Genomic DNA, 137,495 nt, shown 5'->3' on the forward strand with positions numbered 1-137,495 from the left:
CACAACAGACCCCTTTTCATTATGACTGTCTTAATCCTGGACAGATCTATTTAGAATGATAAATAACACAATGCTGAGACTTTATCAAATGCTTTATTTGTTCTTTTACATGTGATGTTATTGAATTTAAAAAAAAGATCATTCAGCTCAAGTCTACACCATTCATCCAGCTCAACCTGTTCCCACTTTTCTCCTCTTATCTTTTGATCCCTTTCGCCCCAATTGTTACATCCAACTTCTTCTTGAAATCATACCTTTTTTTTGTCCTCAAATGTTTTCAGTGACTGTGAATTCCACAAGCTTACCACTCTAGTGACTTACTCCATATCCTTTTTCTAGATTTACCATGCTCTTCAGCTGCTCACTCAAATTTGGCAGAATATTTCTGTGAATGTGCGAAAGTTACTACAGTTGCAATGGGACCACCTATAATAGCAGAAATATTGGAACATGGTCAAACTTATCACCTGTTTATCTAAATAAGGGGAAAATTTGAATTTTGGTATAAAGTTGCAGACTGAGAATTGAAGGGAGGGGAAGAGGTTATGATCCAGGTATCAAATTACAACGGAAGAATAGACCCGATCAGTAAGATGATAGTGCAATCAGTTACAAGATAAGATCCTGAACCATGTTTATCAATAAAAGCACTCAACAGAACATATGCATAAGAATAAGACCCAACAAAATTAAAATTATGCCAATTTAACTCACCTGACCTTTTTTTTTTAAAAAGAATGATTTGGATACGTAGGCAAATGCACACCAGTTGGAGAGTATTGTGGCTAATAAATGTGAGATTAACAAAAACAGAAGGCCGATTCTCCAAATAGCAGATTGGGAAAGAGGGAGATATGACACTTTTGTGTCCTTGTACACTAGTCACTAACATAGGTTCAGCAGGCAGTGAAGGAGGCAACTGGTTAGGTTAGCTTTCACAGTAAGATAATTTGAGTAAAAGGAATAAAGATGTCTTGCTACAGTTGCCTTGGCAAGATGACACCAGCTTTGGACTTTTTTTTGAGGGAAAAAAAATGTTCAGGCTATGGATGGAATGCAACAAAGGTTTACCAGACTGATTCCAGGGATGGTAAGTCTGATGCAGGACTATGAATAAAGTCAGAACTATATTCAGTGGAGTTAAGAATGAATGAGCGGGTCTAAAGTTCTAATAGAATTAGACAGTAAACACAAGATAACTTCTGATGACCAAGCATTCCAGAACCAGGAGTCGACAGTCTCAGGTGCAGGGTAGGCAATTTAGGACTGGAGAGGAGCTTAAAAGTTGTTCACTCAGTAGTAGGCCTGTGGAATTCTCTGCCACAAAGTTGTTGAGGCCAAAATATTTATTTTTAAAATGAGTTTGATCACCTTAGCCTGAAGGAGTGTATCAAGGGAATGGGGAGAACTGGGTGATCAAAGATCAGATTAAATGGTAGAGGTGGATGAAAGACTGGATGACCTACCCCTGCTCTTTTCTGTTAATGCTTTTGAAATCATTGAAAATAAATGTTAACATTTGTTTTCTCCCCCCACTAAGTTTCACTCATTGTACAATTCTAGAAACAAAATCACTTGGGAGAAATTGCTGCTTATGGTTTCCTTATAATATTTCATTCTTGCCTTATTACAGAAGTCATTCAGATACAGACATAATCATTTACATCAAAATGCACAAACTGAATAAAAATTCTCAAATCAGTGGAAGCAAATTATCAAAACTGGATATAAAAAAAGTATCAATTTACATAGCAAGATCCCACAAACAAAATAAGTGGCCTGATAATCTTATGTCTGATGGCCAAGGCGGAAGTGTCAAATGATGCATTGGATCTCATTGAAAGTTGCAGTCAGGGCAGCAGTCTCTAATGTACTGAAGTATCAGCCCAAATGTTATGCTCAAGTCTCAGGAGTGGGACTTGATACCCAAAGCTACTTCGATTAAAAAGTGAAAAAAAAGGCAGCAGTTTTGCTTGTAGATGAATACAAGATGGAGTAGTCAAGAATTGGTGATTATTTGTCAATATACTTGGACTTTTAATTTAAGTTCAATGGAATACAAATGTAGAGATTATTTATCTAAATAATATTTTGAATTATGAATGCTGCTGCAAAATGATCCTGGCTGTAAAATGTAATTTCATGGCAGCAGGATTTGGGGCAAACTATGCTGCCATGATTCATTGCGTGTCTTATGTTAGATGGTAAGAATAGGAAAATGTGGTGGTTGGGGATTCTGTACTTCATTCCTGATTAGCATATCTGCAACAAACCTGCCACAGGTGTACTTCAAATGCCAGACAACTTAAAGACAAATGGCTTATATTGAGAGCAAAGAGAAAAATATCAATTCGGATGATGAAAGATTAGCTAAGAATTAACAAATTTATCAATAATTAAAATTAAAACCCTTCATGTTTTCTAAAGTATAAAGGACAACATGGTTATTGTAGAGAAACCAAATATAATGCCCAGGAGCTTCAACAGTTGCTTATCAGTGGAATTTAGTTCGTGAGGTAAAATCTCTAAAAAGGTAACATAAACAAACGTCCCTGTAGTGATTCCTTCAAGGAGACTCTGTGCCATATCACTGTAGGTTGATTTCATTTGTGTGATTATAATGCCAATCACAATTCCCAAAGGAGACATTACTGCAAATATTATAACATACAGTACCACACGGCCTTGTGGCATATTGTTCTGTACAAGTTTCAGAGACAAGCTGAAAACAATTAAACTTTTATGAATTAAAATGGCAGCAAAAATCTGAAAAACCTTTGACTCTGACTGTTGTAGACCAATGGGCAATCCTTCAAATATAGAGTGTAAGGACAGAGAAAGGAAAAGGATGAAAGAACGAAAAGCAGGATGGGCATTAACAAGGTGAACATGATGATCTGTTGTTTCTACACTGTTGCTGTTTATCTGTACATGGTGGCTGATGTCATCATTGCAAAGGAATGTTGTTGGAAGAATGGCAGTGGTCTCATGAAAATGGTCATTATGGCACTGCAGAATTATTCGTTCGATGCTGAGAACCAGGAAGAATCCAACTGCTATGACAAACTCTGGAATTGGAAAGTTCGTCTGCAAATATACAAACAAGCTGCTGTGAAGGGTTTTAGTATTGATATAATGAAGCTTTTAAGCTTCTAGAAGCTTTAGAAAGCAAATTAGCTGGGATATTCGCTTTTGTTTACATTTCAAAATGAACTGAAATTCAAGCATTCTAATTGTCCTGAATTGTACAGAATTTCAAAAACTGCTAATTAAAAACATCTTTCCTCATTATAAAGGAGGTTGACCTTTCAAAACCAAAACTGAAACACCCAAACATACTTCGTCCGTGATAAAGGAGTGTGAAAAATGACGTAACTTGCTTTTCAGCAACTTCCAACAATTAAAAATAAATCTGACACTCACTTTAAAAGCAAAAAGAAACAAATTTATCAAACTCTCAAATGAACAAATTAAAACAGAATAAACCCCTCACTAATCACAAGTAAAACTAGATTCTAATGGTATGCTTTTCCAATAAATACAAGTCTAACAAAAAAAATTAGAATTTAGTCTCCAAATTGCAGCCAGTTTTCATGTCTTTTGGAATGTTCTGGCCTTCTCCATCAATTCGGCCAGGCGTATTTACTAGTTGCGATGTTGGTATTGTCATTATTTAAGATGGTGCTTTAAGACAGAGGAGGATGTGAGAGCCAGCAATTCGAGAGCTGAGGGCCATTAGCTTTGGCAGATGGCAACTAGCTCTGGAGTGTTTGTTCAACTGTCCCTTTCTTTTTATATCCGTGATGACATATCAATATTTCTTGCATTAGGATTGGTCCTATATTGTCAAAACCATCAATAGTTTTTTTTTGGTGCTCTGTTACTTCTGTACAGTCAAGTTGCTGCTCACAGACATCCATTTTAAAACGTTAAATCACTGAAAAAGCAGATGATCTTTTAAAGAGACCACACAAGCACTTTACAAACAAATTCTAACTTACTGCCTCCTAAATCTATAAGTACTCTACCTAATTTCACAATACCTCCCACCCTCAAGAGTAAAAGGACCATTATGAAAATATGGCTTCATTTTTAAAAACAATCTTAACTCCATTAATATAATGAGCTATGGATCTAGTAATCTAGATTTACTAATTTTATATTTGTTTTTTTGTATCAAACACTTTCTATCTTAATCATTTTTCTTTTAAACTCGCAATAAAGCATCCACAATATTTTCACAACCTGCAACACATGCACTCTGTACATTAAATGCTTGTAACATGAGACTCCAACAATAATCTGGGTGTTCTTGTCCTTAAATCTTTCCAGAAACAAAGAATTGTGATTGGTATACACGATCATCTTATGCATTGTATGCAACTGTAAAAACCACCTGCTTAATTTAAAACTAGCAACACAAGGTTTATCCTGTGCAATAATCAGTGAAAAATCCTGATTTTCCAGAAAATCTAGACCATTGTTTCTTAAAATATACAATAATTAACCAACATTTATAATCCTTCCTTTAACCTATCTTTTACTTTGTCTTCTATAATGCTGGTCTGATAAAATTCCCGATTTAAGGTTTACTGAAAACTTCAAATTTCAAAACCAGCAAGTGGTTGAATCTTCTTTATATTCCTCTGTAGAGTTACTGTCCAGGTCAGTGTTGATGTTGTTCTGTGCAAACTCCTCCAGACAGGTATGTCTCAATTCTGACTAGCAGCCTACATCTGTTGGTAGTTCTCTCCCAACTGTTCAATTTTTCCCAGTCTTATACACCCAAAGCTTTGGATTGTATCACTGGCTTTTAATATTGTCAATATACTAAATTAAAATTTGACTGGAGTTTGGCCAAATTCAAATTTGTTATTGTCTCTAAGCAACCAGCTACCCTAGCTGCTGGACCACATGTTACATTGTACCTTATTCAGAACGCTTGGTGCTGTCAGGTAGTTACATAGAACATAGAACATAGAAGGATACAGCGCAGTACAGGCCCTTCGGCCCTCGATGTTGCGCCGACCGAATCCTACCTAACCTATACTAGCCCAATAACTTCCAAATGCCTATCCAATGCCCGCTTAAATGACCATAAAGAAGGAGAGTTCACCACTGATACGGGCAGGGCATTCCATGAACTCACAACCCGCTGTGTGAAGAATCTACCCCTAACATCTGTCCTATACCTACCACCCCTTAATTTAAAGCTATGTCCCCTAGTAACACCTGACTCCATTAGCGGTAAAAGGTTCTTAGTATCTACCCTATCTAAACCCCTAATCATCTTATACACTTCTATCAGATCTCCCCTAAACCTTCTCTTCTCCAATGAGAACAGCCCCAAGTGCCTCAGCCTTTCCTCATAAGATTTTCCTACCATTCCAGGCAACATCCTGGTAAACCTCCTCTGCACTCGTTCTAAAGCTTCCACATCCTTCCTATAGTATGGCGACCAAAACTGCACACAATACTCCAGATGAGGCCGCACCAGAGTCTTATACAACTGCAACATGACCTCAGGACTCCGGAACTCAATTCCTCTGCCAATAAAGCCCAGTACACCATATGCCTTCCTCACAGCACTATTTACCTGGGTGGCAACTTTCAGAGATCTGTGTACATGGACACCAAGATCCCTCTGCTCATCCACACTACCAAGTAGCCTACCATTAGCCCAGTAATCCATCATCTTGTTATTCCTACCAAAGTGAACGACTTCGCACTTAGCTACATTGAATTCCATTTGCCACATTTCCGCCCAGCTCTGCAACTTATCTATATCCCGCTGTAACCTACCACTTCCTTCCTCACTATCCACAACTCCACCGACTTTTGTGTCATCCGCAAACTTGCTTACCCAGCTTTCAAGTCCTTCCTCTAGATCATTTATAAAGATAACAAAAAGCAATGGTCCCAAAACAGATCCTTGTGGTACACCGCTAGTAACTGCGCTCCAAGATGAACATAATCCATCAACTACTACCCTCTGTCTCCTTCCAGCCAGCCAATTCCTAATCCAAACCTCTAATGTATCCTCAATGCCATACCTCCGAAGTTTTAGCATTAGCCTACCATGGGGAACCTTATCGAACGCCTTACTAAAATCCATATACACAACATCTACTGCTTTACCCTCATCCACTTCCTTGGTCACCTTCTCAAAGAACTCAATAAGGTTTGTGAGGCACGACCTGCCCTTCACAAAACCATGCTGGCTATCCCTGATCACGTTATTCCAGATGTTCATAAATCTTATCCCTTACCATTCTCTCTAAGACTTTGCCCACCACTGAAGTCAGACTCACTGGCCTATAGTTGCTTGGGCTATCCCTACTCCCTTTCTTGAACAATGGGACCACATTCGCTATCCTCCAGTCCTCTGGTACTATTCCTGTTGACAACGACGACATAAAAATCCAGGCCAATGGCTCTGCTATCTCCTCCCTAGCTTCCCATAGGATCCTGGGGTAAATGCCATCAGGCCCAGGAGACTTATCTATATTCATCCTTTCCAATATTCCCAAAACCTCTTCCCTGCATATTTCCAGGGCACCCATTCTAATTATTTGTGATTCCATATTCACATCAGTTCTGCTAGTTTTCTAAAAAGATATGGTACACCACATGTTTAGATTATATTAGATTACTTACAGTGTGGAAACAGGCTGTTTGGCCCAAAAAGTCCACACTGACCCTCCAAAGAGCAACCCAACCAATCCTATTCCCCTACAATTAACCCTTCACCTAAGACTACGGGCAATTTAGCATAGCCAATTTACATAACCTGCACATTTTTGGACTGTGGGAGGAAACTGGAGCACCCGGAAGAAACGCACGGGGAGAATGTGCAAACGCCACATAGACAGTTGCCTGAGGCAGGAATTGAACCTGGGTCTCAGGCGCTGTGAGGCAGCAGTGCAAACTACTGTGCCACCGTGCCACCCCTTGTCTTCATAACATAATGTAAACATTAAAATATTGTAAGGCCAATATTGTAAGATCAAACTTACTAATTATTTTCCAATACTGGAATTTATTTTCTGGTGGTAGAGTTTTTAAAAAATAATAATTGGTTTTTCAATCCCACAATCATCTTCCTGAAACAGTTACAGCACCTGCATCGTTTGCATTGATGGCTTTCGAAGACTTTCAAAAACATTGGCATTGCTCAACCTGGAGTGGCGGTTAACTCTGCTTTTAAAATTCTCAAGTGCGTCCTGGCATTGTTCTATCCACCAACTTACATTAAAACAAATCTTTTACAGAGTCACTATTCTAATGTTTGGTACAAATTTCCTGTAGAATTCACGCAATCCTAAAAATCATAGCACTTTCTTTGGATGGTTTTGGAAATTCCTCAACTGCCTTAGTCTTCATGTTCCTCAGTGTCATCCACCTATTTCTGATGTGCCCGAAGAATGTCACTTCTGCCATTGCAAACCCTTGTTTTTGCTGAGGAATTAAATTGAGAAGTCATCAGATGAATTATGGTATTGCCTTCCGTAGTTTCAAAGAGCCCTGCCAAAACGTTGTGTGATATTTCCACAAATGGCTAAAGATCACCAAGATGTCTAGGTAGATGGCACAATTAGTCAATCCTGCAATTCTATTCATAAACCTCTGAAAAGTGGCTAATGTGTTCTTCATTCCAAATTGATTTGGGTTACAAAAGCAGAAATTTTTGTTACCTCCATGACTTGCCAGTATCAATGAAGTAAGTACAATTTTGTGATGCAAGTGGCTTGTCCTACTTTCCCCACGCAATCCCCAGCCTTGGAATTGGGCAGGAATCACTTTTGGCCAGTGTTGACCTTCCAATAATCTATGCAGAATTATTGAGTACCATCAGGTCTGGGAACCAACACCATTGGTGAGCTTCACTCACTTTGACCCATCTCTATGTTGTCTTCTTGGAGTATTGCTTCCATTTTCTTCTGAACCTGTGCTGCTTTGAGGGGATTAAGCCTGTGGGTGTGTTGTTTTATCAGAACAACATTCCCTATGTCAACCTCATGTACTATGACCTTTGTCCTTCCCATTCTATTTCCACATAGGTCCTGCTCACACTGCAAGAAGTGTTTCAATTCTGCTCTGTTCCTGAGACAGATAACTCACTACCCTATCCCATTCCTTAAGCACCTCCTCATCAGTCAATTTATTCTGAGGTATATCAAAATCCAAATCATCTGAATTTGATTCCTCACTGAGTGGCAGTAATACCCATTTCTCTGGTTCCCTTTGCCTGTCGTCATAATGTTTCAGAATGTTCACATGACATACGCGATAGACTGTTTTCCTATGTGGTATCTTTACCAGATAATTCATCTGACATAACTTCAATTTGCTAGGGATCACTAAACCCTGCTTTGAAGGGATCTCCTACCACTGATAGCACCACCAATACTTTATCCCCATGGGAAAACTTACAAATTTTAGAATCCTTATCTGCTTCTTGCTTCATGTCGTCTAGCTAATTCACTGTTTAATCTTTCTCACACCTCAGCTACATAATCCAACTGTGAGATTTCCAAATTCAGACCAATCAATTTGTCTTTAATTTTCAAGATTAGATTAGATTCCCAGTATGGAAACAGGTTCTTCAAGCCCAACAAGTCCACACCAACCCTCTGTCTCTGAGTATCAATTTATTTGGAGTCGATTTATTTGGAGCATCTCTAACAGCAAATATAGTTTGGTTGCCTTGATTCCATCATTTGGGTGATCCTGGCAATAAGCCCTCAACATTATCTTGAGGGTCTGATGCCACCTTTCCAATGCTCCCTGGGATTCAGGATGGTACACACTTGATTTTAGAAAAAGGTGTTTGATGCCTGAACTTTACGTGACCTCCTTAAATAATATGGGAGTAAAACTGGAACTGACTGAATCTCCTTGGGTAGTCTGTAACAAGTAAAGAAAGCAACTCCTCCACAAGCTTTTTCTCCCCCTTGACATTCTATAATGGAATTACCTCCGGAAAACCTGGTGTATATCCATTACTGGTTCACACTTTTGGTTTTAGGAAGGAGACCTACACAATTAATTATAATCTGTATTTAAAAAGTTCTTCAAATGCAGGAATTGACATTAAAGACACTGGTTCTGTCACCACCTGTGGCTTTCCCACCATCTAACATGTAGGACAGGGACAGCAAAAATTCAACCACATCTTTATGTAATCCAGGCCGATAAAAATGCTTGTGTATCTTAACTGGAATCTCCCTGACTCCTAGATGACTTCCTACAGGTAACTTGTCTGTTACCCACAATACTTCCTGTCTATATTCTACCAGCAACTCAATCTGGTGAACTTCTGTCCATTTTTCATTTGCACTAAACTGCCAAGGTCTCCATTTCCACCTTAAGATTTGATCTGGAATACACTGATTACTTTTCCAAGTAGGCTTTATAATACAAATCCTCTACAATCTCATCCTTTTGTTGTAACTCGGTTGATCTTTCAGAGCTTTTTCTTTCCCATCTCAAACTGTCAGCTAACTGGACCTCAACTCCTTCATCTTTCTATTTTGTTTACACTTATGGCTGTGGGTTCTTGTCACCATAGTCCAGAAAAATTCTGGGGTATTTTTCTTTTAATTTCTTAGTTCCCTGGTTTTCTTTTAGTTTTTTTTTCCCATTGCAATGGGCATTACTCCCATCCATGAATCAGCTGGATCATTTCCAAGAATGAACTGTATTCCTGAAATAGCTAATTTTTCCATCACTTCCCCAGTCTTGATTGGGTTTTTTAGCCTTATCTTACACAGGGAAACACTGCTTCTCCACTTATTCCACAGATTAACACGGGCAGGCTCTCTCTCAATATTTCAGAATGAGTAATCTTTTCATCTTGTACTATTAGAGACCAACTAGTTCCTGTAACTCTCAATATTTTACTTTCTTCACCTACTCCCCCATTCTACTTGAGTAAATCTTATTCACACAGGTGAAGTTTTTGAAAAGAAAGACTGGGTCCTCTTTCCTTTCCAGCCCATGACTAGGCTGTGCACACTCCTGCAGTTCCTTGACTTCTCTTGGAATTCCCTTCACTACTTCAACTAATCCCATTGGTTTAGCCTCTTATACCACATTTTCACCCAGCCTTTTCTTAAGCCACCAACATTGTGACTGTCACACTATAATGCAGTGAAAACACTGGAGATCTTTCACTTCTTTTCCACCCTCTTTGGTTTATTTCTTATATATTTACTTTTGTTTTTCATTGGAAACATCTCATTCTTTCCCAATTTCCATCCCTCACAGAAAGAAATTCCTCTCAGAATCTAGATTTTGATTTATGAACTAATGTGTATTCATCCACCATCTCTGCAGTTCTTCTTGCTATTTTAAATTTCTGTTTCTCAACATGAGTTATCATTCTGGAAGTGAGCTTTTAAACTCTTCAGAATAATTTAAGAGTCTCGTGTCTTTTCTATCTTTAATGCTTTCATCCATCTATTGAAGTCGCTTGTTTAATTCTTTCGAACTTGATATCAAGTCAGAGTCCTATTGTACGGAAACAGGTCCTTCTGTCCAAACTGGTCCACGGCAAATGTCCATCCATGCTAACCCCATTTCCCTGCACTTGGATGATATCGTTCTAAACCTTTCCCATCCATCTGTTTGTCCAAATGCCATTTAAAAATGTTGCTAATGTACCCACCTCAAAACACTTCTGCTGGCAGCTCATCCATTTGCATAAAAGGCTTCTACATCTTTTTTTCATCAGGTTTTGAAAATGTTTGGCCATATTTGTATACATCCTACCAGGCTGTTGGCTATGATGGGTTTGCTCATCATTACAAACCTCACTGAACTTATCTTTTACCTTCACCTCCATCCTTTTAAGTCTACTTTTCTGTCTAATTGTCAACTTCTGAAGTCCAATCTTTCTCCCTTTCTTATGCTAGGGCCTTCCTTATTTTCTTTTCATTCTGCCAGAGTAGTTCTTTTTCCTTTGCCCTCTGCTTTTAACTACAATCCAGACTGTTTCAGTTCCATTTCAAGCTGCTGCAGCTGCAATCGAATACTAGCCACTCCAAAGATTCCGATGGCATTTTCAGCAAATTTCAATGTCGAGCTATTGCTGCAATTACTTCTCCTTTTCTCACAGGTGAAGGCATTTTTAACTCCAGTTTGTCTGCCAATTCCAACAGCTTTACCTTGCTCAACTTTCGTAAGATGCTCAAAGTCACTTCTTCCACTGCCAGAAAATGCTCAGTAACTGGAAGAAGCATTACTAAACAAAGCACTGTTTAAACGAAAAATTCAACACCCAAACCAAAAGATGCAAAACACATCCCAATCGCCACCTTTGAGTCCAACAACCTGAAACTCAAAATTAGATGTATAAAATGATCCAGATAATTATAAAGCAGAGGTTGATCCACCATCCCCCCCCCCCAAAAAAAAACTGGAACACGAGTACCTCACCCCATAGTCTGTTAAAAGGAGTGTGAAAAAATAGCGTAACCTACTTGCCAGCAACTTCCAGTGATTAAATAATATATCTAACACTCACTAAAAATCAACAAGTAACAATTTAACTCTTAACAGTGAGCAAATTAACTACACTTAAACAGAATAAACCCCTAACTATTCCCAAATAAAGCAAGATTCTAATGGTATGTTTTTCCAATAAATACAATCTAACTCAAAAAATAAAACTTAATGTCTCGAAATTGCAGCCAGTTTACATCTTCTGGAATGTTCTGACCTTCTCCAATTCTGCCAGGATTATTTACTAGTTGTGATGTTGGTATTGTTATTTAGATAGTGCTTTCTCTAAGACAGAGAGGCAGCTGAGAGAGCAGAGTGCCGTTAGCTTTGACAGCTAGTTCTGGTAACTTTGTCCAATTGCCTCCTTTTTATACCCATGACAACATATCAATATTTCTTACAATAGGATTGGTCCTATATTGTCAAAACCATCAGACTAAATTTTAAATAGGATTTTCAGTTCTAAGTACCTGGTTCAAGTTGATTGGCTAAATTCAAAAGCCTGTTGTGTTAGTAAAAACTGCCAATTGGCCTTTAACTGGACAGCGTTTTGAGACAAAGGTTTCGATTTGGGTGTACTCTGTTTTACAAGCTTTCAAGAGACATTTTAAAAATCTCTAAGCACAACAAAAGCACTGATCTTTTAAAGGACCATGCAATTCTTTCCTCCCTAGCACTTTACTAACACCAACTTATTGCCTCCCAGCCTACAAGTATTGTACTCAACTTCACAACTCATTGACATCAATTTGCAATTCTCCTTATGTAAATAAGAACTATGAACTTTAATTTGAGACTGTGACCAAAGGAAACAGCTCTTAGGCATTAACTCTGGCAAACCTCAACAAGAAAAATAGATATTTTAAAAGATGACTTAATTTAACTGCTAAATCCCTGAGAAAAAAAAGGTCTGTTCTGTATTGTACCTTGAATAGAATAATGTTCAAGATTAGGAATCAATCCAATAAACTTTTATTGCACCAAGTAAAAGCAAATATATTCCTTCTTTAAGCTAGGAGACTAAAAATGTATTTCAGCTAAGTGTTTTTTTTAATTCTAATTTTTTAAAACACTACAGAAGTGAGCAGCATAGGTTTGTTTCATTGAGATCTTTCTTTAAAGATTTTTTGAAAAGCAAAAACATTTTTTGCAGCAGCACTGGGAGCAGTGAGACCAAGGGGCTGCAAAGATTCAGTTATTAAAGGATTAGTTTATCTCACGAATGGGTAGAGCAGGGGTGAACACAGGACTACAGTGTAAGTGAGGTAATATATTTGGCTGGTTGCTTTACCTGAAACACGACTGAGGTAGTATCTCCCACCCATCCTCGTGCACCAATTTGGTCAGGTTACTAGTTTTTTTTTCCCCCAAATAGTCTCTTTGGGAATTCAGAATAGTGGGAATGTTAAGGCAGTTGCATGCTCCTCCTGTAGGAGGTGCAAGGTAAAAGGTCACCACTAGTGTCCCCACTGACTTCATCTGCAGGAAGTACACCCAACTCCAGCTCCTCAGAAACCATGTTAGAGAAGTGGAACTGGATGAACTTCAGATTATTTGGGAGGTGGGGGGGTGGGGGTAATTGAGAGGAGGTACAGGGAGAGAGTCTCACCTCAGGTACAGGTGAAAGATAGATGGGTTACAATCAGGGGACAGAAAAGGGACAGGCAGAACATGCAGGGTTTCCCTGTGGCCGTTCCCCTCAATAATAAGTTTTGGATTCTGTTGGACAACCTACCAGGGTAAAGCCATGGTGGTTAGGTCTCTGGCAGTGAGACCGGCTCTGTGGTTTGGAAGGGAAGGTTTATTTGTAGGGGGGTTGGGGGTGAGGGGTTGAAGACTAGAGAAGCGCTGGTGGTAGGAGACTCAATAGGGGAAAATAAAAAGGTGATTCAGTGATCATAAACAGGACTCCCAGAAGGTCCAGAATGTCTCTGTTATAGTCCTTAAGATTCTGAAGGGTGAGCAGCCAGAAGTTGTGGTGCACATTGGTGTCAATGACATAGATCCTCATTCCTTCACCAAGCTACGCCTCAGGGAGTTAGGTCGGAAGCTAAAAAGCAGGACGAGCAGAGGTGTAATCTCAGGATTACTACCGGTGCCACATACTTGAGGTGAGGAAGGGTGTGCTTTCAAAAGAACTCCCCCCTCTCCCCCCAATAGCAACGGAGAGATGGAAGAACAGATTGGACAGCAGATCTTGGAAATGTAGTAGAGTTGTTATTATGGATGTCTTCAACTTCTAATATTGCTTGGATCCTCCTTAGTGCAGATAGTCTGGATGGAGCAGATTTTTTCAGGTGTTCAGGAAGGATTTCTGACTCAATACATAGATAGGGAAATCGACGTTTCAGGCATGAGCCCTTCTGAAGATTCTCCTGCTCTTTGGATGCTGCCTGACCTGTTGCGCTTTTCCAGCAACACATTTTCAGCTCTGATCTCCAGCATCTGCAGTCCTCACTTTCTCCTCAATACATAGATAGGCTGATTTGGTCGCAATTTAGTTTTTGTTCTAGGCAATGAGCCAGGCCAGGTGTGAGATCTCTCAGTGGGACAGCAATTCGGTAACAGTGACCACAACTGCCTCACCTTTACCATAGTGACAGAGGGTGATAGGAATAGACAGTATGGGAAGGTATTTAATTGAAGGAGGGGAGGGAAAATTATACTGCTATTAGACAGGAGCTGTGGAGTATAACTTGGGAACAATTATTATACAGGTAATGCAGAAAAATGTGGAGGCTATTTAAGGTGCATTGATAGTGAGTCTTGGATAACTTTATCCCACTGAGACAGGCAAGGAATGGTAAAGTGGAAGGAGCCTTGGATGACAAGAATAGCTAGTTGTCAAGAGGAAGAAGGAAGCTTAAGAATGAGGAAGTAAGGATCTACCATAGCTTCAGCGGCTTAACAGGTTAGCTAGGAACGAAGTCAAAAATGGACTGAGCACTAGGAGGGAGCAGGAAAAGCCTTGGTGAGAAGGATTAGGGAAAACCCAAAAGGCATTCTAACACATATGTTAGGAATAAGATAATGATCAAAGAGAGGGTCGGGCTGATCAGGGATAATGGAAGGAACTTGTGCCTGGAGTTTGAAGAGGTAGGGGAGGTCCTAATGAGTTTTTTTCCTTCGGTATTCACAAGAGAGGGGGTCCTTGCTGATAGTGAGAACACCATGGACAAAGTTAAAGGCTTGAATAGATTGATATTAAGTGAACATGCTGAACGTTCGGCGAAACATCAAATAGATAAGTCCCCAGGACTGGAGCAGATATGACTGGAGCCCTCCTGATGAAGGACTCTGGCCCGAAACGTCGAATTTCCTGTTCCTTGGATGCTGCCTAACCTGTTGTGCTTTAACCAGCAACACATTTTCAGCTCTGATCTCCAGCATCTGCAGACGTCACCTTTTACTGGAGCAGATATGTCCAAGGTTACTACAGGAAGCAAGGAATGAGATTGCTGTGTCTCTGGCAATGATCTTTGCATCCACACTCTCCATGAGAATAGTACCCGATGATGATTGGAGGGAGATGAATGTTGTTCCTCTGTTCAAGAAAGGCAATAAGGAAATCCCTGGGAAATACAGACCAGTCAGTTTTATATTTGTGGTAAGCAAGGTACTGGAAAGGATTTGAAGGTAAGATTTGATTGTTTGGAAAAGTTTGATTAAAGATGGTCAGCATTGCTTTGGAGGGAGCAGGTCTCAAGCCTTGAGTTCTTTGAGGGCGTGACAAGACCAGCAGACGAAGGTCGAGTAGTGGGATGTGGTGTACATGGATTTCAGTAAGGATTTGATAAGGTTCCCCACAGTAGGCTCATTCAGAAAGTTTGGAGGTATGTGACACAGGGAAGTTTGACTGGATACAGAATTAGCTGGCTGAAAGACAACAGCGAGTGGTAGTGGATGGACTGTATTCTGTACTCTTCGTAATTTTTATAAATGACTTGGATGAAAAAGTGGAAGTATGAATTAGTAAGTTTGATGACACAAAGGTTGGTGGGTTGTAGATAGTGTACAGTGCTGTTGTAGGCTACAACATGACTGACAGGATGCAGAGCTGGGCGGAGAAGTGGCAGATGGAGTTCAACCTGGATAAATGCGAAGCGATTCATTTTGGAAGGCTGAATTTGAATGCTAGATACAGGGTTAAAGACAGGATTCTTTTTAGTGTGCAGGAACAGCAGGATCTTGGGGTCCACATACATAAATCCCTCAAAGTGCCCCACCCAAGTTGATAGGATTGTTAAGAAGGCATATGGTGTTTTGGCTTGGTATTGAGTTTAAGAGCGGTGAGGTTTTGCTACAGCTTTATAAAACCCTGATAAGACCACAATGGAATATTATGTCAAGTTCTGGTCGCCTCATGTAAGGAAGGATGTAGATGCTTTAGACAAGGTGCAGAGGAGATTTACCAGTGTGCTGGATTGGAGGGCTTTTCTTATGAAGAGAGGTTGATTGAGCTTGCACTTTTCACACTGGAGAGAAGAAAGAGAGGTGACTTGATAGAGGTGTACAAGAAAATGAGAGGCATAAATAGAGTAGATAGCCAGAGACTTTTCTCCAGACCAGAAATGGCAGTCACAGGGGGTCATAATTTTAAGGCGATTGGAGGAAGATAGAGGGGAGGTGTCAGAGGTAGATTATTTATACAGAGAGTGGTGGGTGCATGGAACGCAACCTGGAGTGGTAGTAGAGTCAGAGACATTAAGGGCATTTAAGCAACTGCTGGACAAGTACCTGTATAGCAGTAAATTGAGGGGTGTGTAGGTTAGGTTGATCTTAGATCAAGATAAATACTCAGAACAACATAGTGGGCCCCAAGTGTATGCTCTACATTCACAAAGTGTTTTTGAAGCAATAAAATGTGCAATTTTCTGGGTCTGTAGATTGTTCAGGTACAAAGATGGTTTTTCATAAAGTGACATGCCATTTCTGTCAGTTGTGGGAGATTAAGGAGAATTTCAGTGTTACTGAAAATAATGTCTGTAGCAAGTGTGTTTGGTTGCAAGTTTAATTGGATTGCATGGATAGGTTGGAGAGGCAAGTTGTGCAGAAGACTACTGTGGCTATCCCTAACCCAAACAAGCATGCTGTTCTAGAAAATATAGGGGTGATGGACTCAGGGGAATGTAGCACTGACAGCCAAGTTTCTGGTTCTACTGATCTGTAGCAAAGGGTGTGTCAGCTTCCACAGTTAGTTCCGATATAACGCCACAGTTACGCTTCCATGCAATCTCATGCTATAGAAAACCACACTATGGGCAACTGCTATGGAAAATCATGTTGCAGAAGATCGCCAGACCAATTTAGTAAAAAGTTTCAATTTTTCAAACATAATTTAATCCATAAAAGTGTCCATAATTCAATCGTATTTGTCAATTTGCATTGACAAATACATGTTATACCCAAATACACTATAGGGGAGTATCTAGTCAGAGGCACAGATACACTTTTCTGTGGCTGACAACAAGATATCAGTATCCAAGTAATAGCTACTGTGGATCCTTGATAAGAACAAGAAGAAAATTACAGAACAGGAACAGACCCTTTGGCCCTCCAAGCCTGCACCGATCCAGATCCTCTATCTAAATCTGCTGTCTATTTTCTAAGGATCTCTATCCCTTTGCTGCCTCCCACCCACCATTCACCTATCTGTCTAGGTACATATTACATGACGCTATTGTTGCCTCCCTAGTATCAGGATCAGAAATGTTTGAGGGGGTGCAAAATACTCTTAAAAAGGGTAGGTCTCTGTAGACATTGGAACCAGTGACATTAGAAGAGAAAAGGACGGGGTTCTGAGGAAAGAACATAGGAAATTACGCAGATTTAATACATCAGTCCTGGAGGGTAGTAATATCTGAATAACTCCTGGTGCCACAAAAGTAGAAATAGAAAGATAGAGTGTGGCTGAAGAGTTGACGTAAGGGAGAAGGATACACATTTTTGATCATTGAAATTTCTTCTGGGGTAGAAGTGACCTGTACAAGGACAGGTTTGCACTTGATTTTGAAGGGGCTAGTATACTGACAGGGAGATTTCCTAGAGGTTCTCAGGAAGATTTAAATTATTGGCTAGGGAGGGGGGAGTTGGCAGAGGAGCAGAGAGCGCAATTGAAATGTGGAGGAGCGTATTCAAGCAATAGCTACTCGATGTGGATCCTCAATAAGAACGAAGAACAAGAAGAAAATTACGGAACAGGAACAGACCCTTTGGCCCTCCAAGCCTGCACCGATCCAGATCCTCTATCTGAATCTGCTGCCTATTTTCTAAGGATCTCTATCCCTTTGCCTGCCCCCCACCCACCATTCACGTACCTGTCTAGGTACATATTAAATGACACTATTGTTTCTGCCTCTACCACCTCTGCTGACAACACTTTCCAGACCCTTACCATCTTCTGCATAAAGGACATTCCATGTATATATCCCCTAAAACTTTCCCCTCTCACTTTGAACTTGTGACCCCTAATAATTCAGTTCCACACTGGGGAAAAAGCTTCTTGCTCTACACTCTGTACCTCATGATTTTATAGACCTCAACCAAGTTCCCCACTCAACTTCCGTCTTTCTAATGTAAATAATCCTAATCTAAAATCAACCTCTCTTCACAACTAGCACCCTCCATACCAGCTGACATCCCAGTGAACCTCCTCTGCACCCTCTCCAAAGCATTCACTTTGTTCCGGTAATGTGGTGACAAGAACTGTATGCAGTATTCTAAATGCGGCCCAACCAAAGTCCTATACAACTGTAACATGACCTGCTAATTCTTGTACTTAATACATCTAATGAAGTGTAACATGCCATACGTCTTCTTGACCACTTTATTGACCCGTGTTGCCACTTTCAGCGAACAATGGACTTGAACACCCAGATCTCTCTGTGCATCAATTTTCCCCAGATGTCTTCCATTTACTGCATAGTTGAATCTTCCAAAAATGCATCACCTCGCATTTGCCTGAATTGAACTCCACCTACCATTTCTCTGCCCATCTCTCCAATCTATATTCTGCTATATTCTCTGACAGTCCCCTTCAATATCTGCTAGTTCATCAATCTTGGGGTCATTTGCAAACCTGTAAATATGTACCTGTCAGGCAGGGAGGAAGTTGTTGAGTGAGAAAGACATGGTTTACTAAGGAAGTTGAATCTCTCATCAAGGGGAAGGAGGCAGCTTATGTTAGAATGAGATGTGATGGCTCAGTTAGGGTGCTTGAGAATTACAGGTTAGCCAGGAAAGACCTAAAAAGAGAGTGTTAAGAACAGCCAGAAGGACATGAGAAGTCATTAGCAAATAGGATCAAAAAAAATCCCCAAGGCTTTCTATAGGTATATCACGAATAAAAGAATGACTAGTGCAAAAGATTAGTGCCAAATCAAGGATAGGAGTAGGAAATTGTGCGTGGAGTCAGAGGAGATGGGGAAGTGCTAAATGAATACTTTTCATTAATATGCACACTATTGTTGAGAATATGGATGCTACTAGACTGGATGGGATGGAGATTTACAAGGTGGTGTTAGCAATTCTGCAAAGTGTAAAAATATGTAAGTCCCCTGGGCCAGATGGAATTTATCCAAGGATTCTCTGGGAAGCCAGGGAAGAGATTGCAGAGCCTTTGGCTTTGATCCTTATGTCGTCATTGTCTACAGGAATAGTGCCAGAAAACTGAAGGATAACAAATGTCCCCTTGTTTAAAAAGGGGAGTAGAGATAATCCTGGTAATTATAGACCAGTGAGCCTTACTTCAGTTATGGGCAAAGTGTTGGAAAAGGTTATAAGAGAAAGGATTTATAATCATTCTAGAAAGTTGATTAGGGATAGTGAACACTGTCTTGTGAACCTTACTGAGTTCTTTGAGAAGGTGACCAAACAGGTGGACAAGGGTAAAATGGTTGATGTGATTTTAGTCAGGCATTTGATAAGGTTACCCATTGCAAAAATACAGAGACATGGGTTGAGTGCAATTTAGTGGTTTGGATCAGAAATTGGCTAGCTGAAAGACGACGGAGGATGAGGATTGATGGGAAATATTCATCCTGGAGTTTAGTTACTAGTGGTTTACTGCAAGGGTCTTATTTTGATCCACTGCGGTTTGTCATTTTTTTAAATGACCTGGATGACAGCATGGAAGGATGATTAGTAAATTTGCAGATGACACTAAGGTCAGAGGAGGTATGGACAGTGACTAAGGATGTTGCAAGTTACAGAGGGAGATAGATAAGCTGCAGAGCTGGGCTGGGGGGGGGGGAAGGGGTGGCAAATGGAGTTCAAATGCTGAGACATGAGGGGATTCACTTTGGAAGGAGTGACAGGCATAATGAGTACTGGGCTAATGGTAAGATTCTTGGCAGTGTGGATGAGCAGAAAGATCTTGGCATCCATGTACGTAGATCCCTGAAAGTGCCACCAGGTTGATAGGGTTAAGGCGGAATACAGTTGTTAGCTTTTATTGTTAGAGGGATTGAGTTTCAGAACCACAAGGTCATGCTGCAGCTGTACAAAGCTCTGGTGCAGTCACACTTGGAGTATTGCGTATAGTTCTGGTCACTGCATTCTAGGAAGAATGTGGAAGTTCCGGAAAGGGTTCAGAGAGAGATTTACTAGGATGTTACCTAGCATGGAGGAAAGGTCTTATGACCAAAGCCCAAAGGCTGTTTTCGTTAAAGATAAAAGGTGGTTGAGAAGTGACTTAGTTGAGACATAAGATCAGAGGGTTAGATAGGGTGGATGTAACATAGAACAATAGAGCACAGAACAGGCCCTTCAGCCTCCTTAAATGTTGTGCCGACCTGTGAACTATTGTCAGCTCGCCCCCTACATGATCCCATCATCATCCATGTGCTTATCCAAGGATGGTTTAAAATCTCCCTAATGTGGCTGAGTTAACTACATTGGCAGGTAGGGCATTACCCTTACCACTCTGAGTAAAGAACCTGCCTCTGACTTAAATCTATTACCCCTCAATTTGTAGTTATGACCCCTCCTACAAGCTGATGTCATCATCATAGGAAAAAGATCTTCACTGTCTACCCTATCTAATTCTCTGATCATCTTGTATATTTCTATTAAATCCCCTCTTAGCCTTCTTCTATGCAATGAGAACAGACCCAAGTCTCTCAGCCTTTACCATAAGACCTTTCCTCCACATGAGGCAACATCCTGGTAAATCTCCTCTGCACCTTTTCCAATGCATCCACATCCCCCTGAAATATGGGGCCCAGGACTGTACATAATATTCCAACTGTGGCCGCACCAGTGTTTTGTATGGTTGCAGCATGATATTGTGGCTCCGGAACTCAATTCCTCCATCAATGAAACCTAACACACCGTATGCTTTCTTAACAAAACTATCCATCTGGGTGGCAACTTTCAGGGATGTACATGGACACCAAGATCCCTCTGCACATACACACTACGAAGAATCTTTCCATTGACCCAATACTCTGCCTTCCTGTTATTCTTCCCAAAATGCATCACCTCACATTTAACTACATTGAACACCATTTGCCACCTCAACCCAGTTCTGCAGTTTATCCAAGTCCCCCTGCAACATTCCTCCAAACTGTGCACTGCTCCACCGACTTTAGTGTCATCTGCAAATATACTAATCCATCCACCTATGCCTGCGTCCATGTCTTTTATAAAAACGACAAACAGCAGTGGTCCCAAAATGTATCCTTGTGGCACACAACTAGTAACCTGACTCCAGGCTGAATATTTTCCACCAACCTACTCTGGCTGCCTTCTTTCAGAAAGCCAGTTTCTAATCCAAACTGCTAAATCACCCTCAATCCCATACCTCTGCATTTTCTCCAACAGCCTACCATGTGGAACCTTATCAAAGACTTTACTGAAGTCCATGTATAGCATGTCAACTGCCCTACCCTCATCTACATGCTTGATCACCTTCTCAAAAAACTCAATGACGTTTGTAAGACACAACCTGCTCTTGACGAAGCCATGTTGACTGTCTGAAATCAAGTTGCTTGCTAGATGATTATAAATCTTATCTCTTATAATCGTTTCCAAAACCTTTCCTACAACAGAAGTAAGACTCACTGGTCTATAATTACTTGGGTCATCTCTACTGCCCTTCTTGAACAAAGGCACAACATTTGCAATTCTCCAGTCCTCTGGTACCAAACCTTTAGACAATGACGACTCAAATGTCAAAGCCAAAGGCTCTGTTATCTCCTCCCTTACTTCCCAGAGAATCCTCAGATAAATTCCATCCGGCCCAGGGGACTTGACTACTTTCACTGCTTCTAGAATTGATTAAACCTGTTCATAACTAACCTCCTTTCCAGTCTAATATCTCGTACCTCATTTTTCTCTTCCACAATATTCTACTTTTCCTGAGTGAAAACTAATGAGAAATGTTCATTTAGTATAGCTCCGATCTCTACAGGGTCCACACTCAACTTCCCACTTCTGTCTTTGACTGGCCCTATTCCTACCCTCATCATCCTTTTATTCCTTTAAAGGTTTTCTGAGATTCTATTTGCTAAAGACTGCTCGTGTCCTGACTTTGCTCTTCTCAACTCTCTCTTAAATCCTTCCTAGCTGATCTGTACCTCTCCATCGCCTCATCTGAACCACCTTACATCATCAGCATATAAGCCTCATTCCTCTGCTTAAGAAGAGATGCTATTTCTGTAGTACACCACGGTTCCCTTACTTTATCTCTTCCTCCATGCCTGACAGGGACATAACTATCAAGGACACACAATATCTGTTCCTTAAACCAAGTCCACATTTCCATTGCCTGCATCCCCTGCATTTTGCTACCCCATTCTATGCATCCTAATGGCACAGTGGTTAGCACTGCTGCCTCACAACGTCTGAGACCCGGGTTCAATTCCCGACTCAGGTGACTGACTGTGTGGAGTTTGCACGTTCTCCCCGTGTCTGCGTGGGTTTCCTCCGGGTGCTCCGGTTTCCTCCCACAGTCCAAAGATGTGCGGGTCAGATGAATTGGCCATGCTAAATTGCCTGTAGTGTTAGGTAAGGGGTAAATATAGGGGTATGGGTGGGTTGCGCTTCGGCGGGTCGGTGTGGACTTGTTGGGCCGAAGGGCCTGTTTCCACACTGTAAGTAATCTAATCTAATCTAATTCTTGCTTAATCACATTATAACTGCCCTTGTCCCATCAATTCCTCTTGACCTGTGGCATGTACCTCCCTTTCCATCACTAAACTAAATGTAACTGATGGTGAGAGCCTTTCTCCTTAGATGGTGATAGCTAGCATGAGACAACATAGCTTTGAATTGAGGGGTGATAAATATAGGACAGATGTAAGAGGTAATTTCTTTATTCAGTAGTAGGGGCATAGAACCCCTGTCTGCAACAGTATTAGACTCACCAATTTTAATGGCATTTAAATGGTCATTGGATAGACAGGTGGATGAGAATGGAATAGTGTAGGCTAGATGGGCTTCAGATTGGTTTCATAGGTCAGCACAACATTGAGGGTCTGTACTGCACTGTAATGTTTTATGTTCTAGATAGTGAGAAAAAGATCAGCCAAAGGCTACTGCAGCTGGGAAAAGGAGCAAATCAAAACAGTCAAGGCAGGCAACAAAGTAGAGTCAGATGTACAGCACAGAAATGGACAAGTCAGTCCAACCTTTGTGCTGACCAGATATCTCAACTTAATCTAGCCCCATTTGCTAGCATTTGGCCCATATGCCTCTAAACCTTCCTATTTGTACACCCATCTAGATTTCTTTTAAACATTGTAATTGTACCAGCCTCCACCACTTCCTCTGGCAACTCATTCCATACACACACCACCCTGTGTGTATAAGTTGCCCCTTAGGTCCCTTTTTATATCTTTCCCCTCTCACCCTAAACCTATGCCCTCCAGTTCTGGGCTCCAGCACCCCAGGGAAAAGACTTTGTCTATTTACCCTATCCATGTCCCTCATGATGCTATAAACCTCTATAAAGGTCACTCCACAACTTCCGATGCTCCAGGAAAAAAAAAAGCCTATTCAGCCTTTCCCATTGCTCAAACCCTTCAACTCTGGCAACATCCTTGTAAATCTTTAACATTTCACAACATCCTTACGATACGAAGGAGACCAGAATTGCACATAACATTCCAAAAGTGGTCAAACCAATGTCCTGCATAGCTGCAACATGACCTCCCAACTCTATATTTAACGTTCTGACCGATAAAGGAAAGCATACCAAATACCTCCTTCACTATCCTATCTACCTGCGACTCTACTTTCAAGGAACTATGAACCTGCACTTTGTTCAGCAACACTCCCCAGGACAAAGTAGTGTACCAGACCTGTTTTTATTTGATTTTCCAAAATGCAGCTCCTCACATTTATCTAAATCAAACTCCATTCCTTAACCCATTGACCCATCTGATCAAGATCCTGTTGTAATCTGAGGTAACCCTCTTTGCTGTCCACACCTCCAATTTTGGGGTTATCTGCAAAGCTTACTAACTTTACCTTGTAGGTTCGCATCCAAATCATTTATATAGAAGATGAAAAGCAGCGGACCCAGCACCGATCCTCGTGGCACACTGGTCACAGGCCTCCAAGTCTGAAAAGCAACTCTTCGCCACCACCCTCTGTCTTCTACCTTTGAGCCAGTTCTGTATCCAAATGGCTAGTTCTCCCTGTAGTCCACGAGATCTAACCTTGCTAACCAGTCTCCCATGGGGAACCTTGTTGAACGCCTTACTGACATCAATATACATCACGCCTACAGCTCTGCTCTCAATTCCTCAAAAAAAAGTAAAGTTCATGAGATGTGATTTCCCACTGACTATCCCTCAGTCACTGCCTTTCCAAATATATGCAAATCCTGCCCCTCAGGATTCTCTCCAGCAACTTGCCCACCACCAACATCAGGCTCACTGGTCTGTAGTCCCTGCCCTTCCCTTACCATCTTTCTTAAATAGTGGCACCACGTTAGACAACCTCCAGTCTTTCAACACCTCACTTATGACTGTCAATGATACAAATCTCAGCAAGGGGCCCAACAATCATTTCCCTAGCTTCCCAGAGTTCTAGGGTACACCTGATCAGGTCCTGGGGATTTATTCACTTTGATGCGTTTCAAGAAATTTTAAAGGTTGATGTATAAACATTTCCTGTACTTAAGAATGGCTGCTTTCCACTGTCCTGCACTGCGTTCCAAATTATAAACAGTTCAACTTGCGAACGAACCCATTTCCAATGCAGATACTTCCTGTACTTACTTTGAATCCCAGTCAGGTCTCTTCTGAATTGTTTAAAAGTGTTTTATCTCTGGGTTTTCTAGGCTAAAATCCATCCTTTATTTCTGTTAAACCAAAACAAGCTAATGGTGTTCAACATTTATACTCTGTCATAAAATAGTACAGAACAAACAAACATTTCAGAAGTTCCTGCTCACTGATACATACTGGATTAGGTCAATGTTCCAGGAGTGTTTGACAGTTATTTAAAATTAAAAAAACAAGTAACCAATGTCATATGTCACTATTCGAAAATCCAAACTATAGCAATGATGTGTATGTAATTTTTCTGTATACGTTTCTTTTATCACAAAATAAATTCATGTTTCTTTACAGGGTCAGGTTCTATAGGCAGATAATTTGGTCCTGTGGGCTTGGAAACTCACTCCACTGTTGGAAGCATATTACAGTGAATGTATGTCTTCTTGCCCAACATACAAATGCAGGATAGCAATATGAAGCAAGCAGTTTGGCTGACTCATGTCCTTTTCATCCAGGGATACTGATGTATAGAGGAATCGATTATCTGGCATTCGAATTTTGGATATTCCTAACAAGATTTCAAAGTCCCGATGCTTAGCTAATGAAGTTATCCAGCATTTGATTAACTGAACAAAATACTCCCCACTTGTGTCCTTTGGATAATAGAAGTTCCTCTGTAATTGCAGCCCTCCATTGGCTAACTGAGTTCAGACCAAAAAAGGGCGGCACGGTGGTTAGCACAGCTGCCTTACAGCGCCAGAGACCCGGGTTCAATTCCCACCTCAAGCAACCGACTGTGTGGAGTTTGCACATTCTCCCTGTGACTGCGTGGGTTTCCTCCAGGTACTCCAATTTCCTCCTACAGTCCAAAAATGTGCAGGTTAGCTGAATTGGCCATGCTAAATTTCCCGTAGTGCTAGGTGCAGGGCTAAATGTTGGGGAATGGGTCTGGTTGGGTGCGCTTCGGCGGGTTGGTGTGGACTTGTTGGGCCGAAGGGCCTGTTTCTACACTGTAAGTAATCTAATCAAATAAAATTCAGTTATTCACGACACAGAACGCCGAACTGAAAAGCACTAGTAGGCAAGGTGCCGTCTACTCCTCAGTTTAAGGATGGTTAATTCAAATAACATAATTCAAAAATGTTCAAATCCAAATGTCTACTTATGTCAGCAAGTGACACCACAGATATAATCAAACACAAAGTAAACTCTCCCTTTTGTTTTTCTTAACTCATCTGCAGTGTTTGATATTCCTCTTGATTCCTTTCTACTGTCGTCTAGCTATTTTGCACTCATCTGTTTGTATTTTCCATCTGTTTAACTGCAGCCAGAGAATCTACTGGAGTCTCTTCCTAATTCAGTAGTTACTTCGGATGTCCTTGCAAGAATCCATCATTGCCACTCCACTATTTTGCACCATCCAAAAGCAAGTTTGGATAACTTACACTTCTAAACTGTCCACTGTTCTAAATGGTCTGATTATTTGGTTTCATGAATGAGGTAGGATGGATAAATTTAAACTGCAATTATTTCAATGAAAGAGGCCTGACAGGTAAGGCAGATGAACTCAGAGCATGACTGGGAACATGGGACTGCGATATCATAACTATCAGAAAGACCTGGCTCAGGGATAGACAGGACTGGCAGTTAAATATTTCACGAGGAGATACTATGGGAAGGATAGCAAGAGGGGCAGAGGAGATGTGGTGTCTTTGATTAGGGATAACATTACAGTTATACTTCAGATATTCCTGGGAATACTTCCAGGGAAGTTATTTGGGTGGAACGCAAATCAGAAAGGAATGATCACCTTATTTGATCCCGAAAAGTCAGCAGGAAATTGAGAAGCAATTAAGGAGTTCTGTAAGAAAGATAGGGCACTTTAACTTTCCAAACATGGACTCAGACTGCTGTAGTGTTAAGGACTTGGAATGACAGGAATTTAAGTGTGTACAAGAAAATTTTGCTTATTCAGTACACTTGGGAAATAGGGCAGGCCTTATTGAGATGTCAGTGGGAGCACTGAGGCCAGTGACCATAATTCTATTAGTTTCAAAATTGGAAAAGGATAGAACTGATCTTGAAGTTGAAGTTAAAGTTCTAAATTAGAGGAAAGACTATTTTGACAGTTTTATGCAAGAACTTTGAAAAATTGATTGGTGGCAGATATTCGCAGGTAAAGGGGATGGCAAGAAAATGGGAAGCTTTCGAAAATGAGATAATGAGAATCCAGAGATTCCAGAATGTGCTGTCTGGGTGAAGGTCAAGGCTGGTAGGTGAAGGGAATGGTACATGACTAGAGAAATTGGAGGTTCTGGTCAAGAAAAAGGAGGAAGCATATGTCAGGTATAGACAGGAGAGATCAAGTGAATCCTTAAAAGAATACAAAGGTAGGAAGAGTATACTTAAGAGGGAAATTAGGAGGGCAGAAAGGGGGACGTGAAATACCTTTGCCAAATAGGTTTAAGGAGAATCCAATGGGATTTCATTAAGATATTAAGCAAAAAAAAAGTGTAACAAGGGAGGGAACAGGGCCCCTTAAAGATCAACAAGGCCACCTATGTATAGAATCACAGGAGATGGATATACACTAAAAGAGTATTTTGCAATGTTTCCTATGGAGAAGAATATGGAAGATAGAGAACTTGGGGAAATAAGTAGCAATATCTTGAGGGGAAAGAAAGTGTCAATATGCCAGAGAACATAGAATATTAGAGCACAGTACAGGCCCTTCTGCCCTCAAACGTTCTGCTGACCTGTGAAACCAATCTAAAGCCAATCCAACCTACACTATTCCATTATCACCCATACTTTTATCCAATGACCATGTAATGCCCTTAAATGTTGGCACGTCCACCACTGCAGCAGGCAAGGCATTCAACATCCTTCCTACTGAGTAAAGAAATTGCCTCTAACAATTTAAAGCCTTTTGTGCTAGCCATCACCATCTGAGGAAAAAGCCTCTCACTGTCCACTCTATCTAATCCTTTGAGTATCTTGTATGCCTCTATTAAGTCACCTCTTAGCCTCAAGTCCCTCAGCCTTTCCTCATAACACCATCCCTTCATACCAGGCAACATCCTGGTGCAGAGGAAATGTACTCTTTCTAATGCTTCCACATCCTTCCTACAATGCTGTGAGAGAACTGTACACAATACTCCAAGTGTGGTTGCACCAGAGTTTTGTACAGCTGCAACATGGCCTCATTGCTCCGAAACTCAGTCCCACTACCAATAAAAGCTAACACACTGTATGCCTTCTTAACAACCCCATCACCTTGAGGGGCAACTTTCAGGGATCTGTGCACCTGAACACAGATCTCTCTGCTCATCCACACTACCAACAATCTTACCATTACCCCAGTACTCTGTATTCCTGTTACTCCTTCCAAAGTGAGTCACCTCACACTCTTCCACTCTTCTCCATTTGCTACCTGTCAGCCAAGCACTGCAGCTTACCTATGTCCCTCTGTAACCTGCAACATCTTCTGACTTTCGTGTCATCCACAAATTTACTGATCCATCCTTCTACGCCTCATCCAGGTCATTTATAAAAAAATGACAAATAGCAGTGGCCCCAAAACAGATCCTTGCGTACACCACTAGTAACTGAACTCCAGGATGAACATTTCCCATCAACCACCAGTCTTTCAGCTAGCCAGTTTCTGATCCAAACCACTAAATCATCCTCAATCCCATGCTTCTATTTTCTGCAATAGCCTACTGTGGGGAACCTCAAATGCTTTACTGAAATCTATAAACACCACATCAACTGCTTTACCCTCATCCATCTAGTTGATCACCTCAGAAGAGGAGGTGGTGCTAAACATCTTAAAATACATAAAGGTGGATAAAAATCACCAGAACCTGATCAGGTTCACCCTAGAACTTTGTGGGAAGCTAAGGAAGGGATTGCTGGGCCCCCTTGTTGAGATGTTTATATCATTGGTAGATATGGATGGAGGTATCAGAAGACTGGAGGTTGGCTAATGTGGTGTCACTACTTAAAGGTGGTAAGGAAAATCCATGGAACTATAAATCGGTGAGCCTGGTGTACAAGATAGAGACAATTCTAAGAGACAGGGTTACATATATTTGGAAAGGCAAGGGCTTTGTGATGGGAAATAGTGTCTCAGTAACTTGGACTTTTGTTTTGAAGTGAAGAAGATTGATGAAGGCAAAGCAGTGGATGTAATCTACATGGATTTCAGTAAGGCAAATGACGAGGTTCCGCACGATATACTGGTTAACAAGGTTTGACACATGGAATACAGGGTGAACTAGTCTTTTGGATACAGAACTAGCTCAAAAAGATAGGAGACAGAAGATGGTGCGAAAGGTTGGTTTTTGGATTGGAAGCCTGTTACCAGCAGTGTGCCACAAGGATTGTGCTGGGTCCATTACTTTTTGTTAGTTGTAAATGATTTGGATGGGTATATATTTGGTATTGTTAGAATGACACCAAACATGATGGTGTAGTGGACAGTGAAGGAGGATCTCAGAGTGCAATGGGACCTTGATCAGATAGGCCAACAGGTTTAGGAGTGGCAGTTGGAGTTTAATTTATCTAAATTGAGGTGCTGCATTTTGATAGGGAAATCAGGGCAGGATTTATACATCTCAATGGTAAGGTCCTGGAGAGTGTTGCTTGACCTTGGTTCGTCATTCCTTGAAAGTGTAATCGCAAATAGACAGGGTAGTGAAAAGGGCATTTGGTATATTTACTTTATTGATCAGTGCCTTGAGTATTGGAGTTGGGAGATCATGTTGCTGGACAGAACATTGGTAAGGCCACTTTTGGAATACTGCAGTCAATTTTGGTCTCCTTTCTCTTGGAGGATGTTGTCAAAATTGAAAGGGTTCAGAAAAGATTTACAAGGATGTTGCCAGGGTTGGAGGAGTTGAGCTTTCAGGAAGAGGCTGAATAGGCTGGGGCTATTTTTCCCAGAGCATTGGAGACTTAAAGTTGACAAATTCATGAGGGAAATAGATTGGTTGAATAGTCAAGGTCTTTTCCCTAGGATAGGGTGTCCAAACTAGAGGGCATTGGCTTATGGTGAGAGGGGAAAGAAATTTAAAAAAAAGGACAGAGGGTATTGTTCGTATACAATGAGTTGTCAGTACTAGTAAAAGGTTGGTACAATTACTACATTTAAAAGGCATCTGAATGGGTGTATGAATAAGGGGTTACAGGAATATTGGCCAGATGCCAATGAGTGGGACTAGAATAACGTAGAATATCTTATCAACATGGATGAGTTGGACTGAAGTGTCTGTATCCGTTCTAAACATCTGACTCTAGATCTGGTTTCACCAGAGCTCTACACAATTGCAAAAAAGACAAGACATCTCCACTCCAATTTCTCTAAATATTCTTGCAATGAACAGTCACATACCTCATTACATACTGTTGTAACAGGGAGACAATTAAGTCAAATCAGCTATCATATTCCTGTTTTGCAACCGTGAAATTAAAACAATGACCCTTAAAATTGCTCGATTCCTAATCAGACTTCTTGAATTGATACCAGACACCAAGTTTATAGCTTAAACAAAATAAAATTAATTTGAGAACAGTTAAAACGAAAGGTTTATAATGTCTATGATTTAAACCGAATCTTTGATTCTAGCCCTCAGTCATATGGAGAGACAAAAGCAAACACACAGTTGAAGGAGAAATTAAAGAAAAATAAAGGGAAATATAAACAGCTAGTCCACTTAAGCAGTTTCCATGTGCTGTCGGTGTGATTATATCTTACTTGGTTTCTGAATGCACTGGTCAACATAAATAATTCCCAATGGGCTTGGAGGAATATTTATTTTATTGTTATAACTGAAAATCTATTTCCAACTTTTAAATTTATAATGAAAGGATAACAGAGCCATCAGATCTTTCTGTAGCTTTGGCAGCCACAATACTTCTGATTAAAAAAGTTCAAAACCAGTTCTAATTTGGTCTCAGCCTTTTCTTGCCCCCCAAAAATTCTTTGTTAGACTGTTCACACTGGTTTTCCCTGTAATGCACCTGTGAACATTCAAATGTTGGAGTATAATGCTTTTCCAGAGTAGAAATGTTTATAGAATTATCTGAACATTATTCAATTTGCAATTAACTTCAGGCCTGGCAATATAAAGAAAAAAGCTTTTAAAAAAAAATAAAAAGACAAGCAACTATCATGTCTCACAAACTTGAGAGAGTTTTTTGAAGAAGTAAGAAGAGGATTGATGAGGGCAGAGCAGTAGATATGATCTATATGGACTTCAGTAAGGCGTTCGACAAGGTTCCCCATGGGAGACTGATTAGCAAGGTTAGATCTCATGGAATACAGGGAGAACTAGTCATTTGGATACATAACTGGCTCAAAAGGTAGAAAACAGAGGATGGTGGTGGAGGATTGTTTTTCAGACTGGAGGCCTGTGACCAGTGAGGTAACCCTCTTTGCTGTCCACTACACCTCCAATTTTGGTGTCATCTGCAAATTTACTAACTATACCTCTTATGCTCGCATCCAAATCATTTATGTAAATAACAAAAAGTAGAGGGCCCAGCACCGATCCTTGTGGAGTGGAGTGCCACGAGGATTGGTGCTGGGCCCTCTACTTTTTGTTATTTACATAAATGATTTGGATGCGAGCATAAGAGGTATAGTTAGTAAATTTGCAGATGACACCAAAATTGGAGGTGTAATGGACAGCAAAGAGGGTTACCTCAGATTACAACAGAATCTGGACCAGATGGGCCAGTTGGCTGAGAAGTGGCAGATGGAGTTTAATTCAGATAAATGCAAGGTGCTGCATTTTGGGAAAGCAAATCTTAGCAGGACTTATACACTTAATGGTAAGGTCCTAGGGAGTGTTGCTGAACAAAGAGACCTTGGAGTGCAGGTTCATAACTCCTTGAAAGTGGAGTCACAGGTAGATAGGATAGTGAAAAATGTATTTGGTATGCTTTCCTTTATTGATCAGAGTATTGAGTACAGGAGTTGGGAGGTCATGTTGCAGCTGTACAGGACATTGGTTAGGCCGCTGTTGGAATATTGCGTGCAATTCTGGTCTCCTTTCTATCGGAAAGCTGTTGTGAAACTTGAAAGGGTTCAGAAAAGATTTACAAGGATGTTGCCAGGGTTGGAGGATTTGAGCTGTGGGGAGAGGCTGAACAGGCTGGGGTTGTTTTCCCTGGAGCGTCGGAGGCTGAGGGATGACTTTATACAGGTTTACAAAATTATGAGGGGCATGGATAAGATAAATAGAAATCTTTTCCCTGGGGTCCGCGAGTCCAGAACTAGAGGGCATAGGTTTAGGGTGAGTGGGGAAATATATAAAAGACACCTAAGGGGCAAGCTTTTCAAGCAGAGGGTGGTTCGTGTAAGGAATGAGCTGCCAGAACATGTGGTGGAGGCTGGTACAATTGCAACATTTAAGAGGCATTTGGATGGGTATATGAATAGGAAGGGCTTGGAGGGATATGGGCCGGGTGCTGGCAGGTGGGACTAGATTGGGTTGGGATATCTAGTCAGCATGGACGGGTTAGACCAAAGGTTCAATTTCCATGCTGTACATCTCTAGGACTCTACTCATCTCAAAGCTTGTCTCGACTCAGCTCATAGCCAAAAAAAAATCTCAACACTGAGTACAAAAAAATCCCTCTAAATAACAATATTTACTGATTTTTAAAGATTTATAAAATATCTTCCCAGCAAATTCAACAGCTTCACAGTCCTCCACATCTTTCACCAACCAGGAACAGGAATAGGCCATTCAGTCTGCTGTGCTATTCAGTACAATCATGGCTGACCAAACACTTTGGTCTTTTGCTTACCCAATTCCTATAATCCTATCTGCCAATTGTCATCAAAAATCTATGAATTTATACCTTAACCATTCTCCAAGACTGAGCCTCCACAGCCCTCTGTGATAAAGAATTTTAAAGGTTCACAAATTTCAGTAAAATAATTTGTCTTCATCTAGGACCCAAGTGCATCCCCCTTATAATCTGTGCCTCCCAATTTTAGACTCTTCCAACCAGGAGAAACATCTATTCAATAATCAACCTGTCCATCCCCAACTATTTTGCGAGATCACCTCCAGAGAATGCAAGGGTTAAGAATGTGTTGCTGGAAAAGAACAGCAGATCAGAGAGCATCCGGGAAGTAGGAAAATCGACATTTCAGGCTAGAGCCCTTCTCATTCCTGATGAAGGGCTCCAGCCAAAAATGTCGATTCTCCTGCTGCTCTGATGCTGCTGGATCTGCTATGCTTTTCCAGCAACACACAACTCTGATCTGCAGCATCTGCAGACCTCACTGTCCAGAGAATACAAGCCTAGTTTACTCAATCTCATTACAAGTCAGTCCCAATATCCCAGCAATAAGTCTGGCAAACCTTTGTTACAATCCTTCTCTTGGTGCTCATCTTTTCTTGGACAAGGATACTAACTGTGCACATACCACTTCAGTTGCAGTCTAACCAAGCTCATTTATAATGTTAGGAAGTAGTGTTTCTTCTGTAGTGTTTCTTCGTACTCAAATTCTTTTATAATCAAGACTATGTTCTGTTAACTTCCTAATAGTTTGCTGCACCTGAATATTACCCTTTGGTGACATTGACAAGGATACTCTGGTTCTTTTGTACAACTATACTTCCCAACTTCTTACGATTTAGAGATATACTCCATACTTCTGTTTCCACATAATTCTTCACTTGCCACATTCTTGACTATTCACTAAGACTGTCCAAATCCTCCTGAAGTTGCTTTACATTTCCCAATTACCTTGGTACGATTCACAAAATTTAGAAGTAATACATTTGATCGCCACCTCCAAATCACAGGTAAGCATTGCAAACAGCTGGGGCAGAAGTCCTGAACCTTGTAGCACTCCACTAGTCAGTCTGCCAACATGAAAAATCCATTTATTCCTACTGATTTTTTTTGTCTGTTAGCTGACATTACCTCCCATCCAATGGGCTTTGATCTAACTAGCCTCCAGTGGGGGACTTTACCAAAAGCCTTCCAAAAATCTACTATACTACCTTCAGCTAGCCTTTGATCATTGATGTTACAAACAAAATTGACAAGTTCATCAAATGCAATTCCCTGATTGCAAATCTCTGCTATGAATTAAAAGATTATCAACATTATTTATCCCATCTTTAATTAGGGAAAATGCTAGATTCTCAGTGATGTAAGGAGCACATCCTAGCTTTCACCTCTCCCTTTTGAAATTGAGATCTGCTACGTTCCAATCCAGAGATTCTGGAATAATTCCTATCCTGTTTGGGATAATAATCACTACTAAGACATCAAACTGCCTCTCCAGCCACCTCTAAATTCTGGAATGAAGACCACCAGGTCCTCGGGATTTGTCAACTTTCAACAATTAAGTCATACCATACAATTCTTCTTACTAATGCCAATTTTCTTAAATTAATTCTCCCTAGTCACTTGGGCTTCTACTCCTGGGACATTTCTTGAAATCAACACAAATTAATCTTATTTCTCTATTCTCTATTATTCTCCTGACTCTGCCCTTTTAACCCACATTCGTTTTAGCTAAATGTTTTCTTTTTATATATCTAAAGAAGCCTTTTAAGTCCATTTGTGGTATTCACTAGATTGCATTAATTTTCTATTCTCCTTATCAGTTTGTTGGTCCTCCGTTGTATTCTATAAACCTCCCAATTGCCACCCAAATTGATAGGGTTGTTCAGGAATACAGTTAGCTTTTATTGGTAGGGGGATTGAGTTTCGGAACCACGAGGCCATGCTGCAGCTGTACAAAATTCTGGTGCAGCCACACTTGAAGTATTGCATACAGTTCTGGTTTACCACATTATAGAAAGGATGTGGAACCTTTGGAAAGGGTGCAGAGGAGATTTACTAGGATGTTGCCTGGTATGGAGGGAAGATCTAATGAGGAAAGGCTGAGGAACTGGAAGCTGTTTTGTTAGAAGAAGGTTGAAAGATGCCTTAATTGAGACATAAGATAGTGATGGCTAGCACAAGGGGATTTAGCTTTGAATTAAGAGATGACAGATGTCAGAGCTAGTTTAACTCAGTATTGGGGCAAGGAACGTCTTGCCTGCAACAGTGGTAGACTCGCCAACTTTAAAGGGCATTTAAATAATCATTGGATAAACATATGGATGCAAATGGAATAGTGTAGGATGGATAGGCTTCAGATTGTTCACCGAGTTGTGGAACCCTCAAAGGCTGAAGGGGCTGTAATGTTCTACTGCTATTTCTTGCAACCTTTTTGGCCTTTTAATCTTATGCAATGCTGAACTTCCTTTCTTACCCCAGTTGACTGGCTTCTGAATTTTTGCACCTTGATGCGCAAAAGTTGCAACAAGTGATGCAAGATAGCTTTGAAGACTATATCATTGCCTATATCATCATGCCTTTTTAATGTATTTTCCACATCTGCCTCAGACGATTTATAATTAATGCCTTCATAATTTCCCTTATTCAAATTTAACACTTACTGCAGAATGAATGCCCTCATTTTCAAACACAAATTCTATTGTCTTGTTCCCAATTAGTTAAATCCATATTTCTTGGACACTTTTTTTGCATTCTTCTCAAATTACTTTTCCCAACTTTACAAAGCTAATTGGGATCTTTGACTACTCAGACTTGTCTAAATAATCTAAGTCACTGATAGGTTTGCAAATAGCTAAGACCGAAGTACTGATATTTCCAGCAGCACCTGACCCCATCACTTGGGTTGTAAATTGCCTGTTGAGAAAAAGGGGATTTTATTCCTGATTGTTCACTGTTTCTTAACCTAAATATTGTTGCCAGTACAAATTTTAATCCTGTCCAACAATATGTTGCATGTATTTTTCAAATGTCTTTTGAAAATCCAAGTATACCACATCTACTGTTCCCTTTACCACCTTCCTTACATCCTCAAAAATGGATTTATCAAACATTATCTCCCTTTCACAAACTCCTTCAGATGCTAATTGAACATGGCCAAACATTTTTCTTCAAGACAAAGCTACCCCCCCCCCCCACCATTTGTTTGATAACACATTATATTTGAACACGAGTTTATTATAGCCACAGGAAAAGAACACTTGACTCAGTATTGCTTGGTTAAACTCAATTCACTCAAACCCCTTAAAATGGATTTCTCATTCACTTATTGCATGCAAGTTATTCCTGTTTAGTTTTTGAATTAATTAGCATGACTGTCAGGCTGAACTATTCTTCCTTACCACCCCCCACCCCATAAGAAAATTTTGAAAAAATAAAGGTCTTTTCACATTCTTAGCAACTGAAGCAATAGAAAAAGTACTGAGTTGATCAGCCCTAATTTGACAAGGCTACAGGTTGATATTGATGAGCTAGTAAATTAGGTGGAGCAATGGAAGATGGAATTTAATCCAGATAAGTGTACGGTGATACATTTTGGGAAGTATACTAAGAGAAGAATATACGCAATAAATGTAGATCCCTAGTGAGTACTGAGGAACAAAACAGACCTTGGTGCACAAATCCATAGATCTCTGAAGGTGTTAGCACAGGTAGACACAGAGTGGTGAAGGGTGAAATACAGGATGCTTGCTTCATTTGCCAGAGTGTAGAATATAGGAGAAAGGAAGTGTTGTTACACTTAAAATGCTTGTTAGAGCAAGAAGACTAGGAAGAAATTCACAAGATTTAAAGTACAAAGGCTCAAATATAATATTTTTTCAGGATTTCTCAGGAGTCCTAATGAAGAGAAGGGCATTTGATGAAGTCAAGAATGAATTAAGGGACCTGAACATTTAATGTTCCTTGAGATACCCAGCCATGTTGTGAACCAGTATATAACTTTGATTCCACAGAAAAGGTGAAGGACTTTGTGAATTCTTTGAATTGAAGGACTTGAGTCAGGGTGGGAGAGGAGGGTGCATCATTGGAGGATTTTTAAAAATTGCCTTTTTCTTCACTTCTCTCTTTCTCCCTTTCTTTTGTGGTTATTGGCTTTATACTTACAGCCTTGTTATAAAACTGGAATTATTTTATATATTGGTCAGTTGGGTATTATCTAGGGCTTTCTTTTACTGATGTCCTTTTAGTTTTGTGTTGGGGTGGCTATATCTGTGTTAAGACAACAGGAGGGAGGATGGGCATCCATTGTTAACTCTCAGAAGGTAATTAACAGGTTTTCCTCATTTGTGAATTGCCTGGGGCTAGGGCATGGCCTCAGCTAGAGGAGTTAAGATGTGGTGGAGGCTGGTACAATTGCAACATTTTAAGAGGCATTTGGATGGGGATATGAATATGAAGGGTTTGGAGGGATATGGGCCAGGTGCTGGCAGGTGGGACTAGTTTGGGCTGGGATATCTGGTCGGCATGGACAGGTTGGACAGAAGGGTCTGTTTCCATGCTGTACATCTTTATGACACCATGACTCTAAGATGGTAGTAAGGATTGGGAGGAGTGCCCCCAATGGGCAAGGGGGAAGATCTCTAGCGAATTGGGAGTTATTTGGGTGTTTGCTTCAGTTAAATGTAGGGAGTAGTTTTTTTAGTTGTAGTAGTTTTTAGACTTCATAGTCTTTGTAGCTCATCACACCTCAGATAAGCTTCTCCATTTGGGAAACCACGGGCTACCCTGGATGACCATGGTTAGTGATTTGTTCAGGTGCACCTGGAATATAAAAGGGAGCCAATCCCCTATTAAAATAAGAAAGTGTTGTCAAGCCTTGGGAAGGAAAGGGTGGACATCGCCCTACTGCAAGTGATAAGGAGCATCTAAGTGATAAGGAGCAGCAGGACATGTTATGTCTCCTCCTTCAGCTCTAAGAGTAGATGAGTGGCTATACTGGTAAGAAGGAACCTCCCTTTCCAGGTAACAGAGCAGATTATGGACAGCACGGCGGCTCAGTGGTTAGCACTGCTGCCTCACAGCACCACGGTCCCAGGTTTGATTCCAGCCTCGGGTGACTGTCTGTGTGGAGTTTGCATATTCTCCCCATGTCTGCGCGGGTTTCCTCTGGGTGCTCCAGTTTCCTCCAACAGGTCCAAAAATGTGCAGGTCAGGTGAATTAGCCATGCTAAATTGCCCATAGTGTTCAGTGCATTAGCCAGAGGGAAATGGCACTGGGTGGGTTAATCTTTGGAGGGTTGGTGTTGGCTTGTTGGGCCGAAGGGCCTGTTTCCATACTGTAGGGAATCTAATCTAATTAAAGATGAACATGGACGGTTTATCATTCTTAAAGTCCTAATACATGGAGAAGAGTATAGCATCTTGAGTATATATTGTCCCCCAGCGTACCTTTTTAAATTTCTAATTGATGCAGTGGCTAATTGAATGAATATTGGGGTGTGCCACGTGATCGTAGGAGGGGATTTTAATTTCCGAATAGATCCCAAAGTTGACTGGGTGCCAAGGGGCCCGGCAGGTACGCCCACACAATCTATGCAGTTGGTGGACATTAGAAGAGTTGGGACTAGTGGATGTGCAGAGACATCTCCACTCTATTGGAAGAGAATTTACATTCTACTCCAACCCACACAAATACCATACGCAAATTGACTTTTTTATGCCAACTGTGTGGGCAGAACATTGGTGTGCAAAATTGGGAATATAGCTGTCTCGGATCATGCACCGAGATGTTAATTTAGATGTTAAAATCAAGGGTAGTGGAATGGACGCATGGCACTGGCCCATGGCTAAGGGATAGCAAATTTGTTGAGTATATCAGAAGAGAGTTCAGGGCCTTTTGGGATATCAATCCAGTAATCTGGCAATACTTTGGGAGGCTTGGTCATTTCGTATTCTGCAACTGGAAGGAGGCAGAGGAAGGAGCAACAACAGATGCTGGAGGCCTGGCTGCACATAGCTGAGGAAACATTATAATAGGCCTCTCTGGTCAAACTTCAGTGGATCACGGCCCTCCAGGTGGCTTTTGACTCATTGCACGCACAAGTGGCTTTAAAAAAAAGTCTCCTTTGCTAAACAAAGACTGTTTGAATTTGGAGATAAGCCAGGTAAATGTTTGACATATTTGGCTAGGAGGAAAAAAAGCTTCCCAATCTATTACATCTGTTAGAGGGAAGGCTGGTATGATTACCCGTGAGTTGAAGATCAATGTTAAATTTAGGGAATACTTCGCAGAGCTATAATCGGTCAGAGGGAGACAAACACGGTGCAGTGAGAATGCAATCCTGTTTTGAAGTTTTGGACCTCCCCAGTATAAACACAGAACAGGCTTCTGTATTAAATGCTGAAAATGTGTTGCTGGAAAAGCGCAGCATGTCAGGCAGCATCCAAGGAACAGGAGAATCGACGTTTCGGCCATAAGCCCTTCCTGAAGAAGGGCTTATGCCCAAAATGTCGATTCTCCTGTTCCTTGGATGCTGCCTGACCTGCTGCGCTTTTCCAGCAACACATTTTCAGCTCTGATCTCCAGCATCTGCAGTCCTCACTTTCTCCTTCTGTATTAAATGCACCTATAACAGTATAGGAAGTGAAAGAAGCAATAAGGCATCGCCAGGTTGGCAATGCACCAAGGCCAGGTGGATTCTACAAGGAATTCATAAATGAGTTAGTGGAGCCACTTTTGGGAATGTATAGCTATTCACATACACAAGATTGTCTGCTGCCTTCTCTTCAGGAGGCTAATATCTCCCTCATTTTGAAGAAGGGGAAAGACCCCGAAGAGTGTACTTCAAATACACCAACCTCACTGTTGAATGTAAATTTTAGAATTCTATCCAAGATGCTGGCTTGGAGATTGGAAAAGGTCTTCCCCCATGTTATAAAAAAAGGTCAGACGGGTTTTGTTAAGGGCCGTAGCTCCTCCAACGATATCAGGAGGATACTGAATGAAATGCAAGTATGCCAAAGATTGATCTCTGGTTTGGTGGTCACCCAAGACCAGAAAAGGCGTTTGATCGGATAGAACGGCTGTATCTGTTTGGGGTCCTAGAGCGGTATGGTCTGGGGCGGGGGATCCTTTGCCAGATGTGTGGCAGTATTGTATAATGATCCTAAGGCAGCAGTCATTACAAACAGTGCTAAGTCAGATAACTTTAACATTGGGAGAAGTAGTTGACAGGGGTGTCCTCTCTCACTGCTGTTATTCACCTTGCCAGTTGAGGCATTAGCTGAGGCTAGCAGGAGGGATCCTGAAATAGTGGCGCCAAGGATAGGAATGGGGGAGCTTAATATGCTGATGAGGTCCTTTTATTCGTGGCCAATCCGGAGAAGTCTGTTCCTCGACTGATTCAAACAATTAATTTATTTGGTGGTTTCTCAGGCTGCAGGATCAACTTTCCAAAGTCAGACATAATGGTTGGGGGTTGGGGAGCAGAATTAGTGGAGGTGCCTAATCTGAAAGATGGAATGCAGTTCCCATTCAGATATTCTTCAAAGGTTTTTTTAAAATTTGGGAATTTTTATTACCCCTTCCTTCCACCAGCTGGATAAGCTAACTATAAAGCAGGATTTGCAGCAATGGGAGGGGTTATCGTTATCATGGTTTAGCCAAATAGCCCGGATTAAAATGAATGTCCTACCCCAGCTGTTGAACCCTATGAGAATGCTCCTATTTTTGCTGAAAATGTGTTGCTTGTTAAAGCACAGCAGGTTAGGCAGCATCCAAGGAATAGGAAATTCGACATTTCGGGCATAAGCCCTTCATACCCAGACAAGTGTTATGGTGGCTCAATGGTTGGCTGGAGTCCTTTATTTGGTGCTACAGGCACCCTCTAATTAAATTGCAGCTTTCACAGGATGAGGGAGGAGTGGATCTTCCAGATTTGAAGAAATATCAAATAAACATCTTGTCAGCATGACTGGGTGCAGAGGAATTCAGAGTCGATTTGGCTTGACAGTGAAGTCTCGCAGTCGAGATATCCATAAATAATAAATTAACTAGAGGGTAAGATGAAATCTGTAACTGAGCAGTGTAAGAATCCAATCATTTTAAATACGGCCGCTTACCGAGTTGGTGGGAGCCCAAGGATTTAAACCTGCAGCAATAGACTCCAGCATTAAGTTATGGGAGAATAGGTGAATCTCATGCCTAGGAGATTTGTTTGAGGGGAAGGTCCTGATGTCATTTATTCAGTTAAGCCAGAAATATGGATTGTCTAATTGGGACCTTTTCCAGTACTTTCAGATAGGGATTATATACAAAGGAAGATCTTGTTCCTGGCTCAGTGTTACAAGTCAGACGTGGAGAAAAGTCCTCCAGTGTACAGGTGCTCTTTCAGTCAGTACTTTGTGTCATTTACAGAAAAGTCATGCCCTGGGGAACATAGATGGACTTTGTAGGACATGGAATTGAGAGCCAGGAAAGGATATTTCATCGGAGGTATGGGAAAATATAAGAAAAATTTCAATATGTAACAGAACGCAGGACATGCGGTTGAAGATCTTACACAGGGTTCGTATGGCACTAGAGAGGTGAGCCAAGTTCAAGAGAGGAGTGTCATCAGGGTGTCCCAGGTATAAAATTGTATAGGCACTCTTACACACTACTACTGGCCATGCAGTATGATCCAAAGATCCATAGATACTGGAGTGCTATGGTAAGGGAGCGAAAGGACATCCTCAGGATTGAAATTAACATAGATTCAGTATTTCCTTTTCTGGGGTTACTAAATTTGCCCTCTCTGGGGGAACACAGGAAAAGATTGTGTAACATTCTTATCCAGTGAATGAGGAAGAACATTCTAGTGAATTGGACATCAGAAAAACCACCAGGTCTAATGGAGTGGCGTAGGATGGAGCATCTCCTCAAGATTACCTCACAAATACGGTGTACCACAAAACAGAAGTTTTACAAGATGTGGCAGCCCTTTTTAAATTATATTGATGCAGACTTAACAATATTAATTAGGGCCATGGTATAGTCATGGGAATCAGTATGGCTGCCCATGGGGCCTGGGAAGAAGAGGGTGTGGGCAAAAAAAATACGGGCAGTATAACTGGCACTCCCAGGGATGGGAGCCTCAGTGGTGGTGTTTTGAGTGAAATAGAATAAAGTAGTGAGATATAATTTAAGTTGCTTGAATTTAATTTAGGTTAAATATTTATTTAATTTGTTTGTAGTTTAAGTAGATACATTTGTTCTGGTAGAATAGTAGGTCAATCATTAATAATAGTATCACATTATGACTTTGTTGTACTGCATCTACTTGTGTTTTTTGGTGGGTTTTTTGTATATAGATGTTTTGTAAAAGATTTAAAAAAGGTCTTTAATAATAATATTTATTTAAAAAATGCTTATTAGGCCACAGATGGAGTATGGTGTGCAACTCTGGTCACCACACTATCAGAAGGATGTGATTGCACAGGACAGGGTGCAGTCGAAATTCAGCATGTTGTCTGGGCAGAGAAGTCTCAATTATAAAGGAGAGACTGAATAGGTTGTTTTCCTTAGAGCGGCTGAGGGGTTGGGTGGGAAGTTTGATCTGATTGAGGTATACAAAATTGAGAGTCTTAGAGTGGAGTAGATTGAAAGAATCTCTTTGCCATGGCAGATGGGGGAAGAACCAAAGGGCCCACATTTAAAAGATGCGGCACAAGAGGTTTAGAGGAGATTTCACGAAGTATGTTTTCTCCCAGAGGATGGTAGATATATGGAACGTGCTACCTGGAGGGATGGTGGAGATAGATACTCTTGCAACATTGAAGTAGCATCTGGATGAGTACTTACTACAGGCTATATTTTTATAAATGACTTGGATGAGGAAGTGAAAGGGGGGTTAGTATGTTTGCCAATTACACAAAGGCTAGAGGAGTTATGTGTAGTGTGGAGGGCTGTTGTAGGTTGCAATGGGACATTGACAGGATGCAGAACTGTGCTGATAAGTGGCAGATGGAGTTCAATCTGGAAAAGTGTGAAGTGATTCAAATCTAAACGCAGAACACAGGATTAAAAGGCAGATTTCTTGGCAGTGGGCAGGGACAGACAGACCTGGGGTCCATGTCCATAGATTCCTCAAAAGTTTCCACCTAAGTTGGCAAGATTGTTAACGCAACATAACAGTGTGTAGGCTTTCAATAGCAGCCGGATTGCATTTAAGAGCCACAAGGTTATGCTGCAGTTCTATAGAGCCCTGGTTAAACCACACTTGGAATATTGTGTTCAGTTTCTGGTCGCTTCATTATAGGAAGAATGTAGAAGCTTTAGAGAGGGTGCAGAGGCGATTTACCAGGATACTGCCTGGATTGGAAGGCATGTCTTATGAAGAAAGGTTGAGGGAGCTAGGGCTTTTCTCAACGGAGGGAAGTAGTGGTCACTTTGGAAGTGACCATTCCCTCTGGGACACTCTGGTCCCCTCTTCCTTCACTCCCAATGCCCCCCCCCCTCCCCACCCCCCATAGTACCTTCCTCTACAATCGCTAAAAGAGTAGCACCTGCCCATTTACTTCCTCCTTCCTGCATATGAAAGGACACAAACATACCTTCCAGGTGGAGCAGCACCTCACATTTACATCGCACAATCTAGTCTACTGCTCACACTGTCCTCTACTTTGGAGAAACAAAGTGTAGACTCAGGTGTTCTGCAAAGCGATCACCATATTCTGCTGCAAAAAAACAAAAAACCCTCAGCTTCCAGTTGCCTGCCACTTTAACACACCACCCCGTTCCCTGGCCAACACCCGATTCAGGTTTGCAGCAGTGTTCCAGCTTGTGCTGAGTTTTGCTGGAAGAACACCACCACATTTTCCACTTGGGGATGTTGCAGCCCTCCAGACTCAGTAGTGAGGGCAATTATTTTAGGGACTAAAATCTCCTATGTCCTAGCCCCAAACCTACAGTCCAGGCCTTATTATCACAGTCTATTACACACTACCTATTGTAAGCTACTAACAGTCTCCACTAACAGCTAGTCATTCTCCTAGCCAGATCATTATTCACTCATCTGTTCAACTGTTCTTTTTGGGCTCTATCCCCATTTATCATTTACCCCTTACCTCCACCTTATCTTCTGCATATAAGCCAACATTTTCCAAGCTACTGTCAGTTCTGAGGAAGGGTCAATGGATCCAAAATGTTAACTGATTTGTCTTCACAGATGCTGCCAGACCTGCTGAACTTTTCCAGCAAACTGTTTTTGTTTCTGCATTTACAGCATCTGCAGTTCTTTTGATTTTATGGCGGGCTGAAATGCTGTGTGACTATGTATCTAAATCTGTAAAGGTTAAATATCCATACATTCACCCACTCAAACATATTGACCACAGAGAGTAATACCTGAATTTGTAGTTTTTCCAGCTCTTCATTGATATGAAAAAAGTAATCTGGTAGGACATCTAATAGACATGCAGCAAGAAAAACCCCTCCAGCGAAGGAACTGCATAGGCTCAGCAAGAATTGCTGACTTGCTAAACAAAGAATGGAAGGGGTAAATATTAGTTCATGTTGCATCACACCAATAAATTAGAGTTGCAAAATATATTGGTTTTGCAGAAATATATTAACCATAACCCTATTTCAACACAAGAATTCAGCAATTCAAAAGAACTATTTCAAGAGATGTGGTCTTTACTCCACAGCATGTATCCCTAGTTGCTCTCAAACTGATTGTTTTCTGCATGGCCCTAGTAAGACAGTTATAAGTCAACCATATTGCTGTGGGTCTGAAGTCACACATGGACCTGACTAGATAAAGACTACAGATTTCTTTCCCTAAAGAATATTACTGAATCAAACAGGATTTAATTAAAAAGGCAACTGATGACAATTTTGTAGTTACCAATACAGAGACTAGCTTTTAATTCATTTTTAATTAATTTATTTAAAGTTTTGCAAGTTGCTGTGGTGGACTTTGACTCCTTATTCCCAAGCCTTAGCCTCCTTACACAAGACATAGGAGCAAAATTTAGGCCACTCAGTCCATTAAGTCTGTTCTGCCATTCAATGATGGCCAATAAGTTTTTGAACCCCATTCTCCCGCTTTTAGCCCATAACCCTCAATATTCAAGAACCTTAGTCTTAAATATACTGAATGACCTGGCCTCCACAGCCTTCTGTGACAATGAATTCCATAGATTCACCACTCTTGCTGAAGAAGTTTCTCTTTATCTATGTTCTAAAAGGTCTTCCTTTAATCCATGGCTTTGCCCTTGGGTCCTAGTCTCTCCTAGGAATGGAAAGATCTTCCCAACATCCACTCTGTCCAGACATTTCAGTATTGTGTTTCAATTAGATGCCCCCTTTGTTCTTCTAAACTCCACGTACAAACGTTCCTCATAGGTTAAGCTTTTTATTCGTGTGACCATTCTTGTGAATCTCCTCTGAACATGATCCAGGGCCCGTACATCCTTCCTGAGACATGGAGCCCAAGACTGCACACAACACTCCAAATGTTGTCTGACCAGAGCCCTAAGTCTCATAAGTACATCCCTGCTTTTAGATTAGAGTCCTCTCAGAATAAATGCCATCAATGCATTTGCCTTCCTGACCACTGACACAACCTACAAGTTTACCTTGAGCGAATCCTGGATTAGAACTCAAGTCTCTTTGCACTTTAGAGTTTTCTCCCCACTTAGAAATTAGTCCATGCCTCTATTCTTCTTCCCTCCCACCTTGTACACCATCTGCCAGTTCTTTGCCCACTCTCATAATCTGTCCATAATCTTTCTGCAGCTTCCCTGCCTCCTCAATACTACCTATCCCTCTAGGTATCTGTATTGGAATCTATGCCAGAATGCCTTCAGTTCCTTCATCCAGATCATTAGTGTATTAAATGAAAAGTTGTGGTCCTATCACTGAGCCTTACGGAATACCACTTGTCACTGACGGCCATCCTAAGAAGAACTCTTTTAACCCTGCTTTATGCCAGACAAACCAAGCTTTACCAATATGAGCACCCTGCCTCCGACACCATCTTAGATTAGATTAGATTACGTACAGTGTGGAAACAGGCCCTTCGGCCCAACAAGTCCGCACCGACCCGCTGAAGCGCAACCCACCCATACCCCTACATTTACCCCTTACCTAACACTACGGGCAATTTAGCATGGCCAATTCACCTGACCCGCACATCTTTGGACTGTGGGAGGAAACCGGAGCACCCGGAGGAAACCCACGCAGACATGGGGAGAACGTGCAAACTCCACACAGTCAGTCGCCTGAGTTGGGAATTGAACCCGGGTCTCAGGCGCTGTGAGGCTGCAGTGCTAACCACTGTGCCACCTTACACAGCAGCATCCTGTGCGGCCCCTTACCAAAAGGTCTTCTTGAAGTTAGAGTAGGTAACATCCATTGACTCTGTCTAACCTGCTCATCAATTTCCTCAGAATTCTGGCAGATTTGTCAGGCATGACTTCCCCTTGATGAAACCATGCTGACTTTGCTCTACTTTACCATACTTTTCCAAGTATTCTGAAGTCTCATCTTTCACAATAGATTCCAATGTTGACTCAAAAAGAAAGTCTCAGACCACACAAAAATTTCAATCTTAAACTTACTTTATCTCGATTAAGCCAGCAAGAGATCAATAGCCCAGTGAATCAATCAAGATATCCCTGGATGGACTGAGAGATCTGGGTTTTTTTAAAGCAAAAAAAAGGCAGCATATTTTATAGCCCTTGTGTATAACAATTTCATATAATTCAATGCCAATGTAATGTTTCTTCATCTAATTAAATTCTCAATTAAAATTAGATGATTAATACATTTTAGTCCTGTTCACATACATCATTGGTTTGTTTCAATTTAAACGTTTGTACATCTGTTGCCATTCTCTTGCATCAAAGTAGATAAAGCTAAACATTTATCAGTGTTTTGTTTATTGGACATGATGGAAGTTTTGCCCAAGAAAATACAGCTACAAGGTTATGCCAAGTGTCTTATATTATTTAATTTATTCACATGGTCACTGACTTCCATTTTAAACTTGGAAGACAAATTATTATTGCAAGATGAAAACTTAAAAGGGAGGTTTTTAAACCATTGATTTCCCAATACTTTATCATCAGGATCTTACCCACAATGAGGTTAGGCTTTTAAAACAGGCGTGTCACATTAGTGATATTCCAGTCCCCTGGGGACCCTCCCTGATTCCAGCAATTCCTGAAAGATCAGCATTAATGCCTCCATTATCTCTTAAACTACCTCCCTTAGAACTCTGGGGTGTAGTCCATCTGATCTAGGTGATTTATCCACCTTCAAGCCATTCCATTTTTCTAGCAATAAGAATTAGCTCACTTGGGATGCCAAGGAGTATTCAAATGGTGAGATGAAATACCTGAAAATGTCTGGAGGGAGATGGAGATCAGCAAGTAGAACAAAGAACAAAGAAAATTTACAGCCCAGAAACAGGCACTTCGGTCCTTCAAGCCTGAGCCGATCCAAAATGTACTATCTAAACCTGTCGGTCAATTCCTAAGCATTTGTATCCCTCTGCACCCCACCTACTCATGCATCTGTCCAGACGCATCTTAAATGAATCTACCGTGCCTGCCTTTACCACCTCTGCTGGCAACGCGTTCCAAATGCCCACCATCCTCTGTGTGACGTACTTGTTGCGTGTATCCTCCTTACACTTTCCACCCCTCACCTTGAAAGCCTGACCTCTGGTGATTGAATCCTTCACCCTGGGAAAAAGCTTGTCTCTATCCACCCTGTCTATACCCTTCATGATTTTGTAAACCTCAATCAGGTTCCCCCTCAGTCTCCTTTTTTCTAGTAAAAATAAACCTAATCTACCAGGCAACATCCTCGTAAACCTTCTCTGTACCCTCTCCAAAGTGTCCACATCCTTTTGGTAATGGGCAACCAGAACTGTACGCAATATTCTAAATGCGGCCAAACCACTGTCTTCTATAATTTTAACATGACTTGCCAGTTCTTATACTCAATACCTCATCCAGTGAAGGCAAGCATACCATATGCCTTCTTGACCACTCTATCCACCTGTGCATCCGCCTTCAGGGTACAGTGGACCTGCACTCCCAGATCTCTCTGCCCATCAACTTTTCCCAAGGCTCTTCCATTCATTGTATAATCCGCTCTCGAATTAGACTTGCCTAAATGCATCACCTCACATTGAAAGCCATCTGACACTTTTCCACCCAACTCTCCAGTCTAGCTATATCCTCCTGTATTCTCTGACAGCCCCTTATGCTTTCTACTACTCTGCCAATCTTTGTGTCATCTGCAAACTTGCTGATCATACCAACAGTGCCCTCTTCCAGATCATTTATATATATCACAAACAACAGTGGCCCCAATACTGACCCCTTTGGAACACCACTGGTCATCTTTCTCCATTTCGAGAAACTAGCTGGACTAGAGAGGAAATAGAGAATGTGGGGAGTAGCATAATCCAGGAAAATCTGCTAGATAGGATAGAATATCAGAGAGGGATTGCCAAAAGGTAGTGAGAATTGTGAACTTGAGGTAGCCAAGGGAGGTTCAAGAGCTTAATATTGAGGAGATACTCTCTTTGATAGGGATGGCAGATGGGTATAAGATGAACATGATTGTTCCATATGCTTTAGCGCCCTGGCCAAGTCTGACATTCTGGAATCACAGCCAGGTGCAGTTTTAGAGTTTGAGGAATATATGCAACAACTAATTTTAGTCACATTGGCTGATGGGGTCCCTCTTGTCTTTCGCCATTGTGTCAGAGTGGATTCCGTAGTAATGACCCCTGGAGAAGAGCATCAATCCTGTTGGGAGATTTCCGGGTGGAGTTGAGCAAGTTTCAAACTGAGTGGATCAAGTGAAATACAGGCAGCACCATGATGTTGCCCCAAGGTAATGAGGGGGAGAAATGCAAACCAATCTGTAGTGAGCTACAGTAGAAGAATTATTATAATCTTACTGAATGTCACATACATGACTCATTGTTGTCAACTAGAATGCTTTTTTGCCTTGACTCATCATTATCCTATTAGTGATGAATATCTCAAGTTGCTAACACACAGTAGCAGCGTGAAACAGATTATTTTGTTTCCAATGCTGGTGTGAAGCTTTGTACATAGTCCATATATTCTAAAGACTGTTAGATTGCACCAAACATATTTCTTCAGCTGTTCACAACAAGCAAAATGCTGGCTGTACTCAATGTTAAATGTGATTCTGTGATTTGATGGGATTTGCCAAATAATCTTGATTGTGATAGTTATGTTAACAACCAAGTTAAGATTGTCAATTGAGCTTATAGTATAGTGCACTTGTGGGTACTGGAAAATATAGATCATTCACAAGGCCTTGTTCTTTGTAGATGGAAACAGCACATGCACACAGAACAAAAACAAATTACTGGAGAAATGCAGCATGTCTGGCAGCATCCGTGATTCTGTGATCTTTCTTCTGAATTGGACTTGAAATATTGACTCTGCTTTCTCTCCATGAATGCTGCCAGACTTGCCAAGTTTCTCCAGCAATTTCAGTTTTTGTTTCAGATCTTCATCTGCAGTTCTTGGTTTTATTTTATGTGACACACTGAATGTATTTCAACTATTAATAAAGCAACAGCCATTCTCTGGAGCTTTCCTCAGGGCAACGTCTTGACCAATCAACATCAAAATGGATGACTGGAGGAGTGCTAATGTGGTACTATTATTCAAGATAGATGGCAGGGATAAGCCATGAAACTGCAAACCTGAGAGTCAAATATCAATGATAGAGAAGCTATTAGAAAATTTTCTGGGACAATCTCTACTTGGAGAGGCAAGGATTAATCAATGATATAATCAGCATGCCTTGTTTTGAGTTTTTCAAAAAGATGACTGCATGTGTAGGTGAGACTAGTATAGTTAATACCATCTACATAAACTTCCATTTAACCAGTCTGCTTTGAACAATCTTGTACAGATGCGGTGAATCTTTGAGACATTAACTGATGGAAACTGAAAGAGTTGGTTGAAGGGTAACTTCGTGATGGGAAGATGTGTTTGGTAGCATACCACTGGAATCAGTGGTGGGTCCCTTTGTTTGTTGTTTTATCTGCTGTGTCTAGATAATTCAGTGGCATGAAAAATGACAGTAGTAAATACAAGGAGGAAAGCTTTACTCTTCAGGACAACGTAGATGGGTTATAGACAGAAAAGTGGCAAATTTAATCTGAGAAGTGAGGTGGTGCATTTTGGGAGGACTAACTATGGAGTACATGTTGAATGGTAGAATCCTAGAAAGTACAGAGGATCAGGGGTATGTGTATTCATAGATATTTGAAGGCAGCAAGATGAGCTGAAAAAAGTGTTTAAGACAATATTTTGGATATTTGCTTTTATTATTCAAGGCATTGATTACAAGAGCAAGGAGTTTATGGTGGAGCTGTATATAGGCTAGCTGGAATGCACTGTGCAGTTCTGCTCATCAATGGAGAGCGTGTAGAGAGATTCACCAGGATATTTTGCTTAGCTAGAGTGATTCAGCTATGAAAAGAACTAGATAGGCTGGGATTATTTTCCTCTGAGCAGAGATGGATGAGGGGGACCTGATTGAGGTGTACAAAGTTTGAGGAAAACTGTAGTGAGAAACCGCTCCTTAGTAGAGGGGTCAATATCTAGTGGGCCCAGATTCAAAGTCAGGAGCAGAGGGTTTGAGGATTTTTTAATTTCATACAGAGGGTGATGCATAGAGAATTCACTGTTGAAAAGCATGATAGATGCAGAAACCCTCAAAACATTTAAGGACTATTTAGATAGATACTTGAACTGCCAGACAAGGCCATGAGCCTGGTACTTGAAAATGGTGCTATAGTAGATACTTAATGACAGGTGCAAAAACACTGGATCAAATGGGCTCTTGCCATACATCATCCATGGTAACACCTCTACTAGAATCCACTTGCCAGTTGAGCAGCACTCTCCTCTTGCACTGTATAAAAATGCTTTTCCCCATTAGATTGATGTGTTTGCAAATTGACCTGATGAAAAGATGTCAGATGATAGTTTGACAAAATGTCTTCTCAGATATGGTGGTGTAAACTGGATCATTTGTTGCATTCTTCCCCCCCCCCATCCCCATCTAATTGACCTTCGCTATCCATAGCAAACTGGCTAAATCTGTCTGGTATAGGTAAAGGCACGGAAAGATTAAAACAAATACAATAGATTTCCTATTTAATCTTCAAAAGAGTAAGGTAACCTGCTATTAATAAATTGACCTCATGTGGATTATATGGTCCACTGATGATAAAGCATGCCATGGGACTGAATATATGAAAGTGCTGTTTTATAAAAAAAAATTCCTGAGGTGTCACAGGGTCTGAGCAGCTAGTCAGATGTTCTACTATTTTCCTTAAGCACAACTCTTCAACAATTCTCCTCATTCGGCACAATGATTTTATTCTGTTTAATACAATTTCAGCTGTTTGTGCATGCTCAGTTGCTCCCTAGATCAGCCGTACCCTCAGGCTGGTTGTTTTATATCCTGGGGTCAAGAGTGTGGTGCTGGAAAAGCACAGGTCAGGCCTGAGGAGTTGGGGGGAGGGGGGGGGGGGGGGGAGGTGGGCGTGAAGAAATCAATGTTTCAGGCAAAAGCCCTTCAACTAGAAGGCTTTTATATCCTGCTCAACTCTGGAGTCTGACCTATTGAACCTATTACCTCAGCAGTTGTGATGCCTTTTTTTGTTCCTAACCAGGTATCTGTTGAATGTAACTTGGTTCAAGTCATTGCCCTTACCTGTGAATCAACATTTTAATAAGTGACCCACTAATCCTCATGCTTCTAACTACAAAACCCATCCTGGTACTCACTGCAATATCCGTACCCTGACCACCTTCCACAGACACAACAAACCCTCTTCCTGATCCATAATGATCTTCTCCTGACCTTTTGTGCATTCCTAGTTTCAGCCTGCATGGTCATTGCCATTGTATGTGTAATGCAATACATGCTGTCTCTATCTAAGAAGACTGCCTTGTTTTAGAATGAGTGATAATTATCAGAGTTCATTCATAGAATCATGAATTATCAAGAGGCCATTTGGCCCATCATGCCCACACCAGTTCTAATACCTTGTGTTAATCTCAAGCTTGTTCTTCAGATCCAAGCACGCCATTTCTAAATCATCCAGTACCCTCCTGAATGGCTCAAATTGAACCTGTCTCCAACGCATTCCATCACTCCCTTGATTTATTTCCGCATTACTTTAAGTGTATACCCTTTCATTTTTCCTTTAGGAATTGGAACTTCAACCTAAAGACGGACATCAAAATCCTAAAACAGCCGTGGATGCTGTAAATCAAACAAAAATAGAAGTTGCTGAAAAAGCTCAGCAGGTTTGGCAACATCTGCAAAGAGAAAACAATTAAAGTTTCGTGTCCGATGACTCTTCCTCAGAACTTCCTTGACAGCTAACTCATTATTTTGAAAACTTTTATCAAATCTCTTTTCAGCCTTCTTCACATGAAAGGAGTCCCAACGTCTTCAATCCATCCTCGATTGAATTTATTCCACACCTTTTCCAAACTTCTCATGATCCTTAATCCGTTCGATTCATATTTCGATTCAATTAAATCCAACACTTCATCACAGATATTCTTTTAATCAGAAAATAATCTTAAACTAAATATTCAAAACAATGTGTTCATTATTGCCTGGAGTTGATTGCGATGATTTGATTAAAAACTGGAGGCCGTCAAAGTCAAAGTCTCATCGGAGGCAGCGAGGAGGGCGGGGCGAGATCGAGAGAGAAGTGGGGCAATGCAGAATACCGAATCTCAGGACTTTTAGAAATGGATGCAGGTTTACTCGCTGAGCTACAAGTCTTCTCAAAACGGCAGAAGATTGCTCATTCCAATAAAAGTTGATGTTCAGTATTGTATTGTTATTCAATTACCTCAACTTTAAACATTAATAGAATTCATTTCCTGTAATTTCCTCTAAATTGTTGAAAATTTTATGTAAAATCACTAGATTTTGCAGGTTCGACTTTACGAGGAGCACAATTACGAATATTGACAATCATGGAGAAGCTCTCAAACTTGTCAATTTCATTTCTAGCGTTCCTACAGTTTATAACCAGTTTCTGCACTTCCACACAGTTTTGAACAGCAGTACCAGTGTTCAAGTTCACTTTCTCCATCCAACTTCTCCTGCAAACTGTGCCCCATTCAACCTTATCCTCTTGCCCATCCACTACTTCCGCCTCAATTATCTTCAGTCATGGCCATTTTAGAAAGTTGGCGAGAATTATGAGGGGCATGGATAGGGTAAATAGGCAAAGTCTTTTCCCTGGGGTTGGGGAGTCCAGAACTAGAGAGCATAGGTTTAGGGTGAGAGGAGAAAGATATAAAAGAGACCTAAGGGGCAACTTTTTCACACAGAGGGTGGTACGTGTATGGAATGAGCTGCTAGAGGAAGTGGTGGAGGCTGGTACAATTGCAACATTTCAGAGGCACTTGGATGAGTATATGAATAGGAAGGGTTTGGAGGGATGTGGGCTGGGTGCTGGCAGGTGGGACTGGATTGGGTTGTGATATCTGGTCGGCATGGACTGGTTGGACCAAAGGGTCTGTTTCCATGCTGTACATCTTTATGACTAAGTAATATGGTACAAAATGCATGAACTGAATAAGTCTTAGCTATGATTTAGAAATGCCAGTGTTGGGCTTGGCAAAGTCAAAAATCAGAACACCAGTTATTGTCCAACAGGTTTAATAGGAAGCTTCCAATTAATTGGTGCTTTTAATTAAACCTGTTGGACTCTAGCTTTGTGTTGTGTGATTTTAACTTTTAGCTATGTAGCTTTCAATTTCAGGATTGTGCTACACCTCAATTCTTCAGAGTTGTATAAGCAGGCCAATAAAAGGAGTAGGAATATAATTGCAAGGAGAAAGGGCGGATACAGCTTTCCCTGATCGAGGGGTACGAAGGCAAGCAGGTTCTCTCGAAGTAAAACCTCTAAGGGGGTGTGGGGGTGGGGAGAGAAGACAGTATCGCCCTCAGGAGACGACACCATCCCCATGCATGAAACAGGCAGATTATCCTTACCATTGCTCCCCCAACAAAGTCACACTACGCTAAAGGAGACACCCGCTTCCATATGCCCCCAAAGAAGCACACATTTCATTCAATGGAAAGTTTGCCAGCCTCTATCCCAGTCCTCCGGATAAGCAGACACCCACTTCGAGCTTTCGAACACTCACATGTTGCTGCCGCCAGCCTGATTCGGGCTGTAACCGGGAACAGTCCACACAAAGTTGGCAGCAACATCAGTGCCACCAAACAGCCGACCTGGATCATAAACAACTCCATCACAATACTGAGCATATCCCACGACCTGACCCCACAAAACCATTCACCCCGCCCTATGACGCACTCCACCCTCACGCTGATACCACCTAATCACAGGTGGCATTGAGGAAAATCAGATCAAATCAAAATATAATGACTAGGGTTACCACGCTCAGGCGAGGGGAAAGGTTGTGAAAGAGAGTCCTTGCATTATATTAGTAGATAATTGGTTATTTTACCTGGCGAATTTACTCAGACTAAAGAGATAAGGATGACACATCTATCTCCATTGAAATGTTATGCTCGACGAAGGATTCTTCACTCAACAACATGAAACAGAGAAAGAATTACATCTGATTATCAAGGATATGTAGGAATGTAGAGTTAAGGTTAAAATCAGATCGGCCATGATCTTATTGATCAGCGGAGCAGGCTCAAAGGGCCGAATAGCCTATTCTTGTTCTTTGATTGTATGTTTGCAATTTAACTTAAGTCACATGATTCTTGGAAATATCTTTCCCTCAGCTAAAGAAAATGAGTTGCTGTGTGTTAAAAGCCTCTCAAAACTAAAAAGCAAACACCAATTTAGAATGCACATTCCTAAATAATAATATAATATGCACCTTCATTACAATTATCTTCTAATCTGTCCTCTGCCTTGTCTTCAGTGTGTTCCAGACCTGGAAAGCTTGCTTATTCACAGATTTCATGAGGGGGTATGAGATCTTCAATCTTTATTGAAATCTGTGGTCTCTGTACTACTAATTAAGATTTGGATACACATTAATATTTTCCAAGACATTTTCCTGACGGTAAGATAGAAAAACAAGTCATGCACTAGTAGGTCATCTAGGATTTTGAAATGTTATCACTGTTCAAAGTATGTGCTCTGCCAACTCACTGGACTTTTGACTGGTCACCTTTCAACACCTTGTTGAACTTTGCTCAAATGTATTTTGAATTGCTGGCCATTGATTCCTCTTGGCTATATACACACTGATTTTTGTATCATTTTATATGATCTCAGTAAAGTTTTATTTCTAGATTCTGCCATGAAGTCATTGAAATTTTCTACTGGGTGTCCCTTGGCCAGTTGGTAAACAAGGGTGTGTTACTGAATGTGTCAGTTGAGGGGTTTTCCAGCCATGCCATAAAGTTTCAATTGTTTCTTCAGTCATGGTATTGACCTCATAAGACAGTGACACTCACTTCTGTATGAAACCTAAAATTACTGAGATCGCTATTGACATAAACCAATTCCATTAGAATTAATTTGGTTGAATTACTAATTTTCCCATGGGATGCCTTGGTTTTATTTTCTAATGCAGAAATGACAATCACATGAACATCTAAGGAATCATTTGTCTTTCTGCTACTTTGAAAGTTTGTCCTCACTCTGCATCTTCTGGGAGTGATCAATAGATAGCCGTTGTGAGATTGTATTCAAATAATGACTGAAATTGGTGAATGGCAAAAATAGCCTCTTTATTCAGCAACCACAAGTAGCACAAATTGGAGGCGACAATAGAATCCTGAATAACAGTTCTTACAATAGCTTCTTTATACATAGTTGTTATATATATTAAAATTTCATGACTGTGGTGTTACTTGTTTTTATTTGTAGTAAACAAAGGTTTAAAGGGTTTTTGTTCTGGAAGACAAGAGATGGATTAAAACGTGCTAATTGCTGGCTGCTATTCCTGACAGGATTGAAAATGCCTGTCCGGTCAGCTTGCATAATTAAGAGGTATTATCCTTTTGTCTTTTAAGTTAATATATGTTAATAAAAATATTTGGTCTATTTGCTCTAAATAAGTTACTTAATAAAAGTACTGTGCTGATTACCACAGCAGGTTTGTGAGATTTGTTTACTATTTGCCAATTTTTTTTCATTCATCCATGCAGTTTCACATAGGTGCTGTTTTGACAATTAGTTTCAAAAAGGATAACAGTCCAGTTAAAAGATATTACATACTAATTGGGGCAAATGTTTGGTGTTCTGTAATCTATTCAGGTCCAAGAGATGGTTGGTAAGGGCTGATTAATATTATAGTCTTTCATTAGTTTCGGATAGTTAATGAAGACATGACGGTGAGTATGGTATTGTTCTGAGTAAGTTAGTAGTCTTTCATATTTATTCAGAGATAGCTTTTGATGTAAATAGATGTGATATGCCCTGTAGTTGTGAAGGAGCAGTAATCGGTTTGGAATTATTGCTTTAGTTTTAGTCTATCTTGCAATAGTAAAATATACTGCAAAATCACAGTTTTTTGAATGAATGAACAGGAATCCGGTATTAATGAGTATAGTGAGCTGGTGAGTGATTAATAACGATTTAGTAAAGGTTTATGAATGAATGAACAGGAATCCAGTATTAATGAGTATAGTGAGCTGGTGAGTGAGTTAGTAAAGATAACCGATAACACAATATTTCACGCTGTCATAACTAGCACTGTTTGTGCCTGTGAGGAGTTTTTGTTCCACAGTGCTGAAATTGTTTCTTATTATGCAATCATGGAGTCATAGAGTCCTATAGTAAGGCCCAAACTGGTCACGCCAACCGAAATGTCCATCCATGTTAACCCCATCTCCCTGCACTTGGCCCATGTCATTCTAAACTTTTCCTATCCATGTACTTATCCGAATGCTTTTTAAATGTTGTTAATGTACCCACTTCAACTACTTCCCCTGACATTCCATATGCATACCACCCTCTGTGTAAAAAAGTTGCTCCTCTGGTTTCCTTATATTCTTTCCCCTCTAACTTTAAACTGATGTCCCGTTGACCTCAACTTCCCCAACTTTGGGAAAGAGAGTGAGTGCATTCACCCTATCCATGCCTCTCATGATATTGTACACTTCTATAAAGTTCCCTCTCATTATCCTATACTCTAAAGAAAAAATCTTAGCTTGTCCAACCTCTCCCTGTTACTCAGACCCTTAACTCCTGGCAATGTAGTCGTATATTTCTTCTGTATTCTTTCCAGTTTAATAGCATCCTTCCTATAGCAAAGTGATCAAAACTGAACATGATACTCCAAGTGTGGCCTCACCACCGTCCTATGGCAACATAACTTTCCAAATTATATACTCAATGCCCTGACTAAGGAAGGCTAGTGTGCCAGATGCCTACTTCACTGCCTATCTACTTGTGACTTCACTTTCAGAGAACCGTGCACCTGAACTCTAAGGTCTTTCTGTCCCACTATACTCCTTGAGGTCCTACCATTCACCACAAACTCCTACCTTGATTTGACTTTCCAAATTGCAAGATCTCACACTAATCTGTATGAAACACCATTTGCCATTTCTTGGCACACTTGCTCAGCTGCAATTTATGATAATCTTCTTCACTGACCACGATACCACCTATTTTAGAGCCATCTGCAAACTTACTAATCATGCCTTATCTGCTACAAACAAAAACAGAAACTGCTGGAGAAGTTCAACAGGTCTGGTAGCATCTGTGGAGATAGAAACAGAGTTAATGTTTTCAGTCCAATGATCTTGAGGATCTGCATTCAAAACATTAAATTTCTCTCTCCACAGGTGCTGACAGACATGCTGAGTTTCACTAGCAGTTTTGTTCTCATTTGTTTCAGATCTCCAGCATTCACAGTTCTTTGTTCTATCTTACCTGCTAGTGGGTTTTAAGAAGATTTGTAACTCAGGTTGAGGTTCTGGATGTAGATTTACTCACTGAGCTGGAAGGTTCATTTTCAGATGTTTCATCACTATTCTAGGTAACATCATCAGTGAGCCTCTGGACGAAGCACTGCTGATGATTCCTGCTTTGTATTTATATATTTGGGTTTCTTTGGGTTGGTGATGTCATTTGCTGTGGTGATGTCATTTGCTGTACTTTTTGTTGAGGGTGGTAAATCGGGTCCAAGTCAATGTGTTTGTTAATAGAGTTCTGGTTGGAATACCATGCTTCTAGGAATTCTCATGCCCACAAACCCACCAACACACTAATGAACTTGAAAGACCCTATACAGACAACAAGCAACACTAATGTCATTTACAAAATGCAGTGCAATGATTGTAACAAACACTACATTGGACAAACAGGCAGAAAAGTAGCCACCAGGATACATGAACATCAACTAGCTACAAAACGACATGACTCCCTCTCACTAGTATTCTTACATATGAATGAGGAAGGACGCCACTTCGACTCAGACAACATATCCATTCTAGGACAAGCCAAACAGAGACATCACCATAAGAAATGACAACACCAATCCAAAGAAACCCAAACATATAAATAGAAAGCAGAAATCATCAGCAGTGCTTTATCCAGAGGCTCATTGAGGATGTTACCTAGTATGGTGATGAAATGTCTGAAAATGAACCTTCCAGCTCAGCAAACAAATCTACATCCAGATCTTATCTGCTGTTTGGCCTACTCTTCACCTGGATAAAAAGAAAAAGAGAGACATATAACCAGTACAAAGAGAGCAAAACGATGGAGGCCCTAGAGGAATATAGAAAGTTCTGGGGATGCTTATGAAAACAATTAGGAGAGAAAAGAGGGGATGTGAAGAAATGCTGGTGGATAAGTTAAGAGAGAATGCCAAGATATTCTGCTAGTACGTCAAGGGAAATAAAGTAACCAGGGAAAGTGTAAAGCTGACAAAAGACCAAGGGGGCAATCTGCGCATGAAGTTGGAAGACACTGGTAGAGTCTTAAATAAGTACTTCACATCTGTAGCCAAATCCAGCCAATCTCTGTGTCATCTAAAAACTTACATATCATCCTTTCAGCATCCTTGATTTATCTGATCCAATCCCAGCAGTTTAGCAACCTTAACAGCAACCACCCTTTCTAGTATCCTCTATTTATCAACCTTTAGGCTATATCTCAACTATTTCTTCTTTCCCACTAACTTTGACAGCATCTTCCTCCTTGATTAAAGAAAAGGATAAAATTCCTATATATTTGGGAAATGGAAATTCTCGATGAAGCAAATCACCCACCCAAACATGGTTAATCTTCAGGAGAAAGAGGAAACATACTTCTAAGAAGGCCAAATAAGAAATCCTAAAGCTTACCTGGACCCCAAAGATTTAGGTCTTACCTCATTTAAGATTTTCTAAGACTGGAGTAGGAACTTTCATGTTGAGCACATTAATTTACCATCTGCTGAAACCTGCACCTTTGAGGCTAATCAACCTCTAACTGCCCATCCAGACTTGAGAGCGTGCCTGCCACTCTTATTTAAACAGAGAAAATGGCTGCAAGCTAATCCAATGTGCAACCACCATGAAAAACATAACCAGTGACTAGTTCCTAGTTCCCTCTGTCACTGAGTTTGGCATGTGGAAACAGAGGGAAAGTCCCTCCGTACATCTGTCATTGTTCTTGAGAATGTCTTCTTTGAATCTGTAATTTTGGTTGAAGCTTGCTAAGTATTTGTCTACCCTGATAAAGAAAGAAAAGAATAACTAACATTTATATTCGGAACCAAAGTGAAAATCCTGTCTAGTTCATGAGATGTATTCTGTCAGTCCAGATCCATTAAGCTGTCCCCATGACACCACGTTGTGAATTCTAGAATCAATTTTGTTTTCTTCTGCTCAATACTTCATCCTAAGGTTCTTTTAGTTATAAGGCATTGAATTGGTTTTTTAGTAATGAATTGTAACAGGCTAAAATAAATTATTTCATTTTACATTGTATCAATTCTGGAATTGTTTTGAATTAAAAGCTTTCAATTCAGCTTTCAGCAGAGTAGACTTTCAGAACTAAACTAAATAGACTTCAATCTTAGATTCTGACATTATTCCCCTGTTAAACATATTCTAATTTACTTAGTCATCTTTTCAGAGTTATTTTTTTCTAAAGTCACTAACCGGGAAGTGCTTGTGATTTTGAACAGAGAACCAAACAAGTCATTGTCTATAATGAAAGGAGTATGGTTATAACCAATAATATGTGTAATATAGGCACCCATCTTTGATTCAAGCCTCGGGTGATTATCTGGGTTTCCTCACAGTTTGGTCCCACAGTCCAAAGATGTGCAGTTTGGGTAGATTGGCCATGCTAAATTGCCCCAGGGATGTGCAGGCTAGTTGGGTTAGCCATTAGAAATGCTGGGTTGCAGGGACAGGGTAGCAGTGGGATGAGGGGGTTGTTGTGTTTGAATGGGATGCTCTTCGAAGGGTTGGTGTAGACCCGATGGCCTGAATGACCTACTTCCATACTGTAGGGATTCTATGATATATATACCTGGTGTTCAGTAATGTTACGGAGCGGAGGTCGGCACTCCTCTGATAATTACAACCAAAACGCCGAGAGAAGGTCGCCTCGCCTTGTAACCTGATAAAGAAGTGTGACAAGGAGTATAACCTACCTCTCAACCTCAACCTCAATCTATTACAAAGGAGTGGTTAAATGAAATTAGATTAGATTCCCTACAGTATGGAAACAGGCTCTTTGGCCCAACAAATCCACACCAACACTCTGAAGAGTAACCAACCCAGACCCATTCCCCTACCCTATATTTACCCCGACTAATGCACTTAACACTGTGGGCAATTTAGCATGGCCTGACCTGCACATCTTTAGACTGTGGGATGAAACCCACGCAGATAACGAGGAGAATGTGCAAACTCCATACAGACAGTTGCTTGAGGTGGGAATTGAACATAGATCTCTAGTGCTGTGGTGGAGCAATGCTAACCACTGAGCCACCATGCCACCCTAATGAAATCCTTTCACTCACTTCATTATTAACAAATAACAATTTATTTATTCAACTCTAACGGTAAACAATTTAACATAATTCCTATCAAATGGGACAATTTTCCCATAAGAACTAACTATTCCCTAACTCAATTAATTCTACTGGAATGAATACTGTTCAAGTAAACACAAGTCCCACTTGTATAAAAACAATTAACAAGAAAATAGTAAAGTAAAACTTAAATTCTCCAAATTTGCACAGCCTATGTCATCTCCGCTTTATCTCCAATCTTTCTTCTGTTGATCTCACGTCACAATCCATTTCTTTGTCAAATTCTTCTGTGAGGAATTTGAGCTGGAAATACTGTGGTATCTTTGATGGATAGATGGATGGATAATGTTTTATTTTAGAGATCTTACAGATTTCTTGTGAGAGCAAGATATTTATTTCCTTAGATGGCAGATGGATATGTTTCCTGTTCCTTGGATGCTGCCGGACCTGCTACGCTTTAACCAGCAACACATTTTCAGGCAGGTGGATCTCTCAATTTTCAAATGCCCCAGTTTTTTATACTTGCCTGTGAAATGTTTATAATTTGATTGGCTTCTGGGTGTCAAACAATCAATTTTAAAATCAATTGGCCCTTAGTCTCCAAGTGTCTTTTTAAATTAATTGGCTGAATTTAAACTGGTGTCTAGGGAAAATAAATACTGCTTAAGCCTGCTAACTGAAGTCTTTTGATACAATTGTTTCAATTTTGGCCTCTCTGCACAATGTTTGCAAACTTTTGTTGCTCCTGCTGCAAGGTGTGTTTTAACTCTTGTAAACAGCAAAAGAACTGCAAGTTGATTCTTAATAATAATAAACAATAATATTCATTTATTTGACACAATTAATACTATTACAACAAAATACTCTATAAACTAATGATTTACACAAATCTATCTTGTGCTTTAACTTAACTCTGCATGATCATATCCCACCACACTAGATCTTGGCCTTGATCCATGTGGCAACAATCATCTGGTCTTCTTCCAGTAAAAAATGAGGTCTGCAGATGCTGGAGATCACAGCTGAAAATGTGTTGCTGGTTAAAGCACAGCAGGTTAGGCAGCATCTCAGGAATAGGATGCTGCCTAACCTGCTGTGCTTTAACCAGCAACACATTTTCAGCTTCTTCCAGTAATCCTAGGGGCATCGCCTCTTCTCTGTGATTGGTCTCAAGTTATTGCACCCAGCATGGTGTTGCAGTGATTCTTATATCTGAAAGTCTTCGCGCTTTTTTGGGAGGGTCCTTACTGTTCACCATTGAATCGATCAGGCTCAATCACCCTGATCAATTGGACCCAAACAGGCATTGGCATATCAATGATGGTCCTTAGGCATCCATTCCTTAGAGGTGCTGGGTATACGTAGCTCCCTCCAGATAAGTGTGTGAGGCGCCCCTGCGTCTAGTACACACACCAATATTTCCAATTGCCCTGAGAGGGCATTCCACTTGAATTTATTCAAACCTAAATTCAGGTGCATATTGTGTGGTCTGCAGCTACCAGATTGATTGTATACTACCTGTTTGTATCTGCTGCCTGTCTGGATTCTACAGCTTGTTTGTTAGCACAGTCACTTTTGTTGAGGTTTGCCTCAGTTTTCCAGCATACCTCAGTTATTATCCAATGCATCATAAATTCATCATTTTGATTGGCTCGTCCAGCCACACAATCATGCAAAAAGCACAATCTCTTAAAAACACCACGCACTGCTTTTCAATTCATTTTAAAATTTTACCATGTTTACACACTAACTTTGTGACAGTAATCCTGCCCACATTTTCATCTACATCATTTATGAATATCACCAAACTAAGGCCTTTGGTACACCACTGCTAACTGGATTTCAGTCATATGTCTATCACAATTCTTTATCTCCTATCGCTAAGCCAAATTTGAATCCAACTACCTTGGATTCCATGAGCTTTAACCATCTTTCCAAGATTTCCATGTGCAACCTTGTGAAATGCCTTGCTGAAATCCATGCAAACTATATCAAATACTCTACCCTTATCCAAACATTTGGTCACCATCTCAAAAAGCTGCACTTGATTCATTAGGCATGAATTACCCTTTGAAAAAGCCATGCTGACTGTTCCTGAGCTGAAAATGTGTTGCTGGTTAAAGCGCAGCAGGTCAGGCAGCACCCAAGGAACAGGAAATTCGACGTTTCAGGCAAAAGCCCTTCATCAGGACTGTTCCTGATCAAACCTTGCCTCTCTAAATGGAGATTAAATTTTCTCCTTCACTATTTTCCTAATAGTTTCCCTATCACTGATGTTAGACTTACTGGTCTATCTTTACAAACATTCTTGAAAGTTTGAGCCACATTAGCTCCAGACCTCTGGCATCTACTTTATTGCCACAGACAATTTAATAATTTGGGTCATGGCCCCTGTAATTTCCTTCCTCATCCCCCGCAACAACTTGGGATAAAACTCATCTGGACCTAGAGATCTGTCCACTTCTAAATCTGTCAAACTCTCCATTATTTCCTTGCTTCTAATATCAATCTCAAGAACTTCACAGTCCATTTTCTTAAATTCTGTACCTGTAAACTCCTTCTCTTGAATGAAGACAAATATGATGTACTCATTTAACATTCCACCAATGACCTCTGGCTTCATGCACAGATTACCCCCTTGTTTCCTAATGGGCCGTACTCTTTCCTTGGTTATTCTCTTCCCATTGATAATGTAGGATATCATGGAATTCTCCCTAATCTTGCTGCTTGCTTTGCTCTCAATTGTTTTCTTGAGTTTCCCTCGCACTTTCTATACGATACCTTACTTTTTCCCTCTTCGCACCTGTCTTACATCTGTCTTTTCCTTTTTTCATCTAACTTTTAACTTACAATAGGAACAATGGTTAATTGTGAACAATACATAATTATTTTATATTTCAGTCTTTCTCAGCCTGCCCCCTTGCTCATAGGTACAAACAAATTAGGAGCAGGAGTAGGCCTTTCAGACACCTTGCAACCGTTTCACTCTTAAATAAAATGGTGACTGATAGGGATTGATTTCAAATTTGAGGTTGCAATCACAATTACTGTTTACCCTTTGGTTAACAAGAATCCATCTTAAAATATTCAAGAGTTTAGGTTCCACAACCTTTTCAGGAAGAGTGTTCCAAAAACACTCAATCCTCTGACAGATAAAAAACTTTGCTTAATCTTTGCTTTAAAAAGCTGACCTCTGCTTTTTAAACACTCACATTTGGTTCTAGATTTTCCCATAAGAGGAAAGACCCTATCCGCAACAGAAATTGTTGGAGTAACTCAGATGTGAAGGACTGAGGTACATGGAACATTACTTGTTCCAGTCCTATTTGGGTCTCTTCCCACAAATTTCTCTGGTGCATCAATGATATCATCAGTGCTTCTTCCTTCCCTTCCTTGAAACTGGAAAGATTTATCACATTTATTTCCATTTTCCATCCTGTTCTCACCTTGACCTTGCCCATTCATTTCTCCTCCCTTCCTCAACTTCTCTGTTTCGATTTCTGTAGATAGGCTGGTTACCAATATTCACTAACAAGCCCACTGACTGTCACAGTTAGCTGGACTATACACCCTGCTTCCTGTAAGGACTCCAACCCATTCTCCCAATTTCTCCAGTTCAATCGCATATTTTAAAATCATACAATCCCTACAGTGTGGAAGCAGACCTCTTAGACCATCAAATCAATACTGACCTTCCGAAGAGCATCCATGCTGACTCACTCACTACCCTACCCTATTACCCCGCATTTCATATGCCTAATCCACCTAACCTGCACATCTCTGGATTGTGGGAGGAAACTGGATCACCTGGCAGAAATCCATCCAGACATTGAGAGAATGTGCAAACCCCATCCGAGACTGTTGCCCAAGGGTGGAATCGAACCTAGGTCCTTGGTGCTGTGAGGCAGCAGTGTTAACCTCTTAGCCACCATGCCACCCTAGGTTTTGATTATGTACCTTACTGCAAAAAAAACGCATATGCAGAATGCCGGAAATGCTACTGAATTCAACAGCATGTTACTCCAATAATTATACCTTCCTTCATGCACCCACCATGTCCCGGATGATTCCACCTTCTGCAAGCAGGGCCTCTGAGATGTACACCTTTTCCGTCAACTGAAAATAATTAAACATGACGGCTGCTGGACATCCTAATCATGTCCAGCCCAATTCTCACATTTCTGCCTTCCCCCCTTCATTTCTTGCTGACAATACCAAAAGGGTCCCCTGGTTCTCTCTTTTCACTCCACTAGCATCCAGATTTAAAGGATTATAAGCAACCATTTCAACACAATAGTGTTCTTCTTGTCCAACATTTCTCAGCTTTGCTGCAGTGTTCCAACGAGACTCAGACCAAGCTGCAAGAACAGTATCTTATCATCCACCCAGCAACTTTGTAGCCTTCAGAATTCAATATTGAGTTCACTAATTTTCAAGCCTGACCACCTTCTTCCATGCCCTGTAGATTGTAAGCATCTGTAGTTTTTTTGTTTTATTTTGTTCTTTCCACATCTACACTGTTAAGACTATTATGTTATATATTTCAATCAAGTCACAGAGTCACATAGTAAGGACACAGATCCTTTAGCCCAACTTGTCCATGCCGACCAGGTTTCCTAAACTGATATAGTCCCATATCCCTCAAACGTTCTTATCCACGTACCTGTCCAAATGTGTTTTAAAGTTTGTAATTGTATTCTCCTCTATCACTTTCTCTGGCAGCTTGTTACATAAACATACCACCCCTTTGTGAAAAAGTTACTATGTAGGTCCCTTTTAAATCTTTTCCCTCTCAACTTAAAACTGTTCCCTCTAGCTTTGGACTCCCTGATGTGGCGTGGCGAGACCTTGGCCATTTCCTTACCTATTGTCCCTTATGATTTTATAAATCTCTAGAAGGTCACTCTTCAGCCTTTGATGCTCCTCGGGGGAAAGTCCCAGCCTTTCCTTCTAACTCAAATGCTCCAGTCTCAGTAACATACTTAAATTTACATCACACTGTAAACCTTTGCTGTAAATTTTTTGTCTTACAATTGCGTCCCCCACAACCACCTGATGAAGGAGATGTGCTCCGAAAGCTAGTGCTTCCAATTAAACCTGTTGGATTATAACCTGGTGTTGTGTAATTTTTAACTTTGTACACCCCAGTCCAACACTGGCATTTCCAAATCATAAATTCTTTTTGCACACTTTCTCATTTTAATAATACCTTTCCCACAGGAGGCCGACCAGAATTGTATGTCGTACTCCAAATGCAGCCTTACCAATAGCCGTACAGCCAGAACATGACATCTTAACTCCAGCATTCAGTGCTCTGGTTAATGAAGGCAAGCATGTCAAACGCTCTCTTCACCACCCTGTCTATCTCTGACACCACTTTCACGGATCCATGTACTAGCAACTCTACGTCTCTCCGTTTGAAAATACTCCCCAGGGCCCTACCTTTAACTGTGTAAGTCCTACCCTTGTTTGTCTTACCACCTTGCATATATCTAAACTAAATTCCATTGAGTTTCAGAGCCATGAGGTCATGTTGTAGCTGTACAAAACTCTGGTGCAACCACACTTGGTGTATCATGTACAGGTCCGGTCACTGCATTATAGGAAGGATGTGGAAGCTTTGGAAAGGGTGCAGAGGAGATTTACTAGGATGTTGCCTGATATGGAGGGAAGGTCTTATGAAGAAAGGCTGAGAGACTTGAAGCTATTTTTATTAGAGAGAAGAAGGTTGAGAAGTGACTTAATTGAGACATATAAGATAATCTGAGTGCTAGATAGGGTGGATAGTGAAAGCCTTTTTCCATGGATGGTGATGGTTAGCATGAGGGGCATAGGTTTAAAGAGAGGGGTGACAGATATAGGACAGATGTCAGTGGTAGTTTCTTTATTCAGAGAGTAGTAGGGGCACGGAATGCCCTGCCTGCCAACTTTAAGGGCATTTTAATGGTCATTGGATAAACATATGGATGGTAATGGAATAGTGTAGATGGGCTTCAGATTGGTTCCACAACAGTGCAACATCAAGGGCTGAAGGGCCTGTACTGCACTGTAATGTTCTATGTTCTATGCTATTCCTTAGCCCACTGGCCCAATTGATCAAGATCCCATTGTACCTTTGGATAACCTTTTTCATTGTCCACTATAGCACTAATTTTGATGTCATCTGCAAGCTTACTAACTTCCTATATTCTCATCCAAATCATTTATATAAGTGATGAACAACAGTAGACCCAGCACCAATCACTAGCCACAGGCCTCCAGGCTGAACAACAACCCTCTACCACCATCCGTTGTCTCCTACCATCAAGCCAGTTTTGTATCCAACTAGCTAGCTCTCCTTGGATCTCATGTGATCTAATTTTATTAACCAACTGTTAATGGTGATGGAGTGATTGTGAGTGGGTCAGGGTGGCTCCGCCTTCAGTTATTTTCTTGGACACCTCTTCAGAAAACTGAATCAAGTTTGGGACATACAATTTCTCACTTAGAAAGCCATGCTGACTATCTCTAATCTGTCCTTGCCTTTCCAAATGCATATAAATCTTGTCTCACAGATTCCCTTCCAACAACTTACCCACCACTGTCATCAGGCTCCCTGGTCTGTAGTTCCTTAGCAATTCCTTGTAGTCTTTCTTAAATAATGTCACAACATTAGCCACCATCCAAACTTTACCCATAGCTAACAGTGATACAAACATAAAAATACATATCTTTGCGATGGACTTAACGATTTCTTCCCACAATATCTTGGGTACAGTTGATCAGGTCTCAGGGCTTTTATCTACCTTTATGAGTTTTAAGACCTCCAACACTTCCTCTTCTGTAATGTGGAATCTCGTCAAGACATCACTACTTATTTCCGCATTTGCTAGCTTACATATCTTTCTACACAGTAAGTATCGATGTGTAATATTTGTTTAGAATCTCACCCATCTCCCATGTCTGCACACTTCCATTGATCTTTAAAAGGCCATATTCTGTCCCTTGTAAAATTTTTGCCGTTGACATACTTGTAGAATCTCTTTGGATTATCATTAATCTTATCTGCCAAAGTTATCTTATGTCCCTCTTGATTTCCCTCTTAAGTGTACTCCTACACACCCTATACTCCTCAAGAGATTCTCTTGATCCCAGCTGTCTATATGTGCCCTTCTTTTTCTTGACCAGAACCTCAATATCTCGACTCTTCCAGAGTTCCCTAGTCCTGCCAGCCTTGTACTTCACATTTGCAGGAATGTGCTGTCCTTGAACTCTGGTTATCTCACTTTTGGAGGACTCTCGCTTGCCAGATGTCCCTTTAACTCAGAATAGCCTTCCCCAGTCAACTTTGAAAGTTCCTGCCTAATATCATCCAAATTAGCCTTGCCCCAATTTAAAACTTTAACTTGTGCACCAGGCCTATTCTTTTCCATAACTACTTTAAACCAGTAGAATAATGGTCCCAAAGTGTTCCCTGCTAACACTTCAGTCACTTGCCTTGCTTTATTTCCCAACAGGAGGTTGGATTTTGTCCCTTCTCTAGTAGGGTTATCTATACATTGAGAAAGTTTTCTTGAACACACTGAATTTCCCCCACCTTAACGCTATGGCATTCCCAATCTATGTTTGATTCTGGGCTACCTTCTTAAAATGTTTTGAAGGGATCTGGCCTTTTCCATAACAGATCTTAACTTTTATTTTCTTTTAGGCAGATGTAATGTGGACATTCCAGAAGTGATGCAGCTGGTCAACTTTGCTTAAAGCATTAAGCAAAACAGAATTTATTTAAGTGTTGCAGACGTTTCGTCCCCTGTCTAGGTGATATCCTCAGTGCTTGGGAGCCTCCTGTGAAGCGCTTCTGTGATGTTTCCTCTGGAATTTATAGTGATTTGTACCTGCCGCTTCCGGTTGTCAGTTCCAGCTATCTGTTGCAGTGGTTGGTATATTGGGTCCAGGTCGATGTGTTTATTGATCGAATCTGTGCATGAGTGCCATGCCTCTAGGAATTCCCTGGCTGTTCTCTGTTTGGCTTGTCCTATAATAGTAGTGTTGTCCCAGTCGAACTCATGTTGCTTGTCAGCTGCATGTGTGGCTACCAAGGGTAGCTGGTCGTGTCGTTTTGTAGCTAGTTGGTGTTCATGGATATGGATCGTTAGCTGTCTTCCTGTTTGTCCTATGTAGTGTTTTGTGCAGTCCTTGCATGGGATTTTGTACACTACATTGGTTTTGCTCATCCTGGGTATCGGGTCGTTTGTCCTGGTGAGTTGTTGTCTGAGAGTGGCTGTTAGTTTGTGTGCTGTTATGAGTCCGAGTGGTCGTAGTAGTCTGGCTGTCAATTCAGAAATGTTCATGATATATGTTAGTGTGGCTAGTCCTTTCGGTTGTGGCATGTCCTCTTTCCATTGTCTCTCCCTTAGGCATCTGTTGATGAAATTGCGGGGGTATCCGTTTTTGGCAAATACATTGTAAAGGTGTTCTTCCTCCTCTTCTGCAGGTGTGGTGTACTGCAGTGTGTTGTGGCCCTTTTGAACAATGTCTAGATGCAACTTCTTTTGTGTGTGTTGGGGTGGTTGCTTTCGTAGTTCAGGACTTCGTATACGTGAAAGCCACACACACAGACCAAGTCCTGAACTACGAAAGCAACCACCCCAACACACACAAAAGAAGTTGCATCAAGACACTGTTCAAAAGGGCCACAACACACTGCAGTACACCACAATTGCAAAAAGAGGAAGAACACCTGTACAATGTATTCACCAAAAACGGATACCCGTGCAATTTCATCAACAGATGCCTAAGGGAAAGACAACAGAAAGAGGACATGCCGCAACCGAAAGGACTAGCCACACTACCATACATCAAGAGCATTTCCGAACTGACAGCCAGACTACTGCAACCACTAGGACTCATAACAGCACACAAACCAACAGCCACTCTCAGACAACTCACCAGAACGAAGGACCCAATACCCAGCATGAGCAAAACCAATGTAGTGTACAAAATCCCATGCAAGGACTGCACAAACCACTACATAGGACAAACAGGAAGACAGCTAACGATCCGCATCCACGAACACCAACTAGCCACGAAACGAAACGACCAGCTATCCTTAGTAGTCACACACGCAGATGACAAGCAACATGAGTTTGACTGGGACAACACTACTATTATAGGACAAGCCAAACAGAGAACAGCCAGGGAATTCCTAGAGGCATGGCACTCATGCACAGATTCAATCAATAAGCACATCGGCCTGGACCCAACATACCGACCACTGCAACGGACAGCTGGAAATGACAACTGGAAGCGGCAGGGACAAACCACTATAAATGCCGGAGGAAACATCACAGAAGCGCTTTACAGGAGGCTCCCAAGCATTGAGGATGTCACCTAGACAGGGGACGAAATGTCTGCAACACAAATTCCCAACTGGGTGAACAGAACCACAACAACAAGCACCCGAGCTACAAATCTTCTCACAAACTTTGAAGAATTTATTTAAACATTATAGATGAAATACAAATAAATGAAAACAGAACTTAGAATAACAATGTATTTGATAACCCAACTGACATGATATTATAACTTCCAATTCCTGCAACGTTCCATAACACACCCCTTGGTAAAAGGTAAATTTAAACACAGGTTCTGACAGGGAGAAGGTGAGAACTGCAGATGCTGGAGATTAGAGTCGAGAGTGTGGTGCTGGAAAAGAACAGCAGGTCAGGCAGCATCTGAGGAACAGCAGAATTGATGTTTTGGGCAAAAGCTCTTCATTAGGAATCTTATAGGCAGGTGAGATTTCAGAGAGAAAGTACAGGCAAAACCTCTGTTGAAACATGGAATCACTTTTCACTGCAGTTGCTGCTTTAAGTCCCCTACAGTTTTCTGCCTCCCTGCTAAAACCTGAACTGGGATAACTGGCCACTCCCCTGCCATTGTTCAAAGTAACCATTTCCAGACAAATCAACACCGCTGCCTTTACAGCCCCTCTTGAAAAAAACCAAGGACAACATTAGCCACCCTCCAATCTTCCTGCATTTACCCATAGCTAGCGAAGTTAAAGGAGCATCATCATCACAAAATGAATAAGTTGAGGTTAGCCTCGGAGAATCAATAGCTGCTAATGGGAGCCATTAGTGGCTGACAATGGGTTAGTTCTGGTAAGAGCTCATGTGATGACAGACCTAGTGTGTGAGGGTTAGCTAAGGACATGGGAGGATGTGCTTAGACCCTAAAATTCATCTTGCTCAAAATTGGTTCAAATGTCTCAGGAATCTGAAATCCTGCCCCTTACATCACTTTTCAGCCACATAGTCATCCTATACTCTATGCCGTGGCACTAGTATTAATCCTGAGAAGTTCTACCTTTTAATTTACTTCCTAACTCCCTTTACTCAGCTCATAAGATTTCATCCCTTTATTTTAGCCATGCCATTGGTACCAAGATGTATCATAACCACTGGCTGTTCACCATCCCCTTTCAGAAGCAGACCATCCTGGAATTTCAACTGTCCCAGATTCTCTTTTATGACCACCGAAACAACCCCCCGTTACTCTTACTAATGAATCCCCTGTCATGAGCCATTCCATTCTTCTTCCTCCTCTCCCGTGCTGCATGGACGTAGCTCCTGCTACTTTGCCTGAAGAAGTAATCTCCCCAACAATTATTCAAATCTGTTGAAGAGGGGCATTCTGGCATACCAGCATTCTGGCATATTACATTGGCGCTGTACATAATTTTCACACCTATGCTTCCAAAATGATTTCAGAATTACTTTCTGTTTTTTTGTTTTAATATTACAATGAAGTACCACCTTGGTGGCTACATTTCAGCTGCTGGAAGACTGCTCACTGGATTTATGCCTCACCTCAGATGATTTTGGTAGGAATTTTTTAATAGCATGTAACCTGGCTTGCTGGTTGAGGAGGTTGCTCCTGTAGAGGTAGGTATAAGTGCAACCTTCTCAGTCTGAGTTGATGATGACTTTTGGGTGATGGTAGAGGATGTTGGTTGAAAACACTGCTTTAGAATGTTAAGCAAACATTCTGGGTGGCAGTCTGTTGCTCCTCCTCCATTTCAGTATGCAATGACATCTGCCTCAACTATTCAATAGTTGAGGGACCTGGAGGGATCCTTTCTGTCTCCTGGTGAGTCCATGAACAAGGCCATACATGGCTCATTCGATGGAGTGAAGGTCCAAGCTGGCAGATACTAATTGTTGTGTTGGACCTGGCTGTCCACATCAGCCACCACCTGGTTCACAGAGGCTGCCACTTTCTCAGAAACAGACATTAGCATGCAAGATAATATTGCATCTGCAAAATACATTTAAACAGAGATGTGAATCCCTGGAGGTGTGGTTGTGCATTTACATTAATAGAGAAAAGAAATGTGGTATTGGACAATTGTGAGTGCAAGTGGTCTGGATTAAAGCTGAGCTGATGTGGTCAAAAAGGTACATCTGATAGATTCATATAGCGTCACATAATTTAGGGGTCTCTGATATTCGTGTGGGCTCATGTGATTGGCACATTTTGAACAATCTTTTTTCATGCCTGATTTGGTAACAATTGTGTACTGAGCGGTTGAAATTGAAGTTAGGGGAGCTGGTGAAATGTGAGGTGCTAAGCCCTGTATCTCTTTCTCTTTTGAAGTGTGAACTCTGGTAAATGGCAGATAGTCAGCAGTTGAAACATAGAAATGTAGAAAGTAGGAACAAAAGTGGACCGTTCAGCCCTTCAGGCCTGCTCTGTCATTCAAAAAGATCATGGCTGGTTGACACTTTTGACCCATACCCTTTGATCACTTTAACCTTAAGAACTACATCTAACTCTTTCTTGAAAACAGTCAATGTTTTGGCCTTAATTGCTTTCTGTGGCAGAAGATTCCACAGGCTTGTCAATCTCTGGGTGAAGACATTTTTCATATCGATACTAAATGTTTTACCTAATATCCTAAAACTGTGACCCAGGTTCTAGATTCCACAGTCACCAAGAACATCCTTCCTGCATCAGCCTGTCTGGTCCTGTAGAATTTTGTGTTTCTATTAAAATACCTGCTCATTCTTCTAAAAATCCAGTTTTTTTTATATTCAGTTGTGGTACTTGGATGTTCCTGATTGGCCAGCATTTAGGTAAAAACAATGACTGCAGATGCTGGAAACCAGATTCTAGATTAGTGGTGCTGGAAGAGCACAGCAGTTCAGGCAGCATCCAAAGAGTAGTAAAATCGACGTTTCAGGCAAAAGCCCATCATCAGGAATAAAGGCAGAGAGCCTGAAGGGTGGAGAGATAAGCTAGAGGAGGGTGGGGGTAATGGGGATGGGTGGGGGGGGAGGGAAAAAGTAGCATAGAGTACAATAGGTGAGTGGGGGAGGGGATGAAGGTGATAGGTCAGGGAGGAGGGTGAAGTGGATAGATGGAAAAGAAGATAGGCAGGTAGGACATGTCATGAGGCCAGTGTGAGCAGGAAGTTTGGAACTAGGGTGAGGTGGGGGAAGGGGAAATGAGGAAACTGTTGAAGTCCACATTGATGCCCTGGGATTGAAGTGTTCCGAGGCGGAAGATGAGGTGTTCTTCCTCCAGTCATCTGGTAGTGAGGGAGCAGCGGTGAAGGAGGCCCAGGAACTCCATGTCCTCGGCAGAGTGGGAGGGGGAGTTGAAATGTTGGGCTACAGGGCGGTGTGGTTGATTGGTGCGGGTGTCCCAGAGATGTTCCCTAAAGCGCTTTGCTAGGAGGCGTCCAGTCTCCCCAATGTAGAGGAGATTGCATCGGGAGCAATGAATACAATAAATGATATTAATGGATGTGCAGGTAAAACTTTGGATGTGGAAGGCTCCTTTAGGGCCTTGGATGGAGGTGAGGGAGGAGGTGTGGGCGCAGGTTTTCCAGTTCCTGCGGTGGCAGGGAAAGATGCCAGGATGGGAGGGTGGTTGTAGGGGGGCGTGGACCTGAACAGGTAGTCATGGAGGGAACGGTCTTTGCAGAAGGCAGAAAGGGGTGGGAGGGAAATATATCCCTGCTGGTGGAGTCTTTTTGGAAGTGGCGGAAATGTCGGCGGATGATTTGGTTTATGTGAAGGTTGGTAGGGTGGAAGGTGAGCACCAGGGGCGTTCTGCCCTTGTTACAGTAGGGTCTGAGGGCAGAGGTGTGGGATGTGAACGAGATGCGTTGGAGGGCATCTTTAACTACGTGGGAAGGGAAATTACAGTCTATAAAGAAGGAAGCCACCTGGTGTGTTCTGTGGTGGAACTGGTCCTCCTGGGAGCAGATATGGCAGAGGCAGAGGAATTGAGAATATGGGATGGCATTTTTGCAAGAGGTAGGGTGGGAAGAAGTGTAATCCAGGTAGCTGTGGGAGTCGGTGGGTTTATAAAAAATGTCAGTGTCAAGTCGGTCATCATTAATGGAGATGGAGAGGTCCAGGAAGGGGAGGGAGGTGGGAGAGATAGTCCAGGTAAATTTAAAGTCAGGGTGGAATGTGTTGATGAAGTTGATGAATTGCTCAACCTCCTCACGGGAGCACGAGGTGGCGCCAATGCAGTCATCAATGTAGTGGAGGAAGAGGTGGGGAGTGGTGCCGGTGGACTTAAGGAAGATCGACTGATCTACGTAGCCAACAAAGAGACAGGCATAGCTGGGGTCCATACGTGTGCCCTTGGCTACCCCTTTGGTCTGGAGGAAGTGGGATGATTCAAAGGAGAAATTATTAAGGGTGAGGACCAGTTCGGCCAAACAAATGAGAGTGTCTGTGGAAGGGTACTGTTGGAGACGTCGGGTGAGGAAAAAACGAAGGGCTTGGAGGCCCTGGTCATGACGGATGGAGGTGTAGAGAGATTGGATATCCATAATGAAGATGAGGCGTTGTGGGCCGGGGAAACGGAAGTCTTGGAGGAGGTGAAGGGCATGGGTGGTGTCTCAAATGTATGTGGGGAGTTCCTGGACTAGGGGGGATAGGACAGTGTCGAAGTAGGTAGAGATGAGTTCAGTGGGGCAGGAGCAAGCTGAGACAATGGGTCGCCCAGGGTGGTCAAGCTTGTGGATCTTGGGAAGGAGGTAGAACTGGGCAGTGTGGGGTTCCCGGATTATGAGGTTGGAAGCTGTGGGTGAGAGAGCTCCTGAGGTGATGAGGTTCTGTATGGTCTGGGAGATGATGATTTGGTGATGGGGGTGGGGTCGTGGTCGAGGGGGTGGTAGGAAGAGGTGTCCTCGAATTGGCATTTGGCTTCAGTGCTGTAGAGGACAGTGCGCCAGACTACCACCGTGCCCCCTTTATCTGCTGGCTTAATGGTGAGGTTGGGATTGGAGCAGAGGGATTGGAGGGCTGCGCGTTGTGAGGGTGAGAGGTTGGAGTGGGGGAGGGGGGTAGACAGGTTGAGGTGGTTAATGTCCCGGCGGCAGTTGGAAATGAAGAGGTCGAGGGCGGGTAATAGGCCAGCGCGGGGTGTCCAGGTGGATGCAGTGAGCTGGAGATGGGTGAAGGGGTCCTCAGAAGGTGGGCGGGAGTCCTAATTGTGAAAGTAAGCTCAGAGGCGGAGGCGGCAGAAGAAGTGTTCGACGTCATGGCGTGTATTAAATTAATTGATTCGTGGACGGAGGGGGATGAAGGTGAGTCCTTTGGCTGAGGACCGATCGTTCATCCTCAGTGAAGGTCTGGAGGGATGGTGAAAACTTGGCAGGGCTGGGAGCTGGGATCTGGTATGGGTGTGGAGCTGGGAGTGGGGGCGGAGCCAGTAACTGGAGTGGGTGTGATGGTGGGGGGAATGGGGATGGAGTCATGAGCAGGGGTGGTGTTCCCCTCAGGGTTCTAGGGGCCAGGAATGGTGACAGTGAGATATGTGGGGGGCGTGTCTGCAGAATTCAGGTGAGTGGCGTTAGTGGGGGCGGAAATGGTGGCAGACATGGCAGTAGGAGTGGCGGAAGTCACTGAGCATGTGACATCAGCTATGATGTGAGGAGCGGAAGTGATGTCATGTGTGATGCATGAGGAATTGTGAGGGGCAGAAGTGATTGTGGGAGACGCCATGATGGGGCGGAAGTGACATCATCAGTCAGCATGGGGGTGGCAGTGCACCAGCCACATGGCTAATGGCGTCCAAACAGTTCCAGAGGCCGGAGGAATCTTCTGAAATGTTGCGCTGGTTATGGAGGTGGGTAGATAAAAGTTTGTTGTACAGTTTTTGATGTTTGAGCTGGAGTTGAAATACTGTTTGAGGACAAAATGAGGACTGCAGATGCTGGAGATCAGAGCTGTTGCTTGGAAAGCGCATCAGGTCAGGCAGCATCCAAGGAGCAGGAGAATCGACATTTCGGGCATGAGCCCTTCTTCAGGATGCCCGAAACTTCGATTCTCCTGCTCCTTGGATGCTGCCTGACCTGCTGCGCTTTTCCAGCAACATATTTTTAGCGTTGAAATACTGTTTGTTGAGATGGTGAATTCTCCTGAGGATGTAATGCAGAGTGGGTCCTTTGCAATTCTGAGAGAGCGTGGCCCTCAGCTGAGGCAGGGCTGACTGTAGAGAGGTTAGGTGCCGGCGCATTGTTGCAAGTGTGGAGCAGAGTATCTTGAAGGAGAACTGTTGCTGGTGTTTTTGAATCTGTAGTCTATACTGTTTGTCCTGTTAGGGTCCAAACTCTGCTGATTTAAAGGTGGTCCGGAGTCCGTGTGTGGGACGAGTTGGTTACGGAGGCAGGCACTGAGGAAGCAAATGTGGCTGTGGTAGCGAGTTTGTTTCAGGACATGGTTGAAGAGCTTCAGGGCAGAGGAAATGACCTGGGAGTTGCAGTGAGAGAGGGACTCCCTGAGATTCTTGTAGAGAGAGGAGGAAAACTTCTTCAAGGCAGGCATCCCCTTGCAAGAGGATTCGCAGTAAGGTTACAATCAGCTAGGTAAAAACAATGACTGCAGATGTTGGAAACCAGATTCTGGATTAGTGGTGCTGGAAGAGCACAGCAATTCAGGCAGCATACGAGGAGCAGTAAAATTGACGTTTCGGGCAAAAGCCCTTCATCAGGAATAAAGGCAGAGAGCCTGAAACATGGAGAGATAAGCTAGAGGAGGGTGGGGGTGGGGGTGAGGATGGCGGGGGGGGGGGGGGTTGGTTTGGGAGAAAGTAGCATAGAGTACAATAGGTGAGTGGGGGAGGGGATGAAGGTGATAGGTCAGGGAGGAGGGTGGAGTGGATAGGTGGAAAAGAAGATAGGCAGGTAGGACAAGTCATGGGGACAGTGCTGAGCTGGAAGTCTGGAACTAGGGTGAGGTGGGGAAGGAAATGAGGAAACTGTTGAAGTCCACATTGATGCCCTGGAGTTGAAGTGTTCCGAGGTGGAAGATGAGTGTTCTTCCCCCAGGCGTCTGGTGGTGAGGGAGCGGCGGTGAAGGAGGCCCAGGACCTCCATGTCCTCGGCAGAGTGGGAGGGGGAGTTGAAATGTTGGGCTACAGGGCTGTGTGCTTGATTGGTGCGGGTGTCCCGGAGATGTTCCCTAAAGCGCTCTGCTAGGAGGCGTCCAGTCTCCCCAATGTAGAGGAGACTGCATCGGGAACAACTGATACAATAAATGACATTAGTGGATGTGCAGGTAAAACTTTGATGGATGTGGAAGGCTCCTTTAGGGCCTTGGATGGAGGTGAGGGAGGAGGTGTGGGTGCAGGTTTTGCAGTTCCTGCGGTGGCAGGGGAAGGTGCCAGGATGGGAGGGTGGGTTGTAGTGGGGCGTGGATCTGACCAGGTAGTCATGGAGGCAAGTCTTTGCAGAAGGCGGAAAGGGATGGGAAGGGAAATATATCCCTGGTGGTGGGGTGTTTTTGGAGGTGGCGGAAATGTCGGTGGATGATTTGGTTTATGCGAAGCCTTTATTCCTGATGAAGGGCTTTTGCCTGAAACATTGATTTTACTGTTCCTTGGATGCTGCCTGAACTGCTGTGCTCTTCCAGCACCACTAATCCAGAATCTGGCCAGCATTTATTACTCATCCCTAGTTGTTTTTGAGTGGATGTTGGGGGCCTACTTTGTTGAACTGCTGCAGTCCATTTGTACTAGGTTGACCCACAATGCCATTTGGGAGGGAAATATAGGATTTTGATAGTGAAGGAATGATGATATAGTTTCAATTCAGGATGATGAGTAGCTTGGAGGAGAACTTGCAGATGGTGGTGTTCCCATGTATCTGTTGGTACTCTACACCGTCAACTGCCAATTTCCAGACACTATCCTACAACTCATCTGCTTCATCCTTAACCACAAATCTTCACCTTAAACAACCAGTTCTTAATCCAGGCACATGGAACAGCCACGTGATCAACATTTGCAACATGATATTCCAATATTTTCATACACAACTTCGAACAACACTTCTTTGCTGCACAGGACCTCCAACCAATGCTATACATTGATAACATTTTCTTTCTTTGGACTCATGGCGAAGAATCCTGAAATAACTACACAATGATATCAAAACGTTTCATCCTACCATCAGACTTACATGGACCATGCTCTATTGAATCACTCATTCTTGGACACATGCATCTTCATCAAGGACAGACACCTCAGTACCCCACTCTAATACAAACCTCATGATGTTTCACCTCTCTAGCTTCCACCCTAAATATATTAAAGAAGCTATCTCCTACAGACAAGCCCTGCATATACACAGGATCTTCTTGAATGAGGAGGAATGCAACATACACTGAAAGATGCTGAAAGATATAGAACATAGAAAACTATAGCATTGAACAGGCCTTTGGCCCACAATGTTGTGCCGAGTTTTAATCCTAATGTAAAATATAGTAACTTAACCTATGCACCCCTCAACTCACTGCTATCCATGTGCATGTCCAGCAGTTACTTAAACGTCCCCAATGACTTCGCTTCCACCACCTCAACTGGCAACACATTCCATGCATTCACAACTCTCTGCGTAAAGAACCTACCTCTGATGTCTCCTTTATACCTTCCTCCTAATAATTTCAAACTACGACTTGCCCTGGAGAAAAATCAATCCTGCCCTGGGGAAAAGTCTCTGGCTATTGACTCTATCTATTCCTCTCATTATTTTGTACACCTCAATCAGGTCTCCTCTCTTCCTCTTTCTCTCCAGAGAGAAAAGTCTGAGCTTATTCAACCTTTCTTCGTAGGGCAAGCCCTCCACTCCAGGCAGCATTCTGGTAAACCTTCTTTGCACCCGCTGTATCTTTCCTATAGTAGGGCGACCAGAACTGGACACAGTATTCCAAGTGTGGTCTCACCAGGGACTTATAGAGCTGCAGCAAAACCTCGCGGTTCTTAAACCCGATCCCCCTGTTAATGAAAGCCAAAACACCATATGCTTTCTTAACAAGCCTATCCACTTGGGTGGCAACTTTGAGGGATTTATGTACTGGTACACCCAGATCCCTCTGTTCCTCACTCTGCCAAGAATCCTTTCTTTAACCCTATATTCAGCATTTGAGTGCGACCTTCCAAAATGCATCACTTCACATTTATCCAGGTTGACCTCCATCTGCCACTTCTCAGCCCATCGCTGCATCCTGTCTATGTCGTACTGCAGCCTACAGTAGCCCTCTATACTATCGACGACACCTCCAACCTTTGTGTCATCTGCAAATTTACTAACTCACCCCTCAACCTCCTAATCCAAGTCATTTATAAAAACTACAAAGAGCATAGGCCCAAGAACAGAGCCCTGCAGGACCCCACTCAACACTGTCCTCCAGGCAGAATATTCATCTACAACCACTCTCTGCCTTCTGTCAGCCAGCCAACTCTGAATCCAGATAGCCAAATCTCCCTGTATCCCAAACTTCCTGACTTTATGAATGAGCCTATCATGGGGATCCCTATCAAATGCCTTGCTGAAATCCAAATACACCACATCTACTGCTCTACCATCATCGACCTGTCTTGACACCTCAAAGAACTCAGTAAGATTTGTGAGGCATGACCTGCCCCTCACAAAGCCATGCTGACTGTCTTGAATCACACTATGCTTTGCCAAATAGTCATAAATCCTATCCTTCAGAATTCTTTCCACAACTTTGCTGACCACAGACGTAAAACTGACTGGTCTGTAATTGTCAGAGATTTCCCTATTACCCTTCTTGAAAAGAGGAACACTATTCGCCTCCTTCCAATCCTCTGGTATGACTCTCATGGAGAGTGAGGAGGCAAATATCCTTGCCAGCGGCTTAGCAACCTCCCTTCTCGCTTCCCGGAGCAGCCTAGGATAAATCTGGTCTGGGCTGAAAATGTGTTGCTGGAAAAGTGCAGCAGGTCAGGCAGCATTCAAGGAGCAGGAGAATCGACATTTCGGGAATGAGCCCTCCTTCAGGAACGTCGATTCTTCTGCTCCTTGGATGCTGCCTGACCTGCTGCGCTTTTCCAGCAACACATTTTCAGCTCTGATCTCCAGCATTTCAGTCCTCACTTTCTCCTAAATCTGGTCTGGCCCTGGGGACTTATCAGTCTTAATGTTTTCCAAAATTTCCGGCACATCAACTTCATCAATCTTGATCTGGTCAAGACTATATCCCAGCTCCTCAAAGTTTTCATTTACAACAAGCTCCCTTTTCTTGGTGAAAACCGAAGCAAAAAACTCATTTAGGGCTTCCCCTATCTTCTCAGACTCCACGCACAAGTTCCCTACGCTATCCCTGATTGGCCCTACCTTCTCCCTGATCATTCTCTTATTCCTCACATTTGAGTAAAACGCCTTTGGGTTCTTCCTAATCCTTCTTGCCCAAGCCTTTCTCATGCCCTCTCCTGGCTCTCCTCAGTCCACTTCTGAGTCCTTCTTGCAAGCCTGTAATCCTCTAAAGCTGTGCTAGATCCTTGCTTCCTCCACCTTACATTAGCTGCCTTCTTCCTTTTGACGGGAAGTTTCTCTGCTCTAGTCATCCAAGGTTCTTTAATCTTACTCCTCCTTACCTGTCTCAGAGGAACAAATTTGTGCATCACTTGCAACAATTGCTCCTTAAATAGTCTCCATATGTCTGCTGCGCCCTTTCTGTGGAACAATTGCCCCCAGGCTGTACTTCCCAACTCCTGCCTGATAGCGTCATAATTTCCTTTTCACCAATTAAATATCTTCCCTTGGTAACTGTTCCTTTCACTCTCCAAGGCTATGCTAAATGTGAGGCAGTTGTGATCACGTTCACCAAAGTGCTCTCCCACCATGAGATCTGACACCTGCGATAGGGTTAGACCCTATCCTGGCTCGTTGCCGAGCACCAAATCCAAAATGGCCTCTCCCCTCATTGGTCTGTCTACATACTGAGTATGGAAATGGGATACGATGCTCAACTCATTGAATGCTAGTTACGATGTGCCACAGCAAGACACCACAATGACCTTCTCAGAAGACAGTCATAGGACATGACCGATAGAGTACCCTTCATTGTCCAGTACTTCGCTGGAGTGGAGAAATTACAACACATTCTTTGCAGCCTTCAACATGTCATTAATAACGACAACCACCTTCTCAACATCATCCCGACACCTCCACTTCATGGCATCAAACAACCAAAACCTAAACAGACATTGTTCGCAGCAAACTACCTGGCCTTCAAGACTATATCAACCACATCACACAACCCTGTCACACCAAACATCTGCAAGACATGCAAGATCATTGACATGGGTACTACCATCACATACGGGAACACCATCCACCTGGTTACAGATGTTTCAGTAAGATTAGGGAGGGTGGTAAAAAAGGAGGGGGGGTGGCATTGCTAATTAGAAATGGTATAACGGCTGCAGAAAGGAAGTTTGAGGGGGATCTGCCTTTGGAGGTAGTATGGGCTGAAGTCAGAAATAGGAAAGGTGCAGTCACCTTGTTGGGTGTTTACTATAGGCCCCCCAATAGCAGCAGAGATGTGGAGAAACAGATTGGGAAACAGATTTTGGAAAGGTGCAGAAGCCACAGGGCCGTAGTCATGGGCGACTTCAACTTCTCAAATATTGATTGGAAGCTCTTTAGATCAAGTAGATTGGATGGGGCGGTGTTTGTGCAGTGTGTCCAGGAAGCTTTTCTAACTCAGTATGTAGATTGTCCAACCAGAGGGGAGGCCATATTGGATTTGGTACTCGGTAATAAACCGGGACAAGTGATGGGCTTGTTAGTGGGTGAACATTTTGGTGACGGTGACCACAATTCTGTGACTTTCACCTTGGTTATGGAGAGAGATAGGTGCGCACAACAGGGTAGATTTTACAATTGGGGGAAGGGAAATTACGATGCTGTAAGACAGGATTTGAGGAGCATAAGTTGGGAGCATAGGCTGTCAGGGAAGGATGTGGTGGAAATGTGGAACTTTTTCAAGGAGCAGATACGACGTGTCCTTGATATGTATGTACCTATCAGGCAGGAAAGAAATGGTCGTATTGGTTGACGAGGGAGGTTGAATGTGTAGTAAAGAGGAAGAAGGAGGCTTACATAAGGTTGAGGAAACAGGGTTCAGACAGGGCAGTGGAGGGATACAGGATAGCCAGAAGGGACCTGAAGAAAGGGATTAGGAGAGCTAAGAGAGGGCATGAAAAATCCTTGACGGATAGGATCAAGGATAACCCCAAGACATTTTATGCGTATGTGAGAAACATGAGAATGACGAGAACGATCAAGGACAGTAGTGGGAGATTGTGTATTGAGTCGGAAGAGATAGGAGAGGTCTTGATTGAGTACTTTTCTTCAGTATTTATGAACGAGAGGGACCGTATTGTTGAAGAGGAGAGTGTGAAACGGACTGGTAAGCTAGAAGAGATACTTGTTAGGAAGGAAGATGTGTTGGACATTTTGAACAACTTGAGGATGGACAAGTCCCCCGGGCCTGACGGGATATATCCTAGGATTATGTGGGAAGCAAGAGAGGAAATTGCAGTACCGTTGGCAATAATCTTTTCATCTTCACTGTCAACGGAGGTGGTACCAGGGGACTGGAGAGTAGCGAATGTCGTGCCCCTGTTCAAAAAAGAGGATAGGGATAACCCCGGGAATTACAGGCCAGTTAGTCTTACTTCTGTGGTAGGCAAAGTAATGGAAAGGGTACTGAGGGATAGGATTAATGAGTATCTGGAAAGACACTGCTTGATTAGGGACAGCCAGCACGGATTTGTGAAGGGTAGGTCTTGCCTTATAAGTCTTATTGAATTCTTTGAGGAGGTGACCAAGCATGTGGATGAGGGTAGAGCAGTGGATATAGTGTACATGGATTTTAGTAAGGCATTTGATAAGGTTCCCCATGGTAGGCTTATGTGGAAAGTCAGGAAGCATGGGATAGAGGGAAATTTGGCCAATTGGATAGAAAACTGGCTAACCGGTCGAAGTCAGAGAGTGGTGGTAGATGGTAAATATTCAGCCTGGAGCCCAGTTACAAGTGGAGTTCCGCAGGGATCAGTTCTGGGTCCTCTGCTGTTTGTAATTTTTATTAATGACTTGGATGAGGGAGTCGAAGGGTGGGTCAGTAAATTTGCAGATGATACGAAGATTGGTGGAGTTATGGACAGTGAGGAGGGCTGTTGTCAGCTGCAAAGGGACTTAGATATGATGCAGAGCTGGGCTGAGGAGTGGCAGATGAAGTTCAACCCTGCCAAGTGTGAGGTTGTCCATTTTGGAAGAACAAATAAGAATGCGGAATACAGGGTTAATGGTAGGGTTCTTAGTCAGGTGGAGGAACAGAGGGATCTTGGGGTCTATGTGCATAGATCTTTGAAAGTTGCCACTCAGGTGGATATAGCTTGTAAGAAGGCCTATGGTGTATTAGCGTACATTAGCAGAGGGATTGAATTCAAGAGTCGTGAAGTGATGTTGCGGCTGTACAGGACTTTGGTTAGGCCACATTTGGAGTACTGTGTGCAGTTCTGGTCGCCTCACTTTAGGAAAGATGTGGAAGCTTTGGAGAGGGTGCAGAGAAGATTTACCAGGATGTTGCCTGGAATGAAGAATAGGTCATACGAGGATAGGTTGAGAGTTCTCGGCCTTTTCTCGTTGGAACGGCTAAAGGATGAGGGGTGACTTGATAGAGGTTTATAAGATGATCAGAGGAATAGATAGAGTAGACAGTCAGAAACTTTTTCCCCGGGTACAACAGAGTGTTACAAGGGGACATAAATTTAAGGTGAAGGGTGGAAGGTATAGGGGAGATGTCAGGGGTGGGTTCTTTACCCAGAGAGTGGTGGGGGCATGGAATGCGCTGCCCATGGGAGTGGTAGAGTCAGAATCATTGGCGACCTTTAAGCGGCAATTGGATAGGTACATGGATGGGTGCTTAATCTAGGATAGATGTTTGGCACAACATTGTGGGCCGAAGGGCCTGTTCTGTGCTGTACTGTTCTATGTTCTATGTTCTATAAACACAGCAGATGCTTATGTGACTCGGCCAATGTTGTCTACCTCTTACACTCCAGGCAGGATTGCTGCGATGCATAGTATATTTGCGAGACTATGCAGACACTACAACAATGAATCAATGGACACCACCAACAATCTCAGGACAGAAATGTTCCCTCTGAGCCAGAAAACACTTCAGTGGTCAAGGGCATTCAGCCTCCGATCTTTGGGTAAGAATCCTCCAAGGTGGCCCTTGAGACACACAACAATGCAAAATTGCTGAGCAGATACTGATAGCCAAGTTCTGCACCAATGAAGACGGCCTCAACTGTGGTCTGGGTTTCATGTTGCGCTACATGTGACCCCACCATACTATTCTGTACAATCTTCCTTACTGTCCTGTTTTGACACCATCACCTGATCAGGTGTACCTTAGAACTCTGTGGGAAGCTATGGAAGTGATTGCTGGGCCTCTTGCTGAGATATTTGTATCATCGATAGTCACAGGTGAGGTGCCAGAAGACTGGAGATTGGCTAATATGGTGCCACTGTTTAAGAAGAGTGGTAAGGGCAAGCCAGGGAGCTGTAGACCAGTGAGCCTGATGTCATGGAGGACAAGTCGTTGGAAGGAATACTGAGGGACAGGATGTACATGTATTTGGAAAGGCAAGGGATAGTCAACATGGCTTTATGTGTGGGAAATCATGTCTCACAAACTTTATTGAGTTTTATTTTTTGAAGAAGTAACAAAGAGGATTGATGAAGGCAGAGCGGTAGGTGTGATCCAAATGGACTTCAGTAAGGCATTCTATAAGATTCCCCATGGGAGACTGGTTAGCAAGGTTAGATCCCATGGAATAGTGGGAGAACTAGCCATTTGGTCACAGAACTGGCTCAAAGGTAGAAGACAGAGGGTGGTGGTGGAAGGTTGTTTTTCAGACTGGAGGCCTGTGACCAGTGAAGTGCCATACTCTTTGTCGTTTATATAAATGATTTGGATGTGAGCATTAGAGGTATGGTTAGTAAGTCTGCAGATGATACCAAAATTGGAGGTGTAGTGGACAGAGAAGAAGGTTACCTCCGAGTACAACAGTACCTTGATCAGATGGCCCAGTGGGCTGAGAAGGGGCAGATGAGGTTTAATTCAGATAAATGTGAGGTGCTGCATTTTGGGAAAGCAAATCTTAGCAGGACTTATACACTAATGGTAAGGTCCTAGGGAGTGTTGTTGAACAAAGAGACTTTGGAGTGCAGATTCATAGCTTCTTGAAAGTGGAGTCACAGGTAGATCGGATAGTGAAGAAAACGTTTGGAATGCTTTCCTTTATTGGTCAGAGTATTGAATACAGGAGTTGGGAGGTCATGTTGTGGTTGTACAGGACATTGGTGAGACCACTGTTGAAATATTGCATGCAATTCTGGTCTCACACAGGGCAGCTCAAACCTTCAATACATTATCTGAGCCGGCATGGTTCACTTGGGAATGTAACTTTAATGGTATGGTATTTAATGGAATGGTATTTACATATAAAAGAACTGAAACCAGCACGGTCATTCTGGGGATTTAAAATTTGAATTTAAGCTGTTGTCAGGAGCAACAAGTATATGTAGGCTTTTATTAACCACAAAATGGCTTTTCAAATTTAAAAAAAAACACCAACAAAATGGTTTCAAGTTATGATTTGACACTGTGAAGCTCCATTTCTGCTTTGCTGAGTTAGCTGAAACCGACCACTCCAAATAACCTTGAACTGCAAATATGAGATGATGATGTGCTAAGACAAAACCATTTCCCAGGAAATATCATGGGATTAACCTGCTGTCAATCATGTTGCCTTATTACATTTGATTGTACTGAATCTTAAAAAACATATAAAAATTGCTTATTATTCAATTGTAATTGCACAATTTCTCAAAGGAACGCAAAAGTTTTAACCTCTGTGTTGCTGGACAAAATTGCGCTAGGCTGCCTTATTTTATTAAACTGTATAACTTGCTTTATACAGACTGCATCCCTAGTGATTCCTTTGACCGAGAGGTCCCTCCTGGGATCTAGATCTTCAATTCTAAAAGATGAGAGACTTAATAAACAATCCAGGTCTTTTTTAAATATATAATTTCAGTTGCATCACACTGTTAACTTTTGCTATAAATTCTGTCTTACCATCTTACACTCCACAACCACTTGATGAAGTAGCAGTGCTCCAAAGTTAGTGCTTCCAAATAAACCTGTTGGACTATAACCTGTATGATTTTTAACTTTACAAATTACTTCAGAAGCCTTCTTCCCTTGACATCGTTTTAAAGCAGAATATCGCCCTGACAACTATAAAACACAAAATAAACTTTATAAGGGATCTTATGCAGGTATAAACCCTACGGTTGGGCCAAGAGACCCAAGTTGAAGTTCCACCTATTCCAAAGATATGTAATAACATCTCTGAACAGGTTGATTAGAAAAGTTTTTATTGAACAGTAAGTGGTAACGAGTACAAATACTCCCGATCTGTCCAACTGAAAATAGAAGCTTCCACTCGTCCCATCTCGCGTGCACAGGGCCCCGCCCAGCGAACAAAGGACGCGCCCCTTCACACCGCCCAGCCCCGCCCACAGTCTGACGACACGCTCCTGTTACCCGTCCCGCCTACGAAGAAAAGGACGTGCTCCAAATCGCTCCACCCTCGCCACGCCCACCATAAGGAAGCTCCTCTTATGTTTATTACCCGGATGTACAGAGCGCTCGTCACGGGATAGTGATTTCCGGTTGGAGTCCTGTTTAAAGGTGAGGGTGGGGGGAAGAAAAGAGTGTATTTGTCTTTATGGAAATAGGGTTCATTCTTGTTTTTGCGTTGTATTAGTTCTGTTTGTCAAGTACTTGGGGTTTCGTGGGCGGTGTTTGTGGGGGAGGTGGCAATTCAGGGTGCGGGAGTTGTTGCCAGGTGTGACTGAAAGCCCGTTTATAAACCGAATCGCGATGTCCTTTTACCTTAATTAGGGAAGGAGTTTGAAACTGAATGGTGTAGATAAAAGGATTGAGGTAGATCAGCATCATACCTTTTGCAATTGTCAAATTTGAGGCTGCTTCTCAGGATGATAGTGAGGGCTTGGAGATTAGTGAGGACTGCAGACATTGGAAAGTGGATCGGTAAAGTGGAGAGCTGGAAAAAGTGCAGCCGGTCAAGCAGCATCAGTGGATTAGGGGAGTCGATGTTTCGGGCTGGAACCTCTCATCCGGACTGGCTCTAAAGTGGATGAACAAGCTGCCTATGGCACTATGCGCCAATAAGTTGTTCATTCAGGAGGTGTGAATAGGTATTTATTTATTGGAAGTAGTAGTTAATATTGTCAGACACAGTTCTCCTATGTTATGAGAAATAGCCCAACTGGCTATATTGCTCAGTAATTGTTATAGGTGAAGACTTGTTCTAATTTGTGGGTTGCTGCTACTGGGAAAAGAGATCTGTACTGTTAGGATAGCCTCCACCTGAACCACCTGTGACTGGTGCTTTTCTGAACTGTACAGCCAGTAATTTTTAAACTAGTCAAATTTATGCTAAATCAAACAGTCAATAGAAATGTGAAAGATATTTTGGTTTTTCTGGTCATGTTTTACCTAAGTACAGTGAAAAGCTTTGTGCAGTTCAGGCTGATCATGGGGTGAGATAATTGGCATACAGATTATGTTGTCAAGGGTGTGTGCTAGGCAAAATCAGCAATATTTAAAGTTAGAGCATCCAGCCGTCAGTCTAATAATGGCTGGGATGAAGGTGTTCCTAAGCCTGTTGGTATGTATGTTGAAGCTTCTCTTGCCAGATGGAAGAGGTTGTAGGAGAGGTGTGATGAATAACTTGTGATAAGCTAAAGGAAGGGATGCAGTACAAATCTAAGGCAAGTGAACAGAAGACAGTATTTGTGAAAAGAGCCTTAGTGTTATAAATTGATTCTATCTGCATGTGCCATTCAAATGGAAACTTGTAGGCTAGTGATATTTAAGGACAGGCCATAGGAAAAAGTGAAGGGGTGTCTCTTTTGCTTTAACTGTTATTAGTTAATAGAGGGATAATTGAAATTGTGAAATCATTTTGGGTAAAGATGAGAAATTATGTCTGAGTCAGTTACGCATCTGGTTAATAGGCCTCTAAATTCCTCTAGCAGGAAGCTGGAAGAGCACAGCAAGCCAGGCAGCGTTAGAAGGTGAAGTCTGTTTTGGGGGTAACCATTCAAGATTCTGGCATCTGCAATTTCTTGGTCCCAAAACATTCTGACCTGGTCACGAATTCATTTGGTATTTGTTGGAGTTTAGAAAAGCCAGGTGCTCAAGATAGCCTAGATAATTTCTTGAAATATTTTTGGGGCATTTTCTTAGCATATTCTGAAGGTATTCGGTGAATCAACAACCTGTATCTGATTTGTTTTGTACAAAATTATACTTTTATAATAGTGGTGGATAGTTGCACATGCAATATGATTTTTTTAAAACTTGGCTTAAGTTGGGAGACGAATGGGTTTTTTTACAAGTCAACCATATTGCTGTGTCTGGAGTTTCCCAAAATCACTTCATTACACTCTGAATTATAGTTTTCTTTTTAAATTATTAAATTCAAATTTGTCCAGTCGCCATGGTAGGATTTAAACAAGATCCGTAGAACAATACCTGGGTCTCTGGATTAATAGGTGAACAATAATCCCACGAGGCCATCAATCCCCTCAATTGATATATTAGGTTGAAAGATAGGTGACTACAAATGAGTATCTAGTGTGGTGTTAGGAGCAAGGTGCTGACACAGATTTGGCTGACTGGTAGAAGGCAGTAAGGATAAAAGGATCTTTGTCACGATGGCAACTGGCAATTAGTGGAGTTTTGTAGAAGTCAGTGCCCACAACTGTTCGTTATACCCTAATGATATGGATGAAGGAACTGAGGGCATTGTTGCTAAGTTTGCAAAATGACATTAAGGTATTTGGTATGCTTTTCTTATTGGGCAAAGTATAGAAGTTAGGTTGTCATTGGCTGTACAGGATATCGGTTAGGCCACTTTTGGACTATTGTGTGCAGTTCTGGTCTCCCTCCTATCAGAAGAATGTTATGACCCTTGAAAGGGTTCAGAAAAGATTTTACAAGGGGGTTGCCAAGGTTAGAGGATTTGAGCTCTCGGGAGACACTGAATAGACTGGGGCTATTTACCCTGGAGTGTCAGAGGTTGAGGACCTTTTTACTGAGGTCTATAAAATCATGAGACATGATTGGGTATATATCCAAGGTTTTGCACCTGGGATGGGGGGGGGGGGAAGTCTAGAACTCAAAGGCATTGGTCTACAGTGAGAGGGGAAAGATAAAAGGGACCTAAGGGCAACTTTTTCCAGTGGTGCATGTATGGAATGAACTGCCAGAGGAAGTGGTGGAGGCTGGTCCAATTACAGCATTTAAAAGGTATCTCTCTTTTTGTATACAAAGAGGAAGGCTTTAGAAGGATATAGGCCAAGTGCTGGAAATGGGACTATATTAGGTTAGGATATCTGGTCAGCATGGGTGAGTTGGACCAAAGGGTCTCTTTCTATGCTGTTCATCTGACTCTGATGCAAAGATGGTGGGACAGGTCATGTTGAGAAAGTGGGAGATTTGTAGAATGAATTAAATAGGTTTGTAGTGTGGGCAATGAAGTCAGCAAATGGAATACAATGTGCAAGTTGTGTAGTTATGCACTTTGGTAGGAAGAATAAAGATGGCGACGATTTTCTAAACCAGGAAAGGTTTTGGAAATCTGAAGCATGATGGGAATTGGGAATCCTAGATCAGCTTAACTAGATTATTTTGGCATTTAGGGACACAAATACAATGTCAGTATTCATTTGAAGTGGATTAGGAATAAAAGAGCAGAGTTATTCAGCCTCAGCAGTTTCTGCTCTGAATCTAAGAAAGGATGTGCAGCTGTTGGGGTAGGGTGGCATGGAGAATGTATTTCAGGTTGCACAGTGGCCAGCACCAGTGACCTGGGTTTGATTCCTGCTCGGGTGATTGTGTCCATGTGGAGTTTGCATAATGTTCCCCATGTCTGGATTTTGTCGAGGTGCTCCTGTTTTCTCCCACAATCCAAAGATGTGCAAGTCTGATGAATTGGCCCTGTTAAATTGTCCCATGGTGTTAGTTGTATTAGTCAGGGATGTGTAGGGAAGGGCAATGAGTTTGGGTGTCTTCAGAGGATCAGAGTGGACGTGCTGGGCCAAAGGGCCTGTTTCCACGCTATAGGTAATCTAATCTAACATTTTCACTTGGGGAGAATAGGACCTGAGGGCATAGCCTCCGTGAAGGGGAGGAGGAATTACTCCAATCAGTGTCATGAACCTGTGGAATTTTTTGCTGTAAAAAGCTATGATGGCCAAGTCACTATGTATTTAAGACAGAAGTAGATTGGTTTCTTGATTGGTAAGGGAATGAAGGATCTTTGGAGAAGGCAGGAAAATGGGGTTGAGAAACACTTCAGCCATGATTGAGTGGGGAAACAGACTTGACTGGCCAAATGGACTAATTCTACTCCTGTATCTTGTTTTCTGGTTAATCGCAGTATGGAGATTTCTCCATTCTTCAGTATTTATTTCAAAATTGCAATATATCCACAGAAATAGAAATTGCTGGAAAATCAACAGGTTTGGCAAGACCTGTGGAGGGAAAATGAAATTTAGTTCCTGGTTCTGTGACCATTCTTCAACATGCTGAATATGGATCTTCAATCATGTCGTCTTTCACACCAAATGAATGTTGTCTCCTATTGTTGATATAGCACTCAAAGGTTATTACTGACAAATTCTAATCTTGGCATTCTTCAATATTTTCACCAAGTAAGGTGCCAAATTAATGATCTCAGTAAGTGCCAGTTTGCCACTTTAGTATCCTTCTGATCCTTTTAGCTTCCCAAAGTTAAAAGGTAATATTTCCCTTTCTTTTTCACAAGAAAAAATTATAAACCCTCTTGCATACGAGCCCATGGGAGAATTCAATGCAAAGTATCATGAAGATGGTACAAACATAAAACTTACCATCTTGCAATGATGTAAACTTCAAAACACCATACTTTATTTTTCAATACTTGAATGTTTTGTTCACCAGAATAATACATCATATCTGGGGATTTGTCATAATTGTATTAAATGCTAATATTTTAAAACTGGTCCTGTTTGGGTGCCAGTCAATTTAGCTGTTCAGTTTGGGTGCCAGTCAGTTTGACTTTGCTGTTTCTCCATTTCAATTTCTAAGTTGCTGTATTTTGTTTGAGATATCCTACATTGATCACTTTATAAGTTGGCAGGTGCAAAATGACACCCAATTCATTCCTACTGATCTTTTAAGCACATTGGATTGATGTCCCTGAAACCTGACTTCAAATTTTGAGTTCAAGTCCATGCGTGACACTGTTTGAAATGCACTGCTCCCACCCTTAAAATAAAATCATCCACGTGTGTTATAAAGATGCCTAACTGCTGCTGTGTATGGTGATAATCAAATATGAAATAAGTGGATCAGTGGCAGATGGTATTTAATGCTGATAAGTGTAAGGTGATGCAGAACTTAGTGAATAGCAGGGAACTGGGAAGTGAGAGGACCAGAGGGATCTTGGGATAATTATTCACAGATCTCAAGTCTGCAGAGCATATGAATAAGATAGTTAAGGCTTGTGGGTCACTTGCTTTCATTAGGCCTGGCATGGAGTGTAAGAGCAAGGTTGTAATGGAGTTATAGAGAGAGTTGGTCAGGCTGCAACTGGAGTACTTTGTGCAGTTCTGGTCACCTCACTACGGGAAGGATGCAAAAAATATTAGAGGAGGTTCACTGGAATGGAAGAACTGAGCTCAAAGGGGAGATTACATGGGCTTGGATTGTCTTTAGAGTAGAGAAGACTGGGGGTGGGGAGGTGGGCAAGTGATTGAGGTGTGTAGTATTGGGGTATATAAACAGGGTGAACACAGAGCAGCTGTTCCCCTTGGTTTTCTGGTGAATCATGAAAGGGCATTTAGGGTAAGGGGCAGGAGTTTCAGATGGGATTTGGGGGAAGAAAAATCACTCACTCAGCAGTGGTAGATATCTGGAATGCACTGCCTGGGATGGTAGTGGAGGCTGGCAACCTTACAACCTTTTCTAAAAAAAAAATCTGGGTACTTCAAATATCAACATTAAAGGATGTTAATCATAACATTCAAGTCCGGGAAATTGGGATTAGTGCACTTTTACTGGTAGTTATGATGATGGGCCTTCTATGCTGTACGGCAGCTCTGTTTTAATATTACATCTTATTAAGAAGTTTGCAACTAAAGAGGACAAATGTGTTTAACTTCCAGTATTCCCCCACTGCACCTGGTACAATTCTTGGAGGAATTTCCTTGAGCTGATCTAACATCAGAAATGCACTGATCTACACTCCTAAACATTTGTGCTAGCAAGACTTTTAAAAAGTCAAAGTCCTGCCGTCATTAATTTGTCTTGTATCTTGGTTCCCCCAGTTTTCTTCAAAACCATGTATCACCAGCCTGGCTTGAGCCTTAGAAGTCCCATCAAATGATTCCTTTTCCTTGCATTTCGACCTATGTGATAAGACTTGTCCTCTATGTGAAACCTTTGTGTCATCGGCATGGTGGCTCAGTGGTTAGCACTGCTGCCTCACAGCGCCAGAGACCTGGGTTCAATCCCTGCCTCGGGCAACTGTCTGCGTGGATTTCCTCTGGGTGATCGGGTTTCCTCCTCCAGTCCAAAGACCTACAGGTTAGGTGAATTGGCCATGCTAAATTGTCCATAGTGTTATGTGTAGGGGATAGGGTCTGGGTGGGTTGCTCTTCAGTGGGTCGGTGTGGATTTGTTGGGCCAAAAGGCCTGTTTCCACGCTGTCGGGAATCTAATCTAATCTGAAATTCTCTTTGTAGTTCTTATTAACTTCAAGAATTTGTTCATGGCTACTAAGACTTCCTGATCATATGGGCTTCTGTTTCTAGTGGTTTTCCTGGTTTGTGCTATATTTAATGTTAAACTACACTCTCTTGCCCTCTATACTTTATGACCACACACATGTATTTGATAGGATTTCTTTCACAGTTTGTGATCACTTTCTAGGGGTACTTTTACACCCAGATCCACCATTTGAGCTTATGTTTTTTTTTGCATTCCATCTTAGCTTTTTATGTCATGCCTCCTGGTCCTCATTCTTTTATGTGGATAAATGTGGGATTACGCACTTCGGCAGCAAAAGGCAGAATATTATCCAAATGGCAATGAATTGAGAGCGAGGAGTGTGCAGTGAGACTTGTGTGTTCTTGGACACCAGTCATTGAAGGTAAGCATGCAACTGCAGCAGGCAATAAAAAAGGCAAATAGTATGTTGTATAGGATGATGTGTTCAGGTACAAGGCAGGGATATCATTCCGCGATTAGATTAGATTACTTACAGTGTGGAAACAGGCCCTTCGGCCCAACAAGTCCACACCGACCCGCCGAAGCGCGACCCACCCAGACCCATTCCCGTACATTTACCCCTTCTACTAACACGGGCAATTTAGCATGGCCAATTCATACAACCTGCACATTTTTGGACTGTGGGAGGAAACTGGAGCACCCAGAGGAAACCCACGCAGACACGGGGAGAATGTGCAAACTCCAGACAGGCAGTCACCTGAGATGGGAATTGAACCTGGGTCTCTGGCGCTGTGAGGCAGCAGTGCTAACCATTGTGCCACCGTGCCGCCCTAAGTGAGACCGCATCTGGAATATTGTGTTCAGGCTTGGTCCCCTTAGGGCTGCAGTGAAAGTTTACGAGACTGGTTCCAGGGATGGCGAGTTTGATTTGATTTATTGTTGACATATGCCCTAAGTACAGCGAAAAGTTTGTTTTGTGAGCAGTACAAGCAGATCACAACAAACAAGGACATATAGATCATAGGGTGCTCAGAGAGAGTGAAGCATACAAGGTTATGAGTGCACAGAAGGTGCAAAAAAGCAAGATCAACATTAGATTTGAAATTACAGACGTCTATTCAGCTGTTCAGTAACAGCAGGGAAGAAGTTATTCTTAAACCTGTTTGTGCAAGTTCAAATTTCTGTATCTTCTGCTTGACAGAAGAGTCTTAAGAAGGGTATTACTGGGGTGGGAAGGGTCTTTGATATGAGCAGCCTTTCCATGGCAAGAAGTAGTATTATTGGAGTTCATGACTGGGAGGTTGCCTTCTGTGATGGTCTGGATTGTGCACAGAACTTTCTGTAGTTTCTTGCGGTCCTGAGCAGAGCATTTGCTGCAGCTAAACTGTTGTGCACCCAAATGGAATACTTTCTATGGTGCATCTGTAAATGTTGGTGAGGGCTCTTATGGACATGCAGAATTTCCTAAGCCCCCTGAGGAAGAAGAGACTACAGTTGAGCCTTCTTTTTCATCACATCTGTGTATGAGGTCCAGGACCGATTGTTGGTTTTTATCACTTCTCTGAACTTGACGCTCTTGACCCCCTCCATTAGTGTAGGCAGAGGCGTGTTCCCCACCATTCTTTCTGAAGTCTTTTGTTTTGCTGACATTGAGAGAATGATTGTTATCATTGCAGCATGACACCAAGCATTCAATCTCCTTCCTGTATTCTGACTCATCACTGTTTAATATCGAGGCCTACAACGGTGATGATGGCAGCAAGCTTGTAGATGGTGCTCATATGGAATTTGGATACATGATTTTTGGTGTATAGGGAGTACAATGAGGCTGAAAATGTGTTGCTGGAAAAGCGCAGCAGGTCAGGCAGCATCCAAGGAGCAGGAAAATTGACGTTTCAGGCATGCGGGTGTCCCAAGGTGTTCTCTGAAACGTAGGCGGCCACATTGGGTGCAGCGGATGCAGTAAATGATGTGTGTGGAGGTGCAGATGAATTTGTGGTGGTCATGGAAGGATCCCTTGGGGCCTTGGAGGGAAGTAAGGGGGAAGGTGTGGGCGCAAGTTTTGCATTTCTTGCGGTTGCAGGGAAAGGTGCTGGGAGTGGAGGTTGGGTTTGTGGGGGGTGTGGACCTGACGAGGGACCCGATGTGGCCTCCTCTGTATTGGAGAGACAGGCTGCCTACTTGCAGAACGTTTCAGAGAACACCTCTGGGACACCCGGACCAACCAACCCAACCATCCCATGGCTCAACACTTCAACTCCTCCTCCCACTCCACCAAGGACATGCAGGTCCTTGGACTCCTCCAGCGCCAGACCATAGCAGCACAACGGCTGGAGGAAGAGCACCTCATCCTCCGCCTAGGAACCCTCCAACCACAAGGGATGAACTCAGATTTCTCCAGTTTCCTCATTTCCCCTCCCCCCACCTTGTCTCAGTCCCAACCCTCGAACTCAGCACCACCTTCCTAACCTGCAATCTTCCTCCTGACCTCTCTGCCCCACCCCCACTCCGGCCTATCACCCTCACCTTTAACTTCTTCCACCTATCTCATTTCCAACGCCCCTCACCCAAGTCCCTCCTCCCTACATTTTATCTTAGCCTGCTTGGCACACCTTCCTCATTCCTGAAGAAGGGCTCATGTCCGAAACGTCGATTCTCCTGCTCCTTTGAAGCTGCCCGACCTGCTGCACTTTTCAGCAACACATTTTCAGCTCTGATCTCAAGCATCTGCAGTCCTCACTTTCTCCGAGTTCAATGAGGTACTGAGTACGGATTCTTTTGGGATACAAGTGTTTAGGATTATTGTGGAGGAGGTGCTGTTGTTAGGCTTCACTGATTTATGATCTGTGGGTCAGGAAGCTCAGGATCCAGTTGCAGAGGGTGGAGCTGTATCCGTGGTCTGAGTTGAAGGCAGAGCTGTAGTCGATTAGTAGGAGCCTGACGCATATGTCCTTGTTATCGAGATGTTCCAAGAATGACTGTATGGCTAGGGAAATGGTGTAAACTGTGGTCCTATTTCACTGGTAGGCAAATCACAAGATCGAGGCAGGCCCAGAGGCTAGAGTTGATGTCCATGACTAACATCTCAATGCATTTCATGATTTATGGAGGTTAGAGCCATGGGGTGGTAGTCGTTGAGGCACTTGCATGTGTTTTGTGTATGAGGAGAAGTTGAATTGATGAGGATTATGTTTGCTTGAGTTCAGAAGAAGTCTAAATGCTAGTGTGCAGACACACCAGTAATATTGTGAAGGGATTGAATCTAAAAAATAGGGGCCCTCTGTTGAGAGCAGACCTGTAGTACTGCATTTGTTTTCATTAAGAAAGGATGTATACATGTTGGAGGCAATTAAGAGAAGGTTTACCAGTTTAATACTGGAAATATGAGGATTATCTCATAATTTGATTGGGTAGCTTTGTATTCAGTGGATTTTAGCATAAGTTAACCTGGTTAAATGCAATGTGATTGATTTTGGAAGGTTGAATTTGAATGTTGATTACAGGGTTAAAGACAGAATTCTTGGCACTGTGGAGAAACAACAGGATTTTGAGGTCCACATACCTCAAAGTTGCCACCCAAGTCGATAGGGTTGTTAAGAAGGTGTATGGTTTTTTGGCTTTCATTAACAGGGGGATTGGGTTTAAGAGCTGTGAGGTTTTGCTGCAGCTTATAAAACCCTGGTTAGACCACTCTTAGAATGTTGTGTCCAGTTTTGGTTGCCTCATTATGGGAAGGATGCTGATGCTTTAGAGTGTGCACAGAGGGGATTTACCAGTATGCTGCCTGGATTGGAGGGCTTGTCTTATGAAGAGAGGTTGAGTGAGCTTGGGCTTTTCACACTGGAGAGAAGAAGGAAGAGAGGTGACTTGATGGAGGTGTACAAGAGGCATAAATAGAGTAGATAGTTAGAGACTTTTCCCCAGGGTAGAAATAGCTGTCATGAGGGGTCATAATTTTAAGTGATTGGTGAAAGGTTTAGGGGAGATGGTAGAGGTAGGTTCATTATGCAGAGTGTGATGGGTGTGTGGAATGCATGGCCAGTGGTGGTAGTAGAGTCAGAAATTAGGGACATTTAAGTGATTGTTGATCAAGCACATGGATGAGTAAATTGAGGGATGTATAGGTTAGGTTGATCTTAGATAAATGCTTAGCACAACATCGTGGGCTGAAGGGTCTGCACTGTGTTGTACTGTTTTATGTAAGCGATAACTTAAAGCACACAAAATCATAAGTGGTATTGACCTGGTAGATGTGGAGAGGGCACCCAGGCATGGTGGGAATGAAAGGAATAGCCAGAACTACTTTTGGTGGCTGAAAATGGGCTCCTATATTGAGAAAGCAGGCTCATGCAAATCCTGTGCGTGAGTAACGAAGGCACTGCTACTGCCCATTGGCCATGTGAATGCCAGTGGATTCACATTGATTTCGCTGGACCAGTAGGTAGATGGATGTTTTAAGTGGTCGTAGATGCACACTCCAAGTAGCAGTCATGAAGTCAGTATCAGCGGATGCAACAATACACCAATTGGATGAAATATTTGCCAAGTTTGGGAACCCTGAACAAATCCTGAGTAACAATGATCCAATATTTTTGATACCAGCGTTTTGAGAAGTACCAGAGAGATCACTGAGTTAGATATGGGATTGTCTTATCACCCTGTGATAAATGGCCATGCAGAGAGATTTGTACAAACCTTGAAGTAGGTGTTAAAAGCTTCACAAGGGGAGGGTTTGCTAGAATGATGACTAAAATTCCTCAGCCTCTACAGGAGCACCCCACACGTGACAACCCAATGCGAGCAGGGGTCCTTTAATGTTCAACAGCTAGCTGAGAACAATGTTTGACTTCCTGTGGTCAGAAGAGACCAGAGAAGTAGTGGAGTGAAATCTAGAAGGACAGATGGTCAGAAGAATGGGAACCACAAGGTGAAGAGTATTTCAAGAGGAGAGACTGTGTGTTGGTCCGGAATTATATGTGTTGGGGAAAAATGGATCCCAGCCCTAGAGGCGATGGCTCAAACAGGATCATTGTCATATATGGTTCATGAGTGATGAACTAGTCTGGAGGAGACACGTGGATCAGCTGTTTGTTGCACCTCACCAATGCAGGGGACGTCGCTCAGAATACTGAGCCAGTCCAGGTAAGACAGTGATGTCGAATGAGGAAATAGCTAGGGCTTTAACAGATATCTTTGCAGCATCCTTGAACATGGATGCTGCAAAGGAGCATCCCAGAGGACTGGAGAATTATTAATGTTGTCCCCTTATTTAAGAAGGGTAGCAGGGATACTCCAGTTTATTATAGACCGGTGATCCTGACGTCAGTGATAGGGAAGCTGCTGGAGAAGATACTGAGGGATAGGATCTATTCCCATTGGGCTTATCTGTAATGGGCAGCATGGTTTTGTGCAGGGAAGGTCATGTTTTACAAACCTAATCAAATTCTTTTGAGGAAGTGACAAATTTGATTGATGGGGGAAGGGATGTAGATATCACATACATGGACTTTAATAAGGTGTTTAATAAGGTTCCCCAAGATAGGGTGATTTAAGAAGGTGAAGTTGCACGGGGTCCAGGATGTTCTAGCTAAATAGATGGATAGCCAGGAATGATAGTGTCATTTAAGGTGTATCTAAACAGGTACGTGAATGGGCAGGGAGCAAAGGGATACAGGTATTTAGAAAATAGGCAGCAGATTTAGATAGAGAATCTGGTTTGGTGCAGGCTTGGAGAGCCGAAGGGCCTGTTCCTATGCTATAATTTTCTTTGTTCTTTGGGATGTGTCTCCAAGCCAGGGTTGGCCATACCTAAGGAGGAGACAACTGCAGTATCATAAGGTAACAACAGCCAGTTGGAGAGGGTCATATCTGAGGAGTAACAGGAGCTTCTGGAAACCCAAGAGAGGTTCTGAGACAAGGAGACAGATTTCTTGGAATTGCCATCCCTGACCGACTGATCGTCAATGTAGACTACGGCATGGGTGTTTTTTTTTGTAATATGTTTAACTGTAACATTATAACTATTATATATACAATGTGTATAGTGATACATTGTTAAGGAAATATTGAAATAAAAAAGGAGGAGGGTTATGTATGCAGTTAGATATGTACTGCTCCTTTAAGGGAGCACGTCAAACGACCCAGAGACAAGAGCAGCGCCGGTGGGATGGGGTGGGTTCGGGCAGCCTGAAACTGACTGTGGAGTTGAGAGAATGCACGATAAAGTATTCCCTGTTTACCATGCATCTACCTCATGTATTATTTCTGATTTGAGTGACCCACAAACAATAATAGAGATTAAAGGGGAACCGCTGACTACTGTATGTAGATTTCTTGAAGGTATTTAATGATGTGAAAAACTATTGCAGATAATAAAAGCTGCTGGTGTACAGGGCTGCATTTGCCAGGATAGAAGATTGAATGCCTAACAGGAGGCAGAGTAAGCTTAAAGAGCTCTTTTCAGATGGGCAAGGTCTAACACAACAACCGAGGGAAAAGTGACAGAAATCAGTGTTGAGATACCAACTGTTTACAATTTGTATAAATGACTTGACTGGAAGGGATGCTTTGTGGAAGTTGTTGCTGATACAAAGGTAAGAAAGTAAGTTGTGAAAAGGGCACAGGGTGGTTTTACAGAAATATGTTGATAGTTTGAGTGGGCAGAGATTAGATTAGATTACTTAGTGTGGAAACAGGCCCTTCGGCCCAACAAGTCCACACTGACCCGCCGAAGCACGACCCGCTGAAGCGCAACCCACCCTTACCCCTACATTTACTCCTTACCTAACACTACGGGCAATTTAGCATGGCCAATTCACCTGACCCACACATCTTTGGACTGTGGGAGGAAACCGGAGCACCCGGAGGAAACCCACGCAGACACTGGGAGAACGTGCAAACTCCACACAGTCAGTCGCCTGAGTCGGGAATTGAACCCGGGTCTCAGGCGCTGTGAGGCAGCAGTGCTAACCACCGTGCCGCCCAATGTAGCAAATGGAGTAGCTTAACTTAACATATCAATACCTTTGTTTGTAAATTCCTCCCATAAATACCAATTCAAGGAGAAAACTAATATTTTTTGTGAATTGCCTTGAGTGCGAGATGAAAATAGTAGTCCTTGAAGTTCTTGACCACTTTGATATTGTGTTATTAAGAATTCAGTCTGTTACTGCAGGTTTTACTAAGTTGATGGAAATATTTATATAGAAACTTTCAGGTTTCCATATACTTCAGTAGAAAATAGGGTTTCAGGAAATAGTTTGCAATATCTGGCAGAAACAAAATCAGAAGTTGTTGAAGTCTGGCACCATTCATACAGACTTTATGTTTTGAGCTTGGTGTACCTTCATCAAAACTGAAAGCTGGGTGAAGGTAGTACTTATGTTGATGGTATGGTGGGGTGAGTAAATAGAGTATAAGGAGACAGTGCCCAGAGAGAGAGAGAGAATAAAAGAATAGACAAACAGAGATCACTGATAAGAGATGAATAGTTATGATGCTGGCAAGAAATCAAATGTTTAAAAATGGATTGGCTGTGCTGGGAGCAACCCATGCAAGATAGGTCCTAGGTGTGTGTGAGATAATGACGAACTTAGTGCATATTTTAAAATTGTTAAACTCAATGTTGAGTCTTACAGGCTGTAAGATACTTCATGTAGAAGATGATGTGTTACTCCTTCAGCTTGCTTGGAGTTCTGCAGGAGCAATGCAGCAGCCTGAGACAAATGTTTGCATGGGAACATGGTATGTTGAAGTGGCAACTATGAACTGAGATCCATATTTTTATAGGCTGGGATCATACAGGTATAAAAAGTGGTCACCCAGTCTATGTTTCATCTCCTCGGTGTATAGGAAGCCACATTATGAGTAGCAAATACAGCAATCAAGATTTTTTTTATTCACTTGTAGACTGGGGGTATCACTGGCATTTATTGTCCATCCCTCATTGTACTTGAAGGAGGTACTAAGCTGCCTTTTTGTATGAAGGGCAGGTAAATTGCTGCTTCACCTGGAAGATGTACCTGGGGTCTTGGATAGTCAGGCAGTTGAAAGCTGCCTTGGGAGTGTGGGCAAGTATTGGGAGCGGAGGAGGAGTAAACCAGGGATGTTTGGAGGAAATGGTCCCTGCAGAATGCTGACAAGGGAATGGAGGGGAATATTCAAACTATCAACATATTTCTGTAAAACCTCCCTGTGCCCTCTTCACAACTTACTTTCTTACCTTTGTATCAGCAACAACTTCCACAAGCATCCCTTCCAGTCAAGTCATTTATACAAATTGTAAACAGTTGGTATCTCAACACTGATTTCTGTCACTTTTCCTTCGGTCGTTGTGTTAGACCTTGCCCATCTGAAAAGAGCTCTTTAAACTTACTCTGCCTCCTGTTAGTCATTCAATCTTCTATCCTGGCAAATGCAGCCCTGTACACCAGCTTTTATTATCTGCAATAGTTTTTCACATCATTAAATACCTTCAGGAAATCTACATACAGTAGTCAGCGGTTCCCCTTTATCTCTATTATTGTTTGTGGGTCAACTCAAATCAGAAATAATACATAAGGTAGATGCAGGGTAAACAGGGAATACTTTATCGTGCATTCTCTCAACTCCTGGCATTCCAGTGGAGGTGCCGGGAATGGCAGCTTTTGAGATGTGGAGGCTGATGGGTGGAAAATGAGGACCTGTGGGATTTTACTCTTTCTCTTTTATGATGTTTCTCACACCATTATCATCACAGTTAAATACAAGAATTGTTGCTGTAAATTTCTAATGCCTAGCTGTGTGGAGTTTGCACATTTTCCTCACGTCTGTGTGGGTTTCCTCCGAGTCCTCTGGTTTCCACCCATAATCCAGAGATGTGCAGGTTAGGTGAATTGGCCATGCTAAATTGTCTATCATGTTCAGGGATGTGTAGGTTGGTGCATTAGTCCAGGGGTTAAGTGTAGGGGAATGAGTCTGGATAGGTTACTCTTCAGAGCATCAGTGTGGACTTGTTGGGTCAATGGGCCTGTTTCCACATAATAGGGATTCTATGACCTATAAACCAAAAGTTGATATGACCAGGAAGTCTGTTAAGAAGAGATTTTGAGATGTTTAAAATGTTCATTAATTCATTCTTTCTTAGATTACGTACGTGTGGAAATACACCGTTCAACCCAGCAAGTCCACACCGACCCTCTGAAGAGCAACCCACCCAGACCCATTCCCCTACATTTGCCCCTTCACCTTACACTACAGGCAATTTAGCATGGCCAATTCACCTAATCTGCACATTTTTGGACTTTGGGAGGAAACCCACGCAGACACGGGGAGAATGTGCAAACTGAATTGAACCCGGGTCTCTGGTGCTGTGAGGCAGCACTGCTAACCACCGTGCCGTCCACTGTGACATGAGGGTCAGTAAATTAGAGTAGATTGGTAACTGGCAATTGGCAAAGAATTGGAGGAAATTAGTTTTGTTTCTTTGTAGGGAGTTATGATCTGGAATGCATTGCCTGAAAAGCAGATCTAATCTTAAAAACTGCCAAAGGGATGAACATTTCGGAAAGGACGAATTAGCAGAGCTATATGGAAAGAGGCAAGTAGGTATTTCAAAGGACACAGGTTAATTACTTAGTATGTTGTGTAATTGTGTATAATTGTAAGTTATTGTATTTGATGGCAATGCAACCAAAATGATACAGTCTTGTAAAATGGGTAAGGATTCTATTTTCATAAAAAAGATGCAATTCTTAGATGACTGGATTCTGTAGAAGTAGTTCATTTTGGAAGAGAGAACAATATTATTAAATGGAGAAAATCTGCAACACAAATGGACTTGGAGAGACTTGTGCACAAAAAAGGCAGAAAGCTAGCACACAGGTGCAGCAGGAAATCAGGAAGACTAATGGACGTTTGGTCCTTATTTCAAGGGGATTGGAATATAAGGCAAGTCTGTTACTGCAGTTGCGCAAGGTGCTGGTGACAGCCACTTTGGTCCCATTTATTTAAATAGGTTTATTATTTAATTGGAGACATTGGGACTCTACTCATTGGTGTTTAGAAGAATGAATGGTGATCTCATTGAAACATAAGATTGTTAAGGTACTTTGGAGGGAAATGCAAGGATGTTTCTCCTCACGGGAGAGTCTAGAACCAGAGGGCATAATCTCAGAATAAAGGGGTGTCAATTTAAGACTGAGAAGAAGAGGGGTTTCTTAAAAACTGAAAGAACTGTGGATGCTGTAAATTAGAAGCAAAACAGAAATTGTTGGAAAAGCTCAGCAGGTCTGGCAGCATCTTAAAGAGAAATAAAAGTTAACATTTCAGGTTAACATTTCTGGTCTGGTCACACTATCCTGAGGAAAGGTCACCGGATCTGAAACGTTAACTTTGATTTCTCTTCATCGATGTTGCCAGACCTACTTTGCTTTTCCAGCAACTTCTGTTTTTGTTTCTGAAGAGAAATGTCTTCTCTGAGGGTTGGGCGTCTTTGGAATTCATTGCCAGAGAGAACTGTAGGGTTGTATCCTTGTGTATATTTAAGGCTGAAATAGATTGATAGATTTGTGATTAGTAGGGCAATAAGAGTCATGAGGAAAGGGCAACAAAGTGGGTACAAGGAGTGTCAAATTAGCGACGATCCTATTGAACGGTGAGTCATGCTTGAGGGACCAAAAGGCCTACTTCTATTCCAATTTCTTACTGTCTGAAGTATGTCAGAATTTGAATAGAGGAAAATGTATATTTTGTGATGCCAGTAAGATCTTCATGTAGTATTTTCATTCTGAGCTCCATTTGACATAAAGCAATGTGTTATCTTTACAGGTCATTCAAGCTTTTGTGTCCTCAAGTGCACTGTTCACACTTTGCTGAGAGAGTACAGTTACCACTCTGGATAAATTGTTCAACTGTTGGGAGAAAAACTAACTGGGATTGTATGGTTGGTACACCTTTTTAAAACATACCATGTTTTAAATGTAGTTAAAATGATTTAATATTCCATGTACTATGATGTGGTACAGTTGCTGATATCTTGGTGTTAGTGCCCCAACATGGTTGCAAATGGATTATATGATTATATCCTTAGTATTTTTGTTCCTGTGAGAATTCCACTTGTGCTTCCTAAGTTGTGATTTCTTCTGATTCTCATTATGTTTTGCTACTCATTTGTTTGTGCCATTGTCCTAAAAAAATTCATCACCAAATTCACCATTAACATCAGATTAGCCTTTGGATCATGGTTGACTTTTCATGTATTTTTGGCAACCTGAGGACCTGATAACAAAGTCATGGAGTCATACAGCAGACCCTTTTTGTCCAACCAGTCCATGTTGAACATAATCCCAAGCTAAACTATGCCTGCTCCTGTGCATACCCCTCCAAACCTTTCTTACTCATGTGTTTATCTAAGTGTCTTTTAAACATAACTGTACCTCCTCTGATGCTCTGCTCTTTCTTTGTCCTTTCTCGTACTCTCCTACTGCCATTGAAGTGGGACATGAATTGCTTCAAATGTATCCACAAGTCTATTTCATTCCACTAGGGGGATGGATTGTGGACTCCTGTTATGTAACCCTTATTTTCATTTTGCCAATAAGAAGCGTCTTCATTTTGTGTTGACCCGTATATCCCTTTTATGTTGCATTTTAGCTGCCGCTCAGGATCTGAACCTTTTTATGTTCCTTTTTTCTCTTTTGATTTCTTTATCCCTTGAGCACTATGCTTCTGTCTGTTCTGCTTCCAGTTGTGTGGTCATGTCTCCTTTCTTATTTCTTCCTTCTTAAGTACTGTGTTATCCTAAATTTCTATCATACCCTGGATATCATATTTTTAGTTTTTTTAATTTAACCTATTTTTCTAATCTACCTGTTCAGAGATGTTGCTCCACACTTCTGGAGCAGGTGATACTTGAACCCAGGTCTCTCAGTCTAGAGGTAGGGACACCAGCACTGTGCCACAAGAGGACTCCAGCTCTTAGCCCATATCTTTGAAGTTTTAAGAGACTTCTGGTGTCTATCCAGACAGCTCTTAAGTGAGTTAGGGGTTTTATGCCTCTTTCAGGCCATGAGTTTCAGTTCCCTACTTTTTAGGTGGGGGACCATCACCACCTGACTTGGTGGTGTATTGCTGTTGCTGGGTCAAATTCCTGGAATTTCAGCCCTTACAATGTGTGGACTGCAGCAGTTCAAAAAAACAGCTCACTAGGAACTTTGCAAAGGAAATGGGATGGGCAATAAATGTGGCCAATCAGCACCCACATCCAATGAATGAATTAAAAATAAAACCTGGGGGATAAGATTTGGTTCGCTCCTAATTACTTTGAACCTATGAGTCACTGATGCCTCCATTAAGGGAAGTCGGTCCTTCCTATCAACTCTGTCCTGGCCCCCTTCAGTCTTGTACGCTTCAATCAAATCTTCCTTCAGCTTCCACTGTTCCAAAGTAAGCAGTTCCAGCCTTCGTCAGCCTTTCCTCATAACTCCAATTTTCCAGTTTTAGCAGTATCGTCCTGTATATGCAATTACATCGAGAACTACATGAAAGACCATGTTGTGATTTAATTAGTGTTTTTGTAGTCCATGCCTTGGTTAGTAAAAGATTAGATTACTTACTGTGTGGATACAGGCCCTTCGGCCCAACAAGTCCACACCGACCTGTTGAAGCGCAACCCACCCAGACCCATTTTACTCCTTCACCTAACACTACGGGCAATTTAACATGGCCAATTCACCTAACCTGCATACATTTTTGGACTGTGGGAGGAAACCAGAGTACCTGGAGGAAACCCACGCAGACACGGAGAATGTGCAAACTCCGCACAGACAGTTGCCTGAGGCGGGGAATTGAACCCGGGTCTCTGGCGCTGCAAGGCAGCATTGCTAACTACTGTGCCGCCCAAGTTCTCCATAAACTACCTTTACCACCTAAATTTGTGCTGTTGCTTTCAAGGATCTGTGGACATGCAGTCTCTCAGGATTTCACTTCTCCTGTACCTTTTTAAATATCCTCCCATTTATTGCATATCCTGTGCCTCAAGTGTGTTGCTTTATACTTAGAGTCATAGAGATTGGCAGCACAGGAATGTGGTAAGGAAAAGCCAGGGAACTATAGACAAGTGAGCCTGTCGTTGGTGGTTGGCAAGTTGTTGGAGGAAATCCTGACGGACAGGATTTACATGTATTTGGAAAGGCAAGGACTGATTAGGGATAGTCAACATGGCTTTGTGTGTGGGAAATCATGTCTAATGAACTTGATTGAATGTTTTGAAGAAGTAATAGAGGACTGATCAGGGCAGAGCGATGGATGTGATCTATGTGGACTTCAGTAAGGCATTCGACAAGGCTGCTCATGGGAGACTGGTTAGCAAGGTTAGATCTCATAGAATATAGAGAGAACTAACCATTTGGATGCAGAACTGGCTCAAAGGCAGAAGATCGAGGATGGTAGTGGAGGGTTGCTTTTCAGATTGGTGGTCTGTGACCAGTGGAGTGCCACAAGGCACTGAGTCCACTATTTTTTTGTCATATATATATGATTTGGATATTAACATAGAAGGTATAGTTAGTAAATTTGCAAATGACACCGAAATTGGAGGTGTAATGGACAGTGAAGAAAGTTACCTCAGAGTACAGCAGAATCTTGATCAAATGTGCCAATTGGGCTGACCAGTGGCGGATGGAGTTTAATTTACATAAATGCGAGGTGCTACATTTTGGAAAGGCAAATCAGAGCAGGACTTAGAAACTTAGGGGTAAGGTCGTAGGGAGTATTGCTAAACAAAGAGACCTTGGAGTGTAGTTTCATAGCTGCTTGAAAGTAGAGTCACAGATAGATAGGATAGTAAAGTAGGCATTTGGTATGTTTTCCTTTATTGGTCAGAGTATTGAGAACAGGAGTTGAAAGATGATGTTGTGGCTGCACAGGACGTTGGTTTGGCGACTTTTGGAGTATTGCGTGCAATTCTGATCTTCCTATTGGAAGGATGTTGTGAAACTTGAAAGTGTTCAGAAAAGATTGACTAGGATATTGCCAGCGTTGGATGATTTGAACTATAGGGACAGGCTGATTAGGCAGGGCTGGTTTCCCTGGTGTGACCTGATAGAGGTTTATAAAATCATGAGCGGCATGGATAGGATAAATGGACAAGGTCTCTTCCCTGGGGTGGGGGAATCCAGAACTAAAGGGGCAAAGATTTAGGGTGAGGGGGAAGATATAAAAGAGACCTAATGGGCAACTTTTTCACACAAAGGGTCATGCTTGTATGGAATGAACTGCCAGAGGAAGTGGTGGAGGCGAATATAATTGCAAGATTTAAAAGGCATCTGGATGGGTGTACGAATAGGGAGGGTTTAGAAAGACATGGACAAGTGCTGGCAAATGGGACTAAATTGGGTTCTGATATCTGGTTGGCATGGATGAGTTGGACCAAAGGGTCTCTTATTGTGCTGTACATCTCTATGACTCAGTCAGAAGAGAAAGGAAGCAGTAATAAGGTCTAGGCGGCTGGAAACTGACGAAGTCCTTGAAGTATGTAAGGAAGGTAGGAAAGAACTTACAACAAGGAATCAGAAGGGCTAGAAAGGACTCGTGAAAAGTCATTAGCAAGCAGAATGAAGGAAAATTCCAAGGCACTTTTTATACGTACAAAGCAAGCGGGTAGCCAGGGAAAGGGTTGTCCCACTCAAGGACAAAGGAGGGAATGTACGTGTGGAGCCACAAGATGTAGGTGAGGTCCTAAACAAATACTTTGTGTTAGTATTCACCAAGGGGAAGGAATTCTTTGAGGATCATCTCTGGGAAGGAAGTATTGAACTTCCAAGTCAAGTTGCTATTAAAAAGAAAGAGGTGTTGAGTGCCTTTAAAAAATATTAAGATAGACAAGTCCTGATGGGATCTATCCCAGAATATTGTGGGGAAAAAAAGAATAAATTGCTGTAGCATTGACAGCCATCTTTTTATCTTCTTTGGCCACAGGTGAGGTCCCAGAGTACTGGAGATTTGCCAGTGTAGTTTCATTGTGTAAGAAAGTTGGCAGGGATAATCCAGAAAATTACAGGCCTGTGAGTCTATGTTGGTGGTAGGGAAATTGCCATTTTTTCTCATTCACAATCTACAGACCCAGAAAATAACACCGTCTAATTCCTCTGCAAACACTGCCCAAGATTAAATGAATAGTTATGGCTTATATTTTAAGTTTAATCGAGAGACATATCTCCAAAAAACATGTAATCAAGACAGAACCCACTCTACTACCTACTGCAGATTCACGGTGGGCCTCACTTAAAAACAAAGATTACCTTATCTGATTCTGTGCTGTGAACTTCGCCCAACAGTTCCTCCGAGATCAGTTGTGAATTTCCATGCTTGTTAATTTTCCCAGATGTACTCCGATGTCAGTGATACATGAATTCAAGCAGCAAAGGCAGTAACTGTGCAGGCTCTCTCTCTCTCTCTCTCTCTCTCTCTCTCTCTCGCCTGCACTGACCTCACCATGTGCTTCCTTTGTCTGCTCTTCTCCCTTTTAATACTGTTGACTTTCTTTTTCCAAAGTTCCAAAACAATGCAACAGCATATAAAACAGTAATTGCTGTTCCTGGAATTCGAGGAAATCACCTCCATCATCTAAAATACCTCAAAAAAAGGAGCAGCTGTTACAGCCAGAATTTTTTCCCGTCCTCCATCTTGGATTACCCAGCAGAGTTTTGCTGAAATATTTTACCTCTCACTGGTTGGGGTCTTTTGCACATGCCTAGTAGTGTGATTGCTCTTTATTGTTCCCTGACTCAATCCATATCTTTACTTAGTTGCTCATGGTGTTGCTGGCTGCGGCAACATTTTTTGCCTGTCCCTAGTTGCCCTTGAGGGTGATTAGATTACTTACAGTGTGGAAACAGGCCCTTCAGCCCAACAAGTCCACACTGACCTGCCGAAACACAACCCACCCAAACCCATTCCCCTACATTTACCCCTTTACCTAACACTACGGGCAATTTAGCATGGCCAATTCACCTGACCTGCACATTTTTGGACTGTGGGAGGAAACTGGAGCACCCGGAGGAAACCCATGCAGACACGGGGAGAATGTGCAAACTCCTGTTACCTGCTTCTTTGAATCACTGCTGTTCATGTACTGACGTATACCCGCAATGCAGTTAGGGTGGGTATTTCAGGGTTCTGACCCAGCAGCAATGAAGAAATTGCAGCGTATTTCCAAGTCAGAATGGTGAGCAGCTTTGAGGAGAATTTGCAGGTGGTGCTGTTCCCCTTCATGTGCTGCCCTTTCCCTTCTACAGGTGGGTTTAAAAAAATGTATTCTAAATGTCTTTGCGTTCTGCAGTGCATCTTGTAGATTTTACATGCTGCTGCTCGGTGTACACTGTGGTAATGTGGTGGACTTTATGTACATAGTATCAGTCAAGCTGTTCTGATTTGTCATGGATGTTGTCGAGTTTCTTGAGTGTTGATGGTGCTGCACTCATCCAGACATATGGGAGGTATTCCATCATGCTCCTGACTTGTGCCTTGTACATGGTGAAGAAAGAACAAAGAAAATTTACAGCCCAGGAACAGATCCTTCAGCCCTCCAAGCCTGAGCCGATCCAAATGTACTGTCTAAACCTGTCAGTCAATTCCTCAGCATCTGTATCCCTCTGTTCCCCACCTACTCATGCATCTGTCCAGATGCACCTTAAATGAATCTACCGTGCCTCTACCACCTCTGCTAGCAACGCGTTTCAAACGCCCACCACCCTCTGTGTGAAGTACTTACCGCGTGTATCCCCCTTAAACTTGCCACCTCTCACTTTGAAAGCATGACCTCTCGTTATTGAATCCTTCTTCCTTCTCCCTGGTAAAAAGCTTGTCTTTATCCACCCTGTCCATACCCTTCATGATTTTGTAAACCTCAATCAGGTCCCCCCTCAATCTCCATTTTTCGAGTGAAAATAAACCTAATCTACTCAACCTGTCTTCAAAGCTAGCACCTTCCATACCAGGCAACATCCTTGTAAACCTTCTCTGTACCCTCTCCAAAGTGTCCACATTCTTTTGGCAATGTGGTGCCCAGAACTGTACGCAGTATTCTAAATGCGGTCAAACCACTGTCTTGTACAACTTTAACATGACTTGCCAGCTCTTATTCTCAATACCTCATCCAGTGAAGGCAAGCATACTATATGCCGCCTTGACCACTCTATCCACCTGTGCAGCAACCTTCAGCGTATAATGGACCTGCGCTCCCAGATTTCTCTGCCCATCAACTTTTCCCGAGGCTCTTCCATTCATTGCATAATTTGCTCTAGAATTAGATTTGCCGAAATGCATCATCTCATAGTTGGCTGGATTGAAAGCCATCTGCCACTTTTCCGCCCAACTCTCCAGTCTGTCTATATCCTCCTGTATTCTCTGACAGTCCCTTATGTTTTCTGCCACTCCACCAATCTTTGTGTCATTTGCAAACTTGCTGATCATACCAACAGTGCCCTCTTCCAGATCATTTATGTATATCACAAACAACAGCGGCCCCAACACTGACCCCTGTGGAACACCACTGGTCACCTTTCTCCATTTTCGAGGAACTCCCTTCAACTACTACTTTCTGTTTCCTGTTGCTCAACCAGTTCTTTATGCACCTAGTTAGAACACTCTGCACACTATGTGACTTCACTTTCTCCATTAGTCTACAATGGGGAACCTTATTAAATGTCTTACTAAAGTCCATGTATATGACATCAACAGCCGTTCCTTCATCTAACAGCTTGGTCACTTCCTCGAAGATCTTTATCAAGTTGGTAAAGCACGATCTCCCCCGCACAAAACCATGTTGCCCATCATAAGCTCATTCCTTTCCAAATATAAATAGATCCTATCTCTCCGTACCCTCGCCAGCAACTTCCCCATCACCGACTGGTCTGTAGTTACCCGGAATATCCCTACTACCCTTCTTGTACAGGGAGACAACATGAGCAACTTTCCAGTCCTCCAGTACCTCACCTGTATTTAAGGAATCCTCATAGATCCCTTCCGATCCTGGGGATTTGTCCACCTTAACCTCTTGCATACCCAACACATCTTCCCTACTTATGCCAACGTGATCCAGACTAATCAAACTTCTATCTAATCTCAAGATTCATCATGTTCCTCTCCTTAGTGAACACTGATGCAAAGTAATTGTTCAGAATCTCACCCACTCAGTCAGGAAGTGAGTTTCTCACTGCAATATTCATAGCCTTTGAATTGCTATTGTAGCCATTGGATTTGTATAGTGAATCCGGTTGAGTTTTTGCTCAAGGGTAACTCTAGGATGTTGATAGTGAGATGAGTCAGTGAAAATAATACCCGACTGACATCTGTAATGCTAGGGATGATTCAACTACTCAGCATTTCTTGCTGAAGATTGTTGCAAATTAAATTAGATGACCTACAGTGTGGAAACAGGCCCTTCGGCCCAACAAGTCTAGACCGTCTCTCCGAAGAGAACCCCCCCCCCATGTTTACCCCTGACTGATCCACCTAACGCTACTGGCAATTTAGCATGGCCAATTCACCTAACCTGCACATCTTTGGACTGTGGGAGGAAACCGGAGCACCTGGAGGAAACCCACGCAGACAGGGGGAGAATGTGCAAACTCCACACAGTCGGTTGCCCAAAGCAGGAATTGAACCCGGGTCCCTGGTGCTGTGAGGCAGCAGTGCTATCTGCTGAGCCACCGTGCCACCCATTTAGATTACCTTTGGCCCAACAAGTCCACAAAGACCCTCCGAACAGAAACCTATGCTTCATTCTTTTCTGTTATGTTGATATGCTGGGTTCTTCCATCATTGGGAATGAGGAAACTTTGGAGCTGCCACCTCCAGTGAGTTGTTTGACCACTACCATTCACAACTGGATTGGCAGAACTGAAGAGCTGCCATATGATTTGTTGGTTGTGGGATTGCTTAGCTCTATCTATCACTTGCTGGTTAGGCTGTTTGTTACACAACCTGGTTTTATAGTGTCACCAGGTTGACCCCTCCATTTTAGACAAGCCTGGTGCTGCTCCTGGCACACCCACCTAATTCCATGGAGCTAGAGTTGATGGCAATGGCTGAGTGAGGAATATGAGAATCGAGGAATATGAGAAGGGCTTATGCCTGAAACGTTGATTCTCCCGCTCCTTTGATGCTGCCTGACCTGTGCTTTTCCAGCAACACATTTTTCAGCTCTGATCTCCAGCATCTGCAGTCCTCACTTTCTCCTGAGTGAGCAATATGCCAGGCCATGAGTTTACAGATTGTTGGAGTATGATTCTTCTGCTGATAACTCAGCGCACGTGGTTGGTCAGTCTGGAGTTGCTAGATCTGTTCAAAGCCTGTCCTATTAGTACAATGATAGTGCCACTTAATACGATGTAAGATATTAGCAACATGAAGACGGGACCTGGTTTCAAGGCCTGTGTGTAGCAGTCACCTTTATCGATACTGTCATCAACAGATGAATCTGAGGCAGGCACAGTGATGATTAGGTCAGGTATGTTTTTCCCCTCTTGTTCATTCCCTCACTATTCCCTGTAGACCCTCTCTAGATAGCAACTTCCTTTTTACTTTGACTAATTCAATTGGTTGTGCTGCTACTGAGCCACACTTAGACCATAGACCAGAAGACATAAGACCTCTCATTCTGCGAGGCAGAGATTTGGCTCATCGACTCTTTATCACCATTCAATCATGGCTGATAGGTTTTTCAATCCCATTCCCCTGCTTTATCCCTGTAAGAATCCCCTTGAGAATCAAGAATTGATCTATCTCAGTCTTCAATATACTCAATGACCTGGCCTCCACAGCAATGAGTTCCATTGATTCACCACTTTTTGGCTGAGGAAGTTTTGCCTTATCTCCATTCTAAAGTGCCAATCCTTTACTCTAAGTCTGTGTCCTTGGGTCCTAGACTCTCCAATCAATGAAACATCTTTCCTGTGTCCACTCTATCCAGGCCTTTTGGTATTTTGCAAATTTCAATTGGTTCCACCTTGTCCTCCTAAATTTCATTGAATATAGTCCTCAAACGTTCCTCATGTGTGAACCTTCTCTGGATCTGCTTCTGGGCCAGTACATTCGTCCTGAGGTATGGGGCCCAAAATTGCTCTCCGTACTCTACATGTGGTCTGACCAGAGCTTTATAAAGTTTCCGAAATCCATCCCTGCTTTTATATTCTAGTCCTCTCGAAATAAATGCCAACCTTGTGTTTGCCTTCCTAACAACTGACTCAACCTGCAAGTTCACCTTAAGAGAATCCTGGACTAGAACTCCCAAGTTCTTTTGCACTTCAGATTTCTGAATTTTCTCCCCACTTAGAAAATAGTCCATGCCTCTATTCTTACCACAAAAGTGCATAATCTCATGCCTTCCCACATTGTATTCCATCTGCCATTTTTTTGCCTACTCTCCTAACTGTCTAAATGCTTTTGCAGCCTCCCACTTCTTCAATACTACCTGTTCTTCTGCCTATCTTTGCATCATCTGCAAACGTAGCCAGAATGTCCTCAGTTCCTTCATCTAGATCATTAATGTATAAAGTGTCATAGTTTTTCCATGCTGTTAGAATCTAAATGTCCAAACTAAATGTCCAACTCTGCTAACTCCATTTCTCTGCTCTTGGCCCATATCCTAAACCTTTCCTATTCGTGTATTTGCCCAAATGCCTTTTAAATGTTGTTAAAGTACCCACCTTAACCACTTCCATTGGCAGCTCATTCCATATGTGCACCACTGTCTGTTTAAGAAAAATGTTGCCCCTCCGATTCCCTTTTATTTTTTCCCCTCTAACCTTGTACTCCAAGATGGAGGATGGGAAAATTTGTAGTTGTAAGAGTTGGTCCATTTTGTTTTGTGTAGTTTTAGGTGTTGGAGGTGATTTCCTCATTCCAGGAGCAGCAATTATTGTTTTGTATGCTGTTGCATTGTTTTAAACTTTGGGGAGAAAGATCAAAACTACGGCACTTTTAAAAGGAGAAAGACAGCAAAATGACACCAACCACATGGTCCGTGAGGAAGAGAGAGAAAGAAACCTACACTATTAACTGACAAAGCAATGAATCTGCACAGTTACTGCCTTTGCTGTTTGAGTTCATGTGTCTCTAGACATCGGAGTGCATCCAGGAAAAAGTAACAAACAGTGGAATTCAGAGCTTACCTTGGAGGAACCTATGTGGGAGAGTCAACAGCACAGGAACAGATAACTGCATAGTGTTTAACATGTAACCTTGCTGTAGGTCTACAGTAGTGAGTGGACTAGGTTCTTTCTTGATAACGTTTTATTGAGATCTGTCTCTTGATTAAATTTTAACAATATGAAACAAAAGTACTAAGTTGGCCTTTTTTTTTCTAGAGCAAAAAGACGGTGCTATTTTCTGTATCTGTAGATTGTGAAGGAGCAAAGATTAGAGTGAAATGCTCTTTCTGTCAGATGTGGGAGTTTAGGGAGAGTTTCCATGTTACCAGTGATTATATCTGTAGGAAGTATCTTTGATTGCGAATCCTATCAAATCGCATGGATCGTTTGCAGCAGCAGTTAGAAGCAATTAAGAATTTCCAGGAGCTGGGGGTATGATGGATATTGGAAGGGGGAAAAGCCACAGATACAGTCAGGTAAATGGGTTAACTTCAGAAAAGATGGGGTAGGCAGGTAGTACAGGAGTCTTTTGTGGTAATCCCATTTCAGAGAAGTATACGGTTTTGGAAAATGTAGGGTGTGATGTACTCTCGGGGGAATGTAGCACAAACAGCCAAGTTTCTGGTATCGAGACAGGCTGTAATGTAATGAGGGATAGATCGAGTTCCAAGCAATCGATTTATGATAGTGGACTGTCTCGTCAGAGGCACAGACAGACATTTCTGTGACGAGCAATGAAAATGGTGTGCTGCCTCCCTGGTGCCAGGATCAAGGATGTTTCAGAGAGGGTGCAGCATGTTCTCAAAGGGGAGAGGGACCAGCAGGAGGTCATTGTACACATTGGAACTAAAGACCAGAGGAAGGGAAAAGGATGAGATTCTGTAGGGAGAATATAGAAAGTTAGGGAGGAATTGAAAATAGACAAGGTCTTTTCCCTGGGTTGGGGGGAGTTCAGAACTAGAGGGCATAGGTTTAGGATGAGAGGGGAAAAATATGAAAGAGACCTATAGGGCAACTTTTTCATGCAGAGGATGGTGCATGTTTGAAATTAACAGCCAGGCGAAGTGGTAGCAGTTGGTCTGGATGTGTGTATGAATAGGAAGAGTTTAGAGGGATATGGGCCAAATGCTGGCCAATGGGACAAGTTGTTTCCGTGACTCTAATCCTCGATTCACCAACCCATGAAAAAAGAGTGAATGCATTCAGCTTACCCATGCCTCACATGATCTTATACATTTCTATAAGATCTCCCCCTCAGTCTCCTATGCCCTAGACAACAAGTTGTAGCTTATCTAACCTCTCCCTATAACTCAGACCCTTGAGTCCTGGCAATATCCTTGTAAATTTCTTCTGCACTCCTTCCAGTTTAATAACATCCTTCCTATAACATGGTGACCAAAGGTGAGCACAATACTCCATGTCCTGTCTCATCAACATTCTGTGTAACTCCAACATAAAGTGAAAAGTTGTGGTCCCAACACTGACGCTTGTGAAGCATCACTCGTCATCAGCTGCCATTCTGAGAAGAATTCTTTTATCCTCACTGTCTGCTTTCTGCCAGACAGCTCATTCTCTGTCCATACTAATAGCTTGCCTCTAACAACATGGCCCCTTATCTTACTCAGCACCTTGCCTCTGCAAGTCCAGGTAAATATCATCCATTGGCTCTCTAACCCACTCATTACTTCCTCAAAGAATTCCAACAGATTTGTCAGGCATGATGAAACCATGCTGACTTTGCCCAATTTTACCATGCTCTTCCAAGTATTCAGAAATCTCATCCTTCACAATGGATTCGAAAATCTTATCAACGACTGAGGTCAGCCTGATTGGTCTGTGATTTTCTATCTTTTGCCTTACTCCCTTCTTAAACACAGAGTAATTTTCTAGTCCTCTGGAACTCTCTGAAACATCCCCACCAATGCCTCCAGTATCTCTTCCGCTATGTGTTCAGCTATATCGTTCAGATTCCCAGAACTTCAGAATGGAGCACCAGGAGGAGAATGTGCAAAACTCCACAAAGACAGGAGTAATAGGGTAGGGGAATGGGTCTGGTTGGGATACTCTTTGAAGGGTTGGTGTGGACTTATTGGTCCAAATGACCTGCTTCCATACTGTAGAGATTCTATGATTCTTATGTGAATGCTGAGGTGTAATCCACCTGGTCCAGGTGATTTATCCACCTTTAGACTTTTCATCTTTTCTAACACTTTTGTTTTGGTGATGGCAACCACACTCCCCTCTGTTTCCCGAGTGTCTTGGGATATTACACGGTGGAGACTGACGCAAAGTTCCTTATTCAGTTCCTCCGCAAATTCTTTGTTCCCCATTACTAATTCTCCAGCGTAATTTTCCAATGGCCCAATGTTTGCCTTTCTTTTGCCCTTTATATAACTAAATAAACTCTTGCAATATTCTTTTATGCTACTGGCTAGCTTACCATAATATTTAATCTTCTCCCTCATTATTTCTTTCTTTGCCCTCTGTTGGTCTTTGTAGGTTTCCCAATCCTCTGGCTTCCCACTGCCCTTTGCCACACTATATGCTTTCTCTTTTGCTTTTAGGCTGTGCCTGACTTCCCTTGTCAGCTTTGGTAGCCTCATTCTTCTTTTTACAAGGGATTACATTTTGCTGTGTGTCTCAAATTACTCCCAGAAACTCCTGCCATTGCTGTTCCACTGTCTTTCTTGTTACTTTCTTTCCCAATCAATTCTGGTCAGCTCCTCCCTTATGCCTCTGTAGTTGCCTTTATTCAACTGTAATACTGATTAGGTTAGATTCCCTACATTATGGAAACAGGCCCTTAGGCCCCACATCGACCCTCTGAAGAGTAACCCACCCAGACCCATTCCCCTACCCAATATTTACCCCTGACTAATGCACCTAACACTGCGGGCAATTTAGCATGGCCAGTTCACCTGATCAGCACATCTTTGGATTGTAGGAGGAAACCAGAGCACCCAGAGGAAGCCCATGCAGACACGGGGAGAATGTGCAAACCTCATACAGACAGTTATCTGAGGTGGGAATCCAACCTGAACCCCTGGCACTGTAAAGCGGCAGTGCTAACCACTGAGCCACCCTGATTCCACCTTTTCCCTCTAGAGTAATTTCTATCATATTATGGTCACTGCCTCCTAAGGGAGCTTAACATGAAGGAAGTCTTATCAAGTCTGCCTCACTATGCAACACTAAATCCAGAACCATCTGTTCCCTAGTAGGCTTCACCATAAGCTGCTGTTAAAAAGCCATTCCACAAGTTCCTTTCCTTGCAATCCACTACGAACCTGAATTTCCCATGCATATTGAAATCCCCCATGATCACACACAATTGCCTTTCTTACATACCTTTTGTATCTCCTGGTATATGTTGTGCTGCAAATCATGAGGCCTTTGTGATTTTCAACTCTACCAATGCAGATTCTATACCTCATCTAACCCTACTTTATTTCTTGCTATTGATTTAATTTCATTTCTTACTAATAGGCCAAAGACAACCCCTCTGACCACCTGCCTATCTTATAGATAGGATGTATATCCTTGGATATTCAGTTCCCAGTCCTGATCCCCTTGTAGCCACGTTTCTGTAATACTCACCACTTCATACCTGCCCATTTCAATCTGCACCACAAGCTCAATTACCTTATTTCATAAACTGTATGCAGCTACTACTACCTATTGTTGGATGATGAAATCTCCTAAACACAGTACATCCTGCAATTTTTCTCTCTCTGCTGTTTGTAAATCCTGGTGGCCAAAATTCTTCACTGGACAACACCCCCCCACTTGCTACTGGACAACTCTGACCATGCTGTTTTGTGTGGACCTTAAATCTGATTCCCTCAATACGAATGGAACCTTTGTTGTTCCATTTCTGATGAAATTACATTAAATTCTACTAAAATAAGAGGCATTGGGTACACAGAATCAAAAATTCCTATAGTGCAGAAAGAGGCCATTTGACCAATTGAGTCTGCATCAATCCTTTGAAAACCATTCCAACTATACTGCCCCTTCTCCCCTATCCATGGCACGGTGGTTAGCACTACGGCCTCACAGCACCAGGATCCCAGGTTCGTTTCCAGCCTCAGGCGACTGGCTGTGTGGAGTTTACACATTCTCCCCATGTCTGAGTGTGTTTCCTTCAGGTGCTCTGGTTTCCTCCCATACTCCAAAAATGTGCAAGTCAGGTGAATTAGCCATGCTAAATTGCCCATAGCGTTAGTGCTTTAGTCAGAGGGAGATCAGACGTCAGAGGGTGAGCTACTCTTTGGAGAGTTGATGTGGACTGGTTGGGCTGAAGGGCCTGTTTCCACACTGTAGGGAATCTAACCATCCAACCATCCCTCTAACCCTGCATTTACCATGTCAAATCCACCTATCTTTCACATCCCTAGACACTGGGCCAATCCACCTAACCTGTACATCATTAACTTGTGGTATGAAACGAGAGAACGCAGTGGAAATCCATCGGGGAGAACATGCAAAATCCACACAGAGTCACTCAAAGCTAGAATCGAATCCAGGCCCCTGGTGCTGTGAGGCACCAGTGCTAACCACAGCCACTGTGCTGTCCACTGAAAATGAAACTTTCTACTGTGGTCCTGCAAGATTTTCCAATTCACCTGTTCAAAGATGTTAGTACACACCTCTGGACCAGGTGGGACTTGAATCCATTACCTCCAGGGTCACAGATAGTAACACTACCACTGTATCACAAGTTAACATACAATTAAGCAGCCACATATCCAAAAGATCAGTCTTCCCACATTATACCATTTTCCTTATTCAAACTAATACACTGTCCTATGCCATCTCCACTCTTAAAACCACAAGGTTAAAACAAATATATAGAATAAAAAATTCTGACAAAGAGTCACTGGACTTAAAATGTTTACTCTGACTTCTCTCATGGAAGCTGCCAGATCTGTTGAGCTTCTCCAACAATTTCTGTTCCTGATTTCCTGCATCCACAGTTTCTTTGGTTTTTATGTAGAGTAGACATTCATCGACAAATCTGATTCAACCATTAGGTTACATTGTATCCTGATGTCATCTTAAAATGTAAGACCATAAGAGCATAGGATATAGGGTTGGAAGTAAGGCCATTTGGTCCATCGAATCCACTCCGCCATTCAAATGATGGGCATTTCAACACCACTTACCGCACTCTCCCTGTAGCCCTTAATTCTTTGTGAGATCAAGAATTTTTCAATCTCTACCATGAAGACATTTAACGTCCCGGCCTCTATTGCACTCCATGGCAATGAATTTCACAAGCCCACCACTGTTTGGCTGAAGAAGTGTTTCCCAATTTATCGTTCTAAATTGAGCCCCTCTAATCCTAAGGCTGTGCCCACGGGTCCTAGTAACCCCGCCTATTGGAAACAAATCATGCATTATCTTGCAAGTTTCTATTAGATTAGATTAGATTAGACTTACAGTGTGGAAACAGGCCCTTCGGCCCAACAAGTCCACACCGACCCGCCGAAGCGCAACCCACCCATACCCCTACATGTACCCCTTACCTAACACTACGGACAATTTCACATGGCCAATTCACCTGACCCGCACATCTTTGGACCGTGGGAGGAAACCGGAGCACCCGGAGGAAACCCACGCAGACACGGGGAGAATGTGCAAACTCCACACAGTCAGTCGCCTGAGGCGGGAATTGAACCCAGGTCCCTGGCGCTGTGAGGCAGCAGTGCTAACCACTGTGCCACCGTGCTGCCCAAATCTCCCCTTAATCTTCTAAACTTGAATACAATCTCAGGATCCTCAGCCATTCATCGTATGTTAAGTCTACCATTCCATGTAGCATCCGCTGGACATGCTCTAGTGCCAGTATGTCCTTCCTTGGGTGTGTGGCCCCAGAATTGGATACTCTATTCTAAATGGGGCCTAAGTAGAGCTTTATAAAGTCTCAGTAGCACATTGCTGCTTTTACATTTCTACTCTACTGAGATAAATGACAGCATTACATTTGCTTTCTTAACCACGGACTCAACCTGCAAGTCAGCCTTTAGATAATCCTGGTCTAGCACTCCCAGATTGCTTTGTACTTTGGCTTTGAGTTTTCTCACAGTTTAGAAAATAGTCCTTGCCTGTGTTTTTTCCAAAGTGCAAGACCTCACATATTTACTCATTGAATTTCATCAGCCATTTCTTGGACCACTCTCCTAAACTGTCTAAATCTTTCTGCAGCTTCCCAACTCCTCAGAACTAACTGCTTGATTGCCTAACTTCGTATCATCGGCAAACTTTGCCAGAATGCCCCCGGCCCCTCATCCAGATCATTAATGTATAAAATGAACAGCAAGTTTTGAAAAGATTTGTAGTCAGGTTGTGGTTCTGGATGTAGGTTTGCTTGCTGAGCTGGAAGATTCATGTTCAGACGTTTCGTCACCATACTGGGTAACATTGTCAGTGAGCCTCCGGACTAAGCATTGCTGATGATTCCTGCTTTCTATTTATATGTTTGGGTTTCTTTAGATTACTGGTGTCATTTCCTGTGGTGATGTCATTTTCTATTATGATGTCATTTCCTGTTCTTTTTCTCAGGGGGTGGTAACTCGTGTTCAAGTCAATGTGCTTGTTGTTAGAGTTCTGGTTGGAAAGCCATGCTTCTAGGAATTCTCGTGTGTGTCTCTGTTTATTTGGCTTGTCCTAGGATGGATGTGTTGTCCCAGTCAAATTGGTGTCCTGCCTCATCTTTATGCAAGGATATTAGTGAGAGAGAGTCATGTCATTTTGTGGTTACTTAATGTTCATGTATCCTGGTGGCTAGTTTTCTGCCTGTTTGTCCAACATAGTGTTTGTTACAGTCGTAGAGTCATAGAGATGTACAGCATAGAAACAGACCTTTCGGTCCAACCTGTCCACGCCGACCAGATATCCCAACCCAATCTAGTCCCACCTGCCAGCTCCCGACCCATATCTCTCCAAACCCTTCCTATTCATATACCCATGCAAATACCTCTTAAATGTTGCAATTGTACCAGCCTGCACCACATCCTCTGACAGCTCATTCTGTACATGTACTACCCTCTGCGTGAAAAAGTTGCCCCTTAGGTCTCTTTTATACCTTGCATGGTATTTTGTAATGATGTTAGTTTACAAAATACTGTACAAGGACTGTAACAAACACTACATTGAACAAACAGGCAAAAAACTAGCCACCAGGAAATACAAACATCAACTAGCCACAAAGCAACGTGACCCTCTCACACTAATATCTTGACATACAGATGAGAAAGGACACCACTTCGACTGGGACAACACATCCATCCTAGGACAAGCCAAACAGAGACATGCATGAGAATTCCTAGAAACATGGCATTCCACTTGGAATGCCATCAACAAGCAGATTTGACTTGGACCTGATTTACCACACCCTGAGAAAAAGAACAGGAAATGACATCACCAACCCAAACATATAGTAGCCAGTAGCTCACCTCGAACGCCATGTGCCTTCACCTACTCAGCAGCCTCCTGTGAGGCTCTTAACAAAGACCTTTTGGAAATCTAGATAGGTAATATGCACTGGGTTTCCTGGTCTAACCTACTTATTACCGTTTCAAAGAATTCTAACAGGTTTGTCAGGCATGATCTCTCCTTAATAACTCCATGCTGACTTTTCTAATCTGACCCTGCACTTCCACGAATTTAGTAATCTCATCCTGAACAATGGATTCTAGAATTTTAACTACAGCCAAAAATTTTCCATCTTTAGTCTTGATCCTTTCTTGAATAAGGGGGTTACAACAGTGATTTTCCAATCATCTGGGACTTTCCCTGACTCTAGTGATTTTTTTTTGAAAGATTACAACCAACACCACCACCACCTCCCTCAGAACTCTCGGATGTAATAATATTTAGACCTTTATAGCTTTTCTGGTACTTTCTCTTTTGTAATGGCTACGATACTCAACTCTGCCCCGAACTCTTCTTAATTATTGGGATATTACTCATGTCTTCCACTGTGAAGACTGACACAAAGTATTTATAAGTTCTTCAGCTATTTTCTTATCTCCCATCACGAGCCTTCCTGCATCAATTTGGAGTGGCCCAATTTCTACTTTTGCCTCTCGTTTATTTCTTATGTATTGAAAGAGACTTCTGCTATAATTTCTAATTTTACTGGCTAGCTTACCTTCATATTTGATTCTCTCCTTCCTTATTTCTCTCTTTGTTACCCTCTGTTTGTTTTTGTAGTCTTCCTAATCTTCTGATTCCCCACTGCTCTTGGCCACTTTATAGTTGCTCTCTCATTCTATGATACATTTTCTGACTTCCTCTGTCAGCCAATGCTGTCTAATACCCTTCCAGATAATCTTTCTTTTCTTTGGGATAGTCTCTGTACTGTGGCAGTTTCTGGGTGTAATTGAAGACAATCTTCCCCACTAGGCCCTGCTTCCAGTCAATTTTCATCAGTTCCTCTCTCGCGTCTCTGTAACACTATTACATCTGATTTTGCCTTCTCTCTTTCAAACTGCAGCCTGAACTCTACTGTATTATGATCGCTGCCTCTGAAGTGTTCCCTTACTTTAAGATATTTTATAAAGTCTGGCTCATTACATAGCACTAAGTCTGGAATAGTCTGTTCCCTTCTGGACTCCATCATAAGCTGTTCCAAAAAGCCATCCTGTAAGCATTCTATGGATCCACCAGCAACATTATTTACCCAATCCATTTGCATATTGAAGTCCCCCATGATCACTGTGACCATGCCTTTCTGACATGCTCTATCCTGGTACATCTTGCGCCCCAGGTCCTGACCACTGGTCTGTACGTAACTCCCATTATGTTTTTTTTGCCTTTGTGGTTCCTTAACTCCACCCACACAGACTCCACATCATCTGACCCTATGTCATTTAGTGCCATAGATTTCATTTCATTCTTAACTAACAAGGCAACCCCGCCTCCTCTGCCCACCTCCCTGTCTTTTTGATAAGTTGTAAATCCTTAAATGATTAACTGCCAGTCCTGAACCCACTGTAACCATGTTTCTGTGATGCCTACCATATCATAATCATTCACAACGATTTGTGCTGTTAATTCATCTATTTTGTTACAAATACTGCGAGCATTCAAGTAAAGTACCCTAATATTAATTTTTTTAACCTCATGATTTCCATCATCTCCAGTAATATGTCCTAAGTTATTCTTCCTTTTTGCTTCATTCCTAATCTGCCTCGAACTTAAAACCTGCACAACATGCTAAGCTGCTGCTTATCTTTCTACTTGACTCCATACTCCCTGTTGCTTTCCCTATTCCTTCCCTTCTCCCCGTCCCCGACTTACAAATTTAAAGTCGTAGTGACCACCCTATTTATCCTTTTCGCCAAAACACTGGTTTCAGATCAGTTCAGGTAGAGACTGTCCCATCAGTACAGATTGCCCCAGTTCCAAAATTAATGTCAATGTCCCATGAAATGGAATCCCTCTTTCCCACATCAGTCTCTTACCCACATGTTTACTTCCCTAATTTTCTTATCCCTATGCCAATTATAATCGGGCAGTAATTCAGAGATTATGACCCTTACGGACCTGTTCTTCCATTACCTTCCTAGTGCTTGATACTTCCCAAACAGGTCCTCCTTCCTAGCCTTGCCTATGTTGTTTGTGCCAACATGGGACCACAACAACTAGATCTTCTCCCTCCCGCCCCAATATCCTTCCAAGCTGTTCGGAAATGTCCTGCACCCTGGCACCGGGCAGGTAACCCGCCATGGGGGACTCCTGATCCAGCTCACAAGTGATACTATCTGTCCCCCTAATTATAGAATCTCCTATAACAACTAGTCTTTTTGCTCCCCCCTCTTGGATGGCCTTCTGCACCATGGTGCCGTGGTCAGCTGGCTCGCCTGTCCACAGCCCTTTTCCTCATCCATACAGGGAGCAAGAATCTGATACCTGTTGGACAAGGTCAAGGGCTGAGGCTCCTCCACTTCTGAACTCAGAAACCCTCTACCTGCCTCATTTACACCCTGTTGTTCCTGATCACGAACTAAATTTGAATTACTTAATCTACTGGGTGTGACTGCCTCCTGAAACAAAGCATCCAGGTAACTCTTTCCCCCTCCCGATGTGCCACAGTGTTTGAAGCTCTAATTCCAGATCATCAATTCTGATCCGGAGTTCTTCCAGCAACCAACACTTGCTGCAGGTGTGGTCATTGCCATTCACAATGGGATCAACCAGCCTATCATACAGCTACAGCACATCACCTGTCCAGCCTACTTATTTAATTATTTTATACAAATTTATCAGTTAAATAATTTCTAGTATTTCTCTGTTGTCTTATTCCATTGACCAACTAATAGTAAACTTTCAGTCAATCACATTATACAAAAGAAATATCAATTGAAACGCCTTCCCTTAGCCAACATATGAGAGTCCTTTTTTTTTGCTTAGAGGAGAAGGGCGTGTAGTGTCTCGGGATTCAGCCGCTCCCAAAATATATTCCTGAAACTCCCAAGGTAAGTTTTTATATTTTAAAATGACCTTCCAATCAGGCCATTCGTCCTGGCTGTCACTCCTCCCATTCCAACTGCCATTGAAAAAATAAAGAACAATTGTGATTAACTGTGTCTTTAAATTCCAGTCTCCTACTTTGACTCCAATAGTAAGTGCAAGGAACACATTAACTATTTAAGTAATAAGATTGAGTCCATGCATTCAGCTGCCTCTGCTGCTTCACTCCCTTCCCTCTGGTCAATAATCCACGAGGTATTGTCAGCCTTCAACAGAATTGTATTTGTAACGTCACAGTCCAGCCTGTCCCTCACTCTCCAATTACTATCAAGCTAATTCGATTAAGAGTGCAAGAAAGCATGAGAAGTAGCACCTGGCATACCTAAAAATTAGGTGCCAACCTGGTGAAGTCATAGCATGTGCATGCTAAATGGCAGAAGCAGCACAGAGCCAAGTAATTTCAAAACCAACAAAGCATATCAGAGCCCAATAACACAAACAGAAATTGCTGCAAAATCTCAGCGGGTTTGGCAGCAGCTGAGGAGAGAAGGCAGAATTTCCACACTGTCGGGATTCTATGAAAATTCCTTGAAATTAATGTTTCGGGTTGAATGACCCTTCTTCAGAACTGATGTTTTTGAAAATTCATTGTGGGCCTGGATGTCTCTGGCTGGCCAGCATTTATGGCCTGAGGCTTGCTCGGCCATTTCAGAGGGCAGCTGAGAGTCAACCGCATTGCTGAAGGTCTAGAGTCACATGTAAGGTCCGACCAGGTGAGGATGAAAGTGAGCACTACAGATGCTGGAGATCAGAGTCAAAGGATGGTGCTGAAAAAGCACAGCCAGTCAGGCAGCATTGGAGAAGCAGGAGAATTGATGTTTTGAGGATTCCTGATGAAGGGCTTATGCCGCCTGATTAGGTGAGGATGAACAACGTTAGTGAATCAGATGGGTTTTTCTGACAATTGATAATGGGTGTCATGGCCATCAGTAGATTCTTTGTTTTTATTATTCAATGCCCCATTCACAAGTATTTGACACAGATTATTGGAATGGCTGTGCTGTTTGCATTTGCTGTTTGCTAAGGAATAGGATCTAGTTTTACTAATACCCAGTCAGTTTTATCTTTTGATACAATTCTTTTCTGAAAGCCATAATTTAATATGCCTCCACACCAAAACCAAAAGCATTCTAGATCATTACCTCTTGTTGCATAAATAAGTTTTTGTCATGTGATTGCTTTTTTTTGTAAATTAACTTAAACCTTTGTTCTCTGTTTGTTTATTTAGCCTTTCTGCCAGCAAGATTAGCTTCTCTTTATGTGAATTGTTCAGGCTCTTTATGATATTGAACACTCGTATCAAATCTCCCTCTGCCCCCTCAGACCAAAATCCTGCTTCAGCAGTTGCCATGACTTTTAATCTCTCATCCTGAAAATGTTCTTTGGAAGTTTTTTCTGCATCCTTCCTAAAGCCTCAATGACTTTCCTAAAGTGTGGTGCCTCAAATTGGACACTGTACTGCTATAATACCAAAACAGTTTCCTGTCATTTATCATAGCTTATTTGCTTCTGTACTCTGCCATGTGTCTTCCTGTTTCATCAACCAGTGTCCTCTTGATGTCAGTTGGTATTCCCTTCATAGTTCCCAATATATCCGGGTTTTGTCATCTGCATGTTTTGAAGTTGTGTATCCAAATCTAAGTACAGGTTATTCTACTATAACATGCGTTTTGTCAGCACGAATTGGCTATAACATGATTGAGAAATTGAGAATGTTGTTTGGATTAAGCAAGCTTTCTGTTGAATGGGTGTGGTGATTTTCTTTCTGTTATCGATCTTCCACAGCATGATTTTCTATGACTGTTTTCCATACCACAATTTTCTATAGCATGAGGTTATAGAAGAACACAACTATCACATTATAGAAGAACGACCTGTATATATCACGAAGAGTAGAGTATCAGTACTGACTCTTGTATACATAATCCTTGTGAACAACATTGTTCACCACTACTTTGTCAGCATGCTGTCACCTGTTTTGTTCTAAATGTTGCAGCTTTGTTAACAAGCCTTTTTTGGAAGTCCACGCATACCACAATAAAATTTATTATCTTCATTGTTAGTTGCATGTTATTTGCCTTTAATAAATCTCTGCTGGCTTTCCTCAGTAACTCAATTGTCCAAGTGACTATTAATCCGTTCCAAAGAAAGGTACCTGAACTCAGTGTTAACTCTATTTTCTGTCTGCAGATGCTGCCAGACCTGCTGCGTATCTCCAGCAATTTTTATTATTGTTTGATCTCCAGCACCAGTGACCCACTTTCAATTGCAGTCTTGGGCAACTGCCTTTTGTGGAGATTGCACGTTTTCCCAGTGACTGCGTAGGTTTCCTCCAGGTGCTCTGGTTTCATCCCGCAGTCCAAAGCTGTGCAGGTTAGGTGGACTGGCCATGGGAGATGCAGAGTTATGGGTGATGGGCTGCTCTTTGGAGGGTTGATGTCGACTCGATTGGTTGAATGGCCTGTTTTCACACTGTGGGGATTCTCTGAATAGACTGATATCTATTCAGAGTTTTGTTTTATTGATTTCACTATTAATCTTAGGAAGTCATGTTGAAATTGTACAGGACATTGGTGAGGCCTATTCTGGAGTACTGTGTCTAGCTCTGGTCACCTTGTTGTTGGAAGGATATTATTCAGCTAGAGAGGATTCAGAAGCGATTTACCAGGATATTGCAGGGTATAAAAGGTTTGGAAAGGTTAGGCTGGAGCATAGGAGGTTGTGAAGTGACCTTTATAGAAATTTATAAAATCTTTGGGTTTTGGTAGAGTTAATGGTAGATGCATTTTCCCTATGATGGGGAATTTCAAGATGAGGGGCACGTTTTTAAGGTGAAAAGAGAAGGATTTTAAAAAGACTTGGGTGGCGGGGGGAGGGGAAATATTTTGCACAGAGGACATGGAATGAACTTCCCGAGGAAGAGGTGGATGTGGGCACACTTAAAATGTTTAAAGGACATTTTTGGTAAGTTCATGAACAGGAAAGGTTTGAAGGGATATGGGCCAGGAGCAGACAGGTGCGAATTGCTTAGTTTGGGATTATGTTCAGCATGGATCGCTTGGACTGAAGGATCTGTTCCCATGCTGTATGACTCTCTATGCTATCTTCTGTTACTGTACTATCTTTAAGGATCCTTGCATCTTTCAGTTTTTGCATATGTTCTGACATTTCTCCTTTTACAGTCACTGGTATATAAAACTATTAAAATGTAATTCACCTGGCTGGTTTGCTGTCCATCTCTAAAATAAATATTTTTATAATTATGATTTTAAAGACCTACACAATAACTTATATTTTGTGCTTTACACAGACTTTTTGCTGCAGTAGATGTTCTGGTCACTATGGGTGCGATTAAAGTCTCCCCTGATTATAACTGGTTCCGGAGTACAGTCCCACTGAAAAAGGCAAGTGCTGCATTTCTTTTCCTTTTGAAGGTGACTGTTAAATTCCAAATAGATGAGCCTTCTTCATTCTGTGCCGATTTCTTTAATATTATTTAATTAAGTTACTATTTTTTGTGCTTGTTTTACATGTAATCTGATAAATTGGTACCAAGTTTGTCAGGTACCCTTGTTCATGTTGTACCCTGTGCTCTAAATGTGGGATTGTTTTTCATTTGAAAAATATCTTTATATACATAGTTACTTAACCAGTTTGGTTTTGGACAGGAACATACAAACAAACAAACATCGGAGTTTGACTCTATCCAGCAAACAAAGCACAGGCATGTCTTGCATAAACAAACCAGAAATTGCTGGAAAAGCTCAGCATTATCTGTCAAGAGAATTAGACTTAACATTTCAGGTCGATTGACTCTTCCTCAGAACTGATGGAGACTCAGAAAATGTCAGTTTATATGCAAAAGACATGGTGGGGGAGGGGACAAGACCACTTTTAATAGCCATTTCTAATTTGTACAAGACCATAATTACATATATTTGAGGCACCAACAACTGAACGGACACCCATTTAACTTTGGCAGAAGGAACCTTAAATGGTGGTCTTTCCTCACTGCCTTAGTAGCAGCTACTGCTAGTTTCAGTGCTTCCCTCAGCACGTAGTCCTGGACCTTGGAATGTGTTAGTGCGCAAATCGACTTGAGCAAGGTCAACTCATTGCTGTAGAAGAGCAACAAGTTTCAGGCAGACCAAAGACCATCTTTTACAAGTTGATGGTCCTCCGGGCACAGTTGACTTTTGTCTGTGTATGTATCCTGGGAACAGACCACATAGCACAGAGACCTGTGACATGGAGATGCTTGGGACGAACCTCAACAAAATGACTGCATCTTTCTCCAGACTTCCTTTGCAAAGGCACATTTCAGAAGATGTGTAACAATCTTTACCCTCTTCAGCCTCTTCAAAGGCAGCGTGGGGTGACACTAAGAGTCCAGGTATACAAAAAGGACCTCACAGGTAACACCCTTCTCACCACCAACCAAATGGTGGTTTTGAAAGTTGTTTGAAAGTTCTGGTGATGAGGCATTCCGCCAAATGACTTGGACATTCTGCTCAGGAAAGAATCTGACAGGATCCACCTTCTCCTTTTCCCTGCAAGGTTTCGCAGACACAAATTTTTTCAATGAAGGAAAGGTGAAAACTTGGAGTGTTCCATGGAAATGAGACCAGTCCATTTTTTACAATACCAGGGACAGGTAGAATCTTAGTATGCAGTGACACTTAGTAAATACACAGCCTGAAGCAATGACACGCACAGGTAGCATAAGATAAGGGTGGCAATGGCATCCAGTGTTGTGTACATATGTCCCTGTGGACATAGCCCACCTTAGACTTCCAGATGAAGTGGAAGATGGCTCATGTGACTTCAATGGCACAGGTTCAGGGAATCTAGAATAACAGTGTGTGCCTCACACCTGATGACCAGGTATTTACTTGCAATGCAGATGGAGTAGTGCTCCTAAAATCTGTCTGCTTCACCTTGGCAATGCACTTCTTCCAAGATTTTGCACAAGACTCAGCCGCTCCAAACCAAGTTCCCAGCACCTTCAGGTAATCTTTTCTGACATTGAAGGGAATAAAGGATTGGCTAGCCCAGTTTCAAAAGGATGTGGCCACTCTGTTGCCTTGATTTATCTCTGCTCCTGAGTTAATTTGAACTGGTTGCAGATGCTCATGAATATGTGCACTGACTGTCGATCCAAGCAGAAAATGGTGATGTCATCCATGTACAGGGAAACCTTGACCAGCAAGCCTCTACTAGCTGGAATAGACAGCCCTCTCGGGTCCAGTCCTTCCTGATGAACTCGGCAAAAAGCTGTATGCAACACACAAACAAGGCAGGAGAGAATGGGCAGCCCCACTGATTCCACATCTGAACGGGAAGTTTTCTGATTCCCACCTGTTAATTAAGACTATGCTAACGATGTAGGTGTAGAGTCGTTGGGTCCAATTGTGGATTCCCTCCCCAAAGCCCATTTTGGACACTGTCCCACATGTATGTGTGCAATATCCTCCTTCTGGTCCAGGCTGATGAAAGCAGATGTCCACCTTCTCCCCTTTCTAGCATGCAGGATTGCTGTGCTTCAGGTGGTGGAATATGTACATAATATCCAGTACTCAAGCTGTGGTTTGCCTGTTGGTCCAGGCGTGGGTAAGTGCCCAGGATTGTACCCAGCCTTCAGATGTGAGGTCCCTGTGCCAGGATTGACTCTGTACTCCTTTTGTGAGCAACTGATATCTTTTGTAGACTCTCTTGTTCTTACATTTAAAAACGTAAGAACTAGGAGCAAGAATAGGCCATCTGGCTCTTTGATCCTGCTCTGCCATTCAAGAAGATCATGGCTGATCTTTTTGTGGACTCAGCTGCACTTGCCCATGCTCTCACCATATCCCTTAATTAATTTAAAAGAAACCTATCTTAGCTATAAAAAGTTTACTGAAGTAGCATCAGCTACTTCATCTGGGCAAGGAATTCAATAGATTTACAACCCTCTGGGTGAAGAAGTTCCTTCTCAATTCAGTCCTCAAACTGCTCCCTCTAATCTTGAGGCTATGCCCTCTTGTCCTAGCTTCACCTGCCAGTGGAAAGTCCTCTTTACTTCTATTGCCTTCAGAATTTTGTGTGTTTCTGTAAGATTGCCGCCTCCTTCTTCTGAATTCCATTGAATATAATCCCGGTCTATTCAATATCTCCTCATAAGCCAACCCCCTCAACTCCGGAATCAACCTAGTGAACCTCCTCTGCAACCCTTCCAGTGTCAGTACATCCTTTCCCAAGTAAGGAGACCAAAACTGCTTGCACAACTCCAGGTGTGGCCTCACCAGCACCCTCTACAGCTGCAACATAACCTCCCTGCTTTTAAACTCAATCCTTTTAGCAATGAAGGACAAAATTCCATCTGCCTTGTAACTACTTGTACCTGCAGACCCAGGTCCTTTTGCATAGTAGCATGCTGCAACTTTTTACCATTCAAGTAATAGTCCTTTTTACTGTTACTCCTACCAAATTGGATGACTTCACATTTATTAACATTCCACTCTATCTAGTGAAACTTTGCAGAGGAGCATAGTGGACCTTTGTCCACTATGTTCCTCTGCAAAGTTTCACATTCATCTGACACAAATTTGACACATCATCTATATAAATTATGAATAATTGCGGCCCCTTCACTGATCCCTGAGGCACACCACAGTTTGCTAATTGCCAGCCAGAAAAACACTCATTTATCCCCGCCGTTTGCTTCCTGTTGGATAACCATTAACCCCATTTATTTTCTTCCCTGCTTCAGTTCAATGCTTGCAGTTGCAATGAACTGCCCACAAGAGCTCATTGGGTCCTTCCCCCCACTGCTTATCCCAATTTTTAAGTTTATTTTTATCTTCCTCGGTCTGCTTTGTCTTGATTTGACATTAACTAACTAGCATATTTCACTTCCTGAGCTATTCAAGCTAAGATACTTCTTTTTAAAGCAATGTGTAACTGAAATCAAGTGGATAAAGGTTGGCGACATCTGTTTGTATGGTAGTTAATTAACAATTAATTGGTGTTAATGTTTCAAATATAGTTTTTTTCTGGTCTTGTGAAAAATCTATTACAGAGAGTTTAAACACTCTCTTCTCTCCACAGATTCTACTTGTTTTCTTCAATACATTGATTCAATTTGCTCTTTTTCTAATATTTGCATTTCCAGCTCCTCATTGTTTGACCCTTCCCTTAAGTTAGTGTCTTCAGAAAAGTTAAGAGCTTTAAAAAAGAATAAATTTTGGCACAAAATGAGGTAATTTAGCTGATTTTGTGTTATTGAAAAGAAAACTTAAAATTAAGTCTAAGTCTTCCAACTCTTGTTGCACAGGGCTGTGGATTGCAAGTGTCTTACTGAGTTTTTATAGATACCATGAGGATCTGCCTCTATCACCCTTTCAGATAATGATCTCCAGACCCCTACCACCCTCTCAGTGGAAAACATGCTACACTTATCTCTAATCCTTTTCCTGGTTGTTTTGAATTTAAACCTTCTAATTATTGATTTCTTTACAAAGGAAAATAGGTCCTGATCAGTTTATTCAGGTACTTCATAATTTCATTCACCTCCGGTCAATTGTCCCATTGCTATTTCTGCTCTAAAAGAATAAATCCAGTCCTTGACTTTTCCTCATAGCTAAAATTCTCCATTTCTGACAGCATAGTCATAAATCCTACAGCCTCTCACATTCTTTCTGTGATGCAGTGACCAGAATTCTCTGCAGTTGAACTGGTGACTTCTACCATTCAGAAGGACATGAGCAGCAGGCACAAAGGAACAACATCATCGACTGGTTTCCTCAGAGACTAACACCATCCTTACTTAGCAGTTTACTGCGGTTCATTCATTGTCTTGAAATTAAAATTCTGGCACTCCCCAGGAAGATGTTGGATGTAGCTGCTCCTGATGGACAGTAGTCATTTATCTGCAGTATCACTGCATTGTAATGTTATTAAATGGGTATTTGGATAGGAAAGGTTTAGAAGGATATGGGCCAAATACAGGGAAATGGAACTAATTTCCGTTTAGTTCCATTAGGCTGGCATGGATGGGTTGGGCCCAAGGGCCTATTTCTGTGCTGTAAGATTCTACTTAACTCAAAATTTCATGATAACCATAGAGTGACAGAAATGGGTAAGCACAGAAACAAAATAATGAAAGGTCAAAGGAAAGAAAAATCACAAGGGACAACTGAGCCACTAACATTCATAACAAATTGGATAAATTGATAGCACAGAACAAATAAGGATGTATGACAGCCATTACAGAATTTGGTTCTAAAGTTATAATGGGTGGGAGTGACAAATGGAGGGGAATGCCTGGGAATGTGTGAAAATATACCATGGAGAACGCTAGAGTGCATTGGTGCACGAAGAAAAGTGAGCATGAATGTGACAAAATATGCTTGTCAGGGAGAGTGACTCAAAGCAAGGGCAAGTCAAAGATGCTAGGGAGAGTGTTTGAATGCATGCATGTGCTAGGAACTGTGGAAGAGTTGGACGAAAGTTTTGTTTTCGAGCTGTATGACTATGACTCAGTGTTAAGGGTAAAATGAGAAATTTATTCACTCAAAGGGTTGTGGATGTTTGGAATTCTTTACCCGAAAAGCTTAAGAATGTCCTAGTGTTGAATATATTGAGGATGAGATCAGATTTGTCCGTTGCTTGCAATCCAGGGATTTGGGGACCGTATGGGAAAGTAGATCTAAGGCAGTTCAACACAGATTATATTGGGTAGTGGGGCAGGCCTGGTAGGCTTATCCACGTTGTATTTCTTATGTTCATCCTGATATTTTGTTATCCATTTTACGGGCTAAACACTGATCATTTAATCTTTTTACACTCCCTTTTTATAGTACCATTGTTTCTCTCCCATTCAACAGACTATAGCTTGGAGATTAGTGATCTTGGGTTTAACACTCGTCCATCATTACATCATTTAATCTGTATTAGATATCCTCCATCAGGTGTGGGTTCATTGCAGCTAGATCTGACATTCCTCAACCAAGATTCTATCACAAGCATATATCTTTATGATTTTGCAAGGATCCCTCAATGTAATATTCAGAAGAAAGAACAGTTTTCAGTCACTTGGAGTCGATCTAATTCAGATTTTGTCTAACTCAAATTTATTCCATACCACAGATAATAGTGGATGATGATGACAGTAAAGTCTGGTCCCTTTATGATGCAGGACCCAGAAACATAAGATGCCCAATAATATTCCTCCCCCCAGTAAGTGGAACAGCAGATGTTTTTTTTCATCAAATTTTGGCCTTAACTGGATGGGGCTACAGAGTTATCTCTGTAAGTATAACTTTCTTTGCTCTATTATTCTATGAAGCAAAATTTTCGAAAAGAGTTTAGTTACATTTTTCCAAATGACCATTTAATTGCAAATAAGGCTTCTTGGCTTCGTTATATTATAATAGCAAAATTAATAATTAAATTTAAAAATTGTTGTTTTTTGCATGTGTTGATGTATTGGTAACTTATATGCATTTTCATTTCAGCAAGAGCATTTACCTGAAAAATATAGATACATTGAATTAATGTAACGTATGTCAGCTCACCTGTTGGCTCCCAAAAGGCTGTTCACTATTGACTAAGCATGTGTGATAGAATACTCCTCAATTACCTGAATGAATGCAGCTCCAATAACAAAATAAGCTTGACACTATCTGAGACAAAGCAATTCGCTTAATTGACACCACATCCTCATTCACCCTCTCCTCCACCAAAGCTCAGTAGCAGCAGTGCATGCCATCTACAAGACGCACTGCAGAAGTTCACCATGGCTCCTTACATGCTAGCTTCCAAATCCAAGAACACTTGCATGTGAAAGAACAGGGGCTATGGGTACAGTGGCACCTGTAAGTTCTGTGAACATCTTAAGAGCATCCAGAGTTGGGACAATAGCCTCATTATTGCTAGATTGTTGGGTTTGAATCCCACTGTAACATATGGTGAAATTTGAATTCAAAGAGGAATCTGGAATTAAAAGTCTAATGAGAAGCCATCGTTGATTGTTTGAAAAGCCCATCTGGTTCACTAATGTGCTTTAGGGAAAGGAAACTGTCATACTACCTGGTCTGGCCTACTTATGACTCCAGACCCACATCATCATGGTTGACTGTCTGGGTAGTTGACATCCTCGTCCCATGAATGAATCAAAAAAAATTCCAGTGTGTGTTCGGAAGGCTTGTCCCACTCTTGCAGAAATATGGTAATTCCTCAGTAGTATGATAAACTATCTATCTCAGCATCTCAAATTTTTTTCTGGTGTACCTACGTGAGACAGTTAGTATCTAGACTGCTGCCACATGCCATCAGTCTTGGTTCGCCCCTGTTGGCTACCCAGGCATGCTTCCTCTTCAGGGCACAATTACCCAACTCGTGGGTCTTTGCTGTTTTAATGCTGTTGCAGTTTACTTATCACTGCAACCAACTCCTGCTTCAGTAATAACATGATCTTCTTATTCCTTAGTCTGTCTCTGCAGCATTATGTTACCTTCAAAGTCGTCTCTTCCTGGTGAAGAAAAGATACTAATGATCCTGACTAAGACCCTCTTAGTTTGATGTTTCCATAGCTCCCTGTCTTTCACAAACCTCCACACACTGTATTTTAATATATTTTCTCCTCCTTGTCTTCAGCAGTCAATAAGCTCCTCTCTGGCCCAGCCCAACCCCCACCCACCGTCCAACCTGCCCAACCAATCTGGGTTTCTTTCTTTCTGAAATAAAAATAGAAGTTTCTGGAAAAGCTCAGCAGTCTGGCAGCATCTGTGAGGAAAGCTCAGAGTAAATCTAATTAGAGTAAACTCTGATTTCTGTTCACAGATGCTGCCAGACCAATTAGGTTTTCCAAACAATTTTTAGATTTTTGTTTAAGCAGCATCAGCAGTTCTTTCAGTTTCTCTTTCTATCTGTGTCTGTTTTACTTTCCTGTTCTCTCTCTGTGTCTGTGTGTGTGTCTTTGTCTTTGTCTGTCTGTGACTTTGTGTTTCTCTACCTTTCTGTCTATGCATCTCTTTTGTTGGTGTCTCTCGCCATATCTCTCTCTCTCTCTCTCTGTCATAGAACATAGAACACAGGAAGTTACAGTGCAGTACAGGCCCTTCGGCCCTTGATATTGCGCCGTCAGAATTAATCTGATGCCCATCTAACCTGCTACCGTTCCATTATTATCCATATGTATGTCCAATGCCTATTTAAGTGCCCTTAACGCGGCACACTCCTATACTCTGAATAAAGAAACTACCCCTGATATCTGTCCTAATTCTATCACCCCTCAAATTAGAGCTAAGGCCCTCATGTTAGCCTTCACCATCCGAGGAAAAAGGCTCTCATTGTCTACCCCATCTAATCCTCTTATTTTATACATCTCGATTTAAGTCGCCTCTCAATCTTCTTCTCTCCGACTGAAAACAGCCTCATTCCCTCAGCCTTTCCTCAAAAGACCTTCCTTCCATACCAGGCAAAATCCTAGTAAATCTCCTCTGAACCCTTTCGAAAGCTTCCACATCCTTCCTACAAAGCAGTGGCCAGAAATGTACACAATACTCCAGGTGTCTTGTCAGCTGAAGCATGACCTCGTTACTCCGAAACTCGATCCCCCATCAATAAACGTCAACACACCATATACCTTCTTAACAACCTCGGTGGCAACGTTTCGGGGTTTGTGCATCTGGACACCGAGATGTCTCCGTTCATCTACACTGCCAAGAATTTTACCATTTGCCCAATACTTTGCATTCCTGTTATTTCTTCTGAAGTGAACTACCTTACACTTTTCCACATTAAACTCCATTTGCCACTTTTCCACCCAGCTCTTATGTATGTTCCTCTGTAACCCACAACATCCTTCAGCAGTACCCACAGCTCTGTCTCCCTTAGTGTCATCTGCAAATTTACTAACCCATCCTTCTACGTTCACAGCCAGATCATTTATAAAAATGGCAACAGCAGTGGCCCCAAAACAGATCCTTGCGGCACACCACTGATAACTGAGCTCCTGGATGAACATTTCCCATCAACCACCACTTTGTCTTCTTTCAGCTAGCCAATTTCTGATTTGAGGTCGCTAAATCACCTTCAATCCTGAAACTCCATTTTGTGCAATAGCCTACTTTGGGGAATTTTATCAAACGCCTTACTGAAGTCCAAATACACCATATCAACCGCTTTACCTTCATCCACCCATTTTGTCACCACCTTGAAGAACTCAATAAGGCGAGTTAGGCATAACCTACCTTTCACAAAACTGTGTGACTATCTCTAATTAAATTATTCCTTTCCAGATGATTATAAATCCTTTTCTCTTTTAACCTTTTCCAACACATTACCCACTACTGAAGTAAGGCTCATTGGTTGCCTCAATTCCCCTCCTTAAACAAGGGAACAATATTTGCTATCCTCCAGTCTTCTGGCACTATTTCTGTAGACAATGATGACACAAAGATCAAAGCCAAAGGCTCTGCAATCTCCTCCCTCATTTCCCAGAGAATCTGAGGATAAATCCCATCCATCCCAGGGGGCTTATCTATTTTCAGATCTTCCAAAATTGTTAAAACCTCCTCGTTATCAACCACAATCCCATCTAATCTAGTAGCCTGTATCTCCGTATTCTCACTAACATTGCCCTTTTGCAATGTGAATACTGACAAAAAGTATTCATTAAGGGCTTCCCCTGTGTCCTCAGATTCCACACACAACTTCCACTATTATCTTTGTTTGGCCTTAATTTTACTCCAGTCATTCTTTTATTCCTGAAATACCTATAGAAGGCCTTAGAGTTTTCCTTGATCCTATCTGCAACCAACTTTTCATGACCCGTCCTGGCTGTTCTTAGCTCTCTCCTTTTGATCTTTTCTGGCTAACTTAACTCTCAAGTTCTCAAACTGAGCCTTCACACCTCATCCTCATATAATCCGCCGCCTTCCTCTTGACAAGAGCTTCAACTTCTTTAGATTCTTTGTGGGCGGCACAGTGGCACAGTGGTTAGCACTGCTGCCTCACAGCGC

At 42.1% G+C, this 137,495-nt stretch overlaps 2 protein-coding genes across 6 annotated transcripts in view; one reads left to right on the forward strand and one right to left on the reverse strand.

The window, feature by feature from the left end:
* Window positions 1-2,421: 2,421 nt before the first annotated feature.
* On the reverse strand, window positions 2,422-53,901 carry LOC132834232 (zinc transporter ZIP1-like). The gene is made up of 3 exons (XM_060852895.1): window positions 53,793-53,901; window positions 43,936-44,066; window positions 2,422-3,087 (listed from the first exon to the last, which is right to left on the reverse strand). Exons 1-3 carry the CDS (start codon window positions 53,899-53,901, stop codon window positions 2,422-2,424), a joined length of 906 nt encoding a protein of 301 aa, XP_060708878.1.
* Window positions 53,902-86,624: 32,723 nt separating this feature from the next.
* Window positions 86,625-137,495, forward strand: part of spg21 (SPG21 abhydrolase domain containing, maspardin) — a 157,844-nt gene continuing 106,973 nt past the window's right edge. For 2 of the 5 annotated variants that reach the window (XM_060852800.1, XM_060852796.1), the window contains exons 1-5: window positions 86,633-86,707; window positions 93,084-93,242; window positions 103,628-103,742; window positions 127,802-127,895; window positions 133,618-133,779. In XM_060852800.1, the coding sequence (XP_060708783.1) occupies window positions 127,833-127,895; window positions 133,618-133,779 (225 nt within the window). In that variant the 5' untranslated portion in view covers window positions 86,633-86,707; window positions 93,084-93,242; window positions 103,628-103,742; window positions 127,802-127,832. Of the gene's footprint in view, window positions 86,708-93,083; window positions 93,243-97,938; window positions 97,964-102,306; window positions 102,403-103,627; window positions 103,743-127,801; window positions 127,896-133,617; window positions 133,780-137,495 lie in introns of those variants that run through there. The other 3 variants (XM_060852797.1, XM_060852799.1, XM_060852798.1) reach the window with 3 other exon arrangements.

Source organism: Hemiscyllium ocellatum, chromosome 39 (genome assembly GCF_020745735.1).
Source record: "Hemiscyllium ocellatum isolate sHemOce1 chromosome 39, sHemOce1.pat.X.cur, whole genome shotgun sequence".
Taxonomy (NCBI): Eukaryota; Metazoa; Chordata; class Chondrichthyes; order Orectolobiformes; family Hemiscylliidae; genus Hemiscyllium; species Hemiscyllium ocellatum.

Bases quoted from the DNA above. Each gene is read 5' to 3' on its own strand.
- LOC132834232 (XM_060852895.1), bottom strand. From the start codon at position 53,901: ATGGAGTTGTTTATGATCCAGGTCGGCTGTTTGGTGGCACTGATGTTG. The intron at 44,067-53,792 runs GTGAGTGTTCGA...TTCTTTGTTTAG, and splicing joins CAGGCTGGCGGCAGCAACAT to CAAGTCAGCAATTCTTGCTG. The intron at 3,088-43,935 runs GTATTACTCTCT...GTATATTTGCAG, and splicing joins TGGAAAAACTACAAATTCAG to ACGAACTTTCCAATTCCAGA.